The sequence below is a fragment of the Lissotriton vulgaris genome, chromosome 7 (genome assembly GCF_964263255.1).
Source record: "Lissotriton vulgaris chromosome 7, aLisVul1.2, whole genome shotgun sequence".
Taxonomy (NCBI): domain Eukaryota; kingdom Metazoa; phylum Chordata; class Amphibia; order Caudata; family Salamandridae; genus Lissotriton; species Lissotriton vulgaris.
Window position 1 is genome coordinate 10537801 of NC_141695.1, and position 144179 is coordinate 10681979.

Below are 144179 nucleotides of genomic sequence, written 5' to 3' on the forward strand. Positions count from 1 at the left end.
GCAAGACCCGGGTTTGGAGCTTAGATATCTCTTCGTCTATGGCTATGTTGGTGCGGGTTATAAAGTCATCCATGGGGCCACTGATTTGTGACCCACGTTTAGAAGTCTTGCTACGGGTTACCCTTGGATCCATAGCACTAAGGCACTGTGACGAAGGTAGGTCTATTTCCCCTCAGTTATTGATTTAGCTTCCAAAAATATCGAGCCAAAAGGGGTGGGCCAGTCCAGTCCTCTCAGGCCTCGAACGGCCTCAAACGGCCCGCTCTTTGCCCGGTCTTAGCCCCGGACGCTCCCGCGCGCTCCCGCGCAGCGTCACTCTCCGATATTTATGGGCCAAAGACCAATGGGGCGTGTTGTAAGAAGGTGGGGGCGGGGTGTTCAGGGAGAGCGGGGCCAGGCGACTCAGCCTCCGGGACCGGGACTCCTGGGAAGGTGAGTCCCGGTTCGCGCTCGCAGCCCTGAAGCCTCACACGCCCCCACAGAGCAGCCAGGCAAGAGACCACAAGCAGGCGGTGAAGGTGAGGAGATTCCGCAGCGGGACCCGCGGAGCGGGTTCCGCAAGCCGTAGGTTTAGGCAGCCCTTATACACAAGCAGCGCCGGCCAGGTCCAACAAACAGCGTCCCACGAGGGAAGGGTCCAGGTGCCTTTTAAGTTGTAAGAAGGTGGGGGCGGGGCGTTCAGGGAGAGCGGGGCCAGGTGACTCAGCCTCCGGGACCGGGACTCCTGGGAAGGTGAGTCCCGGTTCGCGCTCGCAGCCCTGAAGCCTCACATGCCCCCACAGAGCAGCCAGGCAGGAGACCACAAGCAGGCGGTGAAGGTGAGGAGATTCCGCAGCGGGACCCGCGGAGCGGGTTCCGCAAGTCGTAGGTTTAGGCAGCCCTTAAACACAAGCAGCGCCGGCCAGGTCCAACAAACAGCGTCCCACGAGGGAAGGGTCCAGGTGCCTTTTAAGTTGTAAGAAGGTGGGGGCGGGGCGTTCAGGGAGAGCGGGGCCAGGTGACTCAGCCTCCGGGACCGGGACTCCTGGGAAGGTGAGTCCCGGTTCGCGCTCGCAGCCCTGAAGCCTCACACGCCCCCACAGAGCAGCCAGGCAGGAGACCACAAGCAGGCGGTGAAGGTGAGGAGATTCCGCAGCGGGACCCGCGGAGCGGGTTCCGCAAGTCGTAGGTTTAGGCAGCCCTTAAACACAAGCAGCGCCGGCCAGGTCCAACAAACAGCGTCCCACGAGGGAAGGGTCCAGGTGCCTTTTAAGTTGTAAGAAGGTGGGGGCGGGGCGTTCAGGGAGAGCGGGGCCAGGTGACTCAGCCTCCGGGACCGGGACTCCTGAGAAGGTGAGTCCCGGTTCGCGCTCGCAGCCCTGAAGCCTCACACGCCCCCACAGAGCAGCCAGGCAGGAGACCACAAGCAGGCGGTGAAGGTGAGGAGATTCCGCAGCGGGACCCGCGGAGCGGGTTCCGCAAGTCGTAGGTTTAGGCAGCCCTTAAACACAAGCAGCGCCGGCCAGGTCCAACAAACAGCGTCCCACGAGGGAAGGGTCCAGGTGCCTTTTAAGTTGTGAGAAGGTGGGGGCGGGGCGTTCAGGGAGAGCGGGGCCAGGTGACTCAGCCTCCGGGACCGGGACTCCTGAGAAGGTGAGTCCCGGTTCGCGCTCGCAGCCCTGAAGCCTCACACGCCCCCACAGAGCAGCCAGGCAGGAGACCACAAGCAGGCGGTGAAGGTGAGGAGATTCCGCAGCGGGACCCGCGGAGCGGGTTCTGCAAGTCGTAGGTTTAGGCAGCCCTTAAACACAAGCAGCGCCGGCCAGGTCCAACAAACAGCGTCAATAGTATAATTCTGTGAGCAGCAGCAGCAGCACAGTGTGCGCCGCTCCCGGCAGGTTTAGGGTCTGGAAGCTCGCAGCTCTACGAGTACTGCTCTGTCACAACAATGTATCGAAGCTAGACACCTCCGGCCCCAATACACGAGTATAACTGACGTCAAAGAAGTCAGTGCCCGTCCAGTCACGCTTAAGAGTTAATTCTGCTAAGGTCAGTGGGGGGTGAGAGTCAAATGCGATGAGGGCGGGGAAAGGGGATTAGTTTGAGAGCCAACTGCTTATCGTCATCGCTGCGGCTGGTGGCGACGATTGGATCCCACCTGGTCAGGCAACTTGATCCCAGCCCACAGGGCCGTGGTGCCCAAATCATTAGTAAGGTAGCTGCAGTTTTTGTCTTCATAAAGTAACACCTGCCGGGCTGTAATTTCATTGCTGTAAAGTTTGCCTGGCAATTTGGTGGTGGTAGAAAGCATGAGCCGCGGGGTGCTTGTGCCGTTCTCCCTTCCTCTGCAGCATCCCCTCTGTGCTGCTGTTCCCTGGCCTTCTCCTTTCCCGTGGTCAAGCCCTGCTCTTCAGATGGAGTTGCTTGAAAGAAAGTTACCGGTGAGTTCTCTGGAGGACCCGTTTTTTGACTGTAGTAGGTGCTGGGTGCGTGGGTAGAGAGGGCCGTGCAACTCGCTAATAATAACGGGCGGCTGCACCATAGACCCCAGGGGCAGTGCTCAGTTATTGATTTAATTACACTGCTTAATGAGCCCTGTTGGAAAAGCGTGCAGCTACTACAGGGGCAGGGGTTCGAAGAAATACTTTCTATCAGCAAGTTTTTGATGTATGAGTGGGAACTGGGTGTCGGCTTTGAGAGTGTAAAGGAAACCCCCCTGGATTGTCAGTAGCTGCGGGCAAAAAAGAGTAACTAAAATATTCCATCTGCTTTAATTCTGAATTCCGAGATATGTATTGTTAATGCGTAGGCAGTGATTTCCCACGTCCAACCTTTCTGATGTGCTTGGCTACTGGCTCAACTGAGGGAGGGACTCATTTTAGCTTTTGTGTCTGTTGCGAAAATATTGATTTTTCAGCCATGCTTGCAAGTTCATAATTTTAAGTTTAAAGTTGAATTGAAAAGTGCAGATCTTATTTGCAGCTGGTCACAACCTACAGTCAAGTAAGGTAAAGGCTATTATGCCCTACATAGTTTACTTATATCTGAAGTTTATCATTTTTCCTGCTCCTCAGCTAGTGTGTGTGTTTAGTGAAGAATGTTGGGAATTCTGTGATGCAAGGAATGTTGGGTACCTGGGTGAGTGATGAATTACAGTTAGAGATGGGCTGAGCAGCAGGCAGATGCTCCTGGTGGGTTTGTTGTTACATGGAACTAAGGGTTGACTACAAGCTAACCTACATCTTCTTCACCTGTTTACCTGGACTTCCTATCTGATGTACTTGGACCAGTTACTGAATAAAAGTACTTATGAACTTTACTTGGCTACCAGCGTTTACTTGTGACACAGGGTACAACAAAGGCCATTGCTTATAACGTTGAGGTTGTAAAAACTCACCAATACCTTTAAAGTTAACCACAGGCTACATGTGTGTGTGGGTATGAGCCGCTCGTCATGTCTGTTATTTCTGATATTTATGTTTTATTTGTCTTCATTGCTTGATTTTGCTTGCGAGAAAATGTCACCCATATTTGTTGAAATGTGACTCACAATTACACTGAAATTATGAAATTGTCACACAGAGCAATCTGAAACCTTGGCCGTTAACAGATTGTGAAGGAGGTACACAGTTGTGAAAATACTGACAGCATCAAGCTTATGCAGAATTTACAGGTGAAGACAGAGCGGATGGAGAAGAGAGCAGCAGAATGAGAGAGCGAGAGAGAGTGATGACGCTTTGATGAGTGTGATACTGCAGACGGAGGATTTCAGAAACAGTGAAGAGAAAAGAGTGCGACTGACAGACTGAGACACTGCATAGGAAAAGAGACGGAAGAGAAGAACAGGGGGGCCTGAAACTCTCTGAAGACAACTGCCCCAGACATGTTCCATTTATAGTGTTGTGAGTCTAGTTCTTTTCTCTGGCCATTCACGCGCTACCCGTTTATTGGTTCACATCAGCACGTCATTTGGAATGTGACATCCCCATATAAGTGACGCCACCAGCCTGTCAACTTGATTCTGTTCTTCCAGGAGACTCTGCGAGGTCTCTTTCTTTACTTACTCTCCCCATGAGCTCGTTATATGTATATATAATAAATACTTACGATATTCAATATTGACTTCTGTGTCCTTCATAAGAGATGACACTTCAATATGGCGACGAGTTCGGGATTACCTTTTTCTTCGTGATGGGATTGTGGCAGAGAGACCAAGGTTCAGGCAGACAATCCCTGATTTCGAGGCAAGTGCTTACTATCTATTTATTTAGAAGCAAATTCGCTCTAAATTGATTTGTCTCCGTTTACTTTGTGGCTAGTGGTATTCTGGCAGAAACACTCATTTTCCTTCAACGCGTCACCGTCAATGATAGAATCATTCTGAAGGTGACGAACGGCGGAAATTTTACGGGCTTCATCTGAAACATTGTTCAGGCAAGTAGCGAATACTCTTTTGAATGACAGCTGTTTTTTCATGGTCGTAATTGGTATTTCAATGCATGTGTTTTCACAGTTCATGAAGAGAAAAACTTCTGAGAAGAACTGTTGACAGTTGACGTTCCCTCAACTGTCATTCTTCGCATTCTAGTCAGCTTGCAGCCTCTGGTGTACTGACGCTTTTCCGTCATGACGTATTCGACGTAAGTTACGCAACGCCATTTTATGAGTTCATCAACATTTCTTGGTCGGCTGACAGTTTATTTAGTATCAAGTGTCCGACAGAAAGCAGAGAAGGTATTAACTGTTCATATATCCAGAAACCAATTACGAGCAATATATATATATTCGAGGAATTTAGGAAGTTTATTTCTACAGCAATTTTATTATTTTATGTGCTCTTTTCCAAAGGGCAGTTATTTACTGAAAATCGTTAATTCAATTCAGTTTCCCACAATTGAAAGGTTTTGCCTGTGTTTTCATTCTTCGCTAATTTTATTAGTAGTCATCTTATCCTTCAAGGTTAACATTTTAGATGTAGGAAAGCATTTTGTAAATCTCACGCATATATTTGAATCAAAAGTTAATTTTTACTTGGTGATTTACTTGTCAAGAATTTTCCTTTGCTGTGATTTCCAATTGTTATATTGCACGGTATATTAAAATATCATTCAAGTGTCTAAGATTTCAGTACAGATTCCTTATTTTTGAACATTATTGTTGTTCTGTACTATAGTCACTATTGAGTTCCTTATTAAGGATGAAGTTTCAGACTGTAAACACGAGATCATGGCCAGTGAACACAATTTCAGTACACCTGCTGCCTTTCTCAACGATCCTGGAAAACCCACCATGAAATGGCGGAATTGGTATAGAGCTTTCAAAAATTATTTAGTGACGATAAATGGTAAGAAGTTTGAACCAGAATGGAAGAAAGCTATTCTGTTTGGACTTTTAGGTGTCGCTGGCCAAGAAATTTTTGACAGTTTGCCCGAATATGAATCTCCTGCTGGGCAGTTCATTCCTCTTGATGATTTTCAAGAAGCTGTTAAAAGACTAGAGATACAGTTCGGTGAGGAAGAAAACATTATGGTAGGCAGACACCGATTTGCTATGAGGAAACAATCCGAGTCTGAAAACGTAGTAGAATACATTGCTAGATTAAGGGTATTAGCTACAAAATGCGAGTTCAAAGATATGCTTGACGAGTATATTTGTGATCAATTTGTTTTCCATTGTTACGAGCACAAAATTCAAGAACGTTTACTTGCCTGCAAGAAACCTACTATTTCAGAGGTTATTGACATTGCCAAAGGCATAGAACGTTCACTTGAGGGTTCTAGAGAATTATCGAAAAATGCCTGCCCAAATTCTAACGTGTGTGTAGTACAAGATAATAAGAAAAAAAGTATTTACTCAGGTTCAAAGTACAAAACCAGCTATAATGCTAATTCTACTCAATTTGTATGTTTTAGATGTGGTTCTCGAAACCACAAGGCTGACTATTCGGGGTGTCCTGCACTCGGAAAGAAGTGCACTCGGTGCCAGAAGGTAGGCCATTTTGCTGGTGTTTGTGGAACTTTTGGCCAGAGACTTTTCCAGAAAACTAAAGTAAGTAATGTCGAAGAATTTGATGAGACCATGTGCTCAATCATTGTTTTAACAATTGGAGATACCACACAGGATGTCAAGGGCCCTTTAGGTGTAGCTCATGTTGGTGAAGTCGAACTTCACATTATGGCTGACTCGGGTTTGCCAATTACTAATATTTCCAACAAAAAGTACATACAGCACTGGCCACACATTGGGCATTGGGTTATTGTCTTCCGATGTAAACCCGAAGGCGTTCGGTGAGTTCAATATCAACATGTTTGGTTACTTTGAAGATGTGCTAAATATCAAAGGAAAATGTGTGAATACTAAAATGTATGTGGCTGAGCAAGGTAGGAATATCGTCGGCTGGAGAGATTTAGCCAAGTTGAAAATTATTCTCAAACCGGGGGCAGATGATCCTATAATTCTGGATGATGATTTTGTATCTGTTGTTTCTTCTTCTGTAAAGCTACCTGTCACTGATGGTGTCTCTTCAATTTTAAGTAAGTACGAATCCCTGTTTGAAGACCGCATAGGTTGTTTTAAAGGGTTTGTGCATAAAATTATTCTCAAAAAAGATGCTATGCCCGTGAAACACATATTTAGACCCTTACCTTTATCAGTTAGGGAGGAGTTGCAAATGTTGTTGGACAAACTTGTGAAGGAGGGTATAATTGAACCAGCTGATTCAGCTGACTGGATTTTCGGAATTGTTTTAATTTTAAAAAAATGGTGAGTACCGTTTGTGCGCTGACTTAAGATCATTGAACAGAAATATCTTAGTGGACTGTTTCCCATTGCCCAAGATTCAGGCAATTTTAGCTTTCACCGTCGGTTCTAAGTATTTTTCGCTCATAGATCTTAAGTCGGCGTACCACCAAGTTAGGTTGGATGAGGAATCAAGATAATTAACCACATTCATCACTATGTTAGGTGCTTACAGGTACATACGTTTACCATTTGGCCTAGCATCTTCTGCTAGTGTCTTCCAAAAACTTATGGAATGCATGTTCAGCGGTATGAAGGGTGTCCAGAAATTCCAGGACAACATCCTCATTCACGCCTGTACTGTTGATGAACACAATGCAATATTAGAGTCTATCCTTAAAAAGTTACAGGATAAAGGAATGACCGTTTCTAAAAACAAATGTGAGTTTCTCAAAACAGAGTTAGAATATTTGGGTCATGTCCTGAGTCATAATGGTATCAAACCTAAATTGAATTTGGTAAAAGCAATAGCTGACGCGCCTAAACCAGAGGAAAAAGACTCGCTGAGATAATTTTTGGGTCTCAGTGAGTGTTATTCCCAGTTCATAGAAAATTATTCAAATATGGTTGAGCCTTTAAGAGCTCTGTTACGCAAGGGGCAACCATTTTTGTGGGAAGAGCAAAATGACCATTCTTTTGGAGAGATCAAGAAAGCTATTTTGAATGCACCAACTTTAAAACCTTTTGACACAATAAGTGTGGCTCAATGGTTAGAGCGGCAGACCCTGATGCAGAGGTCTAGCCCAGGACCAGGGTTCAATTCCCCGCCTCGGCGGGTCTTGGGCTCAAAATTACACGGACCTGATAATTCTCGCCTCGGTGCCTATTCCAATCATGGAGTCCCACTCTGCAACTCTGGGCAATAGCTTGCTTAATCTCCACAACGGCCCCCACAACGCTAAGGATGCCTGGCCTCCACCTAGGGGGTGCCCAGGAGTGGATGCCTCACAAGGAAAGCCAGGATGGGTTCCACAGCGGTATTTGTACAAGCGCCTTGAGACCCTTGCGGGTGAGTAGTGCGCTATACAAGTATCAATTTACATTTACATTTTACATTTACACAAATGGTTGGAATATAATTACAGCTAATGCTAGTTCCGTTGCATAGGTGCCGTCTTTACCCAGAAAGTTGAGAGGCATGTTCACACTGTAGCCCTTATTTCCAGAAGGTTAAGTGATACTGAAAAAAACTACAGCACCATCGAGAGGGAGGCCCTTGCATGCGTATGGGCTGTAGACAAGCCTAAAATGTACTTGTGGGGTAAGAATTTTGAGTTGGTTACCGACCATAAACCCCTCACCTACATGTTTGATGGTTATGGTAGGGGAAATGGCAAGGCTTCAGCCAGGTTAGTACGACTGCTTGCCAAACTTCAGGAATACAATTTCACTATAAGACACATTCAGGTAAGGACAATGTCAGAGCCGATTTTCTTTCCCGCTTGCCCACCGAAAGTTCAGAAACCCTGAGGGAGAAGGAAACAGAATGTGTTGTTTCGAATGTAGAGATTTGGCAAGGTTCAGACAATGTTATCTTGGAAAATGATTAGATCAAAGCAATGGAAAATGATCCGGTATTGGCAAAAGTAAAGTGTTACATGTCTTCTAAGTGGCCCCCTGTGCGAAATTTATCAGCCGATCTTAAAACCTTTTTGCAGGTATCTGATGAATTAAGTATTGTAAAAGGTTTTCCCCTTAGGGGAGATTTACTTATTCCTCCATCAAAATTGAGAAATCAAATAATCCTAGCAGCTCATAGTTCACATTTAGGTTCCACCATTACGAAGAAAAGATTGAAGGAACACTATTGGTGGCCTGGTTTGGATTTGGATGTAAACATGTACGTTGACAGATGTTGTATCTGTATAAGGTCAGATAAACATTGGAAACCGAGAGTGCAAGAGATGCAACTGGTTTCCATTACAAATTCTTCTTGGTATAAGATTGCCATAGATATGGCTGGACCATTTCAGATATTAGAACACGATTCAAAATTCTTCATTGCTGTAAGTGACTACTACAGTAAGTGGATTTATCACAAGTTTGTGCATACAATCGACTCTGATACTGTCATCGACTTTTTGGAAACTTGTTTCTCCGTAGAGGGAAATCCATGCATTATGGTGTCCGATAACGGGAAACAACTCGCGTCCAACAAAATGATTGACTTTTTGAAACGACATGGCATTCGCCGAAAGAAAACTCCTATATACTCACCGAAATCCAATGGTCAGATTGAAAGAGTCAATCGATTCCTAAAAGATGGTGTCCAGTTGGCTGTGGCTTCTAGGCTCCCTGTGAAGAAGTTCACTCAGGAGAGGGTATTCGCATACAATACCACTCCCAACAGCGTAACTGATTTATCCCCGTTTTTCTTAATGAGAGGAAGGAGGTGTGACAATGAGATTGTTACTAAGTTTGCATTTAATGAGAAGTGTTTACCAACCCCTGTGACCATAAACGATGATCAGCTCCAAGTCAGGAAGAAAATTGTGGATTGCCAGTTGAAATCTAAAATGTATCATGACAAGATACATAGGGCTGTATACAAGGATTTCTGCAAAGGTGATTGGGTACTTGTTAAAAAAGCTAACACTCAGCTCAAAGGACAAACCAAATATTTTGACCCAGAAGAAATTGTAGAAGTTACTGATAGTGCCACTTGCCTCTTGCTGGTGCTTCGGGAGGCCGAAGTCGAAGAGTCCACAGAGGCCCTGCTTGTTACTGCGTTGCCGCTGCCACTGCTGGGGGCCACCGGGAGCATCCGGGATCGGTTACCGCTGAAGCGGTGGAGGCATTGGAGGCGGCGGCGGCAGGAGGCGGTAGGAGGCAGGGGGGACATTAATCACTGGCACTAACTCCAGGCGGGACACAGGCGGTATGCACAGGGAGCTATTTTGTGAAACAAACAAGGACCCCCTGATGTGGATAGTTTTCCTGAGTCAGGGCAAAACTTTTTTGTGAATATAATACTCAGGCAAATGTATGGACAACACTAGCACATGATTATTGGCATTAGCCAAACAAAACAATAAGAAGCAATCAAAACAGGTATTTGCACATTTGATACATTTTAATTAGTACATAAAAAATTATTCATTTATAAAAAACGAGTACATTCGTATATATGCATGATAAAAAATGTTTTAACATTTGTGACATATGTATAAGTTCAGATATTCATCAAATACATATCATGATTCAATAAAAGATGGTTTCCTGTCTACGCGTTTCGACACAGGTGTGTCTTCCTCAGGACTGTACCATCGTACTTCTGTAAAAACATATTAAAAAAATATTTTCAATATTTACAACTCTACATAGTCAAGTGCAAAGACCGTTTTTATGCCAAATTAAACCATATACATCAGGCTAGTGTTTCTTAATATACAGATTTGATAATACCGCTAAGTGTTGATGCATGAGTTTGTCATGAGAAACCAAAAAACAGACATTATTTGTACATATTTACACATATCTATATATCAGTCATCAGTCAGACATATACATATACATAGTATACATAGTTATAGCATCTAGCTAGACATTTAAACTTGTACACTCTCATTTTTAATCTTACTACCCTCCTATTGAGAGGTATGTTCCTAATACAACCCTACTTACTATATATAGTGAGGAATACTTATGGTGGAGAGTAAGAGGGACCCCATAAGTGAAAGAGACAGAAAAATAGAAAAATATACAAAGGGATTTTTTGTGCCTATATTTAACACAGTATGTCTCTGCTTATTGCGGTAATATTTTAAATTACATAGGGAACCACACAGGTTCGGATAACCAATGGCTTATCATTTTACCATAATTGCAGCTTACCTAATTAAACAAGAAATGACCGCTAATGATATGTGTTGATGAATGGGGTCAGCAAGTAGTACTTCCTGCAACGAATAAGGAATATTAAACTTTATATTGTACGGTACTTAAAGATTTTTTTCTCTCACTCAACATACTTATCACTTCTCCTATTCATTTCACGTTTTAATTAAAATGAATATTGTTGGAATTATTCTGCATAATTTTTAGTCAAGAGCAGCAGCCGGTGTGGGAGGTAAGAGGTAAGAGGTGGTGGTGAGCGCGGCAGCCGTTAGAGTCCGCCGTGAAGTAAGAGCCAGGGGGTGTGGTCTGAGGGGCTGCTAGACTAGGTCTCCCAGCTTGCAGCCACTGTGTAAAGAACAAAGAAAGGTACCCTGCCACTTAATAAAAGAGGTCCTAGTAGAAGGATCCTATTTTGATAGAGAAAGGGGGTGATTGACCCAAAGGCTGAAGCTGCACAAGGCAAGATTAGGTCATTCCACAAAGAATCAACAACATGTTATGAAAAAATATATGTTTTTTTATTATTATTCTTATTTTTCTCCTTTAAATATATTCAAATCACATACATATAGAGATTTATATATTATAACTGGTTGTTAAAGAAGCACAAAAACAAAATTTCATTTCAAAATTCAGATCTGCCCACATTTCATACACACTACCACACTCATTCACACAGGAGTTTTCCTAACTACGGTAAAAACATTCAACTCTCATTTATCCATTTCTCTAGTCCTGGTATAGACAACAATAGGTCTTAATTTGGTTGTCTAACGCGGGAGATTATTAGGATCCAGGTAGATGGTATTAATACGGGTCCTGATGTATTTGGGGAGGGTTGCCGTATTCCTGGGACAACAGCTTGCAGCCCCCCGCGCACTCCGCTTGCCCATCCCTCCATCCCCTCTCCCTCAAGAAACACAGCTCAATACAGGGGTCACAATACAGGGGTCACATAAGTACCCCCTCCCCCAGCACGAACTGGCACAAACTTGTCCAGGGACAGAGAGTCACAGAGACTTAGAGCTACCAATTGGCACTCCAACCTTTTAGCTCTGTAACACAGCAGCCTCCTAACAAGGCGGCTTACAAGCAACGAATCTCACCGCTCATCTGGGCCCCAGCCCCATCCCCAGCCAACGACGTATAAAAGATGACGCTGAGGAAGACTAAATCCTGCACGGAGGATGAGGCGAAAGTGAACCCTGAGAATTTAGCACAAAGAAGGGTAACCAGAAGTATAAGTACTCAAAAACCCCAGGACCAAGTCACCGGCACTGGCAATTCCCTCCCTCAAGGCCTCATTACTCAATTCTTTTAGGCCTCAATCTGCCCATCACCCTTGGTAGAACCACCACAAGGTCCTGTGAGCAGTGCCACACCGGGGCCCCCAAAGTTCCCCCAAGCTCAAAGGGTTTCTTACTCCTGCGAGTCCGTTAACGTCGAGACAACTGGGAGCCCTGAAGCACATTTTCAGCCCGTCACCAGGGTGAAGAGCCCGATCAGGATCACTGCGGACATTCACGACAGGCCCATATTGGGGGTGAATGCGGACGCAGACATTGAGAGGCCAAATGAGCCTGTCGCACCCTCCTCTCCAAAGAGCACAGGCAAGGGACTGAATGCAACTGTGACATCCTGGGAAACACAGAGGCCTAACTCCCAGGGAATGGAGGTACCAACAATCTCGTTTTTATTAAAATTGGAACAGTCAATCGAACGCACACTTGAAACAACACCTATTAATCTAGGAAGAGCTAATGTCCCGTGAATTGCACAAACGGAGGGATGGAGCCCGTTGGGCTTAACTCATCACCAAGACCTAACTGACCCAATTGAAGAAGCCACTTTTAAAGATTTTAACTTGTCCGTAATAAGAGAAGTTCAGGACACAATGGCTAGGGCACTGCTCTGGCAGTCCACAAAGATGGAAGTCCAAATCGATCTTTTGCAGTCGATAGCCCAGCACCTGGCTCGTCAAGACGATACGCTGGCAAAGCTGGATGGCCTATACGACGCTCAATACGCTCATGCTGCCAGTATTAATTCCTGTGCTGCCATAATCGATAAATGGGCAAGCCTACCAGAAGTTCTAAAAGAGATGCTTGCACTAGCCAAGGGTCTGGGCGAGACGACCATGCAAGAACAAGCCGCACAAAAGCTACCAGTATTGACGACAGAGTATGCTGAAAAGACAACTTATAGCACGGCGGCCAACAGTGCCCCAAAGGAACCTTCAGTAGGGCCCTGTAATAATTACACTTTGGCTGTACAAGGGAATCGTGACCCCGAGGTCTCGGATCTTGATACCTCAAGTGACGACCTGTCTGTCATTACCCTTCTGGCGGAGAAGGCCGAAGGAGCAACGGCATGCGCTAAAGCTCCGTTGTCAAGGAGAGCTAAAAAAAGACTTAAAAACAACTAAAGAAATCCAAAGCCAGAAGTAGAAACATACCACCGGTGTCATCAACCTTGGGTGCCACTGAAACTAAAAGCACCCCCAAACCACTCTTTCCCATTTTTATACCTAAACAGGCATCTAAGATCGGCAAGTCTTATGACGCATCCCTCGTTTCTGGCGAGGCCCAAAGACAACAAATCCCTTTTACGGAGGGTCAAACCAACGAGGATTCTCAACAAAGGCCTTCACAGGTGGCAGTTGCCACACCATCAGGTGCCCCCAGCCCTTTCGGCTGGGTTCCTCAACACAAGACTGAAATAAATCCTAAACTAAACCAGGGCGTCCAGCCAGATCTGCCAAGAGTGGTCTACCATTTGAGGGGCCAGGAAAGCAGCAGCCAGGCGACACAATCAAAAATCACCCAAATTTGACACCAGACCAGGGGGAGTGGCAAGGATTGCCGCGTGCGGATGGTCGATCTAGCACGGCGCCTAATGGGCAGCACCCAGAAACCACTCATAAAAATCCTCCAAAATTAAGCAACCAGAGGCCAAAGCTCCCGGGAGAAAGGGCGAGCTGGTGCTCCATCGCACATAAAAATAAATTAATTACCTACGAGCTGCAGCTAACCCCAAGGTATATAGCGAAAGGCTCATTTGACACCTTGAACAGGTCCAATATTGTCCGCCTTTTCGGCCACATTGATTCTCTGGCACAAATTACATCAGAAAATATTGAATGGGTGAAATTCAAGAGACAGGAGACAGACACCCACGACGACTCTACCATAATCGGATTTGTGACCCAGCAAGCTCAACAGGCCGTCCTTAAGGAAGCAACACTATTCGCTGAATGGGGCATCGAAGTTGCCGCCCCAAGAGCACTGAAATATCCACACATCCTGATGCCTCACTATGACATACATGAACCTACATCTGTTCTCAAAGGTACAAGGTCCACCCGCCCAGATGGGGGGACAAAATCAGGGCGGGCAAGAACCCCGCTAAAAATCAAAATCCAGCAAAATGACTGGCAACGGAGTGTGCAGCGACCTCAGCAGGTATCAGATCACCCGGAGGTCACATGGAGACAGGGTTCCTAACCTAACTAACAGCAATGTAAACAATGCCAGTGCAAACCCACTCAGGGGACTAGTTGATAAGTTAACCGTTATTTCATGGAATATCGCCGGGCTGAGTAACATTTTTAGGGACACTACTACACTTTATTACCTAGCAAAGGGGGACATACTGTGCTTTCAGGAAACCTGGGCAAGGGAAACGACTGCCATTGGTGGCTTTTACGAACACTTTAAACCAGCAACCAAAAGGACAATCTTTGGTCGCCCGTCCGGGGGCCTTTTCATCTACGTAAGTCATGCGTGTAAAATTTATTCAACTGAACTAAAACTGGGGTCTCCTGACCTTCAAGCCATCACAATAGAGGGGTTGTTAGCGGGTCAAAAATCACCTCCCCTTTTACTAATAAATTGTTATCTCAACCCAATTAAATATCAAACCTCCCAGGCCATGGAATCACTTATCACAACATTGGAAGACCTTTTAATAAACCGGGAGGCCCAAGATGTAATAATCGCGGGCGACTTCAATTTCAGAGGCCTGGGTCTAACCCCGTAGGCACCACCAAGCAAGAAGTCTGCCCCATTGATTGAATTTCTGGTAAATTTTAATCTGCACTCCACCCACAGAACACAAAAAAAGACCCACCCAGAATGGACTGCCAATCCAACCTTTAGAAATGTCTCCACCATAGACTACATTTTCTCCAACGAAGGACTGGACCACAAACTTTGCAACTTCATAGTGGATGACAGAGATGAAAGCGACCACAGGCCCCTCCGCGCCACATTCAATCTGGCGCGGGAACAAGTGGAATCACAAGAAGTCATAGGAACCACCACGGGTGAAGAACATCATAAAGTCCTTAAAAGAATAAAATGGTCAACCAACCTCAGCCATAGACTGTCAGGTTATGTAGCCAGAAGGGAGGAAGAACCAAACCCAGTTCACACTGAGAACATCACACACCTCTGGGAAACACTGACCTCCGACATATTGAAATGTCTGGGCAATAATCACCTTCTAAGATGCTGCCAATTCCACACTGGGTCTCGCCACTCAAAATCGCAGTGCTTGATACAGAGTAAGCGTGCTCTTAACAAGGCAATCAGGGCACAAAAGAAAGGCACTCATTTGCCAGGGAGGCACTCCATTGCCGCTTTGCCAATTGACTATAAAAAGAAAGTCTGGGAGCACAAAAGACTGCAGACCGAACACCTGAAGGAGCTTAAACCAAAAACAGACAAAACCATACTGTCGCTAAGACGCTTAAGTCATCGCTTGGCCAGTCCCTCGGCCGAACCAATGCTGACAGTGCTCAGGGCAAAATTGATCCCCGCCATCTCGTATGGGCATATAGCCTACCCAGGTGCATTTGACAAAGTGGTCAATGCGGCCCAGGCGAAAGCCTACAAGATGGTGCTACAGGCCCCCAGATTTGCAAGGAACAATAGGCTAAGGCTAGAAATAGGCCTTAAGCGACCAGAGCTGGCACTACAGGGGGACCTGTTAAATTCTATATTAGAGTACTGAAAGCGCCAGAACACACCCTAAAGCACTTCCTAAAAACAATCTTTGGTGAAGTGGGCTCCCCATGGCACTCCAAGGTGAACTAGCCATTGATGTACTGAAAATCGAGAGAACAAGCCTGCCCCTGCACGAAATTTCATTTTCAGCCTGGGCCCAAGCCGTTAAGCGCCAAGTCCAGATCATCTCATTCGGGCTTGACCTTGCATCCCATCGGCAAAACCCACTAACTCAGGCACTCGACAAATCATATATTTCTGGTAAACCCCAAACATACCTGCAAGACTCAGTATCCACCCATGTGAGAAAGAAAATTCTGTATTTTCGCCTCTTGGCCCTCAGGATCGCGGACTTTAACCCTAATTGGGCACGAACGGATGGCGCTGTAGCCTGTCGTCTATGTAATTATCGCAGAGAATCCTGGCTACACTTGCTGTGTTGCTGCACAAAGTTGGTCAACGACCGTCATCGTTTTCTGCGCCCGACCTTACGGTACTTAGGCTACAGATCTTGCAGAGAGGCCTCGGACTGGTGCCTCTCTGTCTCCACGACCTGTCTGTTAGCCAGAGTTGGGAAATTCACACATCAGGTAAAAATGCCACTCGACTCCCACTTAACGACCACTAATCCCAACGGTTCTGACAATGGGGTCTGCGCCCTACCGGTGGCCCCAATGATGTTAGCTCACAGTTAATTTAGGGAGTGCCTGCAATGCAACTGGAATTCATCGCCCCCAGTCATCTAACCTGGGTTGGTTTAAGGGCCCAACGAGGAATCCATCTATCGTCAACCGGCTTTGGTGTATGAATTGATTCTATCGAACTTCTACGTGCCTCTCTTCATCTGTTGTGGAACAATGGAGTAACCAATACTCTCCTCCTTTTAAAAGAACTCTGTTCTGGACAACTAAGCAGTATTAACTGTCAGTATTTTAACCCAATGTGGTATTTACTTTTTATGTGTGAATGGGGCACGGCGGGGGGGGGGGAGGGGCTGCTCATCAAGTTTTTACATTGTAAAGATTTTAAGTAATCGTGCAGTTCATCAATAAAATAAGTAAAGTATACTGATAGTGCCATATTGCTCAGAAATGTAGGGTGGCGCAACAAAAGTGCTGCTATAAAATTGAAGAGAGGTCAAGTTGAATTGTGGTTCAGTGGTAAAAGTGACGAAGCAAGATTTGAGAATGAATTTTCATAGCTCAAAATATATGTGGGTGAAGATAGTGATGATCTAAATGTACATAATGAAAATGTTCATGATACTATTTCCAACTGTAGCAATGACATAAATGTAGGGGTACCTAGCAAAGATACGTTGTTTGGCACAGATGTTGAACTGTATAATGAAAGGGTGGTTGCCAATCAAGACAACAGTGAATATGTTCTCGGTCTGGAGAATCCCAGTACCACGTCAGCAAGCTTTAGTTGTGCAGAGTGTCAAGGTGGTTGGGATGGTATTTGCACCAGATATGGCAGAATATCCAAGTTACCCAATGCATTCAAAGATTTTGTTCTACATTAATTCCCGGTGGTTGAGATTGTACTTGTACCACTTATATATGGCAGTATACCCTATTTACCCAATACATTCATATACTTTGTTTGGCATCAATGTCTTGTTGTTAGAAAGGGAGATGTTGTGAGTCTAGTTCTTTTCTCTGGCCATTCACGCGCTACCCGTTTATTGGTTCACAGCAGCACGTCATTTGTAATGTGACATCCCCATATAAGTGACGTCGCCAGCCAGTCAACTTGATTCTGTTCTTCCAGGAGACTCTGCGAGGTCTCTTTCTTTACACTCCCCATGAGCTCGTTAAATATATATATATATATATATATATATATATATATATATATATATATATATATATATATATATATATATACATATATATATATATACATATATATATATATACATATATAATACTTACGATATTCAATAATGACTTCCGTGTCCTTCATAAGAGATGACACTTCATATAGTCTAATATTTCCAGCATTGAAACATTTTCAGTGCTGATTATATTGACAAACGTCCATGCTGTCACTATGGATTTGAGCGGATGTGTCAGTTTGAGGCGTCTGTCACCGCTGCGACAGGTCTGGACACAGTGAGTGAAGACTCACAACGAGCCCTTGAAGTGTCACTCGAAGGACAGGGGACATACGCAGAGTGACCCGCGGGGTGTCACGCACGAGAAAGTGAAACCACCCCGGCCCGGAGACGCGGACAGTACTGTCCTAGCACAACAGCGAGCATGCGCAGACAGCAACCTAGTGAAACCACAGCGAACATGCGCAGAAAGAACGACGAGCTCACGATACCGCGCATGCGCATACTACGGCTCTTGCTCACGAGTTAAAAGATATGGACCTCTAAGACATGCGCAGACAGACAATAGAAGTTCCACATCAAGTACCAGGGACTGAGCATGCGCGTACAGAGCACATCGGAAGTTTAAGTGTTCTTACCCGGAAATGCGTCGCACAATAGGAGTACTCCGAAACTTAGCAGGAAGCACCTGACAATGCGCATGCGCACAAAGAGAACATCAAGAACCTCAACGGGAAGTACTTGGAACTGCGCACGCGCAGAAAGAGAACACCAGAAGCTCACCAGCCTATGTCTGGGCCCGCGCATGCGCAGTCGGTGCACTCTCCTTTTGCATCCTTTATTGCCTGAGCCGGGCGGGGGCGCCAGCAGTGCGGTGACCCGGGGGTCGGTCTGCGAGGGGTGAGGTCCGCCTGAGCCCTCCGGGGGGCGCTCTGCTCTCTCCCTGCTCCCCGCCAGGAGCCCCGGCCCTTCACCCGCGCCAGGGAGCGCCAGACCGAGGAGCATGTCTGAGGGGGGGCCGGACGAGGTAGGGTTCACTGATGGGGCCCCAGGGCACAGACACGGGGAGGGTGGGGGGTCTGCTCCTATGAATCATCGCTGCCCCTCCCTGATGAGGCTATAAGACTCTGCAACTCAGGTGACCCCAGGTGTGACCTCTAACCCTCAGCCAGATGACCCCATGTGTGACCTCTTCACGCCCATCCAGATGACCCCATGTGTGACCTCTTAACCCCCAGGGCCTGTCAAGTGACCTATGTGTGACCCCTTCACCCCCTGCCAGGTGACCCCCGGTGTGAACTCTAACCCCCAGCCAATTGTCCCCATGTGTGACCTCTTCACCCCCAGCCAGATGACCCCATGTGTGACCCCTTCACCCCAGCCAGGCGACCCATGTGTGACCTCTTCACCCCAGCCAGGTGACCCCATGTGTGACCTCTTAACCCCGCCCAGGTAACCCCATGTGTGACCTCTTAACCCCCACCCAGGTGACCCCATGTGTGACCTCTTCACCCCCAGCCAGGTGACCCAGTGTGTGACCTCTTCACCCAAGCCAGGTGACCCCATGTGCGACCTCTTCACCCCAGCCAGGTGACCCCAGGTGCGACCTCTTCACCCCAGCCAGGTGACCCCAGGTGTGACCTCTTCACCCCCAGCCAGGTGACCCAGTGTGTGACCTCTTCACCCCAGCCAGGTGACCCCATGTGTGACCTCTTCACCCCAGCCAGGTGACCCCTGATGTGACCTCTTTACCCCCAGCCAGGTGACCCCAGGTGTGACCTCTTTACCCCCAGCCAGGTGACTCCATGTGTGACCTCTTCACCCCAGCCAGGTGACCCCAGGTGTGACCTCTTCAACCCCAGCCAGGTGACCCAGTGTGTGACCTCTTCACCCCAGCCAGGTGACCCCATGTGCGACCTCTTCACCCCAGCCAGGTGACCCCAGGTGTGACCTGTTCACCCCCAGCCAGGTGTCCCCATGTGTGACCTCTTCACCCCCAGCCAGGTGACTCCATGTGTGACCTCTTCACCCCCAGCCAGGTGACCCCAGGTGTGACCTCTTCACCCCCAGCCAGGTGACTCAGTGTGTGACGTCTACACCCCAGCCAGGTGACCCCATGTGTGACCTCTTCACCCCCAGCCAGGTGACCCCAGGTGTGACCTCTTCACCCCCAGCCAGGTGACCCCAGGTGTGACCTCTTCACCCCCTGCCAGGTGATCCCAGGTGTGACCTCTTCACCCCCAGCCAAGTGACCCGATGTGTGACCTCTTCACCCCCCGCCAGGTGACCCCATGTGTGACCTCTTCACCCCCAGCCAGGTGACCACAGGTGTGACCTCTGCACCCCAGCCAGGTGACCACAGGTGTGACCTCTTCACCCCCAGCCAGGTGACCCCATGTGTGACCTCTTCACCCCAGGGCCTGCCAGGTGACCCCATGTGTGACCTCTTCACCCCCATGGCCTGCCAGGTGACCCTATGTGTGACCTCTACACCCACAGGGCCTGCCAGGTGACCCCATGTGACCTCTTCACCCCCAGCCAGGTGGCCCCATGTGTGACCTCTTCACCCCCAGCCAGGTGACCCCATGTGTGACCTCTTCACCCCCAGGGCCTGCCAGGTGACCCTATGTGTGACCTCTTCACCCACAGGGCCTGCCAGGTGACCCCATGTGACCTCTTCACCCCCAGCCAGTTGACCCCATGTGTGACCTCTTCACCCCCAGCCAGGTGACCCCATGTGTGACCTCTTCACCCCCAGCCAGGTGCCCCCATGCGTGACCTCTTCACCCCAGGGCCTGCCAGGTGACCCCATGTGTGACCTCTTCACCCCCAGGGCCTGCCAGGTGACCCAATGTGTGACCCCTTCACCCACAGGGCCTGCCAGGTGACCCCATGTGACCTCTTCACCCCCAGCCAGGTGACCCCAGGTGTGACCTCTTCACACCCAGCCAGGTGACCCCATGTGTGATCTCTTCACCCAGCTCTGGCCTCTTAACCCAGATGTGGCTTTTTCACCCCAGCCCCTTTGCCTGCCAGGTGACCCCATGCCATTTGTGACCTCTTCGACCAGCTCTGGCCGCAACCGAGATGTGGCCCTTTCACCCCAGCCCTTTTGCCTGCCTGGTGACCCCATGCCGCCGTGTGTGACCTCTTTACCCAGGTCTTTTTTTTTTCACCCCCAACCCCTGTGCCTGCTGCAACACTAAAAACCATGCTCAGGAACTGAAAACTAGAAGCTCCTGAATACAGATGGAAATGTACAGATAAGGCATGATCAGCTGAATTGTTTTATATCAAACAGGCCACTTGGCAAAATGTGCAAATTGTGTTTTTTAAGGGCAACACTACACATGTGAGTGAGTTACCTCCAAGAAGGGCTTCTGCCACATTTGCTGCGTCCAACATGAGGTGGACATGTAGGGAGGGGGTGGGGAAGCCAGAACTGCAGTGGGCCTTGCCAAGTGCAGACATACGTTTTGGCTCTCTCCAGGGGACCGGGTCAGAAAAGGTTAACAAACTCAAAACAAAGCCATATCTAAGATCCCCATCATTCCCTAAGTGATTAAACTTTAAGGTATCCTACCATTCTTTATGGTGAGCTTCAGACGCAGCTTACTCCTTCTCCATAGGGAGAACTATTTGAGGTTTTTAAGGTCCCTTACACCCCATACTGGTCACAGGCTTCATCATAGGGTCACTCCTTGGTCCCTGTAAATCAGGAAACCCTCAACCATGTTCCAGCGACCACTTTGTATTAACAGGGATTTTAGAAGTTAAAAATATCTAAAGGACACTCCAGTTTCCTTTATTATTGGGTGCCTGTTGATGGACAAAAACGTATTCTTCGGGCATGTACGGGGGGCTTACTACCCCACCACCTCCTGCAACGATTTAATGGCCAATAGGTAAAAGGTGATTCATCATTCTTGTGTCGTGGCGGCGCCTGATCGTGCTACCATGTTCGATAACTCTCATTACTACATTCCTGCTTGTCGGTCAAATATGTCTCAGCACACAGGGACATGAGACCCTCGCGGGTGAGTAGCGCGCTTTACCAACCCCTGATTGATATATATATATATATTACCTACTGGCGGTCGCCAGTAGGTATATATAGTTAGGATTTTTTTGAATAGGGATTTCTGAAAATTCTATGTTGAATAACTTTGGCGTTGATGGACGGAATTGGCTGAAATTTTCAGGAAAATGGCACGTTTTGTTTCTGAGCGTCCCCTGAAAGTTTGGGGGGGGGTTTCGCCAACCGGGGGCCGAGAAAAAAGGGGGGTCCCAAAACGTGTTTTTAACATTGAGTTTTCCATAGGGCGGTTGGACTCACTTTTAGCTCGAACGGCTGAATGGATTTTCACAAAACTTGGCAAAATTGTAGGGACTGGTAGCCCAATGTGCCTTTGCTATGTCTCAAGATATATGCTCTAGTGGTTTTTACGAAAATTAACTTTGAAAAATATATATTGGGCTACATTGGGCTATATATATGTTAGAGCCCAAATGTAGCCCAAAGATGGCCTCCAGAGACAAAAAAAACCAAATGTAGCCCAAATATCAGCCAGATGTAGCCCAACTATAGCACAGTGACAGAATGTCCCAGAGTGTTTTAAAGAACAACTAGAGCGCTAACAGTCTTACTTATGACAAAAGTATGGCACACCTGAAGTCATCTTGATTGGAATAAAGTGGTAACACTTAAAACATTTAATTTGCAAAGGAACAAAATGAGGGGTTTCATTTTGCCATAGAAACGTTATATATTACCTACTGGCGGTCGCCAGTAGGTATATATAGTTTGGATTTTTTTGAATAGGGATTTCTAAACCTTCTATGTTGAATAATTTTGGCGTTAATGGACGGAATTGGCTGAAATTTTCAGGAAAATGGCACATTTTGTTTCTGAGCGTCCCCTGAAAGATTGGGGGGGTTTCGTCAAGCGGGGGCCGAGAAAAAAGGGGGGTCCCAAAACGTGTTTTTAACATTGAGTTTTCCATAGGGCGGTTGGACTCACTTTTAGCTCGAACGGCTGAATGGATTTCTATGAAACTTGGCAAAATTGTAGAGACTGTTTGCCCGATGTGCCTTTGCTAGGTCTCAAGATATGTGCTCCAGTGGATTTTGAGAAATTAACGTTAAAAAAAAATATATATCTGTGACAGCGTCCCAGTTAGCGCCCCGTTTTTTTTGATTTTTCGCGGTGGAAGCGCTACCTGGTACGCGAACCAGGTAGCTCACCGGTAGCGTAACGGGAGTCCGCCATCTTGTGTTTTGGACGAATTTAGTCACAAGATGGAGGATAAACAATGTTGGGAATGGGTATAAGGGGGCACGGGAGACATATCCTGACCCCCTAGGTTTTCTGAGGGTGGCTGAGGAGGCCCATATATGTAAAAAAAAAACACATTTTTTTCAAATTTTCGCACGGTTAGCGCCTAGTCCGCGCACCGGGTAGCGTTCCGGAAAGCGTAACAAGGGGAAAACCAAGGGAAATAGTCAAATAATATTTTAGAGTGCTTTGAGGTAGGGTAGCTCTGAATAGAGATGTAGTGTTGTGTGGGTGATGTAAGTACCAACATGTAGGTACCAATGAAGAGTCTAAAATTCAATGTACACTGTCTCCTCTGTAGATATTTTGTATGTTCTAATATGGGTTATTTAAATGTAAATGTGTGGAAAAGCACTTCATGCTTTAAAGCATGGGTACTCACAAACTTTCTCTCGGGGGCCAAATTTATCGTGTGGTTTGTGTCCGAGGGCCGCACCGGTGGGGGCGGGGTCAGTGGAGGAGGGGGCGGGGTTAGAGTAACAAAAAAGACTGTGACCATGAGGGTGAACAGAGGTCCCTGCAGCGGACGCCTTCATCTACTGAGCCACCAGACCCCGCATACGCACATCTCTCTTTCTCTCTCTGTCACCCTTCCTCCATCCCTCTCTCTCTCTCTCTCTCTCTCTCTCTCTCTCTCTCTCTGTCTCCCTCCCTCTATCTCTCCCTCCATCCTTCTCTCTCCCTCCCTCCATCCCTCTCTCCCTCACTCTATCTATCTCTCCCACTGTCTCCCTCCATCCCTCTCTCTCCCTCTGTCTCTCTCTGTCTCACTCTGCCTCACTCCCTCTCACTCTCCCTCACTCTGACTGTCTCACTCCCTCTCTCCTTCCCTCTCCTTCCGTCCCTCTCCTTCCATCCCTCTCCCTCTCCTTCCCTCTCTCTCCTTCCCTCACTCTCCCTCACTCCCCTTCCCTCTCCCTCACTCCCCTTCCCTCCTTTCCTCCCTCTCCCTCACTCCCCTTCCCTCTCCCTCACTCCCCTTCCCTCACCCTCTCTTACCCTCACTCCCCTTACCTCAACCTCACTTCCCTTCCCTCACTCCCCTTCCCTCACCCTCACTTCCCTCACCCCCTTCCCTCACTTCTCTTCCCTCACTCCCCTTCCCTCACTCCCCTTCCCTCACTCCCCTTTCCTCAGTCCCTCACTCCCCTTCCCTCACTCCCCTTTCCTCAGTCCCTCACTCCCCTTCCCTCAGTCCCTCACTCCCCTTCCCTCACTCCCTCCCTCACTCCCCTTCCCTCACTCCCCTTCCCTCACTCACGTTCCCTAACTCCCCTTCCCTCACTCCCTCCCTCACTCCCTCCCTCACTCCCCTTCCATCACTCCCTCCCACTCTGCTTCCCTCCCCTTCCCTCACTCCCTCCCTCACTCCCCTTCCCTCACTCCCTCCCACTCTCCCTCCCTCCCCTTGCCGCACTCCCCTCCCTGCAAAATGAACGAGACGCCCCTTTCACTCGTTGTTTTATGTTTTTGTTTGATATCATATGTGGTATAGTAAACCGTTATCAGATCTGTCCAACAGCTCGTGACGGATTTCTTGTCAAGCTGTAATGTGGCAACTGCTGTAAGCGACATTTAATGTCTGCCCAGCGCCCACATTACTTCTGAGATGTTATTTTGGCAGGGCCTGCGTGGACTGTGAGGTGATGGAAGGAGGGGAGGTAGGGGGGCACCGGGGAGTATAGGGTAGGCGCTGAGGCTCGCTCTCTCCACTGCTGACTTCCGTGTGATTAACTTTTTCTTCTTATGGGCAGGGGGAAGCTGCGGCCAAGAAACGGCATGTATGGATGTGAACAGAGAATTAATTGCAGGAGTGGTTGCCGAGCAAACGATTTGTTGAGAGACAGAGATGATGATCAGCCATACTATATAGACAGGGCCTACACATTAGGTAGTGTGTTACAGGTCACACAGGCGTTTTTTGGCAGGGTGACTCGGGTATTCAGCCTTCCCAGGCTGAGAAATTGAGTACAGTTACATTGGGTGACATGGTGACCTGATAGCAAACACTACATAAAAACAAGTACTTGTTCCCGAAAATGAGTGCAGCTGGCCCCCACCGGCTCAAATTAAGTACTGCCAATTGCTGTGTCCCCCAGGCTTTCATGCTGTGTTCTCTCATTACCAACCTACCTCCAACCTCGGCCCTAACACGAAACGACAAAACGGCACCGCACAAACTACCTCATCCACCTCTCGCTTCCACCACATGCATCACACACCCACTTACCAATTTATGTGTGCTCAACCCTGACACTGAAACCCCACCTCGTCCCTCAAGCTCACCCTTCCTCTCTCCTTCAGCCAGTTTCACATCCATTCACCTTTCACTTTCACCACATACACACCCTCGCCCACAACCACCAATCTACATGTGCCACACCCTCCCCACATCATACATCCACACCTGCTCTCCCCTCATGCCCAACCCCCTCATCCCTCAAGCTTACCCTCACTCTTTCACTCTCCAAGCCTCACCCGCCGCTCACTTCCACCACATAGACACCCTCGCACTCTCTCAAGCACCCCTACGCATGTTCCCCTCACACCCGCTCTCTTTCCCTTGCTCGGCCTTGCGCTCTCCCTCACAAACACCCCTCCCACTGCCATTCACCTGCACGCCCAAACCCCACCTAATAATCCCTCAAGCTCCCTCTCCCTCGCTGCCTTGACTACGCGAACGAAACCATGCGCAGAAGGGTTTTACAGCTTTCACGGGGCACCCTGTGGCAAAGTAAACAAACATTGTTTTTTATAATATTCGCTTTTAATTTTAAGATTTGGTTACGCAACTCACCTTCAGTCCATCAATGCCCCTGTGACCTTTTTCCCACTTTAAACCTTTGCCGCCACGTCCTCCCTTTTCACCTCGGCCCCCTTTGAGTCTCACTCCGGTTACACACACGCTTTAAAAATGCTTTTTTTGAATCACAGGTACGATGTCACAGTCTGCTTGGTCCGCGGGCCGCCAGGGAAGGCTTGCCGGGCCGCCACTGGCCCGCGGGCCATACTATGAGTACCCATGCTTTAAAGCAATTGTATTTTTGAACTGATTGTTCTTTCCTCTTAGTCCTCCTCTTTGGTTTTTTTTTCCCCACACTCTTCTTCAGCATGATAGTTGATAAATTCGTTCCCTCAAAAAATGTATATACATAAAAAAATGATATTAAATACATATACAATATATTTTTCCTTTAAAAGAAGACTACATTTTACAGCTTTTGATATTTGCTATTAAAAAACCATTGAATTTCACTGAAAAAACCATAGGTTATAGACCATATATAGTTAGGAATTAGCATTTACAAAACCTTGAAAATTCACTGAAAAAACCATAGGTTATAGACCATATATAGTTAGGAATTAGCATTTACCAATCCTTATTTTACTCACACAAAACCATTGAAATTCGCATATATAGTTAGTTGCACTAACTATATATCGCGCACCCGCAATCCACTGCTGATCATGTCACATATTACATCATTCATGACATGGTCAGTGACATCACTGATGACATCACTGATGACAACATCCAGTGACTGTATGTGTCTGTAAAGTTAAAATATGTCTTACATATTGAAGAATGAGTGGATGTATAAGTGTCTGGATGAAGGATTTAGTAGGTGCATGACTGACTGTATGAGTGAGTGATTAAATGTGTCTCACTGAGTGCATGGGTTAGTGACTAAACTGTCTTAATTTGTGCATCATTATGTCTGTTGTTCTGTAAACTGCTGCATGTGTTGATCAGTAGCTATATGAGTAACTATATGGGTTATTGATTGGTTGCCCAAGTATTTGTATGGGAGACTGACTGAGTGTGTGTGTGGGTGGCTGGGAGGTGTATGGCTCTGTGCATAGATGTGTGAGCAGTTGATTCACTAGATGTATGGGTTCAAAAGTGCATGTGGAAACAGCTGTATGGGCGGTTGACTGTGTGCATGAGTGTATTGGTGAGTGAATGGATATCTCAGTGCTACATGTCAAAGTAAGTACATATGTAAAACACAATACATGTGAGAGTTGACATATATAAATAACTGTGAATAAGAGCCAGTGAATGTGTGAGTGGCTGTATGGATCATTGTGAACTTGTATCAAGGATTGTATAAGAGAGTAAATATGTGTTAGAATATGTTTGAATAAGTAAGGTGTGTATAACTGTATAGTTGAGGAAATGGAGGTGTGATTGATTCTTTGCATGACTGACTAGGTGTGTGAGTAACTCCATGGATGAGTGACAGTCTGTGAGTGTCTGTTTACACTGAGTGTATCTAAGGTTATATTAGAGTCTGAAGAGGTTCATCGTATTATCACATGAATGATGTCATCAGTGATGTGATCAGTAACGTCAAATGAGATATCAGTGATGTCATTTGAGATGTCATCAGTGATGTCATCAGTGATGTCATTTGAGATGTCATCAGTGATGTCATCAGTGATGTCACTGACGATGTCATGAATGATGTAATATGTGACATGATCAGCAGTGGATTGCGGGTGCGCAATATATAGTTAGTGCAACTAACTATATATGCGAATTTCAATGGTTTTGTGTGAGTAAAATAAGGTTTTGTAAATGCTAATTCCTAATTATATATGGTCTATAACCTATGGTTTTTTCAGTGAATTTTCAAGGTTTTGTAAATGCTAATTCCTAACTATATATGGTCTATAACCTATGGTTTTTTCAGTGAATATATATATATATATCAAACATTGTTTGAGTTACAATTAGTATGACTCCTATAATTCTCAGGGGTATTCTAGTCAGAGCTCCATGGGCTTTGTGTAAGTTGTGTACATGCATACAGGACCTTTAACTGGGGGAGGTTCTATACTCTGTATGGACTTGCTGGTCCATACAGAGAAAGATGGTGTCCTTGCTCTGAATGGGACTAGCACATTCTTTATACTTGTGTTCTTCTTTTTAAAGGAAAACATAGGTTTTTCGAGAATAAGTGTTGCTGTTGAGTGAACACCAATGTTTAATTGTTTACTTCATTTGGTTTTAAATGTTGGTGAATGTGCTCACACATATTATCTGTGGCTTGTCCTGTTTTTCTTTATCCATGAAGAGAAGCTCCCTGTTGCTGTATCTCGTTCTTTTCTCTGTCATGTTTGTTATCAGGTGTATAAGTTAGTGATTCTATTTTAATTTAGCTGTCTATATTTTTCCCTCGGTTTGAAACTTTTTCCGGACCGAGCAGTTGCGTTTTATTTGTAGGAATTGGCCCTCTGGTAGATCCTCTCTAAGGGTGTGCGCTATTACAATGGAGGAGGCTGCTCCTGTTGGTTTTGTGGAAACATTTTTGGTTAGGGCCCCATCTGATGCTGTTAACACCAGGTCTAAGAATTGGAGTTCCTGCTTGATCTCTGCTGTCCAATGCCAGGTTACCTGGACCTCATCAATATATCATCGCTATAATTTTATTTCGTCTTCATGAGGATTATTCCCCAGATATTATCCATCTCAAACATGGGAATATACTGAAACACTGTCCTCACAGCAAAGTTGCTCCCCGTCGATTTTCTGTGCAGATGTTAAAAAATGGTGCCTTCAAATTCAGAACAATTCTTTTTTCAGTGCTAATTTCAGCAATGTCATAATAAATTAAATGGGTGCTGCCTAGTATATTGTTTGTCTCAATATATTTGCTGTGGCTCTCAAATCTTCGTCCTGAGAAATGCTGGTGTAGAGAACTTCTACATTCAGCCCTATATTTAACTCTTCTTCTGGGTTAAATTGTATGTCCTTGAGGACATTTAACCAATGTTTAATATCTTTAATGTACAAAGGCATCTCATATACCAAAGGCCTCAAGAAGCAGTCAACAAAGGTTGAGAGAGGTTCTAGTGTTGAAGCTATTCATGACACTTTAGGGCGTCAGGGGCTGGGTTTCTATTTTTTTAACTTTTTGGTATGGTATTGAAATAAGAGATTATGAGTCTCTTATTAGCCAGAAAGGCTGCTTCCTTTTTAGGTCAAGCTGGTATAAACAGTGCGAAGCACTAAATCCAGCGAAGCATCTTTTGTTACCCACTTCCTGGGAATGTGAGACAGGGGATGGGCACGCGCAGGCGATTTCCCCATGTGAGCGCGCACCTTCACCCACACGCCGTGCAAATCTCCTGTCCCACATTATGAGAAAGTGGATAACACACAGATAACACAGATTTTAGATGCTGAAAAAGTTTAAGGTGTCAGATTACCTACATGATCTACAATCTTCTTGTCCCTCATTGAGGTTGTTGTTTTCAGGTTTTGAACCTGGTTACCATTTCTTCTGTTCTTCCCACCTGACCCTTCAATCTGTTTTTCTTCAATCCAGCTAGAACATCCTTAAAAAGGACAGGTATTTTGTTGGAAGGGGGTTGTGTCACTGTGGGGGTGGGACCATAAGGTGTTGGCCATTAGTACGAGTGTGGAGGTGGGGGTGGGGGTGTGTACAGGTAAGGGAGGGGATATCCGCTATTAATCCAAAAACAACAATTGGTGGACAGAATGCAGAACAATGTCATACATTCACCCCAGTACAGAGATCTGGGCCTAAATCCATCGTTTTTTTGCTCACCATGCCATTTCAGTTTGAACCCAGCCATATGTAAATCAGTCTTGACCCTGTGCCCAATGGGAACAGCCCAGTCCGCACTGCCAGGCCAGGTCCTCCCTGAACTGGAAACAATCATCCAAGGGCCGGTTTCGGGGTTTCACTCCTCTTCAGCCAGGTGTAATGGCAGAGTTTTTGGCTTTATTTAGCAGTGATATAGATCATTAATCTTGCTCACATCTAGTATAGGTATTCTTAGCCTGTGTTAGCCCTTTTAAGCCCTTTTTCCAGACCTAGAAGAGGATAGCTGCTTAATATGCCTTTATTCTTGACTTTAACCTGTCTATTGCCTATTGGCTTTGACATATTAGACACATTGGTATGGTTTATGTAGGTATTCTGACAGAGCTGAGGGGCATTTATCCCTTTCAGGCCTACAGGCCTAGAGCTAGAGGGACTCCATCTTGATGAAGCTGAGAGGCTTTTCAGGGCAAAGGCAAAGTTTATAGTTAAGGCTGTTTTTCACTTGGAGAGAACCGGTCTGGGCCAGCCCTTATCGGTAGGCTGTATTATTCTCTGTGTAGAAGACACAACAAAAGGCCGGCCGGCTGGGTGTGTGTCCTTGATGCGAGGTGATGCAGAGACCTGGTGGGCGCCAGGCTGATGGCTGGAACTTTCCATGAGGAAACAGCATTCTATATCAGTGAAGCGCAGAGGCGGAGTCAGGGAGTCGAGCAGAGTGGGAGTCGAGTAGAGTTGCAGTCGAGTGAAGGTGGCGAAGCCAGAGGGTCGTGTTTTAGGTGGAGAAGAGCTGAGTTGAATAGTGAGCTGGAACTGAAGGAAGCAGTCAGAAGCAGTTGCTTATCAGGAGGAGGTGTGAATAGCTGGAGTCTGAAGTAATGCCTTTTAGAAGAGACGGAGGAGAGATCGTGGACTAACCTATGGGAGCAGATGGAGTTAATTGGACATTGGCGCAGAGACAGAGTGAATAAGCTAGTGGAATGAACGGTGATCAGAGCGGCAGGAACCATTAAGATTGAAGCTGGAAGGTGGAGACAGTTCGTGGGGGAGAGGAGTCCAGTGCAAAGTGATCAGCGCAGAGGTGTACCCAAGAGTGCAGGAGAGAGAGGGAGTCTGAGATGAGCCAAGGCACAGACGAGAGAGGAACCCAGATGACAGCTAGAACAAGACTTCACACTAATCAGGTGATATTGTTTTCATCACATTAGTTTACTTTACACTTGCATCTTAATCTTGTCCTTATTCCCTAGGCTATTGTATGTTTAAATCTTTTCTCTTTCAGCGGAGTGTTCCTGTTATGTTTAATCTTTTCTCTTTCAGCGGTGTGTTCTACCTATAGTCTTTGTCAGTTCTGTGTAAAGGTTTATATTGTACTAATAAAATAACCACCCCCATTAATTAGTGAATTAGTGAGCATGAGTTCTTTTATGATAAAGTTATCCTGGCTTCTAGCCAGTTGCTGTTGAGCCACTGATGGATCAGAAGGGAGTAGGAGCGCTTAAATCAAGAAATAACTCAATCACATAGTATGTATCCGTGTGTATCCCATACGGTGAGGGTAATCCCCTTTTCTAGTAGTATTACTGTTTGAACAGATGCTACCCCTGATCAGGTAAGTAATAGTGAGGGAGAGAGGAGACCTGCAACTAAGGGACCACACCCTCCCATAATCTAATTCCTAATATTGTAGTAGCAGACCCTTAGTGAAGAGACTTCCCAATATATATATATATATAGGTGTTCATAGGAATGTGGTCGTCGTTGATATACGGCGTTAGTGAGAACACTGGGGAGGATTACCAGTGCCGATACCCACAGGATTGTGGCTTGAATAAGTGAGAGCGCTAGGGGGTTGAACTAGCGTGTAGTTTTGCAGGATTGCAAACAGTTTGGAAAAGGGAGCATTGGGTTCTGCAGGCCCATGTGTAGACGCACCGGATTGTGTGTCATATCTGCCCTAGGGTAGAACGGTCTGGGTCAGGGTGGCCGCGAGACCAACTGATGTGAATATAAGTGTGGTGTAGGGTATGGATATCCCTAGTAATCAGTGAGTATTCTTAGTATCCCTATAGATTTAGTGGTGTTTTTAATAATATGAGCTTGTATATTGCGAGTTCCCCATCTTCAGGTGGGTGCCAGGTGCCTGGATAGTTGGTCCTGAGGAGGGATGTGATTACGTTCTGGCTGGGTTGGAGGGGCCCCTAGGGGCTGATCCCACCTACTCAGAAAATCCAGCCATTACACCAGGATAGCTTGACTCCGGTGGCCTGGAGAGCACGGGATTCAGGTCTGGGCATACCCGGCCCACTTTGGGTGACAAATGCAAAAACAACAGTTGATGGACAGAGTGCAGAACAATGTCATACATTCACCCCAGTACAGAGATCTGGGCCTAAATCCATTGGTTTTTTTCTCACCATGCCATTCAAGTTTGAACCCAGCCATATGCAAATCAGTCTTGACCTTGTGCCCAATAGGAACAGTCCAGCCCAAACTGCCAGGACAGGTCCTCTCTTGACTGGAGACAAGCATCCTAGGACCGGTTTCGGGGTTTCACCCCTCTTCAGCCAGGAAGCTAGCCTGGCTGATGAGGGCTTTTAGCCCGAAACCGGTCCCAGGATACTTGTTTCCGGTCCAGGGAAGACATGGCTTGGCAGTTCGGGCTTGACTGTTCCCATGAGGCACAGGGTCAAGACTGATTTGCATATAGTTGTGTCTAAACTGGGGTGGTGAAGTGAGCTAAAGAACGATGATGGATTCAACCCAGATCTAAAACTGGGGGTGATTATCTGAAAAGTGTCAGCGCTCAGTCCATCATCTCCTTGTGTTTGCGATATCCGCTATTAAACCATCTTCTCCATCTTTGGCTCCTCTTATTCTTGCTACTGGAGTTGTCACTACTCCCACCCTCTGAGCCTGAGATGGGTGACCAATCATCGCAGGAATTCCCTGTATTTGACTGCAACCACTCATTCCGTTGTTTTATGTACTCATGTGTTTGGATATACTTTTAGTATGAGCACATTTCTTTACATCTTTATGTTGTTTGGAAATCTTGCTCTGTGTGGGGAAAGTCTTGTATCTCGAAAGCTCCTTGTGGACCTTATTGAGTGCTATCTTGTAGATTCCTATCAGGTTTTTTAGGTAGTATTCGCCTGCTTTCATGTTTATGATCATAGTCCCTAAGTGATGGCAGACACATCCCACATGACAATAAGTATTGGCATAGCCAAGAGGTCTTGCTTTTGGGGCATTATAAGTATTTTGTTATGCAGCACAATATTCTTGGTGCAACAACATCCAACTGTTGCATGGCTAAACACTTATAAGGTTCCAAAGGCGAGACCTATTGGCTATGCCAATGCTTGTTCGTGTCATGCAGTGCCGCTGCGTGACAAACTCATAGTTAGGCCCCATTGTTTTTTTTTAAATGATGTGCATTACAAAAGTTAACCTTGGGTAGTCACCTGCAGACATTTGTAGGCATGGTATGCCTTCAAGTAAATAAACCATGCAAGATAACTACTGTAAGCATTCTCCATACAGTTTATACAGTTACATGGGGAACTCTGCGTTCATAGCGCATGCAGCCACAGCACACACAGTTTCCACAAGATAGTTTCTGCTTTAACCACATGACTGCTAAGCTGATTCCTCTCCTTTGCTGGAAATTGTTATATCCCATGGCTCATGACGAGCTCAGCTCGTCATGAGCACACGACCAGTGTACTGCATGACGAGCTGAGCTCGTCATGAGCAGCGAAGGGGTTAACCAATCTCCTGCCAGTGACAATTGCACGAAAATCATAACCTGGAAAAAAGCAAAAATTGTGTAAAAATCTGGCACCCCAATAATTCGAATTTATTTGCGATTACCCATGTGTTAAAACAGTTTTGCCTAGGTCTAATTAAAACCAGATTACCAAATTCATGCGCGGATAGCAAGTGGCTTGGAGAAACGCAGTTGGGATTGTACTAAAAAGTATATCTGTAGTGTTTACGTATGTACCTTACACATATTTTATATAAATTTACAGTTTTATCCCTGAGGGTTAAAAGGTTGTAGGTGTGAGTGGGCCCATTACACACTATTATAGTTGTTGCTCAAGTTAATTTCTAGAAGAATGACAAATTCACAAAGCACAAAGATGCCTATTTTTACTAAATCAAGAGTTTCTGGAGATTATTAAAACTTGGGGTTCACATTAAAAATACCCTCAAATACTCTGCTTACAGTTTTAATTTTAATATTCTGTTAATGCACCAAAATACGTGTAGCAACAATACATCTTGGGGTTAGTATCTTATGACAATGTATTTAAATATCTTGAACTGGTACTGAAAAGTAAAGCAGGGATACCTATGCATGCTGCAAGGTGTGGATATTGTGGGGACGATTAGAGGTCAGATGGACAAACGCCCTTTATAACTTGAGCATAAATGTGAGGTAGACTCACACAGACTTCTGTTTCCAATGTTCATACCTCTCTGATGCTCAAAATTTGGTTAGGTGCAAATGTTACTGAATAGAGTGAACAAAAACACAGTTTACTTCTGAGATGTCTAGGAATGCCGGAGAGTTTTTTTTATAGAAATGTGCATGCATTTGTCTAATTTTGTTGAAAGTTGTATATATGTCCCATCGACCTGTGAGCTGTAGCCAGTACTTAATGTGTTTAAAAAAACTAAGTGCCAAGGCTCTCATCAGGAGAACACTTCAGCTTGCCAATTCAATTCAAAAGTGCTTTATTCGAGTATTACTCATAAAAGCAGACATACAAACATATAATAAAAAGTCAATTAAATTACAAAGGTCATTTAGACGTAAGCACGTATCACATTTTAAAAAAGCTATTACTCATCATAAACACAGATGCAAAGTTCATTACTATTTTAAAAAATATACAAAAAAAAATGATTACAGTAACATTGTGCTAAAAATCATTGAAATTCCATACCGAATGATACATTAGGTAAACCGTTACAGAGAATAGACAGTAGTCTAGCAGTCTCTGAACAACTAAATAAACAGTTACAGAGAATAGACAATAGTCTAGCAGTCTCTGAACAACTAAATAAACAGTTACAGAGAATAGACAATAGTCTAGCAGTCTCTGGACAACTAGGCAGAGAGTAGTTACCCTACTAGCAATCTCTGCCTTATTACCCACGCCCACCCCAAGTATTTTGCGGTGGCAATTGTGATCCAAGTTACAGAAGTAGATCTTACAATACGCAGCGCTACCATGCTACTTTTTGTACCTAAGTTCCTGCACATAGGTGCCAACCAGGCTCGCCTTGGGGCAGAATATACTGGGCAGGAAAACAAAAAGTGACCAAGGGTTTCGTTTCCTTCCCCACAAACCGGACAAATAGCTACACCTCCTGGTTTCCACTTAGATGTTAAATTACGGAGAGGGAGGGAACCAACCCTTAATTGGAAAAGCAGTTTCCTGTCCATGGGGTTCGATATGTAATTCCAATACATTTCATAAATAGGGTACATTTTAACTTCGAGGAAACTGGTGGTCATGGACCCACTGTTGGTACTGAGCAAACTCCTTTTAGCAACATGTTCCCAAAAAATGTTTTTTAAAATAGACTTGGTGGGAAATGGTGCTCCGGCTGGATCGGTCCATAAAGCATTTAGTCCTAATTCGAACAATGCAGTCTTTAGTGTTTTGAACCATCTAATTTTATTAAAGAGGTCAGCTTTAATGACGTCAATGAACCCATCCGCGTAGTGGGAGAGCTCCGGCGTGGTCCAGAGCCTGCGCCAGTATAGAATCGTGCGTAGTTTGGCCATTTCCGAAATTTCTCTCCTGCCAAGCTCATATCGCAGGGGTAATAACGGACTACTCTGAGGGGTACCTGTGAGTGTTCTAAAAAATGTATTCTCTGATATTTGGAGTTCCTGCAGATTTTCGTGCGCCCATAGCTCAGCACCATACAAAGCTGACCCAATTGCTTTTGCCTCGTATATTATCAATGGTGGTTTGATGGGTTTAGTCAGCGATTTCCTGTGTTCCTTTATGATGGTGCCAGCTAACTGCTTGTGCCTTAATGTAGCAATATTGAGATGTTGGTGCCACCTGTTGTCATTTGAGATAAGGATCCCCAGGTAGGTAAATGATTTTACAACCTCCAGAATGCGTCCACTCAGGGAAATTTTGGGTTTAAAATTTCTATGTGGATTAAAAACCATGAGTTTTGTTTTGGAGGCATTCACCTCCAGTCCGTGATCTACACAGAACTCGTCAAATATTGCCAATGCTTTTTGCAGACCACTTGGGGTTTTAGATAAAATTAACGTATCGTCGGCGAACATTAAAATGGGAACTTTTACACCTGCGAGAAAGGGAGCATCCACTACCTGAGATTGCATGCGGGAAACAATACCATTAATAAAAATGGTGAACAAAGTTGGGGCCATTGAGCACCCTTGCCGAACCCCGCGCTCAACGGGAAATTCGGCTGTGTCATTACCGTATCCACCCCATCGGATTTTGGCATAGTTGCCTTCGTGCAATCGCATGATCAAAGTCAACAAGTCCCCTGGGACCCCTAAAGCCGCAAGCACTTCCCACAGTTTTGCCCTTGGTACCAGGTTGAAGGCAGCCCTTCAGCTTGCATTACACATCGCCCCAGTCATGTTGCCAGTGACGGTACCAACACAACTACTAACCACCACACTCCTACAAGTCAGACTATTCCAGGCCCCAAAACTATAGAAATGGTATGGGCGGCAGATAATAGTCAGTTTTTACGAACTGTTGTGGTCACCTTTAAATTAGCCATACAGCGCCACCTTGTGTCAGACTGTCACATGTGCTGTGTTAACAATTAAGTGCCAGTGCCTAGCTCTGGAAACCACTGGCTCAAATTAATCACTGCAATACACACCACTCAAGAACACAGCAAGGGTAACCTCGATCACCATGAATGTTATTGCTATGACACGTTAAGCCAATGAGATTGTGCCCCGAAAAAGACCATAAACTAACTGTTTTAGCAATGTCGTTGTTAGAGAAGGCGTTTGAAATCTGCCCCTCAGGTTTGGGCCATAGACATGGAGAACTTTGACCCCCTGCTTTGAAATTGTGGGCCACTATGTTCTTCGTGGATAAAAAGCTAGGGTGCTTTTAATTAATACAATTAATACATGAAACGTTTGACAGCATATATATATACTCTGATTTACTAGTTATTACAAAATAAACCTTTGGAACAAATTATGGTAACTTCAAGCATGTCCTGTGAATGTGGAGCAACCAAGAGAGTGGCAAAAGTGTAAAAAAACAATGGCTTTTTTTCTTTAAAAAAAACGCCTAAAAGAGGTTCATTTGGAGGCAGAACGCACTCCGTGACGTGCTGTAAACAACTTGCCTCACACGCGGTGGTGCAAGCTCTGACTTTCCTCAACGCTCGCTGGGATGTGCACTGGCCCTTATTACCCAGTGTGTCATTGTTTGTATGTGCGACTTCTACAGAGAGCACAATGCTTTAGAAGCAGTTACAGTACAATGCTTAGATCACAAGATGAACCGTGATATTAAGTCTACAAAAGTAACATGAACCCGAGAAAAGCAAGAACATTCTGGAGTCTAGAGGTTCAAATACCTGTACTAAATGAATGAACCACTCAAGAAAATGTCCCAGCAAAGGTCGCTGACGCATGTGGTTAGAGCTTTAAATTTCAAGAAAAAGATGGAGAAACAAATGGACCGTGATTTGAGGTGTGGCAGTCCAGACTGACGAACGGATGCTGGCAGCCAGACGGACTAACGTTCCTGTGGGGTGTATTTATCTATGACCAACCCAGCTTTCAAAGGGAGTTTTATAACGGTGCAATAAGAATGGGAAGGTAACCATGGACACCGTACAGGCAGAGAGACTCACCGAAGAGGCAGTGACCTTTCGCAAATATTTGAGCTGCCTTTTGACACTGGTTGCATAATGTTCAGCTGCTGTAACTAAGTCTTCCAAAAACATTCTGTTTGCTTCGAGTTAGACTCCGTTCCATGTTCGACCCACCCTTACTGAGCTCGCTACCTTTATGCCTAGGAGCAAAGTTAGCTTAAACAAGCATTGGCCGCGCGGTCCTGAAAGTGACGCAGCCACAAAAGTGTTCTGCTTAATGAGGAAGAGGGGGGGCGGGTTGGCGCGGCCCTGTAAGTGACGCGGGAAAGCGAAAGTTTTCTGCTTAATGAGGAAGAGAGTTGTGCGCGCTAAACCGAAATTATAAAAAAAACACGCGAGTGGTGATGCGATCTGTGGTGGGGGAGAGGGAGGGAATTGAAGTGCAAGCAAGGCGTAGAGAGGCATGCAAGGCTTAATGAGCCATGAACAAACCCACATGGCGGCTGCGCACGTGCACGCAAGCTTGAGGCCTGCAAAAGCCTCTGCTAGCTCTTTGAAAACCCCCTTACTAAATGTCTCGTAGAGCAGCGCATGTGCTGGCTCAGGCGAGACCTAAAAAAGAGCCTGCTGAGGTGTTGCTTGGAAGGCAGATGATCCACAGAGGTGTCAGACTGTGCCCATCAGGAAGCAAGATGTACAGCAGCAGGACCCGCAAAGAAAATTAACGTGAATGTAAGGAAACTGCTTTTTGCAGATGCCCCCCCCCCATGTTCTTGCCCCCATTATACCTATTAGATGCTCGTTTTTAACTCTGACAGTGCTCTAAAGGCTGTTAACCAGGCCCCAGTGCCAGTTCTCTTTCCCTAAAACTGACGTGTGATTGGAATTCCCATGTTGACGAAAACCATACCTCCCTAATTAGTCCCTGGCAAATGGTACCTATGGTACCCAGTGCATGGTTGATAAAAGGGTACCCAGGGCTTGCAGCATTGTTTGCCCTGAGTGACCTAGGTAAGCCAACGACAGCAGGCCTGCTATTACAGACTGCAGGAACGCTGCTCCGTTTGGACTTTGTCCTTACCATGTGTGACAAAGTCACTGCACTGCTTTTAGGATATGTCTTTCACCTCAAGGGAGGCCTCCTGTGCCCAGGAGGCAGGGTGCAGTATACTAAGAGTGTAGACATGTAAGTGCAAGCTTTTATGTCGCTATAGATCTTTGCCATTAAAGTACATTATCAGTGAAAGGCAGTCCATAGGGTAACATGGGACCTGCACCCTGGCAGACCCGGGTTATTAGCTCCATTATGGTAACATCTAAATATGTAGAGATTGGTGTCAAGCAACATGCTTTTTCTTCCCTGACATGTATCTGGTGTCAAGGGAAGGCTGGCATGCACCCAGAGGGCTACCTTGGAGGTTACCCATCTGGTTACACCAGCTTCCCTGTGCTCTGGCTGGCAAGGCTGCGTTTCCAGCTCCTGCTGCCACCAGTCAGTCAGTCAGTCAATTAGTCTTTATTTCGAATAAAAAAATTCATAAAAGACAACAGATATCTTTAAAAAGCATTTTCAGTATACAACATTGTACATTGGATCCCCCAGTACATAAAAGATAGTGTACAGCAATACGTAAACATTAAAACTAATAAAAAAGCGATTTACAGTTTCTTTACACGGATAAGCCACAGCCAACCCAAAAATTTTGCAACACAAATCACTGATTTAGCAGTGCGTAAATCTCTTAATTTAAGCAGAGCTGCGTGGCTACCCCCACAGTTAAGAGTTTTACAGATTGGTTTCAACCATTTTAGTCTGGGTGAGCGATAAGCAGGACATGCAAAAAATACGTGGCCCAGACTTTCTACCTGATCAGGACAAAAGGGGCATTTGCCGCTTGAATTTATTGCCCACTTTGCAGTAAAAGACTTGATCGGTAGGGTTCCCACCCGAAACTGATGGTACAGCTTGCGATCAAGTGATTTGCATATCAAGTCCCAATAAGGTTCGAGAAATGGGGTTATCTTGTGCATTAGAAACTGTCCCGTTAGGTTATTAACAGAGGAGAGGGAGACCAGTACAGATTTTTTAACAGCCCAATAAAGCTCTTTGAATTCCGCTTTCGATGGGAAGCTTGAACATTCGTGATGTAGCCATAGCTCTGGGAGGCCCATAGAAAACAGTATTTGCTTAACCTCCCGTAGCCATGGAATTTTCTGGGCACCCCACAATGCTCTAACCTCCCCTAATTCTTGGGCAAATAAGCTAAGTTCTTGGGTCGTCCAAAGGCGACGCCAAAGAGCAACAAGACGGTACTGTGCCATCTCATCCAACGGTTTACAGCCTAGATCTAAAAGCAGAGGTGTAATGGGGGAAGATTGGGGAAGTCCCACTAGGTTCCGGAGGAACTTGTTCTGAGCACTAGTAAGGGCCGACAAACCTATATATCCCCAGATATCCGCACCATACAGGGTAGCCGCATTCACCTTGGCCTCGTACATTTTTAGCGCGGGTGTAATGCGTTTTGTCATGGTGTTTTTCTGTTCCTTTATCAGACAACCTGTAAGGCGAACAAACTTAAGGGTTAACACTTCCAGCTGGGGTTTCCATGTAAGTTGATGGTCCAGAGTCACGCCCAGGTACGACATGACTTTAACCTGTTCTATTGGAACACCCTCTAATGAAAATGAACTGGTGATAGGCTTGTTTTTGTTAAAAACCATAAATTTGGTTTTGTCAGCATTGATTTGGAGGTCATTTAATGAACAAAACTCAGCAAATCTATTTAAGGCAGCCTATAGGCCGCTACGGGTCCTTGAAAGGAGCAGGGTGTCGTCTGCGAATATTAGCATGGGATACTTTGAACCCCCCAGGGTAGGTGCATCAGTATGAGTGTCATTAAAAAATGCGACCACCCGGTTGATAAACAGGAGGAACAAGGTAGGGGCCAGCACGCAGCCCTGCCGGACGCCACATTCGACAGGGAAGCTAGCGGTCACCTGACCCTGTTTGCCCCATCTTACGCGTGCAAAGTTATCCTCATGAAGGCGCCTAACCAGGTCTAATAGTTCTGGAGGAAATTCCATGCTTCTCAGGGCATCCCAGAGTTTTGCCCTGGGAACCAGGTCAAATGCCGACCTGAGGTCGACAAAAGCAGCATAGATGACACCACCGCCCAAAAGAACCACCTTCCAGTACATCATGGTAAGCCGAAACACCTGGTCAAGAGTGCTGGTGCCTGATCTAAACCCTGCCTGCATGGGGGAGAGTATGTTGTTTTGCTCAATCCATCCCTGTATTCTAGCTAGGGCCATTCGTGATACCACTTTCTGGATGGTATCGTTCAGGCTAATGGGGCAATAGTTTTTCGGTAAGGATCGATCCCCTTTCTTAAAGACCGGGATTACCTCGGCCCCTTTCCAGGACTGCGGTATCTTTTCCCCAGCGGCAATGGAATTTGCTAAGATTGTGATGTAAGGGACCCACAAATCTGTGTTCAATTTAAAAAGGTCAGCTGGTACAGCATCAATACCTGGAGCTTTCCCAGACTGGATAGAACCTAGTGCATGTTCAGTGTCTAAAATGCTAAAGGTAAGTCTGTCCCCATGCGGAGCTAATTTGGTCCCAGTTAGAGGCCCTTCAGCCGACTGGGGGGCATTCTGGTTGGTAAATTGGGCAGAAAAAAATTCCACCCAATCTTATGCTGAAACATGGTTTTCAGGGGATAATGAATCTAAACCCCTGCCCCACCTGACTATCTCCCAAAATTTAATTTGGTTGGAAGACTCACATGCTTGAAGAAGATCAAGCCAATATGAGTCTTCCCAATCCCTTTTAGCTTCCCAGATAGTGCGTTTGTAAACCTGTCTCGCTACCCTAATGTCCGGGGTGATTCTAGATTTGACCGCAGCAATAAGGGTGCCGTGGGCTGCTCTACAATTTTTGTTGTACCAGCCTTTAGATTGCTTAGCCTTCTGTTTCCGGCATGGTCTAGTGAGAAGTTCCTTAATTGCCGCAAAACATGCCTCATGAAGGTCGACGTTATTAATCTTAGGCATGTCATTGGGAGATGGTGCCGTCATCTTATCTTTGGTATGTAGGACCAGTTCTTCTATCTTACTGACAAGCTCTGGGTCAGCTATCACCCTGGACCATTTGACCCGTCTTCTGTTGTCACACAAGACGAGGTCAGATGTGATACAGTCGGATTCCGCCTGGAGTGGCCCTAGCCCTGGGACCTTGAGTACAAGTGAGAGAGGATTGTGGTCACTCTCCGGCCTTGTGTCTATAGTCATGTCAGTTACAGATGCCCAAGATTCGATGTTGATTAGTATATAGTCAATGCGGCTTGCGCAGGACCCATTGTCAAAGGTTGGCTTCCCCTCCTTATCAGATAAACTGCGGCCATTCACTGCTCGGAGCCCCCATTCCAGGCCAATTAAAAGCAGCCTCAGTTCCCCTGACACCCTTGGTAATTGCTAGCGGGGGAATGTTCCATGTGGAATCTTCTTCTAAGCCAACATCCTCAGCTAGGTTCAGGATAGGCTCGAATGAGCAGTTCAAGTCACCAGCCACTATAGTGAGCTGGTCGCTTTTGTGCTCGTTTAGGAAGGCTTCCTGATCATTAAGGATCGGTTGTTTCTTGCCGCCCTGGCATCCTCTGGCATAGATATTAATAAGGATTATATCTTTACAGTTCTCCTTACTTAAGGATATACAAAGAAGATCAGGATTCATCCCCACTATTTCTCTTGTGTTGAATCCCAAGCTATTTTGTATCCATATGGAGAGACCACCCGAGGCCCTGCCCTTCATGCCCTGTATTGCCGGTTTATAGAAGTTTAAATAACCTAGTCTAAACAGTGGGGCAACTGACCAGGTTTCCTGGAAGAAGATGATGTCATGGGATGAGATGTAATCTGCCCAATCGTCATTATCCAAGCGACCCCGTAAACCCGCTATATTCCAGGATGCTATTTTGATTTGGTTAGCAGGGATACTGGTGCAAGGGGTTGCATGCTGAGCTAAAATTCCTACCTCAGCCGGGAGGTGATTATGGGCATTGACAAGTGTTGTTTGTTGATCTGATGGCAACGTTGGGCAAGCCACTCTAGAACCTTGCGTGGTGTACATAATAGGGTCTGCCAGCTCCCTTTTTGTGTTCACCCCCCGAGTCAATCAACCTCCTCTAGGCAGCCAAACATATTAGACGTGGGGACACCCTGCCACCAGGCACTCTGGCTTGGTCCCCCATTCCTAAAACCTCTGTTCCTGGACTTTTGGATTGTTGTCCAAGTCCCCCCTGTCCTATGCTGATTTCTAGGAGGGTAAAAAAAAGTGAGGGGTCTAACAACAACTGTCTGGTCATCTTCGCAAGGGGCCCATGAACAGAGGTGCTGTGCAGTATGGGGGTCAGCAAAAGTCACCACTATACAGTCGCCCATGATGGATTTGTGGCTCGGTCCGACCCATGGTACTCTTCGCACCATTAGTACCCGGCTTCTTTGGTGGCTTGGGAGCTGTCTATTTGTATTTAGCCAGTGTATTACCTTGTTTTTGAGGGACCAGTGGTCCTCTTTTGCTAGTGCGTCAAGAGTTGGTACACCAGCTAATACAATGACATATGAACTAGCTTCCGGTGGTATATCAATATAGCCACCACGGAAGTTGGGTCTACTAGGTTCAAGAGGTGGCTGAGTATTGAGGGATGACTGATTGGGTTGCCGATCAGCTAAGGGCACAGGTTTTAAACGTGCAGTATTCTGCTGGGGATGTGAATCAGCCTCAGCACGAGAGGCAGCGAGCTTAGGTTTAGGTGGCACTGAGGGCTCCTTCGGGGGGCAAGCCCTAGGATTTGGGATGGGAATGATGTTATTCCCTATTTTTGTGCGAGGCTTAGGTACAGGTTTGGGTCCCAGAGAAGGAGCAACAGGTGCATCTGCTTCTAAAGGTTGTGAAGGTAAAACCTCCCCCTGTGAAAATCTAGCTTCCATCTGCTTGAGGCTAAGACTGGCCAATGTAACGATTGTCCTGTCCATCTCGAGCAGATGGTTTTCCATTCTGGAAAGTTTGAGTTCCAAGGGCGTGAGTAACTTCTTAAGTGTTTCCCAAACAATTTGTACAAATTCCTCATCACCCCTCTTATCCCCCTCTACCCCACTCAATCTTCCCTCCCTTGACCCATCTTTACTTGAGCCAGGAAGAGATTCCACCTGTAGAACATTCACAGCTCCCTCCAAGACATGGGTAGTAGCACTAACAGGCAAGTCTATGTAGGTTTTATCATTTGATTCCCCAGGGGCAGAGGCGCCTAATTGGCGTCGGCAATTAAAAAACTGGGCTCTCGCAATTTTAGCCTTTTTGCGGGCAAATGCAGAGCTAGCCAAGCTTTTCTTTTGCTGAAGCGCCATTTTTTTAGCATTGTTGTTAGCCTTTATAGCAGCCCTAGGCGATTTACACTTTGCCTGTGAGCTTACACCAACCTCAGGTTTGAGTGGCGCAACCTCCTCCGGAGGATTTGGTGGAAGATCCTTCACTTGGTCGCATGGAGGCAGAGATGGGCAGTGGTGTATTTCTGCCAGTGTAAGCAGGGGGCGAGGGCCTGTTGTGCGCTCAGGGGTAAGAGCTAGAGCAAGGTTGCCTAGAGATGATTTTTTTGAGGAGGCAATGTTTAAAGACAATTTGCGGGCAGCATCAAGTTCAAGGGAGACCCTGTGTTGCATTTTGTTAATTTTGGCGTCAATGGCCAGATTGGTCTTTGTTTAAAAGTCATCCAGGGTCCCACTAGGTCTACTAAGTCCCCTAGCAGTTTTGCTGCGTGTGGCTCGTGTACATATAATGAACAGTGGGGAGGTAGAGCCACAGATGAGAAGAAAATGACTCACATAAAATTTGGCAGCCGTAGAACCAAATGACGTGGCCCAGCCCAGACCTCTTAGACCTCGAACGGCCTCAAACGGCCCGCTCTTAGCCCGGTCGTCGCCCCGAGCTGCGTCCCGCGCTGCGGGAGTTTAATGTTGTAATATAGTGGGCGTAATGGGCGGGGGGCGGGCCGGCGGGGAGAGCGGACCGGATGGTGTTTCCGTGGTCTCGCAGGGACTCCTGGTCTCTGGAGTCCCCGCACACTCGCAGCCCCGCCGAGCCTCTCACCCTTACCTCCGCCTTTCGGGATCTGCTGCCGGTGTTTGATATGGAGCGCACTCCTGTGCGAAGCGGCACCCGCGGAGCGGGTGCGGCGAGGAGTTGGTATGGAACTGCCCTCGTTATCCTTGAACGTCTATCAGGTGAAGCCTCTGATCAATGGAGTAAGTGCCCCAACAAGTATTGGAAGGAGACGCCTTTTAGAGCCTTAGGCGGGCGGGCCGGCGGGGAGAGCGGACCGGATGGTGTTTCCGTGGTCTCGCAGGGACTCCTGGTCTCTGGAGTCCCCGCACACTCGCAGCCCCGCCGAGCCTCTCACCCTTACCTCCGCCTTTCGGGATCTGCTGCCGGTGTTTGATATGGAGCGCACTCCTGTGCGAAGCGGCACCCGCGGAGCGGGTGCGGCGAGGAGTTGGTATGGAACTGCCCTCGTTATCCTTGAACGTCTATCAGGTGAATCCTCTGATCAATGGAGTAAGTGCCCCTGCTGCCACCAAACCAAGATTCTGACCTCCAGGCAGCGTGATCACTCCCAGGAGTCAGGAACAAAGGATGGGCAGGAAGGAAGTCACACCTCCCTTCTCCCCAGCGGGCTAGTGAGAGACACATGAAAGCAGTGAGCTTCAGAGGCTGCACCGCCTCTGATATGCATCTCTGCTGTCACATGTAGCCTTACGGCTAGAGCGGAATATATGGGAGAGAGCATTGGGTCACCTACTCACTTTAGAAGGTGAGCTTAAAACCTTTAAAATGCTTCAGATAGAATTTCAACACCCGAGCTCCCAAGAGGGGAAATACAACTAAAACAAGCCCTGTTTTGTAGAGTAGGACCATTTCCTTGGATAGTTGAGGATTCCCCAGTGTTACAATACTTACACATTTGGGGGAAATTCAAAGGTGCAGCCTCTGGAGTTTATAATCTCATAGTGCATAGGTTACACCCATACCCATTACTCGCACAACTTCATGTCAAATGGCAAGGGTTAATTACTGTAGCTTATTCCGACGAGGAATGGGAAGATGTTATTATGAACATGGATAAGAGAATCAGAGAGAACAGAATGAAATTTGCTGTCTTCAAAATTGTTCATAACTGGTACCAGTCACCACAAAAACACAAGACAGCAGGTTTACTACACCAATCTACCCGTGCCCACAGGAGGACTGCGATATACTACACATTTTATTCCAATGTCCAATTTTGAAGGAATATTGGTCTTCCATAACTGCCTCTATACACAGACCTTACAAGTGTCCATTCCTTTAACAGGAAAATTAGTTATATTACATGATGTTACTGATCTCCCAAATCTCACAAACCATACAAGACGATTGATAGCTGTTGCACTCACTGTAGGAAAAAATTGCATATTAAGACAGTTGAGAACACCACAATGCCCTACACACGATGCATGGCTTATTGAAATGTATAAAATACATCCTATGAAAAACTCATTTATAGATTGCAGGACGATGTTGGAACTTTCATCCAAGTTTGGATCCCCTTTCTAGCTAATAAATATTCTATTTCTAGTAATATTTCAGATTGTTCTTCTTTTCATCTCCTTATTAATTCATTACCATCATTATTTATATTCATGCTGTTGATGTTCTTATTAGGACTGTTGATGCCTTAGACAGCACCACTGTTATTTGAATTAGGATTTACTGTTCACCTATTGAAAATTGTTGAGTTGTGGGAATATCTCTGCTTGAAATATTGTATTTGTATGATATTATCGTTACTATCTTACTACATATTGTATACTATCTAAAGCATCTCCTCCCTAGTCCACCTGTCCTATTTCTTCATATCCAGGTTTTATGAGTATCTCAGATATTTTATCTTTTGATATCTGTATTATCTTTTTTGCATTTAGAAATCTGAGAAGTTAATCTTTCATAGTTATTTATTGTGTGGCCATAATTTGATTTGGTTATTCTCCTTTTTCAATGTATTGTTTATAAACTGACATGTGCTTCTCAATAAAAAGATAACAAAGGGAAATCTTTTTTTGTTTTGTGTCAGTTAAGAGTGAGCACCCTCGGATTAGAGGGTTTGCTATGGTAGTGTTTGGCATAACCTATACAGAGACAGCACAAACAAGTAAGGAATGGAAAGCTTGAATTAATCTCAGCCAGATGTAATCATTCCTTGATCCATTCCAGCATTTGTAAGCTCATGCGTACCATTGCACACAGACAACAACCCATACACAAATCAGTTTTGGCCACGCCACGAAAGGGTCTGAATATCCTGGACACAGTGACCAGACAGTTGGCCTTGGTGATCTCTTCAAGATGAGTTTCTCCCAGCCCTCCTCAGTCTTTGCTGTTTGGACGCAGCGGGTTCTTGAATGAGAACCTTTGAAGTGTAGATTTGTAAGACTGAATATGAGTTCTTCTCAATGTTGCAGGCACTCTTACTCTTTTAAAAAGACACTCACTGCCTAAGTCCTTTGTTTACAGGCCACCTGCATGATAATATCTGCCCCCTCCTTTCCTTTTTTGTTTATTCTCTAAGAACAAGACCCATTGGCAATAATGAAGGCCTTTCGATAAGTCACAAGCAATCCTAGCACTGGAGAACGTAAATGGGGCAGGGATAGTATATAATGCATAATTCTCAATGTATGAAGTTGCTGAACTTGTGATTTAAACCTTGTTGTCCTAGGAGCAGGTTAAATTCCGCGATGTTGCTGCCTGTTTTTCTGAAGAGGATTGGAAGAATTTGCAGGAATGGCAGAAGGATTTTTACAAGAATGTCATGAAAGAGATTCACCAGGCCTTGATCGTACTTGGTAATTTCTCACTGTCCCAATTAGAATTTTACAATATATATAACTCATAACGTAGTAACAAGTTTCTTAAATTATGTTGTGTTATTTTGCACAGTATATCTAGGAAAAATATGACATGCTGTAGAAGTTTAATTTAATTTTTCACAGTATATCTAGGAAACATTTGACATGCTGTAGAAGTCTAATTTAATTTTTCACAGTATATCTAGGAAACATTTGACACGCTGTAGAAGTCTAATTTAATTTTTCACAGTATATCTAGGAAACATTTGACACGCTGTAGAAGTCCTGGAGAAGAAGCCACAACACAGATATGTGACCCCTCAAGAACATAGAATATGTTGAAGAATACTGATGATATCCTTTCGTCCAGGTCACGCTCATCAGGTCATCTGGTATGTTCAGATGCTGAGAGGGTCCTCCAGTCCTGGTGGTACAGCCTTGGCGTGATCATATCATGCCCTGAGGGAGCCAGTCCTGAGACCAGTTGGAACTGGCTCCGGTGAAATGGGTATTGAAATGCAGACTTTGGCTGGAGACGGTCTGAGGTCCATGCTTGAGTTGAACTGCAGCCATCTTCAAAAGGCTGGTGTCCTTCTTCACAAGACTCACAGATGGTTTCTGGAAGGAGGACCACAGAGCGTGTGTGTGCAGCTCCCAGGTGGACCCTGGAGAGCTTCACCGAAAGCAGACGTGAAATCGAATAGACCGTTCAGTAGATAGGGCACATGATGAACTCACAGACATATCCAAACACATAGATATGAGACACTCTATACATGTCCCACACATGATGAAGGCAAAGAGGCTCTGGTAGGCCAAACTGCACAGACTTTACACAGGGGTGATAGGCTTTGAGATTGTGCAGGTACACAGGGCTGTTCTCCTCAATAACAGACTTGGCCAGGGAGAAGAGGTGTCTAGAGGAGTGCACTTGAGGTATCCTTTCGACATCTGGAAGTAGCTCTGATATCTTCTCTCTCGCGGGAACTCCTCCGTGGGCACGCAAGATTTTTAAGCTCATGGAAGGAAACACATACAAGGTACATGTGCAGTGTGCCACAACTTCTGACACCCCACAATTATGCATTGGGAAACAGATTTACAGCTGCAAATAGACGTGTTGTGATTTCCTGCACTGTAAATGAAGACATTCTGTGCGTAAGGTAAACCTACACGCATAAACGGTTTTGTGGCTTGGGCCCATAGTGTGGCATATGTCTTCTCCCTAAGTGAACAAGAGTTTGCTTTCCATTGGCTGTATGTGCATTCCTTTGCCGAGCTGCAATTAACCTTCAAATAAGTGCTTGCTGCATAGTTACAATTTGTTAGTGCGGAGTTGTGTAAAGAGTAGCCCCGCGCTGCTGCTGCCCAGAGGACCCCGTGAGGTCTAGAGGGCGGCATGCAGTCCCCGGGCCGTACTTTGATTATCGCTGGTCTAACGGAACCACTCCATGCCTCCGTAGGTTGTATTAGTATCCCCAAGTGTTTCCGACACTCCACTAGCATATCCACTAACTTTCTGGTAGCAATATTGTCATTACTGTGAGATTTACATTTACACTTGATATATACAAAGGAGTTATAATTCTTTTGGCCTTCACATCTCACTTGTTTATGAAATCTCTCCCCTTTCACCTGGAACTCTGTCACCTCAGATTCTAAAATGTGACTTTTCTCTGACAACAGGCTATCAAATTCTCAACCCTGATTCTTTACTCCGTATCTACAAAGGGAGCGATGTGTGTGTACAGGAACCCTTTGAAGCCAGGAGGACAAACCTAAACGAGGGGATTGGCTGTAAGTAGGACCGTCCTGTGCCTTTTGTCTCGATAGTGAATACCCACACATCACAGAATGTCATTAGCAGAAATATCTCCAGATAGTTATAATTAGATTAGTTATAAATACTGTTTAAAAAAATATCGTTCAATTGCCTGCAGATTTTCTTTTATTATCTTCAGTGGGGTGATGTTTTGATACTTCTGTCAGACTATGATTTAATTGCAATAATCTGGTGTCGCAGAAGGAAATCTTCTTTTCACTTTGCAATGAATTGTAAAGAGTCAAACAGTTTTTCACTATGAGCAAGTGCTAAGAATGTGTCCTCCTTGGGCCAGCTTACCTTCCCTTTTCTGAAGGTTCTGACCTTGTGTATTATGCACATGGGAACCGGGATCCATGCCTGCACCTCTGCGCGGCTCTCTGCTTGCACCTCTACGTGCCCCTCTGCCTGCACCTCTGCACACTCCTCTGCCTGCACCTCTGCGCGCCCCTCTGCCTGCACCTCTGTGTGCCCCTCTGCCTGCTCTCCCCTCTGCCTGCACCGCTGCGCGCCCCTCTGCCTGCACCTCTGTGCGCCCCTCTGCCTGCACCTCTGTGCGCCCCTCTGCCTGCAGCTCTGTGCGCCCCTCTGCCTGCACCTCTGCATGCCCCTCTGCCTGCACCTCTGCGGGCCCCTCTGCCTGAACCTCTGCGCGCCCCTCTGCCTGAACCTCTGTGCGCCCCTCTGCCTGCACCGCAGCACGCCCCTCTGCCTGCTCCTCTGTGCGCCCCTCTGCCTGCACCGCAGCACGCCCCTCTGCCTGCTCCTCTGCGCGCCCCTCTGCCTGCTCCTCTGCGCGCCCCTCTGCCTGCACCTCTGCACGCCCCTCTGCCTGCACCTCTGCATGCCCCTCTGCCTGCACCTCTGCGGGCCCCTCTGCCTGAACCTCTGCGCGCCCCTCTGCCTGAACCTCTGCGCGCCCCTCTGCCTGAACCTCTGCGCGCCCCTCTGCCTGCACCGCAGCACGCCCCTCTGCCTGCTCCTCTGCGCGCCCCTCTGCCTGCTCCTCTGCGCGCCCCTTTGCCTGAACCTTTGCGCGCCCCTCTGCCTGAACCTTTGCGCACCCCTCTGCCTGCACCGCTGCGTGCCCCTCTGCCTCCACCTCTGCACGCCCCTCTGCCTGCACCTCTGCGCGCCCCTCTGCCTGCACCTCTGCGCGCCCCTCTGCCAGCACCTCTGCGCGCCCCTCTGCCTGCACCTCTGCGCGCCCCTCTGCCTGCACCGCTGCGAGCCCCTCTGCCTGCTCCTCTGCGCACCCCTCCGTCCAGAACAAGGAATTTACAATTCAGGCATTTCGTGCTAATGACAAAATATTGCTCATTTCCTTAATTCTCCAAACAAATCCACACAACAGTTTGAGGAAACCAATACATCTTCTGCTGGATTTGAAAATAAGAGGGGCCTGCTGTCAGATATTAGGCTGTGTATGTGTCATATGATTACCTTCAGTCGTGCATGCATGTGCGCCCGTGTACAGACGCGTGTGAGTGTGCACAAGTGAGTTGGTATGTATGTGATTGGATGCATTTGCCTTGTATTCCGAAGCTTGGGCCACTGTGTGCAGCGCTCTCTGTTTCTCTTTACAGCTTCTCACCCAGCGGTCAGTCCTGACATATTATTTAGAATCACACACGAGGAAAAGTCCAGAGGGACCGACACGCAGCTCACAGAAGATGTTGAAGTCAGAAACACTTCCAGTTCATGTGAGTTTGATTCCCACACTGTACTTTTTAAATTATGCCTTTACTGTGTACATTTTTACTATATTACGACCAGAGGTTCATTATTAATATAAGACCTATCAAAAATAGGGAAACAAAGCATAAGTTTGTACAACAACCCCAAAGTGGTGTTAAGTACTTTTAAGGTAGGGCCTTGTGCATCTGCCGTTCTTTAGTATATAGCTCTTCGCGGACGCTCTAGGCTCTCGGCTCGACTGTTTGCGTGAGAATGTTTGACGCAGCTTTCCATGTGTGGTAACCATTTTTTTATTCTCTTTATTGAAACAACAACTTGGCACTCATGATGAAAGATTTAACATCACAATATTTCGATGAGACATCAGTATGATTGTGGATAATGCACATTTGTTCTACAGGAGTTGATTTCCCTAAGTTCACCCCCCCCCCACTCTCCCTTCTCAATCATCCAGTTGTATTGCTTCTTGGTCTGCACATCATCCCTCGATATTCGTTCCAGTTCCCCAAATCTTAGTCTATTTTTGTGGGCAGCCTTTACTCTCGTAGACCGCTCTTTCTGCAAGCATACACCAGCCCATATCTGCATTCCATCACTTAAAGTTGGGCTGCCACTGCCCTCCACCTTCGCGCAATGTTACGCTTTGCAACCATGAATCCCAATGCCACCTCTAAACGCTTGCTGTTGGTGCGGTCCCCGTCTCCCCATACATTCAGCTGACACTATCTTGGTAACTTGGTCTCCTCCTCCTTATAAACTGCTGTCGTGTTCGTCAGTATTGCTGCCCAGTACTCCTGAAGAGGTGGGCAAGTGGAAGAAGGTACCGTCCCGTCCACCTCCCCTAGGGCAGAGCAGCGAGTCCATTATTCCCATTTTCTCCAGGGGGGACATGCACAGTAGGCCCTATGCAGAATCTTAAGCGGCACTAACCTAAATCATAGGGTATGGCCACCTCTCTGGGAGAGGCCGTTGCTTCCAGCCATTCCTCATCTTCGAGGGTGCCCAGGTCCCCCTCCCACCGAGTCCTGAGAGCTAATAGGGAGTCTGGGGTGTTGTGTATAATTTTGCGGTACACAAGGGAGAACAGTTTTTGTCTAAGTAGTCATCCAGTCGAGAAGCTGTGGGCAGCAACGTCCCCTTAGGTTTTGCTGCTTTAAGGCATGGTAAGCTGGGTGCTAACGATTGTTCTTGTACCAGAGGGCCGTCCTATTGCAGGGACACCCGCTGTCTTGCATGTAGTTCATTTCTGATATGCATCCACTACATCGTTTTAGATTCAAATGGAGTTGCTGTCGATTCAAGTTGCATTGAGTCCGCAGAGTACAAAAGATCCTTAATGCACGATTCCCTTCTGTAAATTGTTGACTAATGTATCACTCAAACCCATTTTTAATCTGATTCCCTCGGCTCGTGCGTACTCGGCTTCATGTGCTAGCCATCCTGTCATTGAGGCCCTCTCTGTAAGGGGACACCCGTTCGGGTAGGATCCTCATCACTGCCTGTAGTTTTTATCTGAGAAGCAATAACCGTAGTGGATAGCCGAGCATCACCTTATCATCAAGTGCTGTCAAACAGGTCAGCCGCCTTGTGCCAGAGCTTCACCTACAGGCACATCCCTACTTCTTCTAACTAAAACCATCTGTATCTACCTTCTGGACAGGTTCTCCCATTGTCTCTGCGGCTTTCTTGGCATCGGACGAAGAGCTAGAGCCGTATCCCCTGAACCGCCATGACTCTGAGCGACAAGAGAGTACCCTTCGCCCATCAGGTAAGTGAGAAGGACAGGAGGGCGTGGGGCATTGTTCACTGAGCACTTCCATCTTGAACTTCAGATTTAAAGTTGGATGACTTTAAGCTGGTGGCGGGGAAAGCCACGACTTTGTGTTCTCTTCATCTCTTAGGGTAATCCATGGATCGGTCCACACAAAAGAATGTGCTGCATCGCAAGGTGAGGCTGAGATACCTGGGAGGGGAACTCCCACAGCAGCACCTTGCTCTGGCGGACACCTCTGGTATTCCGCCCTGGTCCATGTATTCTCTTTAACCAATCAGTTCCACACAGGAGTAAAACTGCGTCGAGTGAAGCCGGTTAGAAATGTGACCTCTTCCTTTCCTGGTAGCCTGAAGCATCTGTGATTCTATTATTCTTCCAGCTCTCACTGCACACATCTGGATGCAGGGCTTCCATGATGCCTTCCGCCGTGCACATCTCCATAACCAGATAGTATATATTCCCAGTACATAGACACAAGAAGGTTATGCACAGCTCACTTAGAGCATTAGCCACGCCCCCTCTTCTTTCAGCCACAATACATATGGTCCATGTAGATAACACTATCAAAGAAAGGTCATGGAGTGTAATGCTTGACTATCTTGATCCTTGGCAGTTTCTCTGGCTAGCATTCCATTCTATTGCTTTTTGTCCATCAGGGTCATTATGGAAGAGGATCATATGAATTCTGTCTGAATGCTTCGCCTCAAACCTCTGCATGGGAAAACATGCCACACCAACAAATTAATCAAATTGCATTTATGTAAAGGTGGTTGTCTTCAAATGCTACTGATAAGCAGAAAACCATGGAATGGAATGCTACACAAAGTGCTCAAATTGACTCCAGCATTTACTTAAATCACGTTTTGTTTTTTTCACATTAATGACCTCAACTCCTATCAACTCTGCATCAAAGGACACAACCCCTGCCTGCAACACTGACTCAACACACATGAATGTAGGGGAGAAACTCCCTTGGGGCAGACTGGCACCAGTGATTGGTTGTTTTATTTTATACGTTTCCTTCAAGGGATCCTCTTACAAATGTGGTGTGTGGTTGATGGATGTGAGCAAACTGTGGATGAAACCCGTTGTATTGTTTCATTATAAGAGGAGGATTGAGAGCTGACTACCCAGCCCAGTTGCAGTGTGGCCTGAAGCAGAGGTGCTTCTCCAAACAGAAAATGACTGAAACTCTTTGAAATCGATTTCTGAGTGAAAGAAAGAAGAATGTTCAGTGGAATTCAAGTCTGGTGTCGTTCTGTGTGCTTCAGTGGCGTTGCTTCAAGTCTGGTGTCATTCTGTGTGCTTCAGTGGTGTTGCTTCAAGTCTGGTGTCATTCTGTGTGCTTCAGTGGTGTTGCTTCAAGTCTGGTGTCATTCTGTGTGCTTCAGTGGTGTTGCTTTATTGTGTTGGTCCTGATGCAGAGATGCCACTGAGTTCTTAAAGCCAGATCAGTGGTCAGACTGCGAGCTGTAGGCTAAGGTTTTTGACTGTTTCCTCTGCCCTGTTCCCTTTGGAAATGTGTTTGTGATTTAATATTATGTGTGGTTTATTAAAGAGTGGGATGTGACTGACTTATGTTCTGTGAACTGGAAGGTGTTTCTTCCAACGAAGATGGGGGTCGAGGATGTGTATTGCTTTGTGGGTAGGCGTGGTGACGAGTTGTCTTAGTCCAATACTCCTATTCACTACCAATCCGTAATCCTTAAAAGAACCTTATTACCCCTATTCACTACCCATTCCTGAGCCCTAAAACACCTTACTACCTCTATTCAGGTTCAGGTTTTAAAGTCTTAATTTCGATTATTAGCAAATCATAAAAGACACATTAAAATACAAAAGAATATAACTGGTTCAACAAAAATATCCAAAGAAAGTCAATGCAATAGAAATTATTTAGGCACTCACAAAATACTTAGGTGTACAAACAAAAGAACATTTCGTAACAGGTGAATAAAACAGGATTCAATTTCAATTGACGAATAAAGAGACCTGAGTATTTTAAATAAAATTAAAGAAAAGCATTGCATTAAAAGGTCAGGATTACAGTTCTAAATTGCGAACAATGAATGCAGATAATGAGACATAGTCATAGGGTGGTTTAACAGTTACATACTCAAACTAAACAGATTATGGCAAAATGCAGAACAACCTTTGTACTTGGCGTTAAGGCGTACGTTTTTTTAGCCTAAGGAGCCAAGCCCAGCCCAAGTACTTTGCCAAAGCTACCACAAAGAGCTCTGAAGTGTTGGTCCTGAGCACCTGTATGGCTTCCATCGCTGTTTTGAATGGTAAGTTTTGGAACAAGGGTTTTAGCCATTTTTTTCGAGGTGCTCCGTACCTAGGACAGGCAAAAAGGAAGTGGCCTTCTGATTCAATATGACCTGAGCAGCAAGTACAGTAAGGTGATATCCCTGTGGACCGTTTGTTCAGGAAGATGTTTAATGGCAAAGCGCCCACTCTAAACTGATGGTACAGTTTCTTATCTAGCGGTCGAGATATGACATCCCAGTATGGCTCTCTCAGTAGGTCAATTTTGAATGTTAAAAACCTGCCTGTGAGGTCATTTTTGTTGGACAACAGCACTCTTTTTAGGCGGATGGTCGCCCAATCTAGAGATTTGAATTCATCTTTGGGTGGGAAGGAATTAGATTGTGGGGATGACCAGAGATGTTCCAAACCCATGTCTTTCAGAATTGTTTTTACAGCAGTGAGCCATGGTATTTTCCTAGAACCCCTGATAGACCTAACTTCCAACAGTTCTTTTGCAAAGAGGGATAGGTCTGGGGATGTCCATATTCGTCTCCACAATGCCACTAACCTGAATCTTGCCATCTCGTTGATAGGGGGGGAACCAAGATCCAAACAGAGGGGGAGCGAGGGTGTAGACTGTGGAAGGCCCACTAGGTTTCGAAGGAATCTACATTGAGTTTTGTACAGACTAGACAAGTCCATATGGCCCCATAGATCTGCGCCATATAAGATGGCTGTAGAGATTTTAACATCATAGATCTTAAGGGCCGGCAGGACCCGTTTAGTGATTGATTCATTCTGCTCTTTAACGAGACAACCAGTCAGCCTGGCAAGTTTAAGATGTTGCATATTGATCTGATCTTTCCATCTTAAGCGGCTATCAAGGGTGACCCCTAGGTAGGTCATGGTATCAACCTGTTCAAGGTTTACTCCATTCATCTTCACTGTGCTCCGGACTGAGTGGTTTTTTGTAAAGACCATGAATTTTGTTTTCCCCACGTTGACTACCAAGTTGTTGATGGCACAGAACTCCTCAAAGCGGTCCAAAGCCCGCTGTAGTCCGCTGTGTGTTTTTGAGAGGATTAGAGTGTCATCTGCGAAGATGAGTAACGGAAACCTCATCCCTGCCAACATTGGGGCATCAGTGGGGGTATCCAAGAAGAATTTAACAACTTGATCGATAAAAAGGAGGAACAGGGTAGGGGCCAGGACACACCCTTGGCGGACACCTCGGGTTACGGGGAATGTTTCTGTCACTTGTCCCTGACCCCCCCCCCCACCTCACCCTCGCAAAGTTGTCCTCATGGAGTCTTATAATAAGGTCCAATAATTCGGGTGGACAGCCCAAATTTTCCAGCACACCCCATAACCTGTCCCTGGGCACCAGATCAAAAGCGGACTTCAGATCGATGAATGCAGCATAGATGTTACCACCACCTAACCAAACCTCCTTCCAATAGATCAGGCAGAATCTAAAGACCTGATCTATGGTGCTCATTCCCGATCTGAAGCCCACCTGCATGGGGGACAGAATATTCTCCATTTCTATCCAACCCTGGACCCGACCCAAAACCATGCGCGCCACTATCTTTTGAATCGAGTCGATTAAGCTGATAGGGTGGTAGTTTGCTGGAATGGATTTATCACCCTTTTTATAGACTGGAACAATTTCAGCCCCTTTCCAAGATTTCGGGACTGTGGCTCCAAGAGCCAAAGTATTAGCTATTCTAGTAATATACGGGAGCCACAAAGTGGGATTAGATTTAAAAAGATCAGCCGGGATCAGGTCCATACCGGGGGCTTTACCTCGGAGAGTAAGTGCCAATGCCAGCTCAACCTCAGCAACCGTAAAGGTAAGTTTTCCACTTTCTGGGGTCTGCATGAGCGCATTGCCTAAGGGATTTGTAGTCTCATCGTCCCCAGCTCTAAATTGGGCCGAGTAGAATGAAACCCAATCCTCAAGTGGCACATTATTTCCGGGTGTAGAAGAGTCTATGTTTTTACCCCATTTAACCAGATCCCAAAACCTTTTCAGGTTATTAGAGGATGATGCCTCTAGAAGATCTGACCAGAACTCATCCTCCCACTCCCGTTTGGCTTTACTAAGGGTTTTTTTGTAATGGAGTCTAGCAGCTCTCACTTTAACCATGTCCCGAGATTTAATGGCAGAAATGAGAGCTGTATGTGCCTCTCTACAGTCCTTGTTGTACCATTTTTGGGGTAAAGGATTAGTTTTAGTAGCAGCCTTCCCACATGGTTTGGATAGCATTGTTTTTAACCTGCCAAAACACTTAATATGGACACCCATCACACTATTTGCTGTTCCAGTATCCACCCCCGACATATCTATTTGCAACATTTCATTAAGTGCATTTCCCACTACAACATTGATATTATTTAGTAAACACTCATCTTCCATAACCCGTGACCACTTCAGTCTCCTCCTGTCATTGGTGAGTTGGACGTCCCCTGTATTGGTTGCAGATGGTTCCTCGTGTCTATTTAAATCCGGTGTCTTCAACGATAGGGACAGTGGGTTGTGATCACTTTCCGGGCGCTCTAAAACTGCCATGTCAATTAGCAGAGCCCAATGCTCCATGTCCAGTAAAATATAATCAATGCGGCTTTGCCTCTGGCCATTATCGAAAGTACAATTTCCCTTCACATCAGAGGCAGAGCGGCCATTACATGCACGGAACCCATTTTGTAGACAAAAGGCCATCCAGGACACTGCAGCCTCTGTAGCTTTAGCCCTCTTCTCCACTTGTAGGTCTGGGATACCCCATACAGAATCATCTGCCAGAGTCCAAGTATCTCCCATATCTAGCACGGGTTCTATAGTACAATTTAGATCGCCAGCAAGAATGGTAGTGATGCCTCCGTGCATTTTCGTTATCATGTGATCAACAAGGTTCAACAGGGGTGGGCTTCGACCGCCAGGAAGGCCTCTAGCATAGATGTTAATAATGTTCATAACTTGCTTGTTCCCTTTGTTTATTATAATGGATAGGAGATCCTGGTTCTCCACCGGGAACTCCGTTGGGTAGAAACCCAATGATTGTTTCACCCAAATTAGCAAGCCACCTGCGGCCCGCCCTTTACCTCCTTTGGTTGCAGGTTTGAAAAAGTTGATATAGCCCTGCTTATGGACAGGTTCCGTTGCCCATGTTTCCTGTAACAGGATAATATCGTAATTGTCCATAAAATTTGACCAATCTGCAGACGCAAGGCGCGCCTTAATACCCGCTATGTTCCAGGACAAAATTTTCAGATGGTCGTTCAAATTGTCTGGCAACAGAGGGTGTAGGGACCGTACAGATCCATGAGACGCCCCTATATCATCATTGACCACTAGGTGCTTAACACAGTCTACCGGGGCAATGATTTTCTCCTCGGTCAGGGACCCCTGGGTAACTACGTGTGGTCTAGGGCTGTTTGGCAGATATGTTCAGCCTCCTTCCCCGTCTGCTAGATTGGTTAATTGGATTGGGCATACCATGTTATAATCAATGGGCACTTGGGCTATCACACTACCAGTCAGAGACTCACTAGAGGGATCGTTAAGTCAATCTATAGCTTCCAAGCCAGAAAGGGGGCCAAAATGATTGAAGAGGAAGGGGCGCTGGCAGTCAATCGGGGTCAATGCCAGGGGATGTCTCGCAGCAGGACCTTTACGAAACAAAGGATAGGATTGAAAAGGTATATGCCTGCGCGGGTAAAAATAGGATAAAGCTAATGTTTGTACATCCCCCTGCCTTGCAAATCTGGGTTCTCGTTTAATAGCATCTACCACCCATGAGTCTTTGAACGATATAAGGATACAGTCTCCTTCTAGATCTTTTGCTTCCGGCCCAACCCAATCTACTCTCCTCACATACAATATCTCCGTGGGAGTGGAGGGGGGTAGCGGGCGATTTTTGTTCAGCCAAAAAGTGACTTTGTTACGAAGGTCACCATAAGATTCCCTTGATCCTGGTTTTAATGGTGCTACGCCTGTCAAAACGATGGTGTGTAAGGCCGCTTCGGGTGGAAGGTCAACACTGGGAATGTTTGGCCTTTTACGCCCCCCCTCCCTGTGACTGGTGGAAGCAGTATTTTGGGTTCTTGAGGTACTTGGGGAAGGACGATTTGAATTAGGTTGTATTGGAGGACCCATGTGTTGACGCCCAACCATATTTTGTTTAGCCTCTGTTTTCGATTGGGGCTTTAGTACCGGAGTCTGAGAGCTAGCTCCTGATTTGGAAGAGGTGGTAAAGGTAGTATTAGTTTTTTGACCCCCTTTAGCTATGGTGTGATTTATTCCTGTTGTTTTATTAGGGAAGTTTTTGCCGTTTTCCATATTCTTACTGGTAACCTTACTGGGTGCCTTACTTGGTGCTAGTGTGTTAACAGTACCCTTATTATTTGAGCCACATAATGCTTGTAGCATCGTATGGTTTGATTGGATCAAATCCTCCATGCTATCGATCTTAGAGGTCATGAGCCTAGTCCGCTCCAGGACTGGTAAGAGTAGTGTTTTAAACATGGCCTCCATTTTTGCCAGCAAAACCTCATCACTATTGAGGCACATGGGACATGTGGTTGAGGAACCCAAAGCCAAAAGTGAGGGGCATAGCATATTGTTAGGCCCAGAGGGTTTTAGCAAGTTTGGTTGAGGCTCGGACCCCTGACACCATTCCCCTTGAACTGTATTTACTTCATTGGGTTTCAGATTTTTTTCCCCTGACATTCTAGAATCCCGTTTTCTCTTTTTAGTATTGGGGGCAGAGTTGGATATAGGTGGATTAACCTTTTCAACAGGATTAGAGATATTGGACTGATTAAGGAGAGGAGTTACGGATAACTGACTAAGATCCTGCTCCTCACTAATCACGGAATCATTATCCTCCATCCCAATCCCCTGTGTATCTTTGGAGTCGTTAATACTATTCCTTTCTTCCTTTATTTTGTCCCTTGTGGTCGGGCTAACCCCAATATTTTCTATATGGACTATTGCGTCCGTAGAGGTAGTATGGACACAATTGAAGGCAGCATGGGGTACAGAGGGTGCAGGGGAGATAGATGTAGCTAAAGCCCCCAGTGAGGATCGTTTTCCACTAATCAGGTCTATTGACAGCCTTTTCTCAACCATGGCAATTTCCTTTTCTAAGATACCAGTGGCCCGTGTGATAAAAGCGTCCAAGGGACCAGAAACAACGCCATTGGATGTATTGATTTGAACAGTACGTTCCTTCCCTGATCTTAATGGCATTTTAGGTGGTCTTCCAGACGTCCAGGGGGAGTGGGCCTAGGCCGGACTCTGCCGTACTCGAACGGCCTTAAACGGCCCGCTCTTTGCCCGGTCTTCGCCCCGGTCGCTCCCGCGCGCTCCCGCGCAGCGTAACACACCACTATTTGTAGGTCTTGGTCCAATGAATGAAGGTGATGGAGTGGGGCGGGGCGGTCAGGGAGAGCGGGGCCAGGTGACTCGGCCACTGACACCGGGACTCCTGGGAATGTGAGTCCGGTGTAACGCTCGCAGCCCTGCTGCCTCGCACAAACCCCACTGCAATGTCCAGGGGTGTGAAGGGATCCGAAGCGGGACCCGCGGAGCGGGTTCCGCAAGGCGTGGGTTTGAAGAAGGAAGTCTTCAGCACACAGCTACGCCGTCCAGGTTAGCAGGTTCGCAGAACAGTATCCCACAGAACGGTGAGTCCTCGCCCCTTTTCAGGTGATGGAGTGGGGCGGGGCGTCAGGGAGAGCGGGGCCAGGTGACTCGGCCACTGACACCGGGACTCCTGGGAATGTGAGTCCGGTGTAACGCTCGCAGCCCTGCTGCCTCGCACAAACCCCACTGCAATGTCCATGGGTGTGAAGGGATCCGAAGCGGGACCCGTGGAGCGGGTTCCGCAAGGCGTGGGTTTGAAGAAGGAAGTCTTCAGCACACAGCTACGCCGTCCAGGTTAGCAGGTTCGCAGAACAGTATCCCACAGAACGGTGAGTCCTCGCCCCTTTTCGGGTGATGGAGTGGGGCGAGGCGGTCAGGGAGAGCAGCCCCGCCCCACTCCATCACCTGAAAAGGGGCGAGGACTCACCGTTCTGTGGGATACTGTTCTGCGAACCTGCTAACCTGGACGGCGTAGCTGTGTGCTGAAGACTTCCTTCTTCAAACCCACGCCTTGCGGAACCCGCTCCGCGGGTCCCGCTTCGGATCCCTTCACGCCCCTGGACATTGCAGTGGGGTTTGTGCGAGGCAGCAGGGCTGCGAGCGTTACACCGGACTCACATTCCCAGGAGTCCCGGTGTCAGTGGCCGAGTCACCTGGCCCCGCTCTCCCTGACCGCCCCGCCCCACTCCATCACCTTCATTCATTGGACCAAGACCTACAAATAGTGGTGTGTTACGCTGCGCGGGAGCGACCGGGGCGAAGACCGGGCAAAGAGCGGGCCGTTTGAGGCCGTTCGAGTACGGCAGAGTCCGGCCTAGGCCCACTCCCCCTGGACGTCTGGAAGACCACCTAAAATGCCATTAAGATCAGGGAAGGAACGTACTGTTCAAATCAATACATCCAATGGTGTCGTTTCTGGTCCCTTGGACGCTTTTATCACACGGGCCACTGGTATCTTAGAAAAGGAAATTGCCATGGTTGAGAAAAGGCTGTCAATAGACCTGAGAGCGGGGCCAGGTGACTCGGCCACTGACACCGGGACTCCTGGGAATGTGAGTCTGGTGTAACGCCCGCAGCCTTGCTGCCTCGCACAAACCCCACTGCTATGTCCAGGGGTGTGAAGGGATCCGAAGCGGGACCCGCGGAGCGGGTTCCGCAAGGAGTGGGTTTGAAGAAAAAAGTCTTCAGCACACAGCTACGCCGTCCAGGTTAGCAGGTTCGCAGAACAGTATCCCACAGAACGGTGAGTCCTCGCCCCTTTTCAGGTGATGGAGTGGGGCGGGGCGGTCAGGGAGAGCGGGGCCAGGTGACTCGGCCACTGACACCGGGACTCCTGGGAATGTGAGTCCGGTGTAACGCTCGCAGCCCTGCTGCCTCGCACAAACCCCACTGCAATGTCCAGGGGTGTGAAGGGATCCGAAGCGGGACCCGCGGAGCGGGTTCCGCAAGGCGTGGGTTTGAAGAAGGAAGTCTTCAGCACACAGCTACGCCGTCCAGGTTAGCAGGTTCGCAGAACAGTATCCCACAGAACGGTGAGTCCTCGCCCCTTTTCAGGTGATGGAGTGGGGCGGGGCGGTCAGGGAGAGCGGGGCCAGGTGACTCGGCCACTGACACCGGGACTCCTGGGAATGTGAGTCCGGTGTAACGCTCGCAGCCCTGCTGCCTCGCACAAACCCCACTGCAATGTCCAGGGGTGTGAAGGGATCCGAAGCGGGACCCGCGGAGCGGGTTCCGCAAGGCGTGGGTTTGAAGAAGGAAGTCTTCAGCACACAGCTACGCCGTCCAGGTTAGCAGGTTCGCAGAACAGTATCCCACAGAACGGTGAGTCCTCGCCCCTTTTCAGGTGATGGAGTGGGGCGGGGCGGTCAGGGAGAGCGGGGCCAGGTGACTCGGCCACTGACACCGGGACTCCTGGGAATGTGAGTCCGGTGTAACGCCCGCAGCCCTGCTGCCTCGCACAAACCCCACTGCAATGTCCAGGGGTGTGAAGGGATCCGAAGCGGGACCCGCGGAGCGGGTTCCGCAAGGCGTGGGTTTGAAGAAGGAAGTCTTCAGCACACAGCTACGCCGTCCAGGTTAGCAGGTTCGCAGAACAGTATCCCCCTCTATTCACTACCCATCCCTAATCCCTAGAACATCTTACTACTGCTATTCATTACTCATCCCTGATTCCTAAAAACACCTTACTACCCCTATTGTCTAACCAACCCTGAGCCCTAAAAACCCCTTACTACCTCATTCACTGTGACCTGTGCCCTAAAAACTCCTTACTACCCTAGTCGCTATCCGTTCCTGAGCCCTAATAACCAGTTACTACTTCAGTACATACTTAAAAAATGTTTCATATAAAAAAAAAATAAGTGTATTAGTATTTCAAATTTGTTGACATACAGAGGTCACCCTTGAGCTTTTCATATTTGTATCACCATTGCATAATATGTTAATTAAAACAGAAAAATCTTAAGGGAAATAAATAAAACAACTAACTTAACATAACAGTTGGTTGCGAGAGGTATGTGTCCCAATACATCAGTTCCAACCATCTCCACGTCCACACAGGTACAAGTATAAAATATTACCCAGTTTATAGGTGTACAATATACGTAGCATCTGTCGCCAGTTTGAACATCATATATTGTTTTGGCAGAATCTTTGTCCCTCATCGCGGGCGCATCTCCTACACAGTAGGCAGTGTGTCAATGTAGGCCAACAATGGGTATGTTGTGCAGCAATCCCACCCTGGGTGCTGGCTTGGTGGGGTGGGTTGTCTCTTCTCATCTGAGCTAGTCGGGAAATGAAGTCAATATGTCCTTTGGTCTGGAGGCCGGTGGCATCAGTTCCCAATAATTGGATAGTTGCTCTTTACAGAACGCAGCTGCCTTTATCCAGGAGGCCCTGGACGGACCCTTGGGTGCCCCCAGTGTATTGCAATTCGTTGTTTGGCCATCAGAAGCTGCATTGCTGTCAGCCGGCGGTTAGCCGGGGGAACCTCTTTGACAGATCCCATTAGGCCCACCTGTGGTGTGCAGTCCGCGACTACTCCTGTAATGTCTTGTACTATATTGAACACTTTATTTATTTATTTATTTCTAAATTTATAAAGCGCGAACAAATACCATAAATGGTGTCTCGGCGCTAGGCAGACAGAGAGGCACATCCTGTGCATTATTGAGTGAATAGCCATGTCTTCACTTGCCTTCTGAAGAGCAACAGTGAGGGGCTGGTTTTTATGTGATGGGGCAAGGAGTTCCAGAGCCTCGAGGCGGCCACCATGAAGTGTCTGTCTCCCCAGGTGACTGTTCTCACTCGTTGAATGCATAGTGATGCGGATGAGGCTGATCTTAGCGCTCTTTTGGGAACGTACAGCTGCAGTGATTCCCTAAAGAAGTCGGGTCCTTGGCTGTTCAGTGCTCTGTATATAATACACAGAGCCTTGAATTTTGTTCTCTTTTTTATTGGGAGCCAGTGCAGTTGGTAAATGACTGGTGAAATCGGTGCAAACGTGGGTGTTCTGGTCAGGATTCGCGCCGCGGCGTTCTGCACCATTTGTAGCTTTTTGAAGACCTGCTCCTGGGCATTCAGCAGAAGCCCATTACAGTAGTCCACCTTGGATAACACCAAGGAGGACATCAGGGTTTTCCCTGCAGACAGTGGTAGGTAGGGTAGTAGCTTTTTCACTTTCCGTAGCGTGAAGAAGGAAGAGGAGACCACTGCGTTAGCGTGATTGGTGAAACTTAGTTTGTTGTCGAACAACACTCCTAGGTTTCTGACCTTAGAAACTGGGATAGGTGGATTGCCCATTTCCGATGGCCACCAGATCGGAGACCAAGATGGTTTTAGGTCTCCAAACACCACTACCTCGGTCTTATCGGTGTTTAGTTTTAGACAGTTATTGTCCATCCAGTGGCTAATGGCTCTCATACCAGTCTGAAAGTTGGCTGCCACTTCGATCCCGTTCTTATGTACTGCCAACACCAACTGGGCATCGTCGGCGTACGAAGTCACTCCCATTCAATGGGTTTTAATGATCCTTGCCAGGTCCGACACATAGATGTTGAAAAGTGTCGGACTCAGCGAGGATCCCTGGGGGACTCCGCATGGCAGCACGAACGTTGGTGAATAAAAGTTCCCCATCTTCACTGACTGTTCTCTATTGGCTAGGAAAGAGGTCAGAAGTTCCGCAGCCCTGCCCTTTATGCCCATGGCTTTGACACGGTCGATCAGGATGTTATGATCGACCGCGTCGAAGGCCGCTGATAGATCTAGCAGGATCAGAACAGCCGAACCGCCCTGGTCCATGATCTGTCTGATCTCTTCAGAGGCCTTGATGAGCGCTGTCTCCGTTCCATGTCCTCTTCTGAACCCGAACTGGGTGTTATCTAACAGGTTATTTTGATCAATGTAGTTGGCCAGCTGTTTGTTTATGGCTTTTTCAAGAATTTTTGATGGGTAAGGAAGGGCTGCTATAGGGCGGTAATTTTTTAATTCCACGGTGTTAAGAGTTGGTTTCTTTAAAAGAGGCTTTATTATTGCACTTTGACCCAGTAATTCGCTATTGATGGTCAGTACCATGCCAAATGTAGGAATGTGGAGCCAGGTGTCCTGCATTTCCAGCAGATGCTGTCTGACTCATTTTCAGAAGGTGTAAAGGAGTTTTATATAATCAGTGTAGAATCTTAAAGTGGATTCATCGTAATCTGTAGTTGGGGGATAGTCGTTCCAGCCGGCTGCAGCAATAAAGCCAGTGTTCCAGATATCCAGCGCTCGGGTGGATTATTGAGAATGCTCGTTGTACAGAGGTGTACAGTCAGGTAATCAGTTTACGTGGTGATGAGTTAGTCAACAGATGCTCCAGGGGTGTCCGAGTGGGGGTGGGGCCAGAAATGTGTTCTGTAGTGTCCTACAGGTGGCTCTTAGTTAGTAGTATAGCAAGGTGTCTGATAAATTCAGGGGATCTCCGTACGCTAGTTGCAGGGGAGGCATGAATCCTTCATCTGGGTAAAGATCTGCAAGAGTAGTGATGTGGCGGTTGCCCGCGCACCGTTTAGCATCCCTGTCGTGTAGCATGGGGAAGTGCGGATTTTGCATCAATGGGATGGAGGGGGCATAGAGCACTGTTAAGCCTGCTGGTTTCCTTAATCCATTCCATGCCCACCTCACGGTCTCCACTGTGTCTATTTCTTTGTTGGAATGTGTAATGTCTGATAGAGGGCTGTGGGGAGAGGAAATGGGCAGCATTGCCCCTCTCTATGGCAACATGAGGCTGGTACGGGGTGAGGTATATCAAATAAAATCCCAAGACCTGTACCTGCCAGTCTCTGGCCTCTACCTACAGGGACCCCACTTGGCAACGCCACGATAGTGCGGAATCTGGGAGGAGCACTGGATGAGGATCTCTCACTTGAAGAGCATCTGAACGGAGCAGCTGGGAGCCTCGATTGCCTTGATTCGGGCCTTAGGAATTTGTACCCAGTGTTAGCTGCCCAAGCAGGGTCTCTGATTTCCAGCGGCGTAATACTAAGTAGATCGGATTACTGCAATGCCCTCCATCTGTGAGCCCCTAATTATCTTCTAAAGAAATTGGAACGCGTTCAGATAGTCCTAGCCTGTAGTGTAGTTCCTAGTTTCCCACTAGGCCCTGCGCATTGGAATAACATAAACAGTAGTATCGACGTGGAACTGCTTATATTCCAGGCCTCCACTGACTATGCTAAACTTAATTGGGTTGTGTTACCAACTAGCTCAGAGGTCACTGGAAACTTTCTTCTCTGCATAGGAAGTGATCAGCTTCCTTGGCACAGACAAGAAGGGATTCAGTTTTCCAACAACCGTGCAACATGACAACTTTGCTCCTCAGATCAAGAGTCGATCTCTAGGGTCGTGTGAAACAATAGACATAGATTTCACTCAGTCAGTCTAGTGCAGTTTACTTTCACGAGATGTAGAGAATAGAGAGACGGGCGTTTGTCAATAAAGGTTAACATTTATTGAACAGTCTTTCTTCTCGTACAAGAGAAATGTATTGCCACAATTGCAATAATTGTTATTATAAAAAGTACGTACAGTAAGATAAGTATTGCGAAATAGAACTGTAAAAGCATTGATATGGTTTCTTAGCCATACAATGGTTTAAAAGTAATAAAACATATATACAGTCATATATACATTAGGCTAACATACTCAACTGGTGCTTCTAACTAAGCCTACCCCAGTGTGCCTGACCTAAGCCTAACACGTGAAAGGGGAGTAAGTAAGTAGCTTTAAGTTAAGTTGGTTTTGCCAAGGTTTGTTTCAAGAATTCTCGTCTAAGGGTTTAGTCAACACCATACCTCTGAATAGAATGATGGAGGATTGGTATCTCCTTCAGGGGTCTCTCTCGATATCCCAGTCACCCGCGAGGGTAAACCGGAAGCGCCGGGACTGGATTTCTCTGCACGAGAAAGGCAGCGGCTCTCTTCAGCGCGTCGAGGAAGGAGGGGTGACAGCGTCCGCGGGCAGCTGGAATCTGCTGGATGTCTTCGCAGAGGGACGGCTGTTCAGCTCCTTAAGCGTACTGCACCATAGTTCGCGCTGTAGCGGCGATAATGGTAATCAGCAGCTTCACCACCACAGGATAGCAGGCTGCAGCGACAGAGTGCTAGATTTACCAACACAGGGTCGTGCAGGCAGCTGGCTTCAGTAGCTCGTACAACAGGCAACAGGCATTGCTTAAGGCAACGTTGGTAATATTTATACCTGACAGGTGCCGGGTTTGACGCAAGTTTGCTGGACATAAGACGTCAATTAAAGATGTCACTAGGAAGTGATAGTTATCAGTTGCTCATTAGAGTTCCATTACTAATCAAAACATAGCAAGCGGGGATTTCCAGGTTTGCTGAGTTTTTATCTTGTTGAAGAACTCGGAGTGTTAATCTAGGAATATCAGATAGTGACTTCTGCTCTGTCATTGCACTAATTGGTCGCAAAGGAAGTGGCAGAGGGAACTATGCTGGAATGTGGCTCTGTTCGTGTGAGGCCAGAGATGACTTTTCAGAAAATCGCACTTGAACGGTTATGCCAATATAGGGAATAAATGGATTTATATCAGAATAGGGGCATAAGGTCACAGTATCGATCAGGGACCTAGATAAGCACGCAACAAGCCAAACTAAAAAGATCTCAGAATGCCTCTGGTGCTCTTGGAGCTCTCCACTGGCTACTCATTGAACAGAGGATTATTTTTAAATCACTCTGGTCCGTTGTTATGCAACGCCTTAAAAACTATACAAAGTCCCTGCAGCCCAGATGAAGGAAATATGCCCCCAGCAGGTCTCTTCATTCTTCTACACTTAATTATGTCAATGAACAGAGATTCAATAAAGTACGGCAGGGAGGACGCACCTTCCCTGTGAAAGGGGCGTAGCTATGGAACAAGCCGCCAGTCGCAGTAAGATCCCAATTTGATCTGTTTAACTTTGGAAGGTGTTTAGAACTTGACTCTTCCCTCATTAACTACTGGGATGAAACTCTGGTTCTCGATTGCAATGCCTTCTTTTCATTACCTATGTCCCTAGTGAAGAGTCTTCCAGCTAACTAGGGCCAGGATACCATTCTGGTCAGAGTGTCCTCTATCAATAACCAAATAGAGTAGTGCGGAAATTGGGCGTGTGCGCAGTATGCATATAGGGTAAAGTCTACTGCTCCTATATCACCAGGTCTCATTGGCTGTGTTAAAACTTCCCAGGCAAATCTGGGTTGTTTGCCAGCGTAGGCCAAGGTGATCATGTTGGATTTAAGTCTCTTAAAAAAGGCTGATGGTAAGGGTATTGGCATATCGATGAATAGGTACAGTAATTAGTTCAAGATTACCATTTTCGCAGTGGGGATAGTCTCTCCTCTATCCGTGACATAACACATCCATAATTTGCCTCCCACCGTTCTTTCGTATCTCTGCTTCTCAGCACACCTAGATATTTGCCCGGTCCCCCGCCCAGCGTAATGGTAAGTCTAGTGTGAATGGCTGCGTATGGCCAGTAAGCGCTAGTGATATGGACCTGGACCAAATTGATCAGGATCCCAGAGAACTGGCCAAACTTCAAAAGTTCCCGTATCGTGGGGTTTACGTTTTCTGATGGGTCGGTTATATACAGTGTAATATCGTCAGCAGGTCGGGTTGTAAATCCCAGGCCTCTCTGTGCACGATGCTGCTGCAGTCTATCAGTCGATGGCTCCATGGCTATGGCAAACCGCAGGAGCGACAGCGGACATCCCTGCTGCGTGCCTCGTGAAATTTCAAATGGACCGGGCACTGTATTATTGAATCTGATCCGTGCCGTGGCTCCCGTATATAACAGTCGTATTTGTCGTATAAATTGTGTTCTAAGGCTAATACGTGCCAAGAGAGTGAACAGGTCGACTACTCCAGTGTGTCAAACGCCTCGGTGGCATCCAGCAGGGCAGCGAGGGCGGATACTTGCGGATCCACGTAGTGTAATACTGCAAAGAGTGTCTGCAGGTGATGAGAGGTTGATCTGCTTGGGACGGAGCTCGATTGATCTGGTCGAACCACCAGAGGTGAGAGCGTTTGTAGGCGAGAGGCCAGTAGTTGACATATATTTTGGTGTCTATATTAATCGACACATATTGTAATGTTAATGATTTCAAACGGAATTACTTATTTAATTTATTTAAATCGAATGACTTAAAATCCAATAATTTTAACTGTGACCATTTAATTTGTTTAGTTCTAATTTAATTTCAATTACAATTTTAATTACTAATACAGTTTTAAGTTGTCTGACCTTAACCATATGTACATGTGTACATAGTTGTGGTTAGGTTACTTAAATCAACTTATATACAAAGTAAAACATTGAAACCTTACCTGCAATCTAAAGATTACCAATGTAAGAAAGCTGAGGTAAGGGTAATAAATCACGTTTTCTATATGTGCTGCAGTGTTACATCAGGTGCACCCTTGCTGCATATCCGCGTGCCTGTTCTCTGCCTTTAGATGGACGAGACATATCATTTTGGGACTTGTATTAATGGGAGCTCGATGTAGTTCGGAATTACACAGATAAATGGGCACCACCACCAACCCTACAATCCCCCCGGATCTCTGGGGTCGGCTGGCACCACAGTCCCTGCCTATACCTTCCACAGACACCATGGGCCTGTGAAAGGTTTCTGTTCAGGCCCTAGTAGAATAGAAAGCAGAAAAAACCCTCAAGTACCACTTATATTTTGACCACCGAGTACATTATATACCACCGTAGACCAATGTGTCTTTTGTCCCCACTTACATTTTCCGTTCTTACTTCTGGTTCATCCCCTCACAGCACGATCAGTAACTGCTTTCAATCAGTAAGAACGTACTACATATGTACAACAACAACTCACCTATTTTGAGCGACATACACATTAAAACCTATGCTTAACTTTCTCTATATCAACAGCATTTCCTTCGGGCCGTACTGCCCTTAGCTGGAGAAGAGAAGGCCAACGCATTGTGTGTGCAAGGGACCGTCCTGGGCGAGAGGCCGGCCCTGAGCCCAGCAGAGGTAAGTTAACAGTACTGGGGCTGGCGGATGAGTCGTGACTCCCTGATGGCCATGTTTTGTATGTGTGTCGATGCCCCCTTCTCAGCGATGTACAGCTCTAGGGTTTGACATTAGCAACCCCTTCTTATCTTTCATGTTCAGCCGGGTCTGGTGGCTGAGTGGACTCATGCATCCACTGTAGGGGCCTCTGCTCGACTTCATGGTCATAGGTTCAAATCTCAGCGGGCCTTTCATTCTTCTGAGGTCGATACAATGAATAGCATTGGGCTGGGTAACAATAAGCATCTGTTATCTAGTGCCCTTGGGAGAACGTGCGCTTTACAAATACACGTTATGTTATGGTTGTTACAAGAGCACATTTGGGAGGATTTTTGGTAGCACGGCATTGGCCTCCTGTCCGAGCTTCATCAACTGGACAAATTAGATTTATTTAAATTCCTAAAAGGCAGGGTTTCTGTGGGAAGGTGATGTTTGTTGATTGCTCTTAGTGGCCGGAACAGGCTGTTTCAGAGTGTTACGCCTGTAAAGAGCACATTTTAATTGCCTTGTAGAGGTAGTAGGGCTCACCTGGTCTTCGGAATGAAAATACTCCTAATAACCAAAGATACTACTAGCCCCTGCAGTTAAACTTTCTCACTCAGATCTGCTGTCTGATCTTTGTGAACATGTGCAATGCAGTGCACACAACTGTTTGTGCACCTGATTCAAACTTAGATGTGCAAATGCCTCAATTTAAGTGTGTCAAGTCTTCTTTTCATGAAATGTGAATTCACATTTGCAAATGGATTTCCTGACACATCATTATTTCATCCTGGTTGATGGTTTGGATGAATACAATCACTCCAGGGTTGCGGTGTTGCAGTGCAGGGTTGCGGTGTTGCAGTGCAGGGTTGCAGTGCAGGGTTGCGGTGTTGCAGTGCAGGGTTGCGGTGTTGCAGTGCAGGGTTGCGGTGTTGCAGTGCAGGGTTGCGGTGTTGCAGTGCAGAGTTGCAGTGCAGAGTTGCAGTGCAGGGTTGCAGTGCAGGGTTGCAGTGCAGGGTTGCAGTGCAGGGTTGCAGTGCAGGGTTGCAGTGCAGGGTTGCAGTGCAGGGTTGCAGTGCAGGGTTGCAGTGCAGGGTTGCAGTGCAGGGATGCGGTGTTGCAGTGCAGGGATGCGGTGTTGCAGTGCAGGGATGCGGTGTTGCAGTGCAGGGATGCGGTGTTGCAGTGCAGGGATGCGGTGTTGCAGGGTTGCGGTGTTGCAGTTCGCGGTTGCGGTGTTGCAGTGCAGAGTTGCAGTGCAGGGTTGCGGTGCAGGGTTGCGGTGCAGGGTTGCGGTGCAGGGTTGCAGTGCAGGGTTGCAGTGCAGGGTTGCGGTGTTGCAGTGCAGGGTTGCGGTGTTGCAGTGCAGGGCTGCGGTGTTGCAGTGCAGGGTTGTGGTGTTGCAGTGCAGGGTTGCGGTGTTGCAGTGCAGGGTTGCAGTGCAGGGTTGCGGTGTTGTAGTGCAGGGTTGCGGTGTTGCAGTGCAGGGTTGCGGTGTTGCAGTGCAGGGTTGCGGTGTTGCAGTGCAGGGTTGCGGTGTTGTAGTGCAGGGTTGCAGTGCAGGGTTGCGGTGTTGCAGTGCAGGGTTGCGGTGTTGCAGTGCAGGGTTGCGGTGTTGCAGTGCAGGGTTGCGGTGTTGCAGTGCAGGGTTGCGGTGTTGCAGTGCAGGGTTGGGTTTTGCAGCTCAGGGTTGCGGTGTTGCAGTGCGGGGTTGCGGTGCGGGGTTGTGGTGCAGGGTTGCGGTGCAGGGTTGCGGTGCAGGGTTGCGGTGTTGCAGTGCAGGGTTGCGGTGTTGCAGTGCAGGGTTGGGTTTTGCAGCTCAGGTTTGCGGTGTTGCGGTGCGGGGTTGCGGTGCGGGGTTGCGGTGCGGGGTTGCGGTGCAGGGTTGCGGTGCAGGGTTGCGGTGCAGGGTTGCGGTGTTGCAGTGCAGGGTTGCGGTGCTGCAGTGCAGGGTTGCAGTGCAGGGTTGCGGTGTTGCAGTGCAGGGTTGCGGTGTTGCAGTGCAGGGTTGCGGTGTTGCAGTGCAGGGTTGCAGTGCAGGGTTGCGGTGTTGCAGTGCAGGGTTGCAGTGCAGGGATGTGGTGTTGCAGTGCAGGGTTGCAGTGCAGGGTTGCGGTGTTGTAGTGCAGGGTTGCGGTGTTGCAGTGCAGGGTTGCGGTGTTGCAGTGCAGGGTTGCGGTGTTGCAGTGCAGGGTTGCGGTGTTGCAGTGCAGGGTTGCGGTGTTGCAGTGCAGGGTTGCGGTGTTGCAGTGCAGGGTTGGGTTTTGCAGCTCAGGGTTGCGGTATTGCAGCTCAGGGTTACGGTTTTGTAGTGCAGGGTAGCGGTGTTGCAGTACTGGGTTGCGGTGTTGCAGTGCAGGGATGCGGTGTTGCAGTGCAGGGTTGCGGTGTTGCAGTGCAGGGTTGCGGTGTTGCAGTGCAGGGTTGCGGTGTTGCAGTGCAGGGTTGCGGTGTTGCAGTGCAGGTTTGTGGTGTTGCAGTGCAGGTTTGCGGTGTTGCAGTGCGGGGTTGCGGGGTTGCGGTGCAGGGTTGCAGTGCAGGGTTGCAGTGCAGGGTTGCAGTGCAGGGTTGCGGTGCAGGGTTGCGGTGCAGGGTTGCGGTGCAGGGTTGCGGTGCAGGGTTGCGGTGCAGGGTTGCGGTGCAGGGTTGCAGTGCAGGGTTGCAGTGCAGGGTTGCAGTGCAGGGTTGCAGTGCAGGGTTGCAGTGCAGGGTTGCGGTGTTGCAGTGCAGGGTTGCGGTGTTGCAGTGCAGGGTTGCGGTGCTGCAGTGCAGGGTTGCAGTGCAGGGTTGTGGTGTTGCAGTGCAGGGTTGCAGTGCAGGGTTGCGGTGTTGCAGTGCAGGGTTGCGGTGTTGCAGTGCAGGGTTGCAGTGCAGGGTTGTGGTGTTGCAGTGCAGGGTTGCAGTGCAGGGATGCGGTGTTGCAGTGCAGGGTTGCAGTGCAGGGTTGCGGTGTTGCAGTGCAGGGTTGCGGTGTTGCAGTGCAGGGTTGCGGTGTTGCAGTGCAGGGTTGCGGTGTTGCAGTGCAGGGATGCGGTGTTGCAGTGCAGGGATGCGGTGTTGCAGTGCAGGGATGCGGTGTTGCAGTGCAGGGATGCGGTGTTGCAGTGCAGGGTTGTGGTGTTGCAGTGCAGGGTTGCGGTGTTGCAGTGCAGGGTTGCGGTGTTGCAGTGCAGGGTTGCGGTGTTGCAGTGCAGGGTTGCGGTGTTGCAGTGCAGGGATGCGGTGTTGCAGTGCAGGGATGCGGTGTTGCAGTGCAGGGATGCGGTGTTGCAGTGCAGGGATGCGGTGTTGCAGTGCAGGGTTGCAGTGCAGGGCTGCGGTGTTGCAGTGCAGGGTTATGGTGTTGCAGTGCAGGGTTGCGGTGTTGCAGTGCAGGGTTGCGGTGTTAAAGTGCAGGGTTGCGGTGTTGCAGTGCAGGGTTGCGGTGTTGCAGTGCAGGGTTGCGGTGCTGCAGTGCAGGGTTGCAGTGCAGGGTTGTGGTGTTGCAGTGCAGGGTTGCAGTGCAGGGTTGCGGTGTTGCAGTGCAGGGTTGCGGTGTTGCAGTGCAGGGTTGCAGTGCAGGGTTGTGGTGTTGCAGTGCAGGGTTGCAGTGCAGGGATGCGGTGTTGCAGTGCAGGGTTGCGGTGTTGCAGTGCAGGGTTGCGGTGTTGCAGTACAGGGTTGCAGTGCAGGGATGCGGTGTTGCAGTGCAGGGATGCGGTGTTGCAGTGCAGGGATGCGGTGTTGCAGTGCAGGGATGTGGTGTTGCAGTGCAGGGTTGCAGTGCAGGGCTGCGGTGTTGCAGTGCAGGGTTGTGGTGTTGCAGTGCAGGGTTGCGGTGTTGCAGTGCAGGGTTGCGGTGTTGCAGTGCAGGGATGCGGTGTTGCAGTGCAGGGATGCGGTGTTGCAGTGCAGGGATGCGGTGTTGCAGTGCAGGGTTGCAGTGCAGGGCTGCGGTGTTGCAGTGCAGGGCTGCGGTGTTGCAGTGCAGGGTTGTGGTGTTGCAGTGCAGGGTTGCGGTGTTGCAGTGCAGGGTTGCGGTGTTAAAGTGCAGGGTTGCGGTGTTGCGGTGCAGGGTTGCGGTGCAGGGTTGCGGTGCAGGGTTGCGGTGCAGGGTTGCGGTGCAGGGTTGCAGTGCAGGGTTGCGGTGTTGCAGTGCAGGGTTGCGGTGTTGCAGTGCAAGGTTGCAGTGCAGGGTTGCGGTGTTGCAGTGCAGGGTTGCGGTGTTGCAGTGCAGGGTTGCGGTGTTGCAGTGCAGGGTTGCGGTGTTGCAGTGCAGGGTTGTGGTGTTGCAGTGCAGGGTTGTGGTGTTGCAGTGCAGGGTTGCGGTGTTGCAGTACTGGGTTGCGGTGTTGCAGTGCAGGGATGCAGTGCAGGGATGCGGTGTTGCAGTGCAGGGTTGTGGTGTTGCAGTGCAGGGTTGCGGTGTTGCCGTGCAGGGTTGCGGTGTTGCAGTGCAGGGTTGCGGTGTTGCAGTGCAGGGATGCGGTGTTGCAGTGCAGGGATGCGGTGTTGCAGTGCAGGGATGCGGTGTTGCAGTGCAGGGTTGCAGTGCAGGGCTGCGGTGTTGCAGTGCAGGGTTGTGGTGTTGCAGTGCAGGGTTGCGGTGTTGCAGTGCAGGGTTGCGGTGTTAAAGTGCAGGGTTGCGGTGTTGCGGTGCAGAGTTGCGGTGCAGGGTTGCGGTGCAGGGTTGCGGTGCAGGGTTGCGGTGCAGGGTTGCAGTGCAGGGTTGCAGTGCAGGGTTGCGGTGTTGCAGTGCAGGGTTGCGGTGTTGCAGTGCAGGGTTGCAGTGCAGGGTTGCGGTGTTGCAGTGCAGGGTTGCGGTGTTGCAGTGCAGGGTTGCAGTGCAGGGTTGCGGTGCTGCAGTGCAGGGTTGCAGTGCAGGGATGCGGTGTTGCAGTGCAGGGTTGCAGTGCAGGGTTGCGGTGTTGCAGTGCAGGGTTGCGGTGTTGCAGTGCAGGGTTGTGGTGTTGCAGTGCAGGGTTGTGGTGTTGCAGTGCAGGGTTGTGGTGTTGCAGTGCAGGGTTGCGGTGTTGCAGTACTGGGTTGCGGTGTTGCAGTGCAGGGATGCAGTGCAGGGATGCGGTGTTGCAGTGCAGGGATGCGGTGTTGCAGTGCAGGGTTGCGGTGTTGCAGTGCAGGGTTGCGGTGTTGCAGTGCAGGGTTGCGGTGTTGCAGTGCAGGGTTGCGGTGTTGCAGTGCAGGGTTGCGGTGTTGCAGTGCAGGGTTGCGGTGTTGCAGTGCAGGGTTGCGGTGTTGCAGTGCAGGGTTGCAGTGCAGGGCTGCGGTGTTGCAGTGCGGGGTTGCGGTGTTGCAGTGCAGGGATGCAGTGCAGGGATGCGGTGTTGCAGTGCAGGGTTGCGGTGTTGCAGTGCAGGGTTGCGGTGTTGCAGTGCAGGGTTGCAGTGCAGGTTTGCGGTGTTGCAGTGCAGGGATGCAGTGCAGGGATGCGGTGTTGCAGTGCAGGGATGCGGTGTTGCAGTGCAGGGTTGCAGTGCAGGGATGCAGTGTTGCAGTGCAGGGATGCAGTGCAGGGATGCGGTGTTGCAGGGATGCAGTGTTGCAGTGCAGGGTTGCAGTGCAGGGATGCGGTGTTGCAGTGCAGGGTTGCGGTGTTGCAGTGCAGGGTTGCGGTGTTGCAGTGCAGGGTTGCGGTGTTGCAGTGCAGGGTTGCGGTGTTGCAGTGCGGGGTTGCGGTGTTAAAGTGCAGGGTTGCGGTGTTGCAGTGCAGGGTTGCGGTGTTGCAGTGCAGGGTTGCGGTGTTGCAGTGCAGGGTTGCGGTGTTGCAGTACTGGGTTGCGGTGTTGCAGTGTAGGGATGCAGTTCAGGGATGCGGTGTTGCAGTGCAGGGATGCGGTGTTGCAGTCCAGGGTTGCAGTGCAGGGATGCGGTGTTGCAGTGCAGGGTTGCGGTGTTGCAGTGCAGGGTTGCGGTGTTGCAGTGCAGGGTTGCGGTGTTGCAGTGCTGGGTTGCGGTGTTGCAGTGCTGGGTTGCGGTGTTGCAGTGCTGGGTTGCGGTGTTGCAGTGCAGGGATGCGGTGTTGCAGTGCAGGGATGCGGTGTTGCAGTCCAGGGTTGCAGTGCAGGGATGCGGTGTTGCAGTGCAGGGTTGCAGTGTTGCAGTGCAGGGTTGCGGTGTTGCAGTGCAGGGTTGCGGTGTTGCAGTGCTGGGTTGCGGTGTTGCAGTGCAAGGCTGCGGTGTTGCAGTGCAGGGTTGCGGTGTTGCAGTGCAGGGTTGCGATGTTGCAGTGCATGCTCTTCACAGCCCTCTTCACTCTTGGTACTAGTGAACATTTCTCCAATAAGTCACTGCTTTCTCTTTCAACAACGATTAATTCAGGAGCGTTACAATAAAACAACTTTCAAATATTTTGAGTTTGAAGAGTATGAAGCAGTTTTATGTCTCGGTAAGTTTGCCTATAAATGTGTAATCCATGGGGAATGTGCTCCCATCAACTCAGTCCGCAATAATATCCTGGCCCTCCATGGGTTTCGCCGTGGAGGGCCGAGTTGATGGGAGCACATTCCCCATGGATTACACATTTATAGGCAAACTTACTGAAGCCTTAGACCAGTTCTTGATATCAAAGATACTGATCAACCCTGAGATTGTTCGAAAAGTTCCTTTTCCTGAATGAAACACGTTGGCTGTACATTTTTCATTTTTATATGTTGGTATCAAAGGAAAAAATTAAGGATTGATTCGGTTTCTGTAAAGATACATTGTCTTGAATTTCATTGGAAAGTGATATACCCTCCTGGTGCACCATTCCATTCAAAATACCACCTCCCCTTAGATCTGTCCACATTCAATATTTTCGTATGTCTGATGGGGAGCTCATTACAGTTTAAATTAAACATTAGATCAATTTGACTTATTCATTCTGAAAGAAACGTGATGGGGAGTCCTATCAAAATTCCATATTTTCCTTCTGTGGCCAAACCGTGGCTAGAGGCAGACACTCCTAGTTTCTGAATGATTGGGCCTATTTTTCATTCCTATGGTTTTTCAAGTTCGAGTAATGTGGCCATTACAGGGAATTTAATCCGGTGGGTCTTGTGTTGCTGGAAGCTCGCATTGTAGTAGACAAAGTGATTGATCGCCTCTGCAGGATATTCAAGTCTCTAATTTGAGTCGACGCTAGGTCTGATTTCTAAGGGTAATCCAGAGGCCTCCGAACTTAGCACAGGGGAATTTAACGTCGCTCTGCAGGCACTGTTGATGCTGCTCTGGCATTCGAGTCTTGGCCAGGTCGTCCCTCAACCCTGCCAACTGAGTCACCACAACCTAGCCAACCCAGAACCCTTCTGAATGTATGCATGTGTTAATTGTATAGCACTAACGTAGCAAACGACAGCAGAGCAATATACAGTGTCAGAAGCAAGACAACAGCCAGCGAGTGATTGGACGGTTAGCTGGCTTCAGGGAGCCAAAGTGTCCTGTTCCATCATCGTGATGTGCTGTTCTCTGAAGAGGTGCTTCTTCTACTCTATCCTGTGTTGTCGCAGTGCTGAACGATACGGGGATGTCGTTCCAGATCCTGGCTGCGTAGATGGAAAAGGTTTGCCTTCTTTTTCTTTTTTACACTCCTCAGGCTGCAGGCTGGTGGTGTCTGGCTGCAGGTGTGCTAAGAGTCACCAGAGGTGGTAGCTTATCAGGTAAACAAGCAGGGTGCTGGTCATGATGGTTTTGTCAAGGATGCAGCTGGTTTGGAAGATAGTGTGGGCCAGGAAGGAGAGCCAGTGGAGTCCATTATGAAGGGGGCTATGTGACCAGATTACTTCAGGCGCTGGATGAGAGGCGCTGCGGCATGTGGATGCCCATAAAGGCTGGATTCTGAGATATTATTGAGCTGGGCATTTCAATCAATCAATCAATCAATCATGACACTTGTATAGCGCGCTACTCATCCGGGAGGGTCTCAAGGCGCTTGGGGTAGGGGTTTGCTACTGCTCGAACAGCCAGGTCTTCAGTTGCTTCCTGAAGGAGAGGTGGTCCTGGGTCAGCCGGAGGTGGATGGGGAGGGTGTTCCATGTCTTGGCCGCCAGGTAGGAGAAGGATCTGCCTCCGGTGGTGGCTCTTCGGATGCGTGGTACGGCGGCGAGGGCGAGGCTGGCAGACCATAGCTGGCGGGTGGGCGTGTGGAAGGTCAGGCGGTCGTTGAGGTACTTGGGGCCCAGGTCGTGGAGATCCTTGTGTGCGTGGGTGAGGAGCCTGAACGTGATCCTCTTGTTGACGGGGAGCCAGTGCAGGTCTCTCAGGTGGCCAGAGATGTGGTTGCGTCGGGGGATGTCCAGGATGAGTCGGGCGGAGGCGTTCTGGATGCGTTGGAGTCTTTTCTGTAGCTTGGCTGTGGTTCCGGTGTAGAGGGTGTTTCTGTAGTCCAGTCGGCTGGTGACGCGGGCCTGGGTGACCGTCTTCCTGGTTCCGGTCGGGATCCATCGGAAGATCTTGCGGAGCATGCGGAGGGTGTGAAAGCATGAAGAGGAGATGGCGTTGACTTGTCTGGTCATCGAGAGGAAGGAGTCCAGGATGAATCCCAGGTTGCGTGCGTGGTCTGTGGGCTTGGGGGCGGTGCCCAGGGCAGGGGGCCACCAGGAGTCGTCCCAAGCGGAGGGTGATGGTCCCAGGATGAGGACTTCCGTCTTGTCTGAGTTCAGTTTTAGGCGGCTGTTCTTCATCCACTCAGCGACCTCTTTCATCCCTTCGTGGAGGCTGGTTCTGGCGGTGTCGGGGTCTCTGGTGAGGGAGAGGATCAGCTGGGTGTCGGCGTATGAGATGATATTGAGGTTGTGTTGGTGTGCGATGGTGGCGAGCGGTCTCATGTAGACGTTGAAGAGGGTGGGGCTGAGTGAATATCCTTGCAGGACGCCGCAGATGACTTCAGTGGCCTCGGATCGAAACGGGGGGAGGCGTACTCTCTGTGTTCTTCCGGCGAGGAATGAGATGATCCACTTTAGTGCCTTCTCTTGGATGCTGGTGTTGCTGAGGCGTTGGACTAGGGTGCGGTGGCAGACAGTGTCGAACGCAGCGGAAAGGTCCAGGAGGATGAGTGCCGCTGTTTCCCCGTTGTCAAGCAGGGCTCGGATGTCGTCGGTGGCTGCGATGAGGGCGGTCTCGGTGCTGTGGTTGGCTCTGAAACCGGACTGCGAGGGGTCGAGAGATCCATTCGTCTCGACAAAGGCGGCAAGTCGTCTGTTGGCGATCTTCTCTATGACTTTGGCAGGAAAAGGGAGGAGCGAGATGGGGCGGAAGTTTTTGAGGTCGGTGGGGTCCGCTGTTGGTTTCTTCAGTAGGGCGCTGAGCTCGGCGTGCTTCCAGCTCTCCGGGAAGGTGGCGGTGTCGAAGGAGGTGTTGATGACGTCTCGGAGTTGGGGTGCGATGGTGGAGTCGGCCTTGTTGAAGATGTGGTGCGGACAGGGGTCAGTCGGTGATCCGGAATGGATGGTGTTCATCGCGCGGGCTGTGTCTTCGGTGGTCACCGTGGTCCAGGTGCGGAGGGTGGCAGTGGGGTGCGTTGGTTCGACGGTTGGGTGCGTGGATGGTGCGCCGAAGCTGTTGTGGATGTCGGCAATCTTGCGGTGGAAGAATGAGGCGAGGAGTACGCAGAGGTCTTGTGAAGGGGTGATGTCGATGTTGCCGGTGCTGGGGTTGGAGAACTCCTTGACGATGCAGAAGAGTTCCTTGCTGTCGTGGGCGTTGTTGTCCAGTCGATCCTTTAGTGATTTCTTCTTGGTGGTGCGGATGAGCTGGTCGTGCTTGCGGGTCGCGTGTTTGAGGGTGGTCATGTTTTCAGTGGTCCGGTCGTGGAGCCAGGCTTTCTCAAGGGTGCGGCAGGTCTTCTTGGAGTCCTTGAGTTCGTCGGTGAACCAGGGGGCCTTCTTGCTTCTGGGTTTGCTGGGAGGGTTCTTCAGTGGTGCGAGGTCGTCGGCTCAAGCGGTCAGCGACTGCGTGAAGTTGCGGGCTGCTTTGTTGGGGTCTGGTGTGCTAGCCGGTGGGTTTTGGCTGAGGGAGGTGGTGAGCTGGACGGCGGTGATCTTGCTCCAGTTTCTGTGAGGGATCTGTTGCGGGTGGTGGTGGATGGTGGTTTTTCTGAAGCTGAAGTGGACGCAGCTGTGGTCGGTCCAGTGAAGTCCGGTGGAGTGGCTGAAGGCGATGTGCTTGCTGGATGAGAAGACTGGATCAAGTGTGTGGCCGGCGTAGTGAGTGGGGGTGTTGACCAGTTGCTTAAGTCCGAGGTTGGCGAGGTTGTCCAGTAGGGTGACGGTGTTGCGGTCCTTGGCGTTCTCCAGGTGGAAGTTGAGGTCCCCTAGGAGGATGTAGTCGGCGGAGGGGAGGGCGTGTGGGCTGATGAAGTCCGTGATGCCTTCGCTGAATTGTGCGCGTGGTCCCGGGGGTCTGTAGATGAGGGTGCCTCTGAGGGTCGTCTTTGGATCGGTGTGAATCTGGAAGTGGAGGTGTTCGGCGGCAGAGGCGTCGGTCGTGATGCGGATGGTGTTCTTGTGGACGATGGCGATGCCTCCTCCGGTCTGGTTGACGCGGTCCTTCCTGATGATCTTGTATCCATCCGGGACGGCGATGGCGATGTCGGGGGCTGAGGAGGCGTTCATCCACGTTTCAGTGAGGAAGGCGATGTATGGTGAGGTAGTGCCGAGGAGGTTCCAGAGTTCCACTGCATGTCTGTGGATGGAGCGGGTGTTGAGCAGGATGCACTTGAGGTCGTTGCTGGAGTTTGGCTTGGCGGGCGCGGTGCATATTCGGAGGCAGGTGAACTTGCAGGTTGTGCAGGTGAAGGGTCCTGGAAACATTTCGGGGCGGCCCGGCAGCAGGTGGGTTTCTTGCCGGTATTGAGATGCCGGCCGGATGCTAGAATATGAGGGAATGAAGAAATGGCTTCCCTTTCTTTAGTAGATGGAGCTAGTACCAGGCCATCTTTGTTTTCTTGGCAGTGTGAGGGCGAGGTTGGTGTCCAGGATGAGTCCAAGTGACTTGGCATTCGGTCAACGTTGGTGTTTGCAGCTGGGAAGATCATGTAATTGAGCCAGGTATAAAATATTTCCTGTTCTTGGCATATAACATTAGTTTTTATCTTGGTGGGGTTGACCTTCAGCTCAGGGCTGGATATCCAGGTCTAGATGAGATTTGGTAGTGTGTGAGACGTTGGATGTCAGCAGTGGCGTAGCCAGGCACTTGACCGTCTGTGGCGGTCCCTGCCGTTGCCGCCCCGGCTGCCGCGCTGAAGAGTGTGTGTCCCAAAACTCATGTTGACCGGGCCGGATTGCCCCTGCCCCCCACCCCTTTGCTATGCCACTGGATGTCAGCGTGCCTCTGGTGTGCACCATTTAGGGGTCAGTAAGTAGGATTTCAGGCTCTCTGGATATGCTTTTCCTCTACAGGTCAGCTGTGTACCAGGGATTGGAAAATTCAGGTTGTTCAAGCATTCAATGCAGGTTAAAATCGAATCAGTTGCTGTTACTCTACTTACCCCCTCCCTAAAAGAAAAAACTGATTATTTAGAATAGCAACATCAGAGTACAAACTCCCAAATAATTGCAGGAGATGCATGTATTTATTTCAGTTTGTGTTGCCACTTCAGCCCTCTATTTTTGTATATTGCTTGCATCTATCTGAGCCACTGATATCTTTCTCTTGTCGCGAGAAAGAAAGTACATTGTGATTGCTTGTCGTTTGGTCTTCTAAAAAACGTACAAAGCCGCTTCTTTACATCTGTATTTTGTAATATTTAACTTTGCTTTTTATTTCTGTAAGCAGGCTCTGTGGTTGCCCCTGAAGTTTTAGTAGTAACAGTAAATGAAGACGATGATGTCAGTTCCGTGGATGAAGAGGACTGTGAAATCATCGAAAGCAGCGATGAGCTAACAGGTGAATAACTGTGGTGTGCCAGTTATAACGGATAGCTTTCAATAGTGTAAGGCCTCCACACTGGATGCATAAGATGTGCACAGTTGTTTTGCATAAGCCATCTTTCTGCTGTACCCTCTCTTCTCGGCAGGGTTATATATCCAAATGTCTGTCTCATGATTCAATGACAGGAATGTTTTGCTTCAGACTTCCAGCCTAAAGTATAACACGGGCAATGATAGTCGCGTAGATCAGAGCTGTGGACCACTGAGCTGTGCTGCGGGCGCCGCAGAGCGTTATCGCCAGGTGAAATGAATGCCGGATGTGCAATGATCGGCCAATTCATTTGATTTCATGTGTGTTTTTAAGGCAGAGTTAGAGTTTGAGGGAAGGGTTCTCAGCAGCAAAAGAGAGGACATTCCTCCATCGTATTTCAAGTACACTAGGATATAATTCACTGGTAAAATAAGGCGAATGGGCATTTGTGAGAGCGTACCCGACCACCACAGTCTAAATCAGGCCCTAGTAATAGACCACGTTTGTGGTCGAGACCATTGCCAGGAGCATAGCAAGGGGGTGTCCACATGTGGCCCAGAAGTGCACTGCATTTGTGTTCTGTAGGTGCTTCTGTTGGCTCTTCTTGGATACAGGTGCTTTGTTTTACCTCCTGCTCCTTCAAATGGGCTCGCACTTGTTCAGGCCGGCTCATGTTAGCCCAAGCTCCTTGCTCTTGGCCCCCAGTTCCGCTTGTTGGTAGCCACTTCCTTGTTTTGGCAGCCATTACCTCATGCTAGCTCATGCTCCCTTGTGTTGGCCACCGCCTTGTGTTGTCTCTTGATCCCTCGAATTGTCTTCTGGCAGATCATGTTCACTTATGCTGTCTTGATCGATCCTCTTTTTAAATTCTGTGGCAATGGAAATGTTTTGTGTGGTTAATCTATTCTATGTTGGCTTTGCTATTATGTGGACCTACTAGCCGTGGGCATCTTACTGGCAAATGGGGATTCTCAATCAGTGGGAAAAATGGCTTGTCCTGGGGCTGAAGTTCTAGGCAGTCACTTACATTTTTAAATCCTTTCTTGTTGTACAAAAGTGTTATTAGGCCTCCTCAGAAGTCAAGGAAATCAACATTGAACTATAGACGGCGAGTTCCAAAAGGTTTTCTAGTGCTCAAAGCGTTTTAAGTTCATCTAGTAGGCAAAGCTGTCCTTATCCGTACTGACCGCATGACAGCAATGTACTACATACAAAAACAAGGAGGGACACACTCTCTCCAGCTGTCACAACTAGGACAGACCATCTGGAGATGCCCATACATCACAGAATGTTTCTCCTGGCAGAGCACCTTCCAGGAGTAAACCATCAGATTGCAGATCTGCTCAGTCGTCAAAGACAACAGCTCCACGAATAGGAACTCCACCCTCAAGTTCTCCTCCCACTCTTTCAGATGTGCGGCTTACCAGACATAGATCTGTTCGCCACAAACCTAAACGCAAAATGCCCAAACTTTGTATCCAGATATCCACACCCATTGTCCAAGGGCAATGCACTATGGATGAACTGGTCAGGGATATTTGCCTACGCTTGTCTGCCGCTCCCACTCATTCCATTAGTGGTTCGGGAGCTCAAACAGGCGTCCCTGACATTAATCCTAGTTGCACCCACATGAGTCCGTCGACCATGGTTCACAACCCCGTTGGAGCTCTAAGTAGTTCCTCACCAAAAACGACACCTCCCTCCCAATCTGCTCACTCAGCAATGGAGAAATAAGACATCCAGATCCCACCCATCTCAACCTTGCGATCTGGCACCTGAAATCTTAGTTTGGCTACCTTAATCTTTCGCCAGACAGATATATTATCAAAGAGGCTAGATGTCCTACCGCAAGAGCATGCTATGCGGTAAAGTAGAAGTGATTTGTGATCTATTGCAATACCAATCAAATAGATCCACTGAACGCTTCAGTTCAAAACATCATTTGCTATTTTCTACATCTGCAGCATACCAATTTAGCGTACTCTTCCATACGCTTACATCTTGCTGCAATAGCCGCATACCTACAGAACAGACAACATCTGTCTCTTTTTAGAGTGCCTGTCATCAAAGCATTTAGGTACTTAAACAAATCATTGCTCCAAGAATTCCCACATGCTCCAGTGTGGAATCTCAACATTGTCCTCACCAGGCTTATGGGTCCACCCTTGGAGCCATTGCAAAGATGTGAAATACAGTTTCTCACTTGGAAAGTAGCTTTCCTCATAGCTATTACATCACTGAGGAGAGTGGGTGAGCTTCAGGCACTAAATATAGAAGAACCGTTCTAACAAATTCATCAAAACAAAGTGGTTCTGCAGATCAACCCTAAATTTCTACCAAAAGCAATTTTTGCCTTTCATATCAACCAATCTGTTGAGTCGTCTGTGTTCTTCCCTCAGCCAGATTCTGTAGCAGAGTGTGCTTTACGCACTTTAGATGTGAAAAGAGCAGTTCTTTACTATATAAAAATGACAAAACCTTTCCGCAAAACAACACACTATTTGTGCCTTTTGCTCCACCACATAAATTTTGAATTTATTTGAATTTAAAAACATTTGTATAACGCGTTTATACCACGCGGTTTCATGGCGCTTTTCAGATTGCGAGGTGACAGCAGGAGCAGAGGAAATTAGACAGCGAAGGCTCGGGAGAAGAGCAGGGTTTTAAGGCTCTTTCGGAACTCTGTGTAAGAGGGTGTCATGCGGAGTGCCACAGGGAGGGAGTTCCAAAACACAGGAGCGAGAACCGCAAATTTTGTTCCACCAGCCTTCTTCTTTTTAAATCGAGGGGTGGTCAGAAGTGCCATGTGGGTGGAGCGAAGCTCTCTACCCGGTGTGTAAGGCTTAATGGCGGAGCAAATAAACTCCGGAGCGGTGCCCATTTTGGCCTGGAAAGTAAGGCAACCAACTTTAACAAGGCTCGCTCTTTCACCGGCAGCCATTGTAGTGCCTGCAATAGAGGAGTGGCACGATGGAATTTAGGCAGGCCATGGATCAGGCGGGCAGCCTGGTTCTGCACTAGTTGCAGGCGGTGAATAGCATAGGCCGGCGCGCCATTATAGATAATGTTGCCATAATCAAGGCGCGATAGCACCATTGCCATCACTATGATCTTTAGAGCAGGAAGGGAAAAGAAACGGGAAATCTTCCTAATTGTTCTGAGGGAGAAAAAACAAGAGGAAACAACAGAACTAACCTGTGAGTGGACAGAAAGTAAGGGATTAAGGAGGATACCGAGAGTTTTGACTTTGGGAACGGGGAGTGGAGGGTCACCAAGTGAGAGGGGCCAGTGAGACGGGTACCAGGGGCTGCAACCACCTCCGGTCAAGACTAACTCCGTCTTGTCCGGGTTGAGTTTGAGGTGGTTGCAGTTCATCCAGTCCTGGATGAACAACATAACAGATTGGACATTCTGGAAGGATGAGGGGGAGTGAGAAAGGTTGAAAATTAGCTGGAGGTCATCGGCGTAATTAAACACCGTGACCTCAAGCTGCTGCAACATAAAAATGAGGGGGTAGATGTATAAATTAAACAAAAAAGGCAATCCAATATCAAAGTCAGGCATTGCAAGGTGGATAGTCTAATGCAATGGTTCCCAAACTGTGTGCCGTGGCTCCCTGGGGAGCCGTCAAACCTAGCCAGGGCAGTTGCGCACCAAGCAGTTTAATGTTGAAGGGTCTGTTGGCTTCAGTTAAACTAATTCGACTTAAACACAAGATGCCGATGATTTGTAAGTGAGATGCCTGAAGCTGTAAACGTGGTGCTTAATTGATGGCATGTCAAGGGAGATGGCCTCCATATTTCACTGGATCACCACGTTCCAACACTCCCAAAGTAAGCAGAAAATGCCCGATTTGTTTTGTTAGAATCATTAATAGTTTAGTTTTTTCACCAATGCAAGTTATCAGGAAAGTACAGTTGTCCTCTCTATTAAACACACTAACTATTATTGTTAAGTATTGACATTTGTAATTGAACCATAGGTACTTCCAGCGCACATTTCTTTCAGTACACACACACACACATTTCCAGACAGGCCTGCTCTCTCCTCGAGCACAGGGAAATAAAACACCCCATACAGCATAATGCCAACATTTGGAAGCAAGAAAGAGGGACGTTTAAATAAAAATAAAAAATCAGAGGAATTTATTTGGCTTGCATTGATTTGGAGGCAATTTTAGAGAGGAGACAGCAAAAATAAAGCTGAATGTGGTTTAAAAATCGTGAGTCACTGTTAGACGGACCGGGAAGGTCGGCCGAGGTTACGGGGAGAGGTCTCCGGGGAGAGCCGCCTCCAACGACTGTACAGACAAGTAACTTCCCCCCCACAGACGGACACCACACAAGACTGAAGTTTAACGAGACTTTATATGCAATTCTTAGGTTACGATGGTATGATACAAGGAGGTCTGGACTCAGGGGTCCCCTCGATTCAAGTCTTTGGCTGAGGAAAGGGGTAGCGGGACAGTCTTAATTACCAATGAGTACGAAGTAGCTCTCAATCCTCGAGCTCGGCGTTGAGATGATCGGGCCGTGGAGGAGCCAAGCAGGTCCCGAGATGGATGAAGGAAAGGTGACGGTTACAACGGTCCGCGGCCACGCCAGCAGGTCCCGACGACGATGAAGACTGTAGGTTACGACGGCTGTGGCAGCGCCAACAGGCAGGATGATGGTGCACAGGACAGAGCTACGGCAGCGCCAGTAGTCCGTCCAGGATGAGTTCCTCTTTACGTCTCTCGACTCCAAGATACAACTGCCTTCCTGCTCTGGAGCTGCCCCAGTTATAGGGCTGGCGTGCTTTGATGTCCGGACCCTCGCACTCGGAGGTCGGGAGGACCGGGATGAGGGAGTCCAGACACCCAGCAGGGGGGTGGAGCCAGCGCCCGGGGAGGTGATGGGCGAGCGGCACTTGGCGGGGGAGAGCCATCGGCACCTCTTTCTCCCATTGACTTGCCAAGTAGCCCGCTCACCTCCTGGGTGGAGGGTGGTGCCGGAATGTCTGAGGCCGGGCTAGGCCCAGGGTTGAGGTCGATCGGGGGCCAGGCGGCCTCGTGATGAAGTGTCCAAGATGGCGGCCCAGGCTGGGCGCGTGGGCCGGCAGTGGATCGGGCCCACGAGGTAGATATGTTTGAAGGCAGGGGTCCCTGAGGGGACGGAGGACGTGCAATGGTGGTGTGTGGTACTTGCGTGACCGGGCTCGGGCCTGGTCGAGCCGGGGGAGAGCGGCCCTTCACGTGGCCTGTCCAACATGCGTCCCCCCCAGCTGAAGGCGGGGAGAGCTACCCATCCTCTTGGGGACTCTCCTCGTCGAGGCGGAAAAACCGGGACAGGCCATCCGCGTTGGCGTGATCTGGCCCGGGCCGGTGTTCGACTGTGAAGTCCATACCTTGCAGGGAGATGGACCAGCGTAACAACTTTGGGTTTTCCCCCCGCATATGCATCAGCCACTGCAGGGGTCGGTGGTCGGTCTGTACCCGAAAGTGGGTGCCAAAAAGGTAGGGCCGGAGCTTCTTGAGGGCCCATACCACCGCGAAGGCTTCCCTCTCTATGGTGCTCCAGCGTTGCTCCCGTGGTAGGAGTCTCCGGCTGATGTAGGCCACCGGTTGATCGAGGCCTTCGGTGTTCACTTGAGACAGGACCGCCCCAATGCCCTGGTCGGAGGCGTCCGTCTGGACGATGAACTCCCGGCTGTAGTCGGGGGCCTGGAGCACAGGGGCGGAACACAGGGCGGCCTTCAACTGTTCGAATGCCGTTTGACACTCTGAGGTCCAGTTCACTTTCTTGGGCTGATTCTTTGACGTGAGTTCTGTGAGAGGCCCCACTATGGTACCATAGTCTTTCACGAACCTTCGGTAATAGCCCGTGAGGCCCAGGAAGGCTCGTACCTCGGTTTGGGTGATAGGGGGCTGCCAGTTCTGGATGGCGGCAATTTTCAGCTGTAGAGGGGCCACTAGGCCGCTTCCCACCTGGTGTCCGAGGTAGGTCACAGACCCTTGTCCAATTTGACACTTGCTGGCCTTGATCGTGAGGCCAGCTCGCTGAAGGGCTTGCAGCACTGCTCGGAGGTGGTGAAGGTGCTCGGTCCAATGGTGGCTGTACACAGCGATGTCGTCGAGGTAGGCGGCGCTGAACCCTTCGAGCCCCGCCAGGACCTGATTGACGAGCCGTTGGAAAGTCGCTGGGGCATTCTTCATGCCGAAGGGCATGACCGTAAAATGGTAGTGGCCATCGGGGGTGGAGAAGGCAGAACGTTCTTGTGCTCGGGGGGTGAGGCCGATCTGCCAATAACCTGCTGTCAGGTCGAAGATGCTGAGGAAGCGGGCAGCTCCCATTCGGTCGACCAGTTCATCTGCCCGGGGGATGGGGTGTGCGTCTGTTTTGGTGACTTCATTCAGGCCCCGGTAGTCGACGCAGAACCGGAGTTCTGGTGTGGCTCCGGGGGCGGCTGCTTTGGGGACCAGTACGACCGGGCTGGCCCATGGACTGTCGGAGGGCTCGATGACCCCGAGCGTGAGCATTTTGGCCACTTCCGCCTGGATGCAGGCCCGTACCCGATCAGGTACGCGGTAGGCCCGGTGGCGGATAGGAGAGCTGTCGCCGGTGTCCACATCGTGCACACACCAGGAAGTGACACCTGGGGTGAGGGAGAACAGACTGGCGAATTGTGCCAGGAGGGCTTGGCACTCTTGGCGTTGTTCTCTGGTGAGGGTCTCCGAGAGTCGGACCCCATCCACGGAGCCGTCCTGCTCCTGGGTCCGCAGGAGGTCAGGGAGAGGCTCGGAGTCGTCTTCAACCCCATTGTCTGTGGCCATCAGTAGGCTGAGTTCTGTTCGTGCAAAGTGGGGTTTCAGTCTGTTGGTGTGGAGAACTCGGAGTGGGTTCCGGGAGGACTCCATATCGATCAGATAGGTGGCAGGGCCCTTGCGCTCGATTACCTTGAAGGGCCCCGTCCATTTGTCTTGGAGAGCGCATGGCTCCGTGGGGGACATTACCCATACCTGTTGTCCCGGTTCGAATTCAATGGATGAGGCGTTCTGGTCATACCATTTTTTCATGTCCTCTTGACTGGCCTCTAGGTTGGCTTTTGCTAGGTCTCTGAACCGCCGGGACTGGTTGCGGAGGGTGAGGAGGTACCGGAAGACATCTGGAGGGTTCTTGGCCGGAGGCATCTCCCAGCCTTCCTTGATCAGGCTGAGCGGCCCCCGCACTGGGTGCCCGTATAGCAGTTCAAATGGGCTGAAGCCTAGCGATTTCTGTGGGACCTCTCGGTAGGCGAAGAGGAGGCACGGTAGCAGCACATCCCACTGGCGGCGGAGGGGCTCTTCCAATCCCCCGATCATCCCTTTTAGCGTGCGGTTGAACCGCTCAACAAGTCCGTTCCCTTGGGGGAGATAGGGGGTCGTGAATCGGTAGGTGACCCCACACTGTTGCCAGAGGGATTTCATGTATTTAGAGATAAAGTTCGTGCCTCTGTCGCTGACGACTTCTCGGGGGAACCCTACACGGGAGAAGATCCCCATCAGGGCCCGGCCGACCACTGGGGCTGTCACGGTCCGGAGAGGAACAGCCTCAGGGTAGCGGGTGGCGTGGTCCACTAGCACGAGGATGAAGCGATGGCCTTGTTTTGTACGCGGGTCCAGGGGTCCCACAATGTCTATCCCGACCCTCTCAAATGGGGTCGTGACTACTGGAAAAGGTTGCAAGGGGGCCTTTAGTTTGCGGCCGCTCTTCCCACTGGCTTGGCACGTGGGGCAAGATCGGCAATGCTGGTGCACATCGTTTCTCATTTTGGGCCAGAAGAAGTGGGTCACTAGGCGACTGTAGGTCTTATCTTGTCCCAGGTGCCCTGCCAGGGGGACATCGTGGGCCAGGTTTAGCAGAAAGTCTCTAAAGCGGAGGGGCACTACTAGTACTCGGTTGGCCCCCAGCTCGGCGATTCTTTGCTCGCTGTACAACAGATCACTGTCCCAGTAGACCCAATGAGTTCCGGAGGTATCCCCTGCGCTTTGGGCGAGCGCTTGTTGGCGAAGTCCCTCTAGGGAGGGACAGGTCTTCTGTTCCTGGCGAAATTGTTCTTGGGTGGGCCCCCCCTCTTGGGCCCACTGGTCAAGGTTAGCGAGGTCGGAAGGTTGAGCAGGTTCGAGGGGGGTGTCATGGTCGGAGGTCTCGGCTGGGGCGACCGGAGGCGGTGGCGCCGGCCATTCTGGTTCTTCCGGGTGATGGTTGGCACGGGCGGCCATGGACCGGGTGGTGACGCACGCCCAGTCCGGGACGCCTAACATCCCCAAGTGTTCTTTTCGCTCCACGGCTGCCCACGGGGAGCTCTCTAGGTCATTTCCGAGGAGGCAGTCCACGGGGGCGTCGTCTCGGACCGTCACCTTCAACATGCCGGAGACCCCTCCCCACTCAAAGGGGACGCAGGCCATCCGACACAGACTTTCCGAGTTGTCGGCTGATCGCACAGGGCAGAGAATGTTCGGTAGATATTGTTCTGGGGTCACCAGGTGACAGCGGACGGCTGTCACACTGGCCCCGGTGTCCCGAAGGGCTTCGGCCCGTTGTCCATTGATGCTCACCCATTGGCTGTACTTCCGGGTGTTAGCGGGTAGGGGGACCCGCGGGACCATGTCTCTTCCCCCTAAGCACGCGAGAGTCATGGCGGCTGGCTCCCACTCCTGATACTCTTGCTCGCCTGTTTCTTGTTCCTCGGAGATCTGTTCTTCCCCTAGTGCCGCGGCGGCCACTTGGCGGGGTTTTGGACTCTGATACTGCGGGCAGCTTGGGTCGTTTGCATAGTGGCCGACTCGTTGGCATCGGTGGCACGTGACATTGGCTCTGTACCCCGGTCGTGCCGGGGTGCTGCCCCGGTTGGCCGGGGGGTGGTGCTGGTAGCGGGGGCGGCCGGAGTGTTGTCTCTTCCTCGTCCTTGGCCCCCTCCTCCTCCTCTGGGTCGGTAGTGACTATTGTTGTTCCTGCTCTGCTCGTAGGACCCATTCCGGCCCACTCGGGTGATCTCCCACCGGTCAGCTTCGGCTGCGAGCTGCCGGGGATCGGTTAACTTGCTGTCGAGGAGGTGTTGGCGTAGTTCAATGAAGCAATTGTTGGACAGATGCTCCCATACCATCAGATTGAACAGCTGCTCGTAGGTCGTGACGTTGTTTCCTTTGATCCAGCCTTCGAAAGCTCGGCTAAAGTACGTGACATAGTCCACCCAAGTTGTACCCGGGATGCGTGTGCAGTCTCGGAACCTCTGACGGTACATCTCGGGCGTGAGGCCATAGCGGGTGAGGAGGGCCGCTTTCATATGGTCGTAGGAGGTCATCTGGTGGTCTGGGAGCTGTAACAGGGTATCGCGGCCCTCATTGAGGAATCTGCCCCATAGGCCGGCTCCCCAATCGTTTCTATCGATCCGGTGTGCAGTCATAGCGATTTCATAGGCCTTAAACCATTGCTGGATGTCGTCTTCTCGGAAATATTCTCGGACCACATCCTTGGGGATGTGTACCTTTTTCTCCGTGGTCCCTGGGGTGTGTGGTCTCTCGGGCACCCCTAACTCTTTGTTCTGTTTGCGCAGGTTGATCTCGGCTAGGTTCCGTTCGTGCTCGTACGCCAGTTTCTTTTCCTCGAGCTCCCTTTGTCTCTGTTTCTCCTCTCTTTCTTCTCGGAGACGTAGGTGCTCTAAGTTGATTTTTTGTTCGGCCAATTTGAGTTCTACGTCCATCTTGAGTCGGGCCATTTCTAGCTCGTGTAGTCGGTTTTTTTCTCTTTCTTGGATTTCGTCTTGCGAGAGACCGGTTCTTTGCCCTTCAGGGGCCGTGCTGGTTTTGTTCGCGGTGCTTTGCTCAGGGGCTTCGGCATCCCTGGTCTCTGCCCAAGATTCTAGGGCATGCTTAAAATCGTCCTTGGTGCTTAGTCCGGTGGTAGCGATACCTAGTTCGATGCAGAACTGCTTTAGTTCACGATGACTGTATTCCTCTAGTTTTTCCCTTTGGAACTTCTCAGTTGATCCGCTTTCTTTAGTTGTCATTGTGGTTCGTTGTGGGGTGAGCTACTCTCTGTACGTTATGCGGTGATTCGGATCCCGTCGCTGGCCACCAATGTTAGACGGACCGGGAAGGTCGGCCGAGGTTACGGGGAGAGGTCTCCGGGGAGAGCCGCCTCCAACGACTGTACAGACAAGTAACTTCCCCCCCACAGACGGACACCACACAAGACTGAAGTTTAACGAGACTTTATATGCAATTCTTAGGTTACGATGGTATGATACAAGGAGGTCTGGACTCAGGGGTCCCCTCGATTCAAGTCTTTGGCTGAGGAAAGGGGTAGCGGGACAGTCTTAATTACCAATGAGTACGAAGTAGCTCTCAATCCTCGAGCTCGGCGTTGAGATGATCGGGCCGTGGAGGAGCCAAGCAGGTCCCGAGATGGATGAAGGAAAGGTGACGGTTACAACGGTCCGCGGCCACGCCAGCAGGTCCCGACGACGATGAAGACTGTAGGTTACGACGGCTGTGGCAGCGCCAACAGGCAGGATGATGGTGCACAGGACAGAGCTACGGCAGCGCCAGTAGTCCGTCCAGGATGAGTTCCTCTTTACGTCTCTCGACTCCAAGATACAACTGCCTTCCTGCTCTGGAGCTGCCCCAGTTATAGGGCTGGCGTGCTTTGATGTCCGGACCCTCGCACTCGGAGGTCGGGAGGTCCGGGATGAGGGAGTCCAGACACCCAGCAGGGGGGTGGAGCCAGCGCCCGGGGAGGTGATGGGCGAGCGGCACTTGGCGGGGGAGAGCCATCGGCACCTCTTTCTCCCATTGACTTGCCAAGTAGCCCGCTCACCTCCTGGGTGGAGGGTGGTGCCGGAATGTCTGAGGCCGGGCTAGGCCCAGGGTTGAGGTCGATCGGGGGCCAGGCGGCCTCGTGATGAAGTGTCCAAGATGGCGGCCCAGGCTGGGCGCGTGGGCCGGCAGTGGATCGGGCCCACGAGGTCGATATGTTTGAAGGCAGGGGTCCCTGAGGGGACGGAGGACGTGCAATGGTGGTGTGTGGTACTTGCGTGACCGGGCTCGGGCCTGGTCGAGCCGGGGGAGAGCGGCCCTTCACGTGGCCTGTCCAACAGTCACCCTGCTGAGACAGGTGTGTTGGCACTTATGACCCGGGTAAAAATGGAAGTGCATGCAAATATTCTTCAAGCGCAGAAACACTTTGAAAATGGGACCTACGTGCATGGGGGTGCTATCTTGCACTGTAAGTGGGATAAAAAAGTGTGAGTGTACTCTAAAAAAGGTATGGGCAAAGAAGTGCAACTAGGAATATTTTATTAGAGGTGCCACTTTAGTAATTCGAAAAAACCCTGCATATATGATTGTAATACCTTTCTCAGCTTCATCCCAATTATTTTCAGGGAGGAAAATAATAGCACTCCCGAGGCCGGGCTTATACCCACCCCCCCACCCCCCGATCCAAAAAAAGTAACAGTGGAGAGCAACGGGCAGTAGCCAATGGGTCAAGGGAGCCGCGGGTCAAAAGGGTTTGGGAACCTCTGGTCTAATGCATTCAGATATGCTATGCAAAAGCAAAAATAACTTTAACAATTTCCCCTAGAGCGCACTCCACAAGCAAGGTAGGGGCTTCTATGGCATTTCTAGGAAACATACCAATAGATGATATCTGCAAAGCTGCCACATGTCCTACACCGCACACATTCACAAAACACTATTGTGTAAATGTGTTAGCCAGACAGCAAGCCAGTGTGGGCCAGGCAGTTTTACGTACACTATTTCGAACCACTGCAACAGCTACAGGTTAGCCACCGCTTTGGGAGATAACTGCTGTATAGTCTATGCCAAAGCATGTGATCTACAGCTCACACGCCTCGAACGGAAAATGCTACTTACCACAGTATGCATCTGTTCTTGGCATATAAAGCTGTAGAGTCCATGCGCCTGCCCGTCTCCCCGGGTACCTATACCTGTTGCAGTTACATCTTACTTAGATACAACATACATGGACATCTCTTACTACTATTACTAACTCCATCATCACCCTCTGCTGCAAAGAACCTGACAGTGGAGTCGATGCCCATGCGCACTATCACAGATAGGAGGAGTCCCCTACCTCGTGACTGGAAAATACTTTTTCGAGCAAAAAGAAAATGCAACCATCCGGACCCAACACTAGATGGCAGGCTATGCACAGCATGTGAATCTACAGCTCTACATGCCAAGAACAGGTGCATACTGGTTAAGTAGCATTTTCCTTCGATCCGACAGATATGGGATGGCGATCCGGAGTCACCATTAACAGATACAGAATGGAGCTCCGCTCAGGAACATGTGAAGCTGATTTCGAGCAACACCCAATTTAAATTGACGCATTTTAATTACCTACACCTCACATATCTGACCCTTCTGCGAATGCATGGGATTTACCAATAGAACATATCCAAAATGCAAAGTGGAAAGGGCTGATTTCCATAACAATATGACATTGAGCTGCGCACACCTGCAAACATTCTCGCGGTCAGTGGTGTCCAAATCAGTAGACATTGTTACATTCCTAGAGAGTTCAAAGTGCGACTTTGCTTATTCGATACCCAGGCCCCAGTAGCTGAAGATCAAATATAAAATTGCTTTCCTGTGGTTGGTGCCGGCACAACGCTGTGTTGCTATTCAATGGATGAGGTTTTGAGGTTTGATTTGGGATCCTGGGAGAGAAATTACTTGTGAGTAAAGCCAAGGCTGTGTATTCCCTTAATCATGGGTGTATGTCTTTCATGTATCCTCGTAGGGTACCAAGTGGAGAGGGTGGGCCCATAAACCCTGTTATTTCAGTGCATGTCTGTAGTACCTCGGCCCAGAAGCTGGCAACTGTCGGGAGAGCCAGGCCAGGTGAAGGAACCCAGCCCACTGGGACTTGCATCTCCTGCAGCATGCGTTGTCTCTGAAGTCTAGTCTATTCAGTGACTTAGGGGTGTAATATATCCTATGTAAAGAAATGACATGAATCAGTCGGAGTTTGCAGTTGGGGGAGAGTGCCACTAAGGTTATGAATGTCTGCGGGAGTTACGGGACAAGAGTTAGTAGCCTTACACGTTTCACAAAAATACAAATGCAGAAATATACCTAATGTCGACATTTTGTGATTTGCAACCGATGAGAGAATCCTATGATAATGGGTGTTAACATATTTTATGATGTATATGATTTTATTGAATGATGAAGTTTATTCATGATGTTTTTTTATATGGAGTTTCATGTATTGGCTTTATGATAAGAATTACAGTAATAACATATTGTACCAGAAAAGATTTTATAATAAATGAGACGTCTTTACATATAACTGTGTTCACCGTTGAGATAGGGGAGTGACTGCGTGTAAGGATATATCAAGATCTTATAATACCTAACAACATTAATTTGTATTGTTAATAGCTAGAGTGATTGACACAAAAAAAGGTACTCCTTCTTCTTTGTGTGAATGTGGATTCAAGCCTTCTGTCCACCACTTTGTTCGGTACTTTTACATTAAATGGCTAGAGTTTAATTGGCATTCCGGTTATGGTGGGTCTTTCCCATGTTTCTTAGCCTGCATGGCCTTCTTTGGTACCTATGAGTCTTGTCTCATCCTGAACAAACAACCAGGGCGAATGTGGCCCAACTATTATCCCAACCATTGGGTTTGCTTCTTTATAGATTGGAATCCAGCACCAGTTGCCCTCACCTTACTTCGAGATCATGAAAAGGAAAACAAGGAAAACATAAAACTCCCCCGGAGAGAGTCTGCCTGATAGTCTAATGCTCTTCTATTGCGTAAACCATCAAGGCTCATTTCAGATTGTTGTCAGGTGAATGTAAATATCATGCTTGCCACCCACACTGTATTGCACAAGTGAGGTGCACTGTTTCCAGGAAAGAGTGGTTAAAACCCCAACCCTGCTCCAGCTGTCTGGTGTGAGGGCCCTTTAAACTCATGATCCCTCTGAGCTCCACACAGCTACTCCTGCACCACCATACACATATAAAAGCCTAGGCCTCCCTTTTCTTCTTCAATTTGTTTCAATGAAGTGAATCGAGAGAAAAAGTCAGACTGGCTATTTTGATGGTATTTTTAACTCACATCTTGTCTGCAAAGCCTTTATAGAAGATCAAAGTGTGTGGAGATCAGATTCTTTCTGCAGTGGCACAGTTTGTATAAATAGTGCATATGTGTAACTAAATATTCTCTCTGCGGATAAAATCTTATAAGTTGAAATCCAATCACTAAATCTTATTTCAATCCTACAGGTGATCTGAGCATGCACCAAACAATAGAGGCTGCAGAGTCCAAACAAAGTGCCACAGGGGCAGCAACCAATGAAAGTTCCATGTGGGAGAAGAACTCCAAGGCGTTCCAACACTTTTACCATGGACCAAACCCTAGAAGCCGACAGCAGTCAGAAACGTTACTGGAAACAAGGAGAGGCAAAGCCTCTCAGAGGGAAAGTGCTTTCAGTATCTCAGAACATAGGCCTTTCCACCCAGGAGGTCCCAGATCTAATGAAGAACTAGAGAGCTGTTTGAGAAATTCACTGCTTCGTAGCGACCTTCCACACGCACAGTATAATCACATGGCGTATAGGATTACTGATTTCGATAGAAGCTATCTTCAGAAGAGGGAGCTGGCTAGACACATGATGACATATTCTGGAGTTGGGCCCTATGAGTGCACAGAGTGTGAAAAGAGGTTCTTTAACAAGTCCAATCTAAAGAAGCATTATAGAACGCACACTGGTGAAAGACCACATAAATGCACTTTCTGTCACAAAAGATTTAGTCGGACAGATAATCTGAACCGACATATCAGAATTCATACTCGCCGAAGCAAGAGACAGACCCTATGAACGTACTTCGAGCCTGTGGATAAGGGTTCTGAAAGAACAAAGACTGCCTTTGGAATGGTATCCCCTTGCAGGAATAAAAGCATCAAACTGAAATAAATCCAATAAATCACAAGTGGTATTAGTGTATCGGTTAACGGAGATACGCACGTTACAGGTCTCTGCAGATAAAATGACAATGAGAGTTAAAGCACAGAAGCTGGGCGGTGTTACCCGTCAGGCCACATAACCAAAGATACCACTGAGCTCACCATGACCTCACTTGATGAAATCCCATTCAATAGAAAGCGCTTACTACTGCTTAGTTGGATCTATTATAGTCTGCGCCGTTAGGAAATTGATACATATAGAAATGAAACCTGGTGTAGCCCAGCCACAAATGACACATGCCTTGGTAAGTAGCAGAGGCCAAGAGAAGGAAAGTACAATGGAGAGGTGCTCATTCCCACGGTGTCCCAGCACCACCGCTGCTGCATCAACCTATCTTGATAGGATGTAAATGCAGTATCTATTTCCTTTCAGTTGATCAACAAATAAGAAGAATTGTGTGTATCCTCAGAGCAGAGATCTTCAAACTGTGGTGTGGCTCTCGTGGGGAATGAGAGGAGGGCGTGACGTGGCAGAGCAGGGCGCCAGGCTCTGGCCAAGAGGACCATTTAAAATACCCCTGCGTACCCACGTGGCGGTGAGCCACTCTGGATTGGGCCACCATTTCCATCTTTTGCCGTTCATGTCCTAGGAAGCTGTGGTGTCCAAAGGGGGTTCAACACAGCCCTCAGCATCTCCCTCATTTCTAATAAAGGGTCTGACTGCAGACACTTTTAGGGTGACCGCGCTGCCAGTAGCATGTTGGCAATGATGTATATGAGGTCACCTTTAAAAGAGATAAATTCACTGCATTATTCCAATTGGTAAATATTGTAAGAGCTGACGAGGGGCCTCATTTCTTGTGAAACACCTTCAGCCACCCGCGTTACGTTAGCCAGTAGGACCCTGTGTTTCGGGACTTGTATTTTCCAATTTAACATTTGAAAGAATCCGCTTGCTAAAAAGCCAGGACTGGGTGGAGGTGTCACACATGACATGAGCTGGCCAGTTTTCAGCTAGGTATGGTAAAATGTTAAAATAAAGCAAGAATGAACATAATCCTTTGTCAATTTATATTATGTAGTCTAAACTACCTTAAACAAGATCCTTTTGCTTGTGACATTTTCAGTTTCTCATATCGTATTTTCTGTTAGAAAAAAAATAAGATAAAATGTCGTTTTATTTTCCTTAAGAATGGCCCTGTACTGTGTGCTCCCACTTGAAATGTTTGATTGGGTTGCTAATATTTTATTCTACTTTTATTTATTGTGTTGAATTGAAAAGCACTACTGCACATTTGTTTTTTGAATATTTCTTAAAGGATGTGCCCTTAATCCCCACTAAAATGTTTTAGCTTGCTTGTAGCGTTTACATTTTTTATACATAATTGTAAGAATATATGTTTGTAATTTTGGAGTTCTACGACAAAATTCTTTTAGACATGGGGGAGCTCTAAATTAAAATGTTTGAACATCATTTATTTGACTTAATGTACCTAATTATGCAAACTTCTACTTTGGAAACCTCAATTGGATGTTTAATTTTAAAGGCATGGTTCTCAGATATTTCAAGTCATGTCTTAGGAGACATCTTGGAATCCGCACTGTGCTGTTTGTTGGTTTGGTCAGGTCTTTCTTATGCCATCCGTCTGTGCTTGTTATATACTGTCACGCTCTGGTTATCATCTACATATCTCTCTGAATTAGACCACTGTCTGTTTCTTTGACATCGTAGTCTTTCAACTCAAGGTTCTAACACATGGGTTCTCTGGTTCTCTCGCCTTAATAATGTACTCAATCCAGGTTTTCGTGTTCATGGGTGTGTGGCATTTTATTATCTGGTGGTTCTTACGTCAGGTTTTAGGCTGTTCATACTGACAACCGACTCCCACTAGCACGGATCATCAGTTTACCAGACACTTGCCACCGAAGACCTACTGGTCCTGAACCTGAAGAAGCTGAATATGTTTTGTGCAAAATCTTTCAATATTCTTGGCTCCTCGCTTGAAACTCTGAAGCTGGAAAAAGACTTGGAATTCCAAGTCCTGAAATTGCATCTCTTGTAGTTTGTAGCATTTCAGAAAACCCCATGTGAAAATATTGATATTTACACGTATTATTAATTACAAGATCTACCCCGGCACTCCCAATGTTTGATGCTCTTTTAGTGATATATTTTATAAGCAAGTTTTCTGAACATGTTTTGTTACTTGTTCACAGGTAACACAGATACTAGAAGAAGTCATAAATATTCAATGATTTATTAATTTCATTGGCGTCATTTCATCAATTTCAATTTTGTTCAAAGACGTTTTATACAAGGACTAATTACTTCAAATGGTGTTGTTTCCAAGTTCTGGACAGTACATCTCTATTTCAGTGAAGTTACAACAGCCAATTCTTGTTAAAGAAAAAACAACAGCAGACACGTGTTTCGTCACAACCCTGCTTTTTTCAAGGCTACATGGATAATAATGACATACATATATGTAAGATTAACATATTCTAAAAATATGTGATTTGAGTACCCAAATGTGCATAAAGTGGAGAAGTTGGGAAAAAAGGTTTGCGGTGGTGAATATTCACAAAGTAGTGTCAAGTGCAAAAGAAAAAGATTGAAAAAGTTGGTAGTAGCCCGACTATCCGTAGAAAATGAAAGACAATATAACCGGCATGCAAATTTAGTGAGTCAAAAATCCAGCTAAAAATGACAAATACAAGTATGAAAGGAGGAAAGAGAAGGAAAGGCAGCTGCATGGAAAGCACAGTCCGTGCGAAGTCTTAATTGTTTATGAGGCAAATCTTTATCGCGTTCATAAAGGGGAGTCAAGTAATGTATAAAGTATGAATCACGTTGCTGAAGAGTGGCTGTCCGGAGAGCCTCTGGATGTCCTGTCGTATTGCTATAAATATTACGGAAATTGAAAGTAAGTATCCTGTGATAAGGAAAATATTTTTGTCCTGTGGGGAGCACAAACCATTAAATGCTTCTTTATAATAATAAGCACCTACATTTCAAAATCGGCAAAAAGATGTAAATTTTGCTTCAAAGTAGACATCAATGTTTTTGGCATCCCGGAACCATGAGATGGCCCTCTTGGGTTGGCCAAGAGTTATAGAGTGTGAAAGTTGAAGAGAGAATGGGATGAGGTAGTGGTCAGACCAATCTACATGGATAGGGGTAGTAGTAGAAAGCATGCCTGCTTTAGAAATAACAAGGTCCAGGATTGCGCCCTTAGAGTGGGTTGGTTCAGTGCAGTGTTGGATAAGATCATTTGCCGAGAGGAAGGTGGCCAGTGAGTTCGCAGAGGAGTCTTGCTGTGCGCCCCAGTGGAGATTGAAGTCACCCACGATGGTCTGATTGTCACTTTGAGAGTATTGGTCGCTGATGAAGTCTTTGAGATCTTCTATAAACGAAGAGCTACTACTACGAGGCGGGCGGTAAATGGTATGGAATCTGAGCGGTGAACGGTGTTGCAATTGAAGCTCAAGAGAAAGGCATTCAAAGGTGTGGGAGGAGCTGCTAGGAGACACCTTAAGTTGGAGGGCGTTTCTGAAGATGACTGCAACGCCTCCCCCCGTGTTTTCAGTTCTGTCATTCCTAAGTATGGAATAACCTGTGGGTACTAGGAGATCAAACATAGAGTGAGAGGTATCTTTGAACCAGGTCTCTGTGAGGAAGAGAATGTCAAGTTTGTGAAGGGTGGTGGTGTCGGAGATTTCAAGTTTGTGTTTTACTGCAGATCTGCAGTTGTGAAGCATACAGCGCAGTTCTGTCAAGACTGTTTTGGTGACGGGGCACTTGGGCTCTGAAGGGTGATCGGGATATTGTACATTTGCGGGGGTGCTCGGGAGGGTTTAGGTGGACGCTTTGTTCTGACAGAGGTGATGGTCGGAATAGTGTAGACAGTGGGGTTGCTAGGGTATGCCTGTTGAAGAAGGGTGGCGTTCAAGGGCTTGTGTGAGTTAACGAAGTTTGCAGACGAAAGGTTGAGCTTGGCTGTATTGGGTTGAGGGGGCGAGGTGTATCTCTGGGGAAGTTGGGAGGGAGTAGAGGTGCATGGAGGGGTGGGGATCTTGTAGCATAAAAGTGAAATGGCAGCTGTAAGCTGAGAGATGGAGGTGATCAGAGAACCTAGTCTATTTTCCAGTGAGAAAGAGGCAGAGCACGGAAGGTTGGGTGGCTCGATTGAAATAAGGGGGGGTGGAATTGGTGGTGGACGGCAGGGAGAAGTGGGGGGACAGGAGGTGTGTTGGGGGGTGGGGTTCACAGGTGGGGAAAGGTGGAGGTTGGGAGCGGGAGTAAGTGAATTGGGGGTTAAGGGAGAGTTGTCATTGTTGGTGTTGCGAGAGGTAGAGGAATTAAGGACAAATTTAGAGGGGGAAAGGTGCGGAACACGTCGGTAGGGAAGTAGGAGGGGGGAGGCCTGTGTGGCGTCATAGGAGTGTAGGAGGTTTGGGAGGAAAAGAGGTGCATTGGTTGCGGAGGTCCTGTCAGTTAGGAGAGGTAGCAGTGAGGGAACGGTCATCTGGCAGAGGGAGGGGGGTTGAGAGAAAGGGAGGTTGAGGAGGGGAAGTGGTTTTGCTGGGCCCGAGTGTGGGAGATGGAAGGTGTTCCTAGGAGTGGAAAGGGGGTAGTGCGGCAGTACTGGAGGAGTAGGAGGGAGGAGAGAGATGCAGTGGGAATGTGGCAAAAACGGGGTGAATGACGAGGGGATGAAGGGGTGGAGAGGAGGGATGGAAGGAGGGCTAAGGGGAGCATAGGGAAAGTTAATTGGGGGAGAGTGTTGGAGGAGAGGTGGGCTAAAGAGGGGGGTGATGGGAAGAAGTATGGGGGGAGGAGAATAGATTAGAGTATCGTGATAGTGCAGATGGGACGAGGAGCGTGTTAGCTAGTGGTAAGGCTGAAGTAATGGGGGAGGGGACATACTGTGGGGGAGGAGGATTAGGAGAAGAGGTAAGTTGGGGGGGGGAAGGGAAGAGGGCCGACCTGCGCTTCACGAGAGTGCAGCCAATTGGAGTGGGGAGGGGTCGGCGGAGGAGAAAGGGAGTAATGGGTGGAACTGGAAGGAGAGTCAAGGGGAAACCCGGTTGCAGAGACGGGGAGTAGGGAGGGGAAGAGGTGGTCAAAGATCGAGAGGCAGGAGTTTTTGCCTTGGATCATGACAGTACCATTGTTATAGAGTGAGATAGTGAGGTAGCCATTGAAGCACCCAGAGGGGGAAATTTTTAGTTGTTTCCCATAAGGGATAGAGGAGGAGGAGGTGACGTTAAGGGAATTGTAAAAGCTGTTGGACCAAGAGGGGGATGTCGCGCGTGAAGAAGATGAAATCGTTTTTGAGCCTCCCAAGACGACCATTGCAAAATTGATCCACAAAAAGGGATTTCGGGAAACGTTCAATAGTGTTATGCTTAAGTCGTTTTCAGAGCCGGTCCTAGGCCTTCTGAGGCCTTCTGAGGCCCCGGGCGAAAGGGAAGATGTGAGGCCCCTCTAAGTGCCTTACTGCCTGCGCGAGTGCGCTTTTCCCTACTCTGCGGGGCCGGCAGGGGGCCCCCTGAGCGCAAGGCCCTGGGCAGCTGCCCATACCGCCCATGGCTAGGACCGGCCCTGGTCGTTTTATTGTAGCTTTAGTCTGGTCGGAGGATAAATGATTTTGTAGCAATTGGCTCCAGACTTAACTCGAGAGGTGGCCATGTTGGGAAGCTGAGGCGAAGGAGGGTGGGGGAGAGAAGAGAGTGGTGTTGCTGGGAGAGCGGTAGTGAGGATAAAAAAGAGGGCAAAAAGGGGGCGCATAATCCAAACGTTTATGGTGGAAAAACTGGGTTAGTGTGCCGTCAGGCTGTAAAAAGGCCTAAACGATGCAGCTGGCACTACTTGCTGCGCAGCTGTAAAAAGGCCTAAACGGTGCAGCTGGCACTATTTGCTGCGCAGCTGTAAAAGGCCTAAACGGTGCAGCTGGCACTATTTGCTGCGCAGCTGTAAAAATTGTTCAAAATAAATACCACACAATTAAGCGGATGGCGATTTTGATGGAGGAATGCATTACTCGCAGACGCCCGCAGGGATGTCCGATTGCTTGAAGGAGGCACTGGCCGTGAAGAGGAAACATCTGGAAGATAGGCTGTGGACTCACTTAATACAGCTCGGTAATTAGGCGTGTAGGTCTCAAATTCCGCCATTTTCAGGTCAGGCGGCATGAGCTGGTCGTGAAACAGCCGTTTTGAGGCTGGGTAGTTCTGCTGCGCAGATGTGAAAGGCCAAAATGGTGTATCAGCAGAGGACTTGCTGTGCTGAAGAAAGTGAGTGTCTTCCCGCCCTCCGAAGGCGCTCAGCAGTTAACAGGCTCGATCACAGTTTAGTAGGGCAAAAGGTGATGCTGGAGCAGCAAAAGTGGGCTCAGGACATGAGGAGCATGAGAAACGCTGACGTAAATCTTGTTTTGATCCACCATTTTGGGGTCAGGCGCGGTGAACTGGGTGATGGGTAGGGAATCCTTTAACTTGAACTTATTTGGGAGGGTTTACACAGAGCAGCAGCCATGGCTTGGCATGGGGGCTCCAAATCAGACCAGAGAACCCCTTGAGCAGAACAGCAATTGCAGGGGGGCAGGCTCCGATTACCTCAGGTTCCAAACACGGCGCCATTATAGAGTCAGGCAGAAATCATGCTGGCTCCTTACTGAGCAGTCCTGGCCGCCGTGGGAGTCAACCCCTCAGTGACTGGCCCTCTGCTTTGCCCTGTCCACCGGGCTGTGGCTTTCCCTGCGTCCTGCTCCGCACCCCTGACCCTCTCAGAGCTTCTGCACCAGGTCCGCCTTTACCAATATGGCGGCCGCGTTCACTGCACCTCGCTAAGCAGTCCTGGCCGCCGTGGGAGTCAACCCCTAAGTCTCTGGCCTTCTGCTTTGCCCTGTCCTCTGGGCTGTGGCTGTTCCCTACGTCCTGCTCCGCACCCCTGACCCTCTCGGAACTTCGGCACCGGTCCGCCTTTACCAATATGGCGGCCGCATTCTCTCCGGTGCCCTGGGGTCCCTCCTTCGGTTATAGGGGTCTTGGACAGGATCTCCTACCTTGTTGCGGTAATGCAGGGCACGTCAGCGCTGGGGATCTGGCGGTCGGTGCGGTCCGGTGCCCAGAGAGTCTCAGCCTTCCGCGGACTCTGCCCCTCCCCCTCTCGGATCTCGGAGGCAGGCTTCTCCGGAGAGGGGCTCCTATAGTCGGTCAGACGAGTCTGTCCGTGTCACCGCAACCATGGGGATGCCCGGAGCTCGTTTTGCCGTACCGACCGTACCTATTGCAGCCTTTGGCCGGTGCTACGGAAGGCCGACGGCAGGAGCGCGGCGATTCCGCTTCTTGCTACGCCGCCATCTTGTTGGTCTTTGTAGTTTATTTTTATGAAACTATGTTTATTGGCTGCTGTGAAATTTACAGTAAAGAAAGAGAAGCATAATCTGAAGCCTCGGGTCCTGTAATAGAATCACATTCACATTCATTGATAGTTGTCCTGGAAGCGATTCTTGTGCTGCGCATGCATCTTGATAAGTGTCTCTTCTTCGCACCTGCGCATTGAGCTTCACTTAGTTAAGTCTGTTCCTGGCCCAGACGGTCTTTGCATTTGTCCGGGAAGTGTTCCTTCTTCGGCGCAGGCGATTTGAATAAACGTCTGCCCACTGAGCCTTACGAAGTCCGGTCTACTCCTTGCTGAGGATCACATTCAGGGACACATGTCCCGGAAGTGTTTCTTGTCTGGAAATGTGGCTCCTCTCCGCGGCTGCGCACTGAGCGTTACTCACTTCTGCTCCTTGGTCAGGGACAGTCATTGACCTACGTCCAAGAAGAAATCTCTTTTGCGCGTGCGCTTTGGTTAAGTATCTGCTCAATGCGCCTGCGCACTGACCTTCAGATCTGTCATTGACACGGGCCCCGGACGTCTTCCTTCTTCCGCGCATGCGTTCAGGATAAGTATCAGCTCCCTGCGCCTGCGCCTCTCCCAGCCCAGGCTGCTGTCTGCCCAGGGTCACACGTTGCCTGTTCCCTCTCGGCGCCTCTCAGCTCCGGTCCGAGCCCGGTGCCTCTGGGACCCTCCCCCGCCTGCAACCCGCCGGGTCCGAGGAGGGGCCCTGCCCCCGGCGGTGACGTCAGGAGGAGCCATGAGAACCAGGAAGATGTCCCCGGGGGAGGCGGTGAGTGCTGGGCTCCTGGGGCCGGGGACGGGGCGCATGAGTGTCGTGGAACGGAGGTTCAATGAAATAGGAAACGAAGTGTATGATAAAGTGAAGTATTTTATTCAATAGACGAGCTCAGCTGTAAGGAAGGGGGGCGTGCCTGTCATATAAACATTTACAGAACATTCCAATGTCCATCATGACATTAACCAATAGAGAGGGAGGAGGGAAGGGGAGAAAGGAACAGGATAACAGCTAGACCTGCAACATCTGCCTTTTATCTGAATAAAGTTAACAACAATTACAATAACTCGTAATCTTTGAGGCCAGTGGGCAATTTAGATATTCTCCCACACCTGGTACAAGTACCCTCCCAACCTCCGTGACATTTACTTTTTTCTTCACTGGATGTACCAGAAGTGCTGGGATTTTGATCAGACACCCTTTCAATGATGGCACCCTTTCTATGGTACCCTCCTCGTCAAAACTCTCATCAATCTCAGTGACATCATTCCTCAAATCGTTTCTATGACTTTCCTCTTTGCCACAGATATCATCTTGTCTCTTTGTGTGGTGTTGCAACATGTTGATCATCTTCACCAGAATACATAAACAACCATGAGAATTCACTATCAAACAATTCTTTGTTTCCTACCCCCTTGAACCATAACTCTACTTGCTCTTTGTTCAAACATATTGCATCACGTTTGTTCCGCCAACCCAGAAATCTCAAACAAATGGCGCTATCAGTGACTTCTACAACCTCTTCGGGGCCATAGTACTTGGACTCTCCTTTGATCTGGCTGTCGTGTCTTCTGATGAGCGCCCGATCCCCTTTGCTAAATTTTTTGTTAACTGCTTTGTGTACTTTGTCATGATATACTTTAGCTGTGGCTTGGCTATCAACAATCTTTTGCTTGACATGAATTTGTTCATCACCTATAGCAACAGGATCAGGCAAACACAACTCAAACTCTTCTATTTTCGGCACAATCTCATTATCGCATCTTCTCCCCCTCATTAGAAAGAATGGTGAAAACCCAGTTACACTGTTTAGGGTAGTATTGTATGCAAACACTCTGTCCTGTATGAATTTTTTAACAGGAATGTTAGAAGACAAGGCCAATTGGATGCCGTCCTTAATGAAACGATTCACCCTTTCTATCTGTCCATTAGATTTTGGGGAGTATAATGGAGTTTTCTCCTGTCTAATGCCGTGAAATTTCAGGAATTCAGTCATTTTACTGGAAGTAAGTTGCTTCCCGTTGTCCGACACCAGTAAGCGTGGGCTACCTTCAACAGAGAAACATGTGTCCAAAAAGTCAATGACAGAGTCCGAGTCAATGGTTTTGACAAACCTATGGTATATCCATTTACTGTAATAGTCACTCATCACGATGAGAAATCTGGATTCTTGGTCCAACAATTGGAATGGTCCCGCCATGTCGATGGCAATCTTGTACCACAAAGAATTAGGGATGGATACCAACTGCATCTCCTGAATTCTGGGTTTCCAGTGCTTGTCGGATCTGATGCACTCAATACATTTTTCTACCAATAAGTTAACATCCATGTCCATTTGGGGCCACCAATATTGTTCTTTTAGTCTCTTTTTGGCCATAGTGGCACCTAAGTGAGTATTGTGGGCGATAGCTATCAATCTTTTTCTTAGTTTACATGGGGGAACTAATAAGTCACCCCTCAACAGAAACCCATCAACACAACTTAATTCTTCTGAAACCTGGAAGAAAGTTTTAAATTCAGGGGACAAATTACTAACAGGGGGCCACTTCTGGGACATGAAATGTTTGACCTTCAATAACACAGCATCAGATTTCATGGCTTCTAATCAGTCATTTTCTGATATGGCATTACCTGTTGCTTGGAAGCTGGATATGGCTGAGACTACACATTCAGTGTCGTCCTCATTCTGACTTTCAATATTTTCGGTGGGTAGCCTTTAAAGAAAATCTGCTCGAATATTGTCTTTTCCTGATATATGTTTAATGGAAAAATTATATTCCTGCAACTTTGCTAACAGTCTTACCAACCTAGCTGAGGCCTTACCGTTACCTCTTCCGTACCCATCAAACATGAATGTGAGCGGCTTGTGGTCGGTAACTAATTCAAATTCTTTTCTCCATATATACATTTTCAACTTGTCCACCGCCCACACACACACGCTAGAGCTTCGCTCTCAGTAGTACTGTAATTTTTCTCCGCCTCTGTTAGTCTGCGTGAAATAAACGCTACGGAGTGTACTTGTTTGTTAACTTTCTGGGTGAATACTGCGCCTATTCCTACAGAGCTGGCGTCTACAGTAATTATATTGGTTCCCTTAGTGTCGAATGGTTTTAATGTTGGAGCATCTACTATACACTTTTTGATTTCTGCAAAGGATACTTCATGTTGTACATCCCATTTGAATTGCTCACCTTTGCGTAACAGAGCTCTCAACGGTTCCACTAACTCTGCATAGTTTTCTATAAATCTTGAGTAGTACTCGCTAAGCCCTAAAAAGGACCTTAGCACATCTCTGTCTTCAGGTTTAGGGGCCTCAGAGATTGCTTTGATTAAATTCATTTTAGGTTTGATACCTTCTTGACTAATCACATGGCCTAAGTATTCCAATTCAGTTTTTAAAAATTCAAATTTTTTCTTCGAAACTGTCATACCCCTCTCTTGTAACTTACCAAGAACCTTTTCCAGAATGACATTATGTTCACTTACAGTTTCAGCATGGATGAGAATGTCATCCTGAAATTTCTGTACGCCTGTCATCTGCACAAACATATTCTCCATTAGTTTTTGGAAGACGCTAGCTGGGGACGCCAACCCAAACGGTAACCATACATATCTGTAAGCTCCAAGGGGTGTGATAAACGTGGTCAATTCTTTTGACTCATCATCAAGCCTGACTTGGTGGTATGATGATCTGAGGTCGATTAACCCCTTCCATGCTGGTGACGAACCCCAGCCGTCACGCTCTGCGGCGCTCGTGTGCTGATGACGGCTGGGGTTCATCACGGCCCCGCCCTGTTCTTTTGTTTACCGCACAGCGGCGGAAACGGCCCAGCATGGAAGTGGTTAAGGAAAAAAAAATGGAACCTGCTGTGGCTGCAAGGATTTCTTGTATTCTAGGAAGGGGAAAACAATCTACCAGAATATTCTTATTAAGCGACCTCAGATCCGCACACAGGCGGAACTCACCATTTTTTTTCTTCATCATCACTATGCCCGAAACCTATTCTGCAGAATCTGCTGGTTCGATGATTCCTTCATTAACCAATCTTTCTAGAACCAGCTTTAAATCATTCTTGACAGATAATGGGAGATACCTTACTCTATGTCTTACAGGTACTGCATATTTTTTAAGAACTATCTTATGTACAAAGCCTTTTACACAGCCTATCCTATCCTTAAACAGTGATTCATATTTACTGAGAATATTGGTTACGTTTTCATTCTTACATGTTATTGTAGAAACATTTATGCTTGGTACAAATCCCTCATCGAGTACAATGGGGTCTTCTGCCCCTGGTTTCAAGATTATTTTCAATTTCGCTAAGTCTCTCCAACCCACGATGTCCCTACCTCGTACTGCGACATATATTTTTGTATTGATACATCTGCCTTTGATATTTAAGATGTCTACAAAATACCCAAAGATATTGATGTCTGATTCGCCAAAGGCTTTTGGATTAACATCCGACTCAACCAAGTCAATCTTTGGCCAATACTGCAGAAACTTCTTGTCAGACACTATTGTAATAGGCGAACCTGAATCTGCCATAATATTTAGTTAAACTTCTCCTACAGTGGCCACACCTAGCAGGCCCTTCATGTTTTTGTATTCTTCTTCAATGGTAAGTACAATGTTAGAACACATGTTTTCGTCAAATTCTTCTACACAGCTTACTTTAGTAGGTGTACATCGCTTTTGGCCAAAGGTGCCACATACCCCCACAAAATGCCCTACCTTTAAGCATCTTGTGCACTTCTTTCCCAATGCCATGCAATTTGAGGAATCAGCCTTGTGGTTGTGAGAACCTCATCTATAACATAAAAATTGTGACATATTAGTATTAGCATGTGGCTTAAATTTGTTGCTATACACGTTTTCTCTTTTCTTTTTCTCATTTACTAAATACATATTTGAATTTTTGTTTGTGGCTCCAGTTATTTCCCTTGACCCTTCTAACGATCTTTCAATACCTTTTGCAATGTCAATAGCTTCGGATAGAGTGGGTCATTTACATGCCAATAGTCTCTCTTGAATCTTCCTTTCATAACAGTGAAAGACTAATTGGTCGCGTATATATTCATCCACTCTATCTTGATAATCACATTTCGTTGCTAAAACTCTCAACGCTGCTATGTATTCCTCCACATTCGCATTCTCGGATTGCTTTCTCATTGTGAAACGGTGTCTGCCCACCATTATATTTTCCTCCTCATCAAATTGTCTTTCCAATCTCTTAACAGCCTCCTGGAATTCATCTAATGGAATAAATTGACCTGAGGGTGGCTCATACTCAGGCAGACTATAAAAAATGTCCTGCCCTGCTACACCTAACAGCCCAATCAGAATAGCTGATTTCCTTTCTGCGTCGAATCTCTTACCATTTATGGCAATCAAATCGTTTTCAAATGCCCTGTACCAACTGCGCCATTTCATAACTGGTTTACCAGGTTCGTTTAGAAATACTGCAGGAGCATTGAAGTTCAACTCACTAGCCATGTTATCCAGATTGTAATCTGCAGTCTCTTTTTTAATAAATAGATCAATTTTGACTGGTTAACACAAACTGAGCACTTGTAATTATACACGTTCCGATGCGCTGCCTCACTGAAGAGAAACAAAATGGCGCCGCGTAGTTCACGTCGATGACGTTGCTACGTAAACAGCTGCCGTTTGACACACAGCTGAGGAGATTGGATGACAGTTGGTGCGATGTGGAAAGTATGACAGTTAAACTGTAGTGCGTCAAGAAACCTCGAATTTCCTCAAAATCTGCTATACACTGCAGGAAAACACGCAAAACTTTACTTGAGGCATAGAGTAACACGAAAACAAATATCTTGTAACTTGCCTTTTCATTTCTTGAAATCTGCCGTCGGCTCCAATTGCAGTTTTCACGTCTTCTTCGGCTTTTCCACCAACGTGAGAATTCCGGTCAGAGAATGCGGTCGATCCAAAATTTAATAGAAACAATCAAATTAAAATTGTATCAGAATATCTTAGCCAATCGAAATAAACGCACTTGCCTTGACGTTAAGGTTATGACGCTCCGAAGAAAATCCTTTCGCAAGCTCTCCTCCAGAAAACAGGTCCCGAACTCGTCGCCAAATATGTTGTGGAACGGAAGTTCAATGAAATAGGAAACGAAGTGTATAATAAAGTGAAGTATTTTATTTCAATAGACGAGGTCACGTAAGGGAAGGAACAGCTGTAAGGAAGGAAGCCAAGTGACGCAGGGGGGCGTGCCTGTCATAAATATTTACAGAACATTCCAATGTACGTCATGACATTAACCAATAGAGAGGGAGGAGGGAAGGGGAGAAAGGAAAAGGATAACAACTAGACCTGCAACAATGAACTCTCGGGGAGGGGCTCCGGGGGTCACCACTGGCCGGGGGGGCCTGTCTGCAGCGCCCAGAGGTGGGCATGTATGTCTCACCTGTGACGTGTCCAGTGACCCCTGACCCCGAGCTGCATACCCACTGCTCACTGTAGCAGCACACCCGAGGGGCGGCAGGAGACACACCCGAGGGGCAGCAGGAGACACACCCGAGGGGCAGCAGGAGACACACCCGAGGGGCAGCAGGAGACACACCCGAGGGGGAGCAGGAGACACACCCGAGGGGGAGCAGGAGACACACCCGAGGGGGAGCAGGAGACACACCTGAGGGGGAGCAGGAGACACACCTGAGGGGGAGCAGGAGACACACCTGAGGGGGAGCAGGAGACACACCGGAGAGGGAGCAGGAGACACACCGGGGAGGGAGCAGGAGACACACCCGAGGGGGGGGGGGCAGGAGACACACCCGAGGGGGGGGGGGCAGGAGACACACCTGAGGGGGGGGGGGTAGGAGACACACCCGAGGGGGGGGTAGGAGACACACCCGAGGGGGGGGGTAGGAGACACACCCGAGAGGGAGCAGGAGACACACCCGAGAGGGAGCAGGAGACACACCCGAGAGGGAGCAGGAGACACACCCGAGGGAGAGCAGGAGACACACCAGGAGGGGGAGCAGGAGACACACCCGATGGGGGGCAGGAGACACACCCGATGGGGGGCAGGAAACACACCCGATGGGGGGCAGGAGACACACCCGAGGGGGAGCAGGAGACACACCCGAGGGGGAGCAGGAGACCACCCGAGGGGGAGCAGGAGACACACCCGAGGGGGAGCAGGAGACACACCCGAGGGGGAGCTGGAGACACACCCGAGGGGGAGCTGGAGACACACCCGAGGGATGGGGAGCAGGAGACACACCCGAGGGGGGGGTAGGAGACACACCCGAGGGGGGGTAGGAGGCACACCCGAGGGGGGGGTAGGAGGCACACCCGAGGGGGGGGTAGGAGACACACCCGAGAGGGAGCAGGAGACACACCCGAGAGGGAGCAGGAGACACACCCGAGAGGGAGCAGGAGACACACCCGAGAGGGAGCAGTAGACAAACCCGAGTGGGAGCAGGAGACACACCCGAGCGGGAGGAGACACACCCGAGGGGGAGGGCAGGAGACACAACCGAGGGAGAGCAGGAGACACACCCAAGGGGGAGCAGGAGACACACCCGAGGGGGAGCAGGAGACACACCCGATGGGGGGCAGGAAACACTCCCGATGGGGGGCAGGAAATACACCCGATGGGGGGCAGGAGACACACCATGGGGGGGCAGGAGACACACCCGATGGGGGGGGCAGGAGACACACCCGATGGGGGGCAGGAGACGCACCCGAGGGAGAGCAGGAGAAGCACCCGAGGGGGGGAGGGGCAGGAGACACACCCGAGGGGGGGGGCAGGAGAGACACACCCAAGGTGGAGCAGGAGACACACCCGAGGTGGAGCAGGAGACACACCCGAGGTGGAGCAGGAGACACACCCGAGGTGGAGCAGGAGACACACCCGAGGTGGAGCAGGAGACCCACCCGGGGGGGAGCAGGAGACACACCCGAGGGGGAGCAGGAGACACACCCGAGGGGGAGCAGGAGACACACCCGATGGGGGGCAGGAGACACACCCGATGGGGGGCAGGAGACACACCCGATGGGGGGCAGGAGACACACCCGATGGGGGGCAGGAGACACACCCGATGGGGGGCAGGAGACACACCATGGGGGGGGCAGGAGACACACCATGGGGGGGCAGGAGACACACCCGAGGGAGAGCAGGAGAAGCACCCGAGGGGGGGGCAGGAGACACACCCGAGGGGGGGGGCAGGAGAGACACACCCAAGGTGGAGCAGGAGACACACCCGAGGTGGAGCAGGAGACACACCCGAGGTGGAGCAGGAGACACACCCGAGGTGGAGCAGGAGACACACCCGAGGGGGGGCAGGAGACACACCCTAGGGGGGGCAGGAGACACACCCTAGGGGGGGCAGGAGACACACCCGAGGGGGGGCAGGAGACACACCCGAGGGGGAGCAGGAGACACACCCGAGGGAGCAAGAGACCCACCTGAGGGTTTGAGAGCGAGCAGGAGACTCACCCGAGGGGGAGCAGGAGACTCACCCGAGGGGGAGCAGGAGACTCACCCGAGGGGGAGGATAGAGACTCACCCGAGGGGGAGGATAGAGACTCACCCGAGGGGGAGCAGGAGACACACCCGAGGGGGAGCAGGAGACACACCCGAGGGGGAGCAGGAGACACACCCGAGAGAGAGCAGGAGACACACCTGAGATAGAGCAGGAGACACACCTGAGGGCCCGGGAGTGAGCAGGCGACACACCTGAGGGCCCGAGAGGGAGCAGGGGACACACCTGAGGGCGCGAGAGGGAGCAGGGGACACACCTGAGGGCCCGAGAGGGAGCAGGGAACACACCTCATACCTATCAAAGTAAACAGAGCTGGTTATCAAGTCTCCCCATTTTAGTTAGTTTAAGCTTGGGGAAATATCTCCTGTGGAGCACCTTGAGCTGCACAAATCGCAATCTAGAGGATATCGCCACTAATCGTGGGGACTCTAGTGCTTCCTGCCAATCCGTATTGTCTAACTCCCCAATATTTATCTGCCATTTATCACGGAGTCTCACTGTGCGGTCTGTTTGATTATTAATTAATTGCTGGTAGGTTAGAGAGTTAGCCCTCCGGTCAATACGTTCCATAAGTAACCTAGACTCCAGTGATGTAGCCTCAGGGAGGGGAGTACTTACATTTAGTATATTGATGGTAAAGCAAGAGAGACCGTACATATCGCCTGTTGGATGTACATCTATACACATGTTTAATGCTATTGTTGCATGCTCTAATGTGACTCCAAAGTTTGCGTTCTTCCTATAAGTTCTGGTCTGTAACCTACCAGTGTAGTTGCTTAACCAATAACTAAGTCAAACTGGGGTTGGATAGCAGGGATTGGGTTGAGCCCAAGTGGGTGCATTTTACGTGGAGGGTGTTATGTCGTTGGCATGATGAAATTGGGTGTGTGGGGAATGTGGCGGTCTCTTCGGGGGTATTCGGATTTCCTGATGTCTCTGTGGATCTCTCTGGGTTCCGTGATGGCTGGGGGTTCAGGTGGGCCTATTATTCATGAGGATTCTTAGTCTCACAAACTCTGTTCAAATGTCACCACTATGGTCATCCTTGGCCAACAGGCACACATTACCATGACATATCTAGGTAGAACCCCTGAAGGGTACCTTTTGGGTATGTAAGTCTCACATTTTCGCGGGGCAAACCATAGGAGAAAAAGCTTCCAATCCATCAATCAGGTGTTTGTTAAGCACGACTACTCACCCGTAGAGGGGGTCACATGTTCCAGTCCATCAAGCAGGGGCTCTTTCGAAGAGCCAGGTTTTGAGGTTTCTTGCGAAGATGGGGAGCAATGTTGTCTGTCTGAGGTGGAGAGGAAGGTCGTTCAGTCGCTGATGTCCCTGCCTGCAGACACTCCAGCACTCAGTGGTCTGATATCCATTGCAAGTTGTCCAGATCGAAACTAAGACATGGTCTTTTGTTCTCTTCCATCATGAAATGGAGTTGGCTCTTTCCTAGGGAGATTCTTGGCTATACACCTACATACATGCTAGGTACACTTAAGTACATCTAGTTAGGGTTTGCATCGTAGAAGTACTCCTGATTACTGCTGTGTATCTATATACCTGCATATATTCATTGTTTTAGCTCCATGGTAGAATTCTACTTTTTATTTACTCTGTTGGTGCTTATAACCATATACATCTGTTTCTGTCCAATTGTTGTTGCAGCACACATATTTTATACTGGAATGACTAGTTCATGAAATACTGAGTGACTGAGCGAAAAGTACTATACTGTTTCCACGATCCCTGATAAGGCAGGGTTGTTATGTTCGATAGTTGCCAGAAACTATTCGCTACTTGGTAAGGCTGTGGGGCTTATAGTAGCACTGAGAGCTAGCTGGTCTACAGATTAACATATCCTTTGGGGGTGTCTGGAATTAGTATTGACACCAATCCCTTAGTTTATGTTGTCTAAAACATGCAGATCCTAGATAGATTTGTAGGAACTACACTACACAACCAGGGGTCGACAAATGTACTCGACCGCTCGCAAATGCGAGTGAATTTCATGAAGGGCGAGTCAGTTTCAAAGCCTACTTGACCGGCCTGGCGAGTGCTATCTGGCACTGCAGTAGCAGGTGAAGGCTCTAGGGGGCAGCATCACGGCGGCGGCAACGACGGCATTCTGCACGCACCACCTAGCATAGTGGTGGTGGTGCGGTGCGCGGTGAAGGTTCTAGGGGGCAGCATGCACGCACCACCTAACTTAGTGGAATCTAAACGGCCTTAATAATAAAGCAGCGGACACCGACTTCCTACAATACTTGAAATTATTTGACATCATTCTCTTCCAGGAGACATGGCTGGAGGAGCCGGTCCATCTAGAGGGCTATACCTGCCATCATTCCCCAGCCATAAGAAGAAGTAAGTTCGGTCGGTTGGCAGGTGGCCTAGCAACTTACACTAAAATCTCAACTGTTGGCAATGTACAGGTGCTCACCTCCAACTCTCCATCCATAAATACTGTCGAGTTGGTATTAAATCTTGGGGGTAACAAGAAAGAGGTCCAGCTGATCAACACCTACATTAATCCAAAAAAGAAAAAACAAGAGGCAAAGCGTTTAACGGACTATTTACATCATGTCCTGACAACACAAACTACACCCTACCTAATTGTTTCTGGTGACTTCAACCAATGTATTCTAGGGTCATCCCTGAACAGTGAAATTCAGACCCAGTCCTACCATTGGAACATCCCAAACCAAACTTGGAGCAGCCAAGGGAAAACCGCCAAGTCGGCAAAGGTCCTGTTGGAAGACTTAGAACATATGGGCTTGAGGGTCCTAAATGGAAGATTCCCTGAAGACTCTCCACCCACGGCCACGTTCAACTCAGGCTACGTATCCTCGATAATTGACTATACGCTGGTCTCTCTTCCTCTTTTCCATAACATTTTGGGCTTCAATCTAGGGGACAAGGGAGACAGTGACCATCGCCCTCAGGAAGTCTCTCTTTGTGCCCCCCCGGACCTGATACTTCTAAATCCAACAGGCCCACATGCCAGCCACACCATAGACTTTAAACGGATCAAAACCTCAGTCGTCAATACGCCTGAGGTATTACAAGCTGCCAAACACCAACTAAAAAGCATAAACTACCCCACAGGCGATCCTGTAGCAGGCTGGGAACAATTTACGGCCGATTTTGCAAACCAATATTCATCTATCGTACGGCACAGCTCATCTGCTGGCTCCGGTGCCCTAACGAGGATCTCAAGTTCCCAGAAATCAGCCCTAAAAACCCACAAAAAAGAGATTAACAGACAGCTAAGAACGCTAAGAAAAAACCCGGGGGACAAGGTCCTTCTTGCAAAACTTCAGAAGGTTCGGACGGACCTTAAAAAACTGAAATGGAGAGTCAAAAGATCTAACGAAGAGGACCTCTGGGCAAAACTTCATCATGACTCAAAGGGCAACAACAGCTCCCAGTTTTGGTCAACAATAAACAAAATTATAAATCCAAAAAACAGCGGAATAACATCCTATATCACCAAATCTTCATGGGAATCCTTCTTAGACTCGCATTTCAACCAGCAGGTTGCCACCACAAGTAAGCCCCAGGGAGTCCTAGAGGGCCAACCGTCACAAACAATAAAAACTTGGTTAGAATTCGAATCTGGAATCTCCGCGGCTCTGGTTAAGCTAATTGCGAAGGGAAGGAAGGACGGTGCAGCAGGGCCAAACGGGATTCCTCCGGCCCTCTTCAAACTTGAGCCAGAATACTGGGCAAAAACGCTGACCTCTCTTTACATATCTGTGAGTCGATTTAGAACTCTTCCTGCCTCATGGAGGGGTTCAATCATTTCACCAATTTATAAAGCGGGGGATAGAACGCTGCCAAAAAATTATCGGCTGATAGCACTCCTGGACATCGAGGCCAAATATTTTGCGGGGCTCCTGCTGACTCACCTGTGCGAATGGGCAACACACCACAACATAATTCCTTCGAGTCAAACTGGGTTCAGCAGAGAAACGGGAACTACGACAAACTTGCTGGCAATTTCGCAACTTATCGACAAAGAGAGGGTGAATAAACAGGCTCTTCACCTTTGCTTCGTCGACTTTAAGGCGGCGTTTGATAACGTTAACCGGGGTCTCCTCTGGAGAAAATTGGCCTCCTGGGGGATCCCCGACCCCCTTCTGCACTCTTTGATCGAACTGCATACCAATACGTGGTTCCAGGTAAAACTCGGCAACGGCACACACCTCTCCAGGCGCATCCCGACCACTAACGGCCTAAAGCAAGGGTGCGTTTTAGCACCGACCCTCTTCAACTTATTTACAGCCGACTTACCACCCGCCCTAGAAATCTGCAATGGGCACGCCCCACGCTTGGGAGGTAAAGCGTTGCCCAGTATATCTTACGCAGACGACGTGGTCCTGGTCAGCCACACCAAAATAGGTCTCCAAAACCTCATCAACGCACTGCAAGGATATGCCGAAGCGAACCTGTTGGAAATAAATCTTGACAAGACCAAAGTTCTGTCTATAAATGGGAACAAAAAGCTGCATACTTGGTTCCTTGGAACAAAGGTTGTCGCAAACTGTCTAGAATATAAATACCTGGGAATATTGTTTGACAAAGGAGGTCGCTTCTCGAACCAATTAGAGGGAATCAGGAGGAAAGGGATGCTGATAGCGACCACGCTCAAACAGCTAAAGTCTAATCTAAATGGTCCTACTCTACTCCCACTGCTCCGTGTGGTACAAGTTAAGCTAGAGTCATCTATTACATACGGCAGTGAGGCTCTAAAAGGCAAAGACGCGAAACTGCTGGACACAACAATTGCAAAGGCTTATCGACTTCTCTTTAACCTGCCAACCTACACCTCACAGGCCCAGATCCGACTAGAGTTTGGACTGACCTCCCAAAACCTTGCGAGGAGAGGCGCGTACATAAAGTGCTGGCAGAAAATCAAGAACTCGCCAGAAAATTCACTTAACCATCTGCTATGGCTAGACTTAAGCAGCTCTCTTCAATTGCCGGCAAAAACTTTCTTAGAGGAATCCCTGACTGTCACAGGTCTCAAAGAACTATGGGAAACTCCTTTACCGCATGTGCAGTTCAAGCGTGTTGTAAACAAGAGCATAAAAAGTCAATCGCACTTGGAAGATAAAGCGACTTTTTCACAAAGGCGACACGCTTGGATGACTCTGGCCACATATAAATCGCCTGGGCGACAGGCATATTTTAGTCTGGGGTACGGCAGGAAATCAAAAGAAGCCTTTTTAAAATACAGGCTAGGAATTTTACCCTCTATTCCACATCTGCAACCATGGTTGAGAAGGGACTGTGGGACAAAATGCAGGCTGTGTGGGGCAGAAAATGAAGATCTCGAACACCTATTATGTATCTGCCCAAGGCTGAAAGAGGAAAGAGTAGCCCTGTTAAAAACTGCCTTCAACGAACAAAAAATCCGCACATGTAGACAAGCGGTTCTTGCTTGTTTTGACCCAGGCCTTCCCCCACTAAACGGGAAGTTGGTAAAATTCTTGAAATGTCTGGAACTGAAACTAAAAAATCTGGCAGAGAGCACAAGACTGGACTAGTTGAAAATGGCCAAGACTTTACACCATGACCACATACCCGTATCAAAACGTTTTTATTAAGTTCTCTTGTTTTAAAAAAATAATATATTTTTCTTTACAATCTTCTATCTGAATGCATGAACTATCAATGTACTTTTGTAATGGTTTTAATTAACCTAAAAACAATAAAAATACTTACTTACTTACTTACCTAACTTAGTGGTGGTGGTGTGGTGCGCTGCCTATTGTTTCTGTGGGTCCCAGGGCCGTCAATCACATAGCGCGCGAAAGCGCGACCAATGACGGCCCTGGACTGCTGTGCTGCTTAAAGTGCAGCAGTGCGCCACGGAGAAGTGGGCGAAACTGCGATGAATGAAGACGAGACGGAAGACAATGAACATGAGAAAAAGGACCGAGGCTGAACGGGAGCCACCCGGCTGTCTGTATGTCTCCGAGAGCTGCGCTGTTGAACACGCGTGCGAGTGCAGGTGAGAGGTGGACATGTGACAGCCTCCACTGGGGAGGCGCTGGGATGTCAACTCCTGACATCCTGCAGACCTGCCCTGTGACAGCTGCAGATCAAGATCAAGTCGAAGAGGAGGGCGGGGGCAAAGAGACAGAGAACTGGAGGGCAGGTGCTCGAGGATGCACGCGGGGGAGGCCTAGCTATTGACACATCCTCACTGAGCTCCGAGACTCCCTGTTCGCCAGGCAGCCCCCAGCCCCCAAAGCGAAAATCTCACAAACACGAGATGAAATGGCACACGGGGATTGACCTGTGGGGCCACGTGTTAGGTTCTTGGTGTGACGTTGCTTTCTACAAATGCTGCTGTAGCAACCACCAACTTTGTTGCAAATCTCAGCAGAGAGGCCAGTGTCTGGATGGGAATGTGTCGAGAACTCTGTGTCACTCCTTTTGTGATTAGCTGGCACTCGTGGGTTGGTGAGAGGCTGACTCTGCTGGGCAGTGTGAAGAACTGGCACACGTGTACAGGGCCACAGGTTGACCTGTTGTGGCAGTGTGCAGAGGAGTTTGTAAGGGGGTGACACCGGAGGGCTGAGTGAGAGGATGACACTGACAAGCGCTGTGATAGGCGGGCAGAGATGGGCAGCAGCCGCACACGCAGAGGCCGCGAGGCTGTGCTTTGCTGCTCAATAGAGATTTGCCTTCAGGCTGGGCAGCAGGTTTCAGATTTCAGGATTCCCATCATTTGCTTTTAGATTTACCAACAGTCCAAACTCTCAGGTTTTTTTACGTTCTATGATTTGGACCTCTGCTGTGTGCCGAGCCTCCCCCATGGAGTCTCGCCCGCTGTAAGATCTGTTGCATTGAACTATGATATGGAATCTATAGAGCCCACCTGTTAACATAAGGTCAGCTTCCCCTGTACAGCGTGGGGTTAATGTGCTCTGGGCAGGTTGAAGGGGGCACTGTCAGAGTGTGTGTGAGCCCTGGTGTTTGTGTGCATTAGGGTGAATGGTGGAGTGTCTACTGTGCTTTGCTGTACGGCAGCGGTTCCCAATGTGTGCGCCGTCAGAACTATCCAGGGGCGCCGCAAACAGATGCAATTTTTTTTTTATAATTGCATTAAATGTAGATTGTTTTACCATAGCAGCCCATTCTAACAACCTCACGGGGGTGCTGGTGACCACACTATCATCTCCTGACGGTCACATCCTTTCTGATTCATCCGGGCTTGTATTACGTTTTCTCCTGAATTCACCGGTGTAACTAACCTTGTAGGTAGGGACCACCCTCCATACCTGCTGTGAGACATTTCTCACACTGATCCAAACGGCCACGGCTTCCTGACAGTCTTTGAAGTGAAAATAAATGAAACTTAATTGTACCCCGGGACAATGACCTAACAGTGAATGTGTCCCCAGCCCTCCAGCAAAACACACTTTGAATGATCTACAAGGATAGCCTTGTGAAGAAAAGACTTGGGCAAAGTGGGGCCAATACTGTGACAATAAATAGTCTAACATTTACCTGTGCCCATAATCGTTTCAAATAACAGAAAGACTGCCATTATCGGTTTTCTGTCTGTGATCGCTCTTTATTTAAATGTATGTTCAGAGGTTTCATTTTGCATCGATCTATTTATTTTATTTCCATTCTTAGCTGTCTCTATTTTTAACTAAATTTCTGAAAAAAATCAAAATATTCAAGTTTTAATTATGTCACTACTTTGCAAAAGATGTTTTATGACACACAGATTCCGCAGGTGCGTTCCTTTCTTTTTACCATCCTCGTTACCGGGGCTGTGGAGGGACACCAAAGCAGAGCGAGAAAGGAATCAGGCGACTGGCGGGGCTCTGAAATCAAGAGCCAACTCTTTTTGTTACATCTCTCTGAGCTCATGTCATGACGTTATGATGCGTGTGATATAATCAGGAGTTACAGGGGATCAGCTTTTGTTTGCATGCTTGTTACTTCACTTTTACTTCTTGTCTGGCCTAAAAACAAGCACTGGGGACTTTAAAGGGACAAGAGAGGAGAGAGGGGGCACGGTCACATCCAAGAGGGAGCCTGAAGTGAGCAGCACTTTGGCACCCTGATAGAAGCTTCTGTGAATTGCTGTGTGCAACTTTGTGACGAGAATCTATACAAAGTACACCCACCTTCTTTGACCTGAAAGATAAATTGACATTTTAGGCCAATTTTACATCGCCGTTATATGACAAAACTGTTAGAGGAGGTAGAGACATCACAGTTGCAATCATTTGTGCAATCTGTCAAGTAGGTGGATAATCCTCAGGCTGGCTTCAGGCTCAAAAAGAGCTCTATTTCGGCATCATATGTATTTTGCTGTAGAATGACCAGGACAGTATTCTTACAGTGGTTCTCCTGCATTGGTTGATCTATTGGACTGCATCTCACCCCCCAAGCTAGGTCAACACCTGGCACTGCCAGGGCTAATTGAGAACACACGGGCAGTATTTTGTGATGATTGCTTAGTTGGCATCTATCTGTTCTTCATTCATATCATTCACTAGCCTGCAGTGTGGAGTCCCTCAGAGTTCTGCTCCCGCCCCACACTATTTAATACTATCCTCACACACCCATACCTGTTCTTAAACCATTGTGACTTTTTCCCCATAACTATGGTGATGACACTTCACTCTCGATCCACTGCCACCTGTCTGTGGTGCTTCTCCAGACTCCATGCTATCACCAGTGGTGTTTAGCTCCTGTATGACTCCTCACACAGTGGTCCTAAACTCCACAGGTTTATGATATCATATGTATGCTGCTGACTCCCATTACATCTCAAGCTCAAGATTCATGAGAATCCTGAACACTCACTGAAAGTTTCACACTGTCCATCGCAGGTTAGTCGTTGGGGCAGAGAGAGTGGTTATGCATGAGTAGTGAGAAACCACAAGTCCTGCTGCTGGGGTTGGTATCTCTGACCTACAGATCTTTCTTCTGGCCTGAGTTCCTGCCCCCATCCCCTCTGCCATTGATAGAAGTCTGCAATTTTGTGTATAATGGTCGATGGCGAATCTCTCCTTTGTATCTGAAATCAAAGCGGTCTCTACTAGCATCTACTAAAAGGAGTACTTTGATTCTGATACCTCTCCCAGAGTATTTTAATCACCCTCGCAGTGGTGATCTCCTAGATGCACCAACATCTGTGAATGTGCACACTGCTGGCTCTGTGGGGCCTTCAGGCAAGAGGGAAGCCGTATGATTATATTACCTTCATTTTCAAGGAGAAAAATTGAAGTAATCTATAGGCGGGGCTTACATCCCCCACTTGCTGAAAAAAAGTAACATAATGGGGAGCCACGACCAATGGCCAATAGCTCAAGGGAGCCACGGGTCAAAAAGGTTTGGGAACCACTGCTGTACGGGGACAGCAGATCCCGTCATTCAGGAAGGTAGACACATCCCTGGCATCCCTGGAGGTGGACAAAGGCTCCTGTGAGAAGAGGAAGGGATACAGTTACACCCTTTAAAATGTAGGGTCAGTTTCTGTCCTGTTTCTGCTTCATTCTTGCCTAGAGGTTCTACAGCAGACAGCTTTATGTAGCAGCTGGGTGGGAGGGTCTCCTCTCACCCATGCCTTTCTGCGGGGTTCCACGTCAGGGGACACCACGACGCACCTCCTAATCCTGCTGAATTTGAGTAACAACGATCAATTTGTGGGTCGAGTGCATTGCTGTTAGGTCGAGTAGAAAAGTCTTCTTACTCGACCTGCAGGTCAAGTAAGATTTTTTAGATTTGTCGAGCCCTGACAACTTGTGAAATAAAAATACTTTCTACAGTTACACCGAGAGAATTACATTATGAGAAAAGCACAATGGTATAATTAAAACCAATCCGTCCTTCCCTAAATCTGCCCCCATGTACTTCTCTGCAGTAAAATGCTCTGGCCAGACGTTCTTTAGGTGCCATGCCCAGAATATGCAAAATTCTGTGCCGCCACATCATGTGTGGGGGGATTTTATCGGTGGCCCATTGGGAGAGTACTACTTGAAGTGCTGCTCCCAATGCCAAACTAACTAACTTTGAAATTTCAGAGAAAGTGACTTTGAGTTGGGGAGCCCAAATAGGACATGAGATAGAAGCATGGGAGCTGTGTGTCTAGGTGCGTGTTGGTGTCCTTCAGGACTGCGGCCTAATATCTAGTGAGTTTCAGGCATGTCCATATAAGGACATGCGCTATAGGGAAAGGTCGGATGCGGGATGGTAAGTTCCACTCCAGCAATACAACTGCACAATCTCTAGGAGATCGAATCACACAGCTGGCAGAACTAAAAGCTTTATACTAGCACTTCAGTATACAGATCGGGAATTCCTCACACTGACTGTGTGCGTTTCATTTTACTGTGCGGAGTCTTACAATGAATACCTTCACTACTGGGGACAGAATGGGTTTAGAGACACCAAGGATGGCACAAGAAAACACAAATTGTTATGGGAACAAGAGGCAAAGCTGAAACCATGCCTGCCACGGGCTCAAGTTATTCACACCTTGAGTCATCAGCATGTTGGCATACACGTTGAAGGGAATTCACTCGCTGATATAGCCGCCAAGGCGACAGTGAGAGCTGCTGCCATTGCCGCAATCACTCGTTCACACACGAGAATAGACAGAGATATTCTAGTAGCTATCAATGCCTCAAATAACTGCTCACCCGTCCTTCCAAAAGGCTTTCCACTCAAGTACTCCTGCAAGTTAGAAGCACATAACACACCGTATACCCAAATTCCGGAGCGGGGGATAGAGTAATATCAAACAAAGATCGCAGATTAGGTTTAATACTAGCTGCACACGAGGGTCTGGGCTCAACACACGCAGGAGCGCTGCAACAATTTCATTATTGAAGCAACGTTACTGGGGGTCGGGCTGACAAAACAAACTAAAAACTATGTACTGACATGCAATATTTGCCAGCAGATAAAGGTTTCCACCATTCACAAGCCACCACAAACACCATTACTGATTTCAGACAGACCTCTTGCACGTGTCTATTTGGACCACTGCAGCCCCTTAAATTCAGACGGGCTTACAAGCGCATCTTGGCAGTAAATTCATTCTCTGGATTCCTATGGGTTTGGCCCCAGCGCTCGGTTGACGCTCGAGCTGTTTTAAAGGATATAAAGGTACATACACAATTGGCACGTTACATTTCGACCGTGGTCCTGCGGTTAGCTCAAGGACTTACAAGGAAGCCATGGAAAGTATGGGCGTAGTCTTGCGGCACTCCTCTCCCTACCATCTCAATGGAAATTCGGTGGTGGAGAGGAAAAACCAGGACCTTAAAGCAATCCTTAACAGCAAGGGTATTAGGCACAGGCGGTATATGGGTCAATCACCTATATGGGGTCCAGAGGGCCCTCAACAATATGCAAAAAATTCCTTGGCAAGCCGTCCCCCTTATAAAATCCTGTTTGGGACAAGAATGTAGGTACCTGATCTTGATTGTGCTAGCACAGTAGCGGAAGCAAAACCATTTGAACTGAATGACCCTGTGGCTGTTTTACAGGAACTCCATAAATAACAAGTGTTACAAAGCAACGTGCAAGTCAAATGCACTGCCACTGGGGAAGTGAAACCAGTTCCAACACGACCTGCCTGAGTTCAGCAGATTGCAGACCTGGACAGGGAAAAGATCGTGGACAGAGGAGAGTTTGGGCCATCTTACAGAACAGCTGTACCTGTCCTAGCGGTAGTGGGAACAAGAACAGTACTTTTTAATTTTTTTTATTTATTTATTTATTTTTTTACTTCTTCCGCCTCTTGCCAGCAAAAAAGAAAAAAAGATTTGTCTCCATTGATCTGATCTAACCACACCATGTGGCCGATTCTCAACAGTAGGCCGCGTGGGGTCCTGAGTAGCCGCAGATCTCCTCATGCTACTACACAGAGAGTTCAGGTGGAAAGACTGGTAACCTTTCAAGACTCCGCAACACAGAGTGATGGATCAACGAATAGATGAGTACAAATCACACCAGCTGAAATTGAAAAACATCTAGAAGAAATGAAAATGCAAGTTGTAATTCGGACCAACAATGATGTCTACATTAATGTGCCTTTAAACGACACATCTACCAGTTCTACAAAACCTGCTGAGCTACCACAGATAGATCGAACTGCATCTGGTTACTTCATCAACTTTGATGATTTCTCTTCAGAGCCAAGTGAGTCTGATCAAACACCGCCCATTTTCAAAGAAATTAAACATTTTGCCAATTCTATCTTCTGCTCAAAAAGACTTAGAGCATCCTTTGATCCCACTCCTGAGGCGGAAGCCGGGAGCTGGAGGTACGCATAGCACCTATGTTTTTAAAAACTTTGAATGTCATTTCTCTTTGTGTAAATTTTAAAAAGGAAACGAAGCATACCTCATTGATTGCATCTTGAGGCTGAAGCCATTTGTCACATAGCGCACAGCCGATCTGAACGCTGTTGCCCTCACTGCTACTCTAGCGGCCGCCATCGCCGCCGGGCTCGCAGGCCAAGCCCCCCGAGGCCACGCCCCCCCCTACTACGTTAAATATGTGCTTAGAGAGGGAGCGCCGTTTGCGCGCCATTTGCGCACCTAAGGCAAGCCCGTCTGCGCCCGTCCGCGCCAAGATCACGCCAGGCGCAGGTAGCTCTGGACAGGAACCCTCCACTATAAGGTACCAGCCCGACACTCTTCATAGTCTACGCATAGAAGACAGTTGTACTTGTAAGGTAGAAATGAGCAACATCAAAGGGCCCTTTAGCTGCAAGCTCTGCAGGTGGAGCACATCTGGGTCCCCAGCCACTACGATGGACCCCCTAATCGAATTAATCAACGATATGCCACTTTTTAAAGGAGGGCTGATCAACGCTCGCTCCATGTGCAACCACAGCCAAGATATCAAGGATCTTATCCTCGATCTAGATCTTGACTGCCTCTTCATTACCGAAACCTGGCTCACTGATAACAGTAATCCAGACCTAGCCATTGCCCTCCCTCAAGGCTATACCATTCTCAGGCAGGACAGGCTGAAGGGGAGAGGCGGGGGAGTTGCATTGGTGTTAAGAAACCACCTTAAATGCCATACATTCAACTTAGACCCCCTCAAAGGTACAGAAGGACTCCGCTTTTCCATCAAACTGAACGAGACCTCCTCCTTCTCAGGAGGATTAATTTACCGCCCCCGGGCAGTGCAACCAGATTCCTTGATTCTCTTAGTGACTCCCTAGGTCAGCTCCTCATTCGATACCCACACTTTACGCTCCTAGGCGACTTTAATCTGCACCTCTACTCCACAGCAGATCCTCAGGCTCTTAATTTCCGTCAGACCCTAGAAATTTTTAATCTTCAACAAATGGTTACACAGCCCACCCACCAAGCGGGACATATACTAGATGGGGTATGTACGAACTTTCCCCTCCTTGAAACGAAATCTCCTGTCCCTCTCATCTGGACCGACCATAGCTTGATCCCGTTCTGCATCAAAGTCCCACGCCCACAGATCTCAATCAAACCAAATCCACCTTCTGACAACTACGTCAACTGGAAAAAGGTAGAGGAAAATTTTAAGCTAAAACCTATCACCCAGACTCAGACTCTCAGTATGACGGGTAACGTAGAACACGACTCAGATCTCTTCCAAAGCTGGATACAACAAGAGATTAAAGTACGTGCACCTCCCAAACGTTCCCGAAGAAGGGAGGCAAGATGCAAGACAAATGCCCCCTGGTTTACCCCAGATTTAGCTAAAACCCATCTATTATGCAAAAAAGCGAACGCAACTGGCGCAAAACTTACAACACGGCAGACAGAAACTCCTACATCCAGCTGAGGAAGACTTATCATACCAACATAAAAACTGCCAAGAAAGATTTCTATAACAATGCCATCAAAGAATCTAAACAAAAACAAAAAACCTTGTTTTCAATAGTTAAGTCTTTTACCCATCCCAGAGCGTTACAGCCAGAAATACCTCCATCCCAAGAATTCTGCAATCAAATAGCTGAAACTTCTTTGAGGAGAAAATTGTCTCTATACAGAAAAATTTTCCCATACAACAAGTCTCTCATGCTGCTACCCTCTCCAATCAGGGAGAAATTATAATTGGAAGTCTGAAAACCTTCACTCCGGTTAGTCTACCCCTAACTCGTGAAGTAATCCTAGCCTGTAAGTCAGGAGCACCCTCAGACCCCTGCCCCCCTAGAATCCTACATCAGTTAATTGATGTGGTGAATCCAATTATAAATAAGATCGTAAACTCCTCCCTCAATACAGGCATTGTTCCACGAGAATGGAAACAAGGAATCGTTAAATCTCTGATGAAGAAACATAATAAACCTCCTTCAGACCTCTCCAATCTACGCCCAATATCTCTTCTCCCAGTCTTGGGAAAAATCACAGAACAACTGGTCTATAGAGAACTAAAAAGCCACATAGAGAAATAAAACGTCCTCCACCCCCAACAATCAGGATTTCGCCCTCACCACTCCACTGAAACAGCATTAATTCAACTGACAGACTCTATAAAGCTGCTTCAGGATCAAAGAAAGAACACCGTACTGATTCTGCTGGACCTCACAGCGGCGTTCGACACCATCTCCCACTCGATACTGCTGGGCATATTAAAAGACATTGGTATTTCAGACACGGTTCTCGCATGGATAACATCCTTCCTAACAGACAGATCCCAAACCATTGCTTTGGGCCCTTTCCTTTCCAAAGAGAAGAAAGTTCGCTCTGGAGTCCCCCAGGGATCCATCCTGAGTCCTCTACTTTTTAACGTCTACCTAATCCCACTCATCTCTCTGATTGAATCATTCGGCATACTCGTAACTTCGTATGCCGATGACACTCAACTCATTGTGCACTAGAGGAAAACTCTACCAATGCCGAACTCAATCTTAAAAACTGTCTGACGGAAGTTTTCCACTGGATGGAAGTAAATCACCTTAAATGTAACGCCAGCAAGACAGAAATCCTCCCAATGGGAAAAAATGTCAATTTCTGTCCCAGCCTGTGGTGGCCAGAGGGCTCCACCACTCCTCCCCAGACCGTAGCGACAGCAAGGAATCTCTGAGTCCTGTTCGACACCGAGCTATCTTTTGACCAACACGTCAGGAAAGTTGCTGGATGCTGCTTTGGCATCATTAAATCTCTTTAAAAATTCTTCGACTTCCTGCCCACTGACTCAAGAAAGACGGTAGCAGTGGCTCTTATCCTCGCCCGCCTAGACTACTGCAATAGTCTGATGGCAGGAGTTAAAACATCTACACTAAAAAAACTGCAAAGTGTACAATACTCAGCAGCCAGACTAGTTCTAAAATTGCCCAGGAAATCCTCAGCATCTGCTGCTTTAAAAACTCTTCATTGGCTGCCTCTGCATAAAAGAATACTCTTTAAAATTTTAATCACTGCATTTCGGGCATTCCACTGCACAGGCCCTAAATATCTCAGCAGACGCTACCCCCACTACAACCCTCCCAGGACTTTACGATCCTCTAACGACAATCAAATAAAGACAGCTAGGTTTAACCTCAAAACCAAAGGGGGCAAAACCTTGACTTATCTGTCTTCCAGAGCTTGGAACGCCATGCCTAAAAACCTCAGGTCCCTTACTCTAGAATCCCAGTTCAGGAAGCAACTAATCGTGGGGACTCTAGTGCTTCCTGCCAATCCGTATCGTCTAACTCCCCAATATGTATCTGCCATTTATCACGGAGACTCACTGTGCGGTCTGTTTGATTATTAATTAATTGCTGGTAGGTTAGAGAGTTAGCCCTCCGGTCAATACGTTCCATAAGTAACCTAGACTCCAGTGATGTAGCCTCAGGGAGGGGAGTACTTACATTTAGTATATTGATGGTAAAGCAAGAGAGACCGTACATATCGCCTGTTGGATGTACATCTATACACATGTTTAATGCTATTGTTGCATGCTCTAATGTGACTCCAAAGTTTGCGTTCTTCCTATAAGTTCTGGTCTGTAACCTACCAGTGTAGTTGCTTAACCAATAACTAAGTCAAACTGGGGTTGGATAGCAGGGATTGGGTTGAGCCCAAGTGGGTGCATTTTACGTGGTGGGTGTTATGTCGTTGGCATGATGAAATTGGGTGTGTGGGGAATGTGGCGGTCTCTTCGGGGGTATTCGGATTTCCTGATGTCTCTGTGGATCTCTCCGGGTTCCGTGATGGCTGGGGGTTCAGGTGGGGCCTATTATTCATGAGGATTCTTAGTCTCACAAACTCTGTTCAAAAGTCACCACTATGGTCATCCTTGGCCAACAGGCACACAGTACCATAACATATCTAGGTAGAACCCCTGAAGGGTACCTTTTGGGTATGTAAGTCTCACATTTTCGCGGGGCAAACCATAGGAGAAAAAGCTTCCAATCAATCAATCAGGTGTTTGTTAAGCACGACTACTCACCCGTAGAGGGGGTCACAGGTTCCAGTCCATCAAGCAGGGGCTCTTTCGAAGAGCCAGGTTTTGAGGTTTCTTGCGAAGATGGGGAGCAATGTTGTCTGTCTGAGGTGGAGAGGAAGGTCATTCAGTCGCTGATGTCCCTGCCTGCAGACACTCCAGCACTCAGTGGTCTGATATCCATTGCAAGTTGTCCAGATCGAAACTAAGACATGGTCTTTTGTTCTCTTCCATCATGAAATGGAGTTGGCTCTTTCCTAGGGAGATTCTTGGCTATACACCTACATACATGCTAGGTACACTTAGGTACATCTAGTTAGGGTTTGCATCGTAGAAGTACTCCTGATTACTGCTGTGTATCTATATACCTGCATATATTCATTGTTTTAGCTCCATGGTAGAATTCTACTTTTTATTTACTCTGTTGGTGCTTATAACCATATACATCTGTTTCTGTCCAATTGTTGTTGCAGCACACATATTTTATACTGGAATGACTAGTTCATGAAATACTGAGTGACTGAGCGAAAAGTACTATACTGTTTCCACGATCCCTGATAAGGCAGGGTTGTTATGTTCGATAGTTGCCAGAAACTATTCGCTACTTGGTAAGGCTGTGGGGCTTATAGTGGCACTGAGAGCTAGCTGGTCTACAGACTAACATATCCTTTGGGGGTGTCTGGAATTAGTATTGACACCAATCCCTTAGTTTATGTTGTCTAAAACATGCAGATCCTAGATAGATTTGTAGGAACTACACTACACAACTTGTGAAATAAAAATACTTTCTACAGTTACACCGAGAGAATTACATTATGAGAAAAGCACAATGGTATAATTAAAACCAATCTGGCCTTCCCTAAATCTGCCCCATGTACTTCTCTGCAGTAAAATGCTCTGGCCAGACGTTCTTTAGGTGCCATGCCCAGAATATGCAAAATTCTGTGCCGCCACATCATGTGTGGGGGGATTTTATCGGTGGCCCATTGGGAGAGTACTACTTGAAGTGCTGCTCCCAATGCCAAACTAACTAACTTTGAAATTTCAGAGAAAGTGACTTTGGGTTGGGGAGCCCAAATAGGACATGAGATAGAAGCATGGGAGCTGTGTGTCTAGGTGCGTGTTGGTGTCCTTCAGGACTGCGGCCTAATATCTAGTGAGTTTCAGGCATGTCCATATAAGGACATGCGCTATAGGGAAAGGTCGGATGCGGGATGGTAAGTTCCACTCCAGCAATACAACTGCACAATCTCTAGGAGATTGTATCACACAGCTGGCAGAACTAAAAGCTTTATACTAGCACTTCAGTATACAGATCGGGAATTCCTCACACTGACTGTGTGCGTTTCATTTTACTGTGCGGAGTCTTACAATGAATACCTTCACTACTGGGGACAGAATGGGTTTAGAGACACCAAGGATGGCACAAGAAAACACAAATTGTTATGGGAACAAGAGGGAAAGCTGAAACCATGCCTGCCACGGGCTCAAGTTATTCACACCTTGAGTCATCAGCATGTTGGCATACACGTTGAAGGGAATTCACTCGCTGATATAGCCGCCAAGGCGACAGTGAGAGCTGCTGCCATTGCCGCAATCACTCGTTCACACACGAGAATAGACAGAGATATTCTAGTAGCTATCAATGCCTCAAATAACTGCTCACCCGTCCTTCCAAAAGGCTTTCCACTCAAGTACTCCTGCAAGTTAGAAGCACATAACACACCGTATACCCAAATTCCGGAGCGGGGGATAGAGTAATATCAAACAAAGATCGCAGATTAGGTTTAATACTAGCTGCACACGAGGGTCTGGGCTCAACACACGCAGGAGCACTGCAACAATTTCATTATTGAAGCAACGTTACTGGGGGTCGGGCTGACAAAACAAACTAAAAACTATGTACTGACATGCAATATTTGCCAGCAGATAAAGGTTTCCACCATTCACAAGCCACCACAAACACCATTACTGATTTCAGACAGACCTCTTGCACGTGTCTATTTGGACCACTGCAGCCCCTTAAATTCAGACGGGGCTTACAAGCGCATCTTGGCAGTAAATTCATTCTCTGGATTCCTATGGGTTTGGCCCCAGCGCTCGGTTGACGCTCGAGCTGTTTTAAAGGATATAAAGGTACATACACAATTGGCACGTTACATTTCGACCGTGGTCCTGCGGTTAGCTCAAGGACTTACAAGGAAGCCATGGAAAGTATGGGCGTAGTCTTGCGGCACTCCTCTCCCTACCATCTCAATGGAAATTCGGTGGTGGAGAGGAAAAACCAGGACCTTAAAGCAATCCTTAACAGCAAGGGTATTAGGCACAGGCGGTATATGGGTCAATCACCTATATGGGGTCCAGAGGGCCCTCAACAATATGCAAAAAATTCCTTGGCAAGCCGTCCCCCTTATAAAATCCTGTTTGGGACAAGAATGTAGGTACCTGATCTTGATTGTGCTAGCACAGTAGCGGAAGCAAAACCATTTGAACTGAATGACCCTGTGGCTGTTTTACAGGAACTCCATAAATAACAAGTGTTACAAAGCAACGTGCAAGTCAAATGCACTGCCACTGGGGAAGTGAAACCAGTTCCAACACGACCTGCCTGAGTTCAGCAGATTGCAGACCTGGACAGGGAAAAGATCGTGGACAGAGGAGAGTTTGGGCCATCTTACAGAACAGCTGTACCTGTCCTAGCGGTAGTGGGAACAAGAACAGTACTTTTTAATTTTATTTATTTATTTATTTATTTTTTTACTTCTTCCGCCTCTTGCCAGCAAAAAAGAAAAAAAGATTTGTCTCCATTGATCTGATCTAACCACACCATGTGGCCGATTCTCAACAGTAGGCCGCGTGGGGTCCTGAGTAGCCGCAGATCTCCTCATGCTACTACACAGAGAGTTCAGGTGGAAAGACTGGTAACCTTTCAAGACTCCGCAACACAGAGTGATGGATCAACGAATAGATGAGTACAAATCACACCAGCTGAAATTGAAAAACATCTAGAAGAAATGAAAATGCAAGTTGTAATTCGGACCAACAATGATGTCTACATTAATGTGCCTTTAAACGACACATCTACCAGTTCTACAAAACCTGCTGAGCTACCACAGATAGATCGAACTGCATCTGGTTACTTCATCAACTTTGATGATTTCTCTTCAGAGCCAAGTGAGTCTGATCAAACACCGCCCATTTTCAAAGAAATTAAACATTTTGCCAATTCTATCTTCTGCTCAAAAAGACTTAGAGCATCCTTTGATCCCACTCCTGAGGCGGAAGCCGGGAGCTGGAGGTACGCATAGCACCTATGTTTTTAAAAACTTTGAATGTCATTTCTCTTTGTGTAAATTTTAAAAAGGAAACGAAGCATACCTCATTGATTGCATCTTGAGGCTGAAGCCATTTGTCACATAGCGCACAGCCGATCTGAACGCTGTTGCCCTCACTGCTACTCTAGCGGCCGCCATCGCCGCCGGGCTCGCAGGCCAAGCCCCCCGAGGCCACGCCCCCCCCTACTACGTTAAATATGTGCTTAGGGAGGGAGCGCCGTTTGCGCGCCATTTGCGCACCTAAGGCAAGCCCGTCTGCGCCCGTCCGCGCCAAGATCACGCCAGGCGCAGGTAGCTCTGGACAGGAACCCTCCACTATAAGGTACCAGCCCGACACTCTTCATAGTCTACGCATAGAAGACAGTTGTACTTGTAAGGTAGAAATGAGCAACATCAAAGGGCCCTTTAGCTGCAAGCTCTGCAGGTGGAGCACATCTGGGTCCCCAGCCACTACGATGGACCCCCTAATCGAATTAATCAACGATATGCCACTTTTTAAAGGAGGGCTGATCAACGCTCGCTCCATGTGCAACCACAGCCAAGATATCAAGGATCTTATCCTCGATCTAGATCTTGACTGCCTCTTCATTACCGAAACCTGGCTCACTGATAACAGTAATCCAGACCTAGCCATTGCCCTCCCTCAAGGCTATACCATTCTCAGGCAGGACAGGCTGAAGGGGAGAGGCGGGGGAGTTGCATTGGTGTTAAGAAACCACCTTAAATGCCATACATTCAACTTAGACCCCCTCAAAGGTACAGAAGGACTCCGCTTTTCCATCAAACTGAACGAGACCTCCTCCTTCTCAGGAGGATTAATTTACCGCCCCCGGGCAGTGCAACCAGATTCCTTGATTCTCTTAGTGACTCCCTAGGTCAGCTCCTCATTCGATACCCACACTTTACGCTCCTAGGCGACTTTAATCTGCACCTCTACTCCACAGCAGATCCTCAGGCTCTTAATTTCCGTCAGACCCTAGAAATTTTTAATCTTCAACAAATGGTTACACAGCCCACCCACCAAGCGGGACATATACTAGATGGGGTATGTACGAACTTTCCCCTCCTTGAAACGAAATCTCCTGTCCCTCTCATCTGGACCGACCATAGCTTGATCCCGTTCTGCATCAAAGTCCCACGCCCACAGATCTCAATCAAACCAAATCCACCTTCTGACAACTACGTCAACTGGAAAAAGGTAGAGGAAAATTTTAAGCTAAAACCTATCACCCAGACTCAGACTCTCAGTATGACGGGTAACGTAGAACACGACTCAGATCTCTTCCAAAGCTGGATACAACAAGAGATTAAAGTACGTGCACCTCCCAAACGTTCCCGAAGAAGGGAGGCAAGATGCAAGACAAATGCCCCCTGGTTTACCCCAGATTTAGCTAAAACCCATCTATTATGCAAAAAAGCGAACGCAACTGGCGCAAAACTTACAACACGGCAGACAGAAACTCCTACATCCAGCTGAGGAAGACTTATCATACCAACATAAAAACTGCCAAGAAAGATTTCTATAACAATGCCATCAAAGAATCTAAACAAAAACAAAAAACCTTGTTTTCAATAGTTAAGTCTTTTACCCATCCCAGAGCGTTACAGCCAGAAATACCTCCATCCCAAGAATTCTGCAATCAAATAGCTGAAACTTCTTTGAGGAGAAAATTGTCTCTATACAGAAAAATTTTCCCATACAACAAGTCTCTCATGCTGCTACCCTCTCCAATCAGGGAGAAATTATAATTGGAAGTCTGAAAACCTTCACTCCGGTTAGTCTACCCCTAACTCGTGAAGTAATCCTAGCCTGTAAGTCAGGAGCACCCTCAGACCCCTGCCCCCCTAGAATCCTACATCAGTTAATTGATGTGGTGAATCCAATTATAAATAAGATCGTAAACTCCTCCCTCAATACAGGCATTGTTCCACGAGAATGGAAACAAGGAATCGTTAAATCTCTGATGAAGAAACATAATAAACCTCCTTCAGACCTCTCCAATCTACGCCCAATATCTCTTCTCCCAGTCTTGGGAAAAATCACAGAACAACTGGTCTATAGAGAACTAAAAAGCCACATAGAGAAATAAAACGTCCTCCACCCCCAACAATCAGGATTTCGCCCTCACCACTCCACTGAAACAGCATTAATTCAACTGACAGACTCTATAAAGCTGCTTCAGGATCAAAGAAAGAACACCGTACTGATTCTGCTGGACCTCACAGCGGCGTTCGACACCATCTCCCACTCGATACTGCTGGGCATATTAAAAGACATTGGTATTTCAGACACGGTTCTCGCATGGATAACATCCTTCCTAACAGACAGATCCCAAACCATTGCTTTGGGCCCTTTCCTTTCCAAAGAGAAGAAAGTTCGCTCTGGAGTCCCCCAGGGATCCATCCTGAGTCCTCTACTTTTTAACGTCTACCTAATCCCACTCATCTCTCTGATTGAATCATTCGGCATACTCGTAACTTCGTATGCCGATGACACTCAACTCATTGTGCACTAGAGGAAAACTCTACCAATGCCGAACTCAATCTTAAAAACTGTCTGACGGAAGTTTTCCACTGGATGGAAGTAAATCACCTTAAATGTAACGCCAGCAAGACAGAAATCCTCCCAATGGGAAAAAATGTCAATTTCTGTCCCAGCCTGTGGTGGCCAGAGGGCTCCACCACTCCTCCCCAGACCGTAGCGACAGCAAGGAATCTCTGAGTCCTGTTCGACACCGAGCTATCTTTTGACCAACACGTCAGGAAAGTTGCTGGATGCTGCTTTGGCATCATTAAATCTCTTTAAAAATTCTTCGACTTCCTGCCCACTGACTCAAGAAAGACGGTAGCAGTGGCTCTTATCCTCGCCCGCCTAGACTACTGCAATAGTCTGATGGCAGGAGTTAAAACATCTACACTAAAAAAACTGCAAAGTGTACAATACTCAGCAGCCAGACTAGTTCTAAAATTGCCCAGGAAATCCTCAGCATCTGCTGCTTTAAAAACTCTTCATTGGCTGCCTCTGCATAAAAGAATACTCTTTAAAATTTTAATCACTGCATTTCGGGCATTCCACTGCACAGGCCCTAAATATCTCAGCAGACGCTACCCCCACTACAACCCTCCCAGGACTTTACGATCCTCTAACGACAATCAAATAAAGACAGCTAGGTTTAACCTCAAAACCAAAGGGGGCAAAACCTTGACTTATCTGTCTTCCAGAGCTTGGAACGCCATGCCTAAAAACCTCAGGTCCCTTACTCTAGAATCCCAGTTCAGGAAGCAACTAATCGTGGGGACTCTAGTGCTTCCTGCCAATCCGTATCGTCTAACTCCCCAATATGTATCTGCCATTTATCACGGAGACTCACTGTGCGGTCTGTTTGATTATTAATTAATTGCTGGTAGGTTAGAGAGTTAGCCCTCCGGTCAATACGTTCCATAAGTAACCTAGACTCCAGTGATGTAGCCTCAGGGAGGGGAGTACTTACATTTAGTATATTGATGGTAAAGCAAGAGAGACCGTACATATCGCCTGTTGGATGTACATCTATACACATGTTTAATGCTATTGTTGCATGCTCTAATGTGACTCCAAAGTTTGCGTTCTTCCTATAAGTTCTGGTCTGTAACCTACCAGTGTAGTTGCTTAACCAATAACTAAGTCAAACTGGGGTTGGATAGCAGGGATTGGGTTGAGCCCAAGTGGGTGCATTTTACGTGGTGGGTGTTATGTCGTTGGCATGATGAAATTGGGTGTGTGGGGAATGTGGCGGTCTCTTCGGGGGTATTCGGATTTCCTGATGTCTCTGTGGATCTCTCCGGGTTCCGTGATGGCTGGGGGTTCAGGTGGGGCCTATTATTCATGAGGATTCTTAGTCTCACAAACTCTGTTCAAAAGTCACCACTATGGTCATCCTTGGCCAACAGGCACACAGTACCATGACATATCTAGGTAGAACCCCTGAAGGGTACCTTTTGGGTATGTAAGTCTCACATTTTCGCGGGGCAAACCATAGGAGAAAAAGCTTCCAATCAATCAATCAGGTGTTTGTTAAGCACGACTACTCACCCGTAGAGGGGGTCACAGGTTCCAGTCCATCAAGCAGGGGCTCTTTCGAAGAGCCAGGTTTTGAGGTTTCTTGCGAAGATGGGGAGCAATGTTGTCTGTCTGAGGTGGAGAGGAAGGTCATTCAGTCGCTGATGTCCCTGCCTGCAGACACTCCAGCACTCAGTGGTCTGATATCCATTGCAAGTTGTCCAGATCGAAACTAAGACATGGTCTTTTGTTCTCTTCCATCATGAAATGGAGTTGGCTCTTTCCTAGGGAGATTCTTGGCTATACACCTACATACATGCTAGGTACACTTAGGTACATCTAGTTAGGGTTTGCATCGTAGAAGTACTCCTGATTACTGCTGTGTATCTATATACCTGCATATATTCATTGTTTTAGCTCCATGGTAGAATTCTACTTTTTATTTACTCTGTTGGTGCTTATAACCATATACATCTGTTTCTGTCCAATTGTTGTTGCAGCACACATATTTTATACTGGAATGACTAGTTCATGAAATACTGAGTGACTGAGCGAAAAGTACTATACTGTTTCCACGATCCCTGATAAGGCAGGGTTGTTATGTTCGATAGTTGCCAGAAACTATTCGCTACTTGGTAAGGCTGTGGGGCTTATAGTGGCACTGAGAGCTAGCTGGTCTACAGACTAACATATCCTTTGGGGGTGTCTGGAATTAGTATTGACACCAATCCCTTAGTTTATGTTGTCTAAAACATGCAGATCCTAGATAGATTTGTAGGAACTACACTACACAACTTGTGAAATAAAAATACTTTCTACAGTTACACCGAGAGAATTACATTATGAGAAAAGCACAATGGTATAATTAAAACCAATCTGTCCTTCCCTAAATCTGCCCCATGTACTTCTCTGCAGTAAAATGCTCTGGCCAGACGTTCTTTAGGTGCCATGCCCAGAATATGCTAAATTCTGTGCCGCCACATCATGTGTGGGGGGATTTTATCGGTGGCCCATTGGGAGAGTACTACTTGAAGTGCTGCTCCCAATGCCAAACTAACTAACTTTGAAATTTCAGAGAAAGTGACTTTGGGTTGGGGAGCCCAAATAGGACATGAGATAGAAGCATGGGAGCTGTGTGTCTAGGTGCGTGTTGGTGTCCTTCAGGACTGCGGCCTAATATCTAGTGAGTTTCAGGCATGTCCATATAAGGACATGCGCTATAGGGAAAGGTCGGATGCGGGATGGTAAGTTCCACTCCAGCAATACAACTGCACAATCTCTAGGAGATTGTATCACACAGCTGGCAGAACTAAAAGCTTTATACTAGCACTTCAGTATACAGATCGGGAATTCCTCACACTGACTGTGTGCGATTCATTTTACTGTGCGGAGTCTTACAATGAATACCTTCACTACTGGGGACAGAATGGGTTTAGAGACACCAAGGATGGCACAAGAAAACACAAATTGTTATGGGAACAAGAGGGAAAGCTGAAACCATGCCTGCCACGGGCTCAAGTTATTCACACCTTGAGTCATCAGCATGTTGGCATACACGTTGAAGGGAATTCACTCGCTGATATAGCCGCCAAGGCGACAGTGAGAGCTGCCGCCATTGCCGCAATCACTCGTTCACACACGAGAATAGACAGAGATATTCTAGTAGCTATCAACGCCTCAAATAACTGCTCACCCGTCCTTCCAAAAGGCTTTCCACTCAAGTACTCCTGCAAGTTAGAAGCACATAACACACCGTATACCCAAATTCCGGAGCGGGGGATAGAGTAATATCAAACAAAGATCGCAGATTAGGTTTAATACTAGCTGCACACGAGGGTCTGGGCTCAACACACGCAGGAGCACTGCAACAATTTCATTATTGAAGCAACGTTACTGGGGGTCGGGCTGACAAAACAAACTAAAAACTATGTACTGACATGCAATATTTGCCAGCAGATAAAGGTTTCCACCATTCACAAGCCACCACAAACACCATTACTGATTTCAGACAGACGTCTTGCACGTGTCTATTTGGACCACTGCAGCCCCTTAAATTCAGACGGGGCTTACAAGCGCATCTTGGCAGTAAATTCATTCTCTGGATTCCTATGGGTTTGGCCCCAGCGCTCGGTTGACGCTCGAGCTGTTTTAAAGGATATAAAGGTACATACACAATTGGCACGTTACATTTCGACCGTGGTCCTGCGGTTAGCTCAAGGACTTACAAGGAAGCCATGGAAAGTATGGGCGTAGTCTTGCGGTACTCCTCTCCCTACCATCTCAATGGAAATTCGGTGGTGGAGAGGAAAAACCAGGACCTAAAGCAATCCTTAACAGCAAGGGTATTAGGCACAGGCGGTATATGGGTCAATCACCTATATGGGGTCCAGAGGGCCCTCAACAATATGCAAAAAATTCCTTGGCAAGCCGTCCCCCTTATAAAATCCTGTTTGGGACAAGAATGTAGGTACCTGATCTTGATTGTGCTAGCACAGTAGCGGAAGCAAAACCATTTGAACTGAATGACCCTGTGGCTGTTTTACAGGAACTCCATAAATAACAAGTGTTACAAAGCAACGTGCAAGTCAAATGCACTGCCACTGGGGAAGAGAAACCAGTTCCAACACGACCTGCCTGAGTTCAGCAGATTGCAGACCTGGACAGGGAAAAAATCGTGGACAGAGGAGAGTTTGGGACATCTTACAGAACATCTGTACCTGTCCTAGCGGTAGTGGGAACAAGAACAGTACTTTTAAATTTTTTTTATTTATTTATTTTTTTTTTTTACTTCTTCCGCCTCTTGCCAGCAAAAAAGAAAAAAAGATTTGTCTCCATTGATCTGATCTAACCACACCATGTGGCCGATTCTCAACAGTAGTCCGCGTGGGGTCCTGAGTAGCCGCAGATCTCCTCATGCTACTACACAGAGAGTTCAGGTGGAAAGACTGGTAACCTTTCAAGACTCCGCAACACAGAGTGATGGATCAACGAATAGATGAGTACAAATCACACCAGCTGAAATTGAAAAACATCTAGAAGAAATGAAAATGCAAGTTGTAATTCGGACCAACAATGATGTCTACATTAATGTGCCTTTAAACGACACATCTGCCAGTTCTACAAAACCTGCTGAGCTACCACAGATAGATCGAACTGCATCTGGTTACTTCATCAACTTTGATGATTTCTCTTCAGAGCCAAGTGAGTCTGATCAAACACCGCCCATTTCAAAGAAATTAAACATTTTGCCAATTCTATCTTCTGCTCAAAAAGACTTAGAGCATCCTTTGATCCCACTCCTGAGGCGGAAGCCGGGAGCTGGAGGTACGCATAGCACCTACGTTTTTAAAAACTTTGAATGTCATTTCTCTTTGTGTAAATTTTAAAAAGGAAACGAAGCATACCTCATTAATTGCATCTTGAGGCTGAAGCCATTTGTCACATAGCGCACAGCCGATCTGAACGCTGTTGCCCCCACTGCTACTCTAGCGGCCGCCATCGCCGCCGGGCTCGCAGGCCAAGCCCCCCGAGGCCACGCCCCCCCTACTACGTTAAATATGTGCTTAGGGAGGGAGCGCCGATTGCGCGCCGTTTGCGCCCCTAAGGCAAGCCAGTCTGCGCCCGTCCGCGCCAAGATCGCGCCAGGCGCAGGTAGCTCTGGACAGGAACCCTCCACTATAAGGTACCAGCCCGACACTCTTCATAGTCTACGCATAGAAGACAGTTGTACTTGTAAGGTAGAAATGAGCAACATCAAAGGGCCCTTTAGCTGCAAGCTCTGCAGGTGGAGCACATCTGGGTCCCCAGCCACTACGATGGACCCCCTAATCGAATTAATCAACGATATGCCACTTTTTAAAGGAGGGCTGATCAACGCTCGCTCCATGTGCAACCACAGCCAAGATATCAAGGATCTTATCCTCGATCTAGATCTTGACTGCCTCTTCATTACCGAAACCTGGCTCACTGATAACAGTAATCCAGACCTAGCCATTGCCCTCCCTCAAGGCTATACCATTCTCAGGCAGGACAGGCTGAAGGGGAGAGGCGGGGGAGTTGCATTGGTGTTAAGAAACCACCTTAAATGCCATATATTCAACTTAGACCCCCTCAAAGGTACAGAAGGACTCGGCTTTTCCATCAAACTGAACGAGACCTCCTCCTTCTCAGGAGGATTAATTTACCGCCCCCGGGCAGTGCAACCAGATTCCTTGATTCTCTTAGTGACTCCCTAGGTCAGCTCCTCATTCGATACCCACACTTTACGCTCCAAGCCGACTTTAATCTGCACCTCTACTCCACAGCAGATCCTCAGGCTCTTAATTTCCGTCAGACCCTAGAAATTTTTAATCTTCAACAAATGGTTACACAGCCCACCCACCAAGCTGGACATATACTAGATGGGGTATGTACGAACTTTCCCCTCCTTGAAACGAACTCTCCTGTCCCTCTCATCTGGACCGACCATAGCTTGATCCCGTTCTGCATCAAAGTCCCACGCCCACAGATCTCAATCAAACCAAATCCACCTTCTGACAACTACGTCAACTGGAAAAAGGTAGAGGAAAATTTTAAGCTGAAACCTATCACCCAGACTCAGACTCTCAGTATGACGGGTAACGTAGAACACGACTCAGATCTCTTCCAAAGCTGGATACAACAAGAGATTAAAGTACGTGCACCTCCCAAACGTTCCTGAAGAAGGGAGGCAAGATGCAAGACAAATGCCCCCTGGTTTACCCCAGATTTAGCTAAAACCCATCTATTATGCAAAAAAGGCGAACGCAACTGGCGCAAAACTTACAACACGGCAGACAGAAACTCCTACATCCAGCTGAGGAAGACTTATCATACCAACATAAAAACTGCCAAGAAAGATTTCTATAACAATGCCATCAAAGAATCTAAACAAAAACAAAAAACCTTGTTTTCAATAGTTAAGTCTTTTACCCATCCCAGAGCGTTACAGCCAGAAATACCTCCATCCCAAGAATTCTGCAATCAAATAGCTGAAACTTCTTTGAGGAGAAAATTGTCTCTATACAGAAAATTTTTCCCATACAACAAGTCTCTCATGCTGCTACCCTCTCCAATCAGGGAGAAATTATCATTGGAAGTCTGAAAACCTTCACTCCGGTTAGTCTACCCCTAACTCGTGAAGTAATCCTAGCCTGTAAGTCAGGAGCACCCTCAGACCCCTGCCCCCCTAGAATCCTACATCAGTTAATTGATGTGGAGAATCCAATTATAAATAAGATCGTAAACTCCTCCCTCAATACAGGCATTGTTCCACGAGAATGGAAACAAGGAATCGTTAAATCTCTGATGAAGAAACATAATAAACCTCCTTCAGACCTCTCCAATCTACGCCCAATATCTCTTCTCCCAGTCTTGGGAAAAATCACAGAACAACTGGTCTATAGAGAACTAAAAAGCCACATAGAGAAATACAACGTCCTCCACCCCCAACAATCAGGATTTTGCCCTCACCACTCCACTGAAACAGCATTAATTCAACTGACAGACTCTATAAAGCTGCTTCAGGATCAAAGAAAGAACACCGTGCTGATTCTGCTGGACCTCACAGCGGCGTTCGACACCATCTCCCACTCGATACTGCTGGGCATATTAAAAGACATTGGTATTTCAGACACGGTTCTCGCATGGATAACATCCTTCCTAACAGACAGATCCCAAACCATTGCTTTGGGCCCTTTCCTTTCCAAAGAGAAGAAAGTTCGCTCTGGAGTCCCCCAGGGATCCATCCTGAGTCCTCTACTTTTTAACGTCTACCTAATCCCACTCATCTCTCTAATTGAATCATTCGGCATACTCGTAACTTCGTATGCCGATGACACTCAACTCATTGTGCACTAGAGGAAAACTCTACCAATGCCGAACTCAATCTTAAAAACTGTCTGACGGAAGTTTTCCACTGGATGGAAGTAAATCACCTTAAATGTAACGCCAGCAAGACAGAAATCCTCCCAATGGGAAAAAATGTCAATTTCTGTCCCAGCCTGTGGTGGCCAGAGGGCTCCACCACTTCTCCCCAGACCGTAGCGACAGCAAGGAATCTCTGAGTCCTGTTCGACACCGAGCTATCTTTTGACCAACACGTCAGGAAAGTTGCTGGATGCTGCTTTGGCATCATTAAATCTCTTTAAAAATTCTTCGACTTCCTGCCCACTGACTCAAGAAAGACGGTAGCAGTGGCTCTTATCCTCGCCCGCCTAGACTACTGCAATAGTCTGATGGCAGGAGTTAAAAAATCTACACTAAAAAAACTGCAAAGTGTACAATACTCAGCAGCCAGACTAGTTCTAAAATTGCCCAGGAAATCCTCAGCATCTGCTGCTTTAAAAACTCTTCATTGGCTGCCTCTGCATAAAAGAATACTCTTTAAAATTTTAATCACTGCATTTCGGGCATTCCACTGCACAGGCCCTAAATATCTCAGCAGACGCTACCCCCACTACAACCCTCCCAGGACTTTACGATCCTCTAACGACAATCAGATAAAGACAGCTAGGTTTAACCTCAAAACCAAAGGGGGCAAAACCTTGACTTATCTGTCTTCCAGAGCTTGGAACGCCATGCCTACAAACCTCAGGTCCCTTACTCTAGAATCCCAGTTCAGGAAGCAACTAAAAACCTGGATTTTTAATCTTCCAGACGACTATGTCATGGCCGCCATCTAACTCTGCTTACGTAACTGACTGCATACCTCCAGAACAGCGCCAGGATGCTCCTTCCAGAGCGACCGTTGCGCTCTAAGAATACAAATACAAATTTAGTACCACTTTCGTTGCATAAGTGGTTCGCAAAAGGGGTATTATATCTGTTAATTTGGATTGGCACAGTGACTTTTTTTTGCTTCTGAACGGACATTACCTCCCAGAACGCTCTGCAGTATAATCTGTGAATTTGTTCTGGAAACCACACATGTCATCACACCATGAACAAAGAGACTTGTTCCTGGTGAACATTACAGCAACTCCAGCACCTGATGGTATTGTCTGTGATAAAGTATCATTTGATGTGTATGCCCCAATAAACATTTGAAGACTACACATTTGTTTAAAATGTATTTAAATGATTTCATTACCCCAGTACACTATCTGATGATGAGGACATTGGAGCTGTAAATACAACACTCACAGATTTAGAGCAATCTGCTGCATTTTCTTACAGGGAATTGTATGCAGGTACAACTGACTAGAATACCATGTTTTGTTTCCAGCATTATGGGCATCAATTTTTGCATTGAGCAAGTGTACCATGCACTGCTAATGTGTACCATCAATGGGAACATTGCCCGACATCTCCAAAAGGTAGTTGTGCCACATTCGCACCAAAATTTGCATACTTTTCAGGGTTCAACAAATCAGACCCAGAATCATTTTACTACAAACTTGCACAGACTAATGCAACTGTGAAGAAAAGTATGCTGACCAACATAAAGCTGCTAGCTGATATACTCAGCACCTTTTATCTCCCTTCTGTCTATACAGGCTTTCGACTACTGGAGAGACACCATTGACATCAAATCCGTCTGGGGGACAAGAGAGTGGCAGGTTTAGGGAACCAAGCCTTTATTTAGAGCTTGCCTGATACAATTACAGATGATTTTCCTGAACAGAACAGTACAACAGACAAGCTGTTAGGGGTTTGCAAAAACCAAAGACCTCCCCCTTCCA

The 144179-nt window shown here is 48.0% G+C and overlaps 2 protein-coding genes across 3 annotated transcripts in view; both read left to right on the plus strand.

The window, feature by feature from the left end:
- Window positions 1-18282: 18282 nt before the first annotated feature.
- LOC147700502 (uncharacterized) lies at window positions 18283-99038 on the plus strand. Of its 2 annotated transcripts, none has more exons than XM_086929660.1 (8): window positions 18283-18487; window positions 47043-47169; window positions 48859-48969; window positions 50581-50697; window positions 52353-52460; window positions 69804-69908; window positions 81681-81791; window positions 96088-99038. In XM_086929660.1, the coding sequence occupies exons 1-8, from the start codon at window positions 18464-18466 to the stop codon at window positions 96681-96683; spliced, it is 1299 nt and encodes a 432-aa protein (XP_086785786.1). In that variant the 5' UTR covers window positions 18283-18463; the 3' UTR covers window positions 96684-99038. The 2 variants fall into 2 exon arrangements, with proteins under 2 accessions (XP_086785786.1, XP_086785785.1); XM_086929659.1 differs by having other exon boundaries at window positions 18332-18487; window positions 81678-81791; window positions 96088-98236.
- Window positions 99039-104769: 5731 nt separating this feature from the next.
- The window catches only part of LOC147700503 (uncharacterized), a 186676-nt gene continuing 147266 nt past the window's right edge, over window positions 104770-144179 (plus strand). The window contains exon 1 of the mRNA XM_086929648.1: window positions 104770-104949. Coding sequence (XP_086785774.1) covers window positions 104917-104949 — 33 coding nt within the window. The 5' untranslated portion in view covers window positions 104770-104916. The remainder of the gene's footprint in view (window positions 104950-144179) is intronic.

Excerpts from the sequence above, each read along its gene's own strand:
- LOC147700502 (XM_086929659.1), top strand. The coding sequence starts at position 18,464 with ATGTCTGAGGGGGGGCCGGACGAG. Across the intron at positions 18,488-47,042 it reads CTGAGGGGGGGCCGGACGAG|GAGCAGGTTAAATTCCGCGA; the intron begins GTAGGGTTCACT and ends TTGTTGTCCTAG. Across the intron at positions 48,970-50,580 it reads CCTAAACGAGGGGATTGGCT|CTTCTCACCCAGCGGTCAGT; the intron begins GTAAGTAGGACC and ends TTCTCTTTACAG.